Genomic DNA, 144,179 nt, shown 5'->3' with positions numbered 1-144,179 from the left:
TTTAGGCATACGGAGTTCATTCCATGTTTAAGCCCCAGTCGGACCGAGGGTTATGGCAGCAAGACCGGCAGCGGGATCGGTAGCATGCAGAGGAGGACCGAGCTGATCCCCGGCTTGCAAATTATGCCTCTCCAGTCGGCCTCTCCGGTCGATTGAGCGCTCGTACGCTTGTTTCATGGGTTGACTTGGGCATACGGAGTTCATCCCCAGTCTAAGCATACGGAGTTCATTCCCAATCTAAGCAGCACGTAGAGGGGAACCGAGCCGATCCCCGGTTTGCGCATTCTGCCTCTCTAGTCAACTCAGTGCCCGAATGCTCATTTCATGGGTTGACTTAGGCATACGGAGTTCATTCCCAATCTAAGATCAGATCGGACCAAGGGTTGCGGTAGCAGGATTGACAGTACGCAGGAGGGATCGAGCCGATCCCCAACCTGCTCATTCTGCATCTCCGATCGGCTGAGCGCCCGTACGCTCGTTTTGTGGGTTGGCTTAGGCATACGGAGTTCATTCCATGTTTAAGAATATGGAGTTCATTCCCAATCTAAGATTGGATTGGACCAAGGGTTGCGGCAGTAGGACCAACAGTAGGATCGACAGCACGTAGGGGGGACCGGGCCGATCCCCAGCTTACGCATTTTGCCCCTTCGGCTAGCCTCTCCGGCTGGCTGAGCGCCCGCACGCTCGTTTCGTGGGTTGACTTAGGCATACAGAGTTAATCCCCAGTCTAAGCATACGAAGTTCATTCCCAGTCTAAGATCGGACTAGACCGAGGGTTACGGCAGTAGGATCGGATCAGTCCCCAGCTTGCGCATTCTGCCTCTCTAGTCGACTGAGCGCCCGCACGCTCGTTTCCTGGGTTGGCTTAGGGATACGGAGTTCATTCCATGTCTAAGCATACGGAGTTCATTCCCAGTCTAAGAGTTTAAGCCACGGTGGATTGGCTGGGCTCGGGCATGTGCTGGTGCCACATTTTTTTCGCCCAGGGCACCATCACCGAAGCATCACCGGAGAGCCTAACCGATGGCATTGGGGGTTTCGACGATTGGGGGATTGAGGGGGTGTGCACACTTGATGTGCGATGGGTGCTGGTACTTGGCCCTTATATTGGCCCCCTATCCCTCATCAAACCTTGAGAACTCACACGTCCTTAAAGAGCATTTGAGATTTTATAGGTTTGCTACCAGTAGGCATTAAAGTGTCTGAAATGGGGACACTTTTTTCAAATGGTCACAAAATCTTCTCCACTTCGAGTTTTTAGCTGAATTGTTTTGTGCATGCCAAAAGAAATACAAGGATCACCTTTACGAAATTTGGGGACAAAACTCTTTCTAAAAAAATTTTAAAAAATCTCGAACCGTAAAACGTTTTGAAAATCGTGAAAAATAGATAACGAGTCGTCTTGCCACGAAACTTCACATGAAGGCTTAGGGGACCATTGCATGAATTTACAAGCCTTAAAAATGGCATTGGCAAGGCAAAAATATGAAGATGTGCTTGAACCAACCGACCACCTGTTCGATCCCCAACTTCCGCATCCTGCCTCTCTGGTCGACTGAGCTGGACTGAGGGTTGTGGCAGCGGGATCGGCAGCATACAGAGGGGGATCGGGCCGATCCCTGGCTTACGCATTATGCCTCTTCGGATAGCTCAGTGCCCGCACGCTCGTTTCATGGGTTGACTTAGGCATATGGAGTTCATTCCCAGTCTAAGATCGGACCAGACTGAGGGTTGCAGCAGCAGGATCGACAGCACGCAGAGGGGACCGGGCCGATCCCCGGCTTGCGCATTCTACCTCTCCGATCGGTCGAGCACCCACATGCCCGTTTCATGGGTTGACTTAGGCATAGGGAGTTCATTCCATGTCTAGGCCCCAGCCGGATCAAGGGTTGTGGCAGCAGGACCAGCAGCACGCAGAGGGGGACTGGGCAGATCCTCGACTTACGCATTATGCCTCTCCGACTGGCTCAGTGCCCGCATGCTCGTTTTATGGGTTGACTTAGGCATATGGAGTTCATTCCCAGTGTAAGATCGAACCAGAACAAGGGTTGCGGTAGCAGGATCGATAGTACGTAGAGGGTGATCAGGCCGATCCCGACTTGCGCATTCTGCCTCTTCGGTCGGCTAAGCACCCGCAAGCTCATTTCGTGGGTTAGCTTAGGCATACGAAGTTCATTCCATTTCTAAGCATATGAATTTCATTCCCAGCCTAAGATCTGACCGGATGGAGGGTTGCGGTAGTAGGACCAACAATAGGATCGACAGCATGTAGGGGGGATCGAGCCGATCCCCGACTTGCGTATTCTACCTGTCCGGCCGACTGAGCGCCCGCACGCTCGTTTCGTGGGTTGACTTAGGCATACAAAGTTCATCCCCAGTCTAAGCATACAGAGTTCATTCCCAGTCTAAGATCATATTAGACCGAGGGTTACAGCAGCAGGATTGGTAGCACGCAGGTGGAACTGGGTCGATCCCCGGCTTGCGCATTCTGCCTCTCCGGCCGACTGAGCGCCCGTACGCCCGTTTCGTGGGTTGGCTAAGGCATAGGGAGTTCATTCCATGTATAAGCCCCAGCCAGACGGAGGGTGTGCCAGTGGGATCGGCAGCACGCAGAGGGGGATCGGGCCGATCCCCGACTTGTGCATTCTGCCTCTCCAGTCGGCTGAGCGCCCGCACACTCGTTTCGTGGGTTGGCTTAGGCATACGGAGTTCATTCCATGTCTAAGCATACGGAGTTCATTCCCAGTGTAAGAGTTTGAGCCACGGTGCACATGCTAGGCTCGGGCATGTGCTGGTGCCGTATTTTTTTTACCCGAGGCATCGTTGGAGCATCATCGGAGAGCCTAATCGGTGGCATTAGGGGTTCCGATGATTGGGGGGCCGGGGGGGTGTACGCACAAAATGTGCGATGGGTGCTGGTACTTGGCCCTTATATTGGCCCCCTATCCCTCATCAAACCTCAAGAACTCACACCCCCTTAAAGAGCATTTCAGATTTTATAGGTTCGCGGCCAGTAGCCATTAAAGTGTTTGAAATGGGGACATTTTTTTCAAACGGTCACAAAATCTTCTCCACTTCGAGTTTTTAGCTGAATTGTTTTTTGCATGCCAACAAAAGTACAAGGATCACCTCTACCAAATTTGGACACAGAACTCTTTCTAAAAAAATTTTAAAAAATCTCGAACTATAAAAAGTTTCAAAAATCGTGAAAAATAGAAAACGGGTCGTCTTGCCACGAAACTTCACATGAAGGCGTAGGGGACCATTGTATGAATTTACAAGCCATAAAAATTGCATTGGCATGGTAGAAATATGAAGATGTGCTTGAACCCACCTACCATTCGTTCGATCCCTGGCTTGCGCATCCTACCTCTCTGGTCGGCTGAGCGTCCACACGCTCGTTTCGTGGGTTGACTTAGGCATACGGAGTTCATCCCAGTATAAGCATATGGAGTTCATTCCCAATCTAAGATCAGAGTAGATCGAGGGTTGTAGCGGCAGGATCGACAGCATGTAGGTGGATCGAGCCGATCCCTAGCTTACGCATTCTGCCTTTTCGGCTGACTCAGCGCCGGCACACCTTTTTCATGGGTTGGCTTAGGCATACGGAGTTCATTCAATGTCTAAGCCCTAGCCGGATCAAGGGTTGTGGTAGCGGGACCTGTAGCACGTAGAGGGGGATCAGGCTGATCCCCGACTTACGCATTTTGCCTCTCTGGTTGGCTCAGCGCCCATACGCTCATTTTATGGGTTGACTTAGGCATACAGAGTTCATTCCCAGTCTATGATTGGATCGGACCAAGGGTTACGGTAGCAGTTTCGATAGCACACAAGGGGGGACCAGGTCGGCCCCCGACTTGCGCATTCTGCCTCTCCAGGTAGTTGAGTGCCCGTACGTTCAATTCGTGGGTTGGCTTAGGCATACGAAGTTCATTCCATGTCTAAGCATAAGGAGTTCATTCCCAGTCTAAGATCAGACTGGATCGAGGGTTATGACAGTAGGACCAGTAGCAGGATCGACAGCACGCAGGGGGGGACCGGACCGAGTGCCGATTTACGCATTCTGCCTCTCCGGCTAACTGAATGCCCGTATGCTCGTTTCATGGGTTGGCTTAGGCATACAGAGTTCATTCCATGTCTAAGCATATGGAGTTCATTCCTAGTCTAAGATCGGATTGGACCCAAGGTTACGGTAGCAAGACCGGCAGCAGGATTGGCAGCACACAAGGGGGGACCGGGCTGATCCCCGACTTGCACATTCTACCTCTACAGCCGGCTGAGCACCTGCATGCTCGTTCCGTGGGTTGGCTTAGGCATACAGACTTCATTCCATGTCTAAGCCCCAGCTAGACTGAGGGTTATGGTAGCAGGATCGGTAGCGGGATTGGTAGCATGCAGAGGGGGACCGAGCTGATTCCCGGCTTGCACATTATGTCTCTCCGACCAGCCTCTTCGATCGGTTGAGCGGCTGCACTTTCGTTTCGTGGGTTGACTTAGGCATATGGAGTTCATCCCCAGTCTAAGCATAAGAAGTTCATTCCCAGTTTAAGATCGAATCGGACCAAGCGTTGCGATAGCAGGATCGACAGCACGCGGGGGGGACCGAACCGATCCCTGGCTTGTGCATTTTGCCTCTCCGGTTGGCTGAGCCCCCGCACACCCGTTTCATAGGTTGGCTTAGGCATAGGGAGTTCATTCCATGTCTAAGCCCCAGTCAGACCGAGGGTTGTGGTAGCGGGATCGGTAGCATACAGAGGGGGACCGACTCGATCCCTGACTTGCGCATTATGCCTTTTCGATCAGCTCAGCGCCCAAATGCTTGTTTCATGGGTTGACTTAGGCATACGGAGTTCATTCCTAGTCTAATATTAGATTGAACTGAGGGTTGCGATAGTAGGATCGACAGTACATAGTGGGGGACTGGGATGGTCCCCGGCTTGTGCATTCTGCCTCTCCAGCCAGCTGAGTGCCCCCACACTCGTTTCATGGGTTGGCTTAAGCATACAGAGTTCATTCCATGTCTAAGCATTCAGAGTTCATTCCCAGTCTAAGATTGGATCGAACTGATGGTTGCGGTAGCAAAACCAGTAGTAGGATCGATAGCACGTAGGAGGGACCGGGCTAATCCTCGACTTGCGCATTATGCCTCTTCGATCGGTTCAGCACCCGTGCGCTCGTTTCGTGGGTTGACTTAGGCATACGGAGTTCATTCCCAGTCTAAGATCAAATCGAACCGAGGGTTGCGACAGCAGGATTGACAACACGCAGAGGGGATCGGGCCGATCCTCGGCTTATGCATTCTGCTTCTCCAGTCGACTGAGTGCCCCGCATGCTTATTTCATGGGTTGGCTTAGGCATACAAAGTTCATTCCATGTCTAAGCATACAGAGTTCATTCCCAATCTAAGATCAGATCGGATCGAGGGTTACGGTAGCAGGATCGGTAGCCCGTACACCCGTTTCGTGTGTTGGCTTAGGCATACGAAGTTCATTCCATGTCTAAGCCCCAGCCGAACTGAGGGTTATGGCAACAGGACCGGCAGTGGGATCGACAGCAAGCAGAGAGGGACTGAGTTGATCCCTGGCTTGTGCATTATGCCTTTTCGACCGACCTCACCGGTTGCCTGAACACCCGTATGCTCATTTCGTGAGTTGACTTAGGCATACAGAGTTCATCCCTAGTCTAAGCATACGGAATTCATTCCCAGTCTAAGATCGGACCGGACTGAGGGTTGTGACAGTAGGATCGACAGCATACAGGGGGGACCGAGCTGATCCCCAGCTTACGCATTCTACCTCTTCGGCCGGCTGAGCGCCTGCATGCTCGTTTCATGGGTTGGCTTAGGCATAGGGAGTTTATTCCATGTCTAAGCCCCAGTCAAACTGAGGGTTGTGGCAGCGGGACCGGTAGCACATAGAAGGGGATCGGGCTGATCCCTGACTTGCGCATTATGCCTCTCCAGCCGGCTGAGTGCCCGCACGCTCATTTCTTGGGTTGGCTTAGGCATACGGAGTTCATTCCATGTCTAAGCGTATGGAGTTCATTCCCAATCTAAGATTTTGAGCCACGGTGCACATGCTGGGCTCGTGCATGTGCTAGTGTCGTATTTTTTTCACCCGGGGCACCATCACTGGAGAGCCTAATCGGTGGCATTGGGGGTTCCGATGATTGAGGGGGCCGGGGGGTGTGCGCACATGATGTGCGATGGGTGCTGGTACTTGTGTCACGGGCTCCAACCTTAGACTCAGAAACCGTGTGGCCTGAGGCATGGAATCTCCTCTTTTATGCCTAAGTCAGCCTAAAACACAAGCGTACGGGCACTAGAACAACAGAAAGGGCTGATTACGTAAGTTAAAGAGAAACAGGATAAGAAGGCAGAATTCTAGAGATGCTCTTGTATTCACTGAAACGGAAGTGTTTGATGGTGTATAAATAAGGGAGGAGCAGCCCTCTATTTATGGTTGAGGCTCCAGCTTACACTTAATGGCAATATCCCTAAAATAAAGGCTAAAATCGTGGGATTATACAGATTACAATCAATCAGGATGCTAACTCTTGATTTTCAGGGTCAACCAATCTACCAGGATGCTGCTGCTGATCCTGCCTACTTCCAGAAGCTTTCCTTGCGTGTCCAGCACCTTGGGCCCTTCTGGATATGGTGCAGGCAGCTTGTATACCAAGCCTTGGTCTCACGGGCTGGCCTACAAGTTGGGCGGAGTTTTGAACTCGTTTGCTAGGCTTTGCATGTAGATACCCACCAGCACGCCTAGTTTGTGGGCCTCAACCTCTGGCTCGCCTGCTGGTGCACCTAATGTGCCTGGCGCACCCGCCTAGGGCATGACATCTCCCCCACCTGATTCCGTAATGCCCTCATTGCATCTTCTGCATGGTATTGCCTGATCTGGTCCCCGAACTGCCATAAGTCATTTGCTGGTTCCCAGCTCACCTCACTGTCTGAAAGTCCCTTCCAGTGCACCAAGTACTCTTGTCTTGGCTGATAGTTCTTTCGTCTCACCTCCCAGTCAGCGATGATGCTGTGGACCTCCTTCTCATATGAGGCCCTTGCTCCCAATGGTGCACGCTTTGACTCTGCCCATCCTGGATCTCCCTCATCTTCATGGAACGGCTTGAGCATGCTCACATGGAACACCAGGTGTACCTTCAGCTTGGGTGGCATATCCAGCTTGTAGGCAACCTTGCCTACCCTCTTGACTACTCGAAAAGGTCCCTCATACCTTCGGACTAGGCCTTTGTGCAGCCCCCTATGGCGCACAATGGGATGCAGCTTCACCAATAGCAAGTCTCCAACCTGGAGCTGCACGTCCCACCTATTTTGGTCTACCCACTTCTTCGACCTCTTGGCCGCCTTATGTAGACAAACTCTGGCCAATTCAGTTTGCTCCTGCCATGCCTTGGCAAACTTGTATGCTGCTGGATTCGACCCTGCATAACCTGCAACAATCGAACCGGGTGTTAGTGGTTGTTGCCCTATCACAACATTAAATGGGCTCTGGTTCGTTGCCTCGTTCATTCGCAAGTTGTAGGAAAACTATGCAATATCTATCAGCTTTGGCCAGTCCCTTTGTATGGCACTCACATAGTGCCTGAGGTAGACCTCTAATAGTCCATTCACTTATTCTATTTGCCCATCGGTCTGTGGATGCATGCTGGTGGAAAAGTTCAAGTTTGACCCCAACAGCTTGAACAACTCAGTCCAAAACCTACCCGTGAAATGCCCGTCCCGATCACTAACAATGGTCCTCGACACTCCCCATCCCGATCTCCTGCTGGGCGAATGAGCACTTCTCCCTCTTGACAAACAGCTTGTGCGCTCGCAACACATCGAACACCTGTCTCAAGTGGTCTACATGCTCTCCCAAAGTTTGGCTATAGATCAAAATGTCATCCAAATAAACCACAACAAACCGATCAAGGAATGATTGAAGTACCTTGTTCATAAGGGTGCAGAATGTTGCTGGGGCGTTCATGAGTCTGAAAGGCATCACCAAGAACTCATACAAACCATATCGAGTGACACATGCTGTCTTTGGTTCATCTCCCTCCACGATCTTGACTTGATAGTAGCCTGACCTCAAATCCAGATTGGTGAAACACCTTGCGCTCCCAAGTTGATCGAACAAGTCCGCAATGAGTGGGATGGGGTACTTGTTCTTGATGGTCAGCTTGTTCAAAGCCCGATAGTCTATGCACAGCCGCAACGACCCATCATGCTTGTGCTAAAATAGAACCGGTGCACCATAGGGTGCCTTCGATGGCCTGATGAAGCCAGCATCAAATAACTCTTTGAGCTGCTTCCTCAACTCCTCCAACTCTGGTGGAGACATTCGGTAAGGGGCTCTAGCTGGTGGCTTGGCCTCGGACACTAGCTCGATCTTGTGGTCCACCTCTCTCTTAGGTGGTAGCTTGCTAGGTAGCTTTGCAGGCATCACATCACTAAAGGTCTTCAGCACCTTTAGCACCTCCAAGGGTGACTTGGTCTCCTTCTCCCTCGACTCATCATATTTCTAGGCTACCAAGAAGGTGTCTTCTTGTCTGCTTACCGCCTTGGCAAATTGGATGGCTGACACCACTCGCGACCCAACTCCAGACCCTTTCTTCAACGACACTAGGCATTGGCACCGTGCATCCAAGATGCAAACACAATCGACAAAAGGCACAAGAAGGGCATTAATCCGAACAAGGAAATCCAACCTAATCACAAACTCATAGTCATCAAGGGGTATTAATTCAATGGTCTTCTTGCCTTTCCAGTCTGCAAGCTGTAACTCCACTCCCCGCATTACTCCAATGGCTGGAACTTCATTGGAGTTCACCATTTTGATGGTACCAATCCCTTTCTGCACCTTTAGTTCGAGCTTTCGAGCTCTATCACCTGAAATAAAAAGATGTGAGGCACCTGTGTCCACCAGTGCGCTCACTTTCTGACCTACAACCATCAGATCTGCAAATATCAAGCCTTTTGGCTTATGGCTCCCCTTACTCTGGACAGCATTGAGCACCAATGACCCAAGCTTTGCTACCCCTGACTCTGGCTCCTCGTCAGACTCCTCATCTATAGTAGCCAGCTTGCCCTTTTACGAGCAATTATGCGCTACGTGGCTCCCTCCACATAGGTAGCATGCTAGTGGCTCTCAGTCCCCTTTTGCTTTCCACTTGCCTGTTAGTGGCTTCCTCTCGCCATCCTTGGTTGAACGGTCTTGGTCTCCATCCTTGGACTCCCGATCATGGTCCTTCCCCTTGGATTGCTTCTTCCAGTCCCTATCATCCCTGCCCTTACCCTTGGGCTTGGTAGACTCGAACTTGTTCAGAGGCTTGAACCTATTAAAGCCTCGGCAGTAGTCATGGCTTTAGCCAAGTCATGAACTCCTCTCCTTTGTAGCTCATGCTTCACCCACGGCTTCAGCCCATCCATGAAAGCAAATAAGGCATCCTTCTCGCCTAGATCTGAGATCTGTAGCATTAGTTCAGAGAATTTCTGGACATACTCCTTTATGTCCCCTTGCTAGCTTAGCCTGCGCAACTTTGCCTATGCCTCATCATCGGCATACTCCAGGTAAAATTATTCTCTGAACTCTTTTTGAAACTCTGCCCAGGTTCCAATCTTGGCACTCCCACGCCTGACATCATCACATCTGTGCCTCTACCACAATAAGGCTACATCAGTGAGATACATAGCAGTGGTGCTTACCTTTATCGCCTCGTCTTGCATGCCCATGGCCTGAAAGTACTGCTCCATACCCCAAAGGTAGTTATCTACTTCCTTGGCCGCCCTAGTCCCCTTGAACTCCTTAGGCTTGGGGATATCCAATCTGGATTTGGACACTCCAGCAAACATGCCATTCCCAATGGCAGTCTTGCAAGCAACGAGCTCACTGGTAAGCTCTTCCATCCGCTGGTGCATGGCCTCCATGCCATCGCGCAAGGTCAGCAATTCAGCCTCTAAGGTCTGATTCTTTTGGGTGAACACATCCAAGCCTTTGTTCAGAGTAGCTTGCAGCTCACTTTGGATCTCCTCCCTCATGGAGTCTAGCGATGCAATGTGAGTCTCTACCCCCTCAAGCTTCTCCCCCATGTCGCCCATGGTCACCTCCACCTTGGCCAGCCTACCGTCCATGATAGACCAGATATCTCTAGAACTGGCTTTCCTCCCTCTTCCATGCCCATGCTCCTGGGCCTCTGGTTATTGGTTAGCAGTGTCACATTGGGATGCCATCTCAACAGCACGTAGAGGGGATCAGGCCAATCCCCGGCTTCCGCATTCTGCCTCCCTGACCGACTGAGCGTCCGCACGCCTATTTCATGGGTTGGCTTAGGCATAGGGAAATCATTCCATGTCTAAGCCCCAGCTGGACTGAGGGTTGTGGTAGCGGGATCGGTAACACGCACAGGGGGACCGAGCCGATCCCCAACTTACGCATTATGCCTCTCAGATAGGCTCAACGCCCGAACGTTCGTTTCATGGGTCAACTTAGGCATACGGAGTTCATTCCCAGTCTAAGATCAGACCGAATCGAGGGTTGCGGCAGTAGGATCGACAGCATGCAGGGGGATCAGGTCGGTCCCCGGCTTGCGCATTTCACCTCTCCGGCTGGTTAAGCACCCTCATACTCATTTCATGGGTTGGCTTAGGCATACAGAGTTCATTCCATGTCTAAGCATACGGAGTTCATTCCCAATCTAAGATCAGACCGGATCGAGGGTTGTGGTAGCAGGACCAGCAGTAGGATCGGCAGCACGCAGGGGGGGACCGAGCCGATCTCCGACTTGCACATTTTGCCTCTTCGGTCGACTGAGCGCCCGCACACCCGTTTCGTGGGTTGGCTTAGGCATACGGAGTTTATTCCATGTCTAAGCATACAGAGTTCATTCCTAGTCTAAGAGTTTGAGCCACGGTGCACATGCTGGGCTCGGGCATGTGCTGGTGCCGTATTTTTTTTGCCCGGGGCACCATCACCGGAGCATCGTCAGAGAGCCTAACCAGTGGCATTGGAAATTCATCCCCAATCTAAGAATACGAAGTTCACTCCCAGTCTAAGATCAGATCAGACTGAGGGTTGTGGTAGCAGAATCGATAGCACGTAAGGGGGATCAGGCCGATCCTCAACTTGCGCATTCTTCCTCTTTGACCGACTCAGCCCCCACACGCCCGTTTCGTGGGTTGGCTTAGGCATAGGAAGTTCATTCCATGTCTAATCCCCAGCCGAACCAAGGGTTGTGGCAGCGGGACCGACAGCACGAAGAGGGGGACTGGGTCAATCCCCAGCTTGCACATTCTGCCTCTCTGGCTTAGGCATACGGAGTTCATTCCATGTCTAAGCATATGGAGTTCATTCCCAGTCTAAGAGTTTGAGCCATGATGCACATGCTGGGCTCGGGTATGTGCTGGTGCCACATTTTTTTCGCTTGGGGCACTATCGTCGGAGCATCGTCGAAGAGCTTAACCGGTGGCATTGGGGGTTCCGACGATTGGGGGCCGGGGGGTGTACGCACATGATGTGTGATGAGTGCTGGTACTTGGCCCATATATTGGCCCCCTATCCCACATCAAACCTCAAGAACTCACACCCGCTTAAAGAGCATTTGAGATTTTATAGGTTTGCTGTCGGTAGCCATTAAAGTGTCTGAAATGGGGACACTTTTTTCAAACGGTCACAAAATCTTCTCCACTTTGAGTTTTTAGCTGAATTTTTTGGTGCATGCCAAAAAAAATACAAGGATCACCTCGACCAAATTTGGGACAAAACTCTTTCTAAAAAAATTTTAAAAAATCCCAAACCGTAAAAAGTTTTGAAAATCATGAAAAATAAAAAATAGGTCGTCTTGCCACGAAACTTGACATGAAGGCTGAGGGGACCATTGTATGAATTTACAAGCCATAAAAATGTCATTGGCATGGCAGAAATATAAAGATGTGCTTGAACCCACCTACCACCCGTTCGATCCCTAGCTTGCGCACCCTGCCTCTCTGGTCGGCTGAGCGTCTGCACGTTCGTTTCGTGGGTTGACTTAGGCATACGGAGTTCATCCCCAGTCTAAGCATGCGGAGTTCATTCCCAGTCTAAGATCAGACCAGATCGAGGGTTATGGCAACAGGATCGATAGCACGTAGGGTGGACCGGGTCGATCCCCAGTTTGCACATTATGCCTCTCCGGCCGGTTGAGCACCCGCACGCCCGTTTCGTGGGTTGGCTAAGGCATAGGGAGTTCATTCCATGTCTAAGCCCCAGCCAGAGGGAGGGCTGTGGCAGCGGGATCGATATGGCGCAGAGGGGGACCGGGTCGATCTCTGGCTTGCGCATTATGCCTCTCCAGTCGGCTCAGCGCCCGCACGCTCATTTCATGGGTTGACTTAGGCATACGGAGTTCATTCCCAATCTAAGATCGGATCGACTGAGGGTTGTGGTAGCAAGATCGACAACACGTAGGGGGTGATCGGGCTGATCCCTAGCTTGCGCATTCTACCTCTCCGACCGGCTGAACGCCCGCACGCTCCTTTCGTGGGTTGGCTTAGGCATACAGAGTTCATTCCATGTCTAAGGATACGGAGTTCATTCCCAGTCTAAGATCAAACCAGACCAAAGATTGCGGCAGTAGGACCAGCAGTAGGATCGATAGCACGCAGGGGGAGATCGGGCCGATCCCCGACTTACGCATTCTGCCTCTCCAGTCGACTGAGCGCCCGTACGCTCATTTCGTTGGTTGGCTTAGGTATGCGAAGTTCATTCCATGTCTAACCCCCAGCCAGACTGAGAGTTGTGGCAGTAGGACCAACAATAGGATCGACAGCACGTAGAGGGGGACCAGGGTAATCCCCGGCTTACGTATTATGCCTCTTCGGTCGGCTGAGCACCCGTACGCTCTTTTCGTGGGTTGACTTAGGCATACGTAGTTCATCCCCAGTCTAAGCATACGAAGTTCATTCCCAGTCTAAGATCGGACCAGACCGAGGGTTACGGTAGCAGGATCGACATCACACAAGGGGGATCGAGCTGATCCCCGGCTTACGCATTTTGCCTCTTCGGCTAGCTAAGCTCCCATATGCCCGTTTCATGGGTTGGCTTAGGCATAGAGAGTTCATTCCATGTCTAAGCCCCAGCCAGACTGAGGGTTATGGCAATGGGACGGACAGCATGCAGAGGGGGATCGAGCTGATCCCCGACTTACGCATTATGCCTCTCCGATCGACTCAGCACCGGAACGCTCGTTTCATATGTTGACTTAGGCATACGAAGTTCATTCCCAGTCTAAGATTAAACCGGACTGAGAGTTGCGGCAACAGGATCGACAGCACGCAGGGGGGATCGGGTCGTTCCCCAGCTTGCGCATTCCGCCTCTCCGTCCGGCTGAGCACCCTCACGCTCATTTCATGGGTTGGCATAGGCATACAGAGTTCATTCCATGTCTAAGCATACGGAGTTCATTCCCAATGTAAGATCGGACTGGACCGAGGGTTGTGGAAGCAGGACCAGCAGCACGCAGGGGGGACCGGGCTGATCCCCGGCTTACGCATTCTACCTCTCCGACCGGTTGAACGCCCGTACGCTCATTTCGTGGGTTGGCTTAGGCATACAGAGTTCAATCCATGTCTAAGAATACGGAGTTCATTCCCAGTCTAAGAGTTTGAGCCACAGTGCACATGCTGGGCTAGGGCATGTGCTGGTGCCACATTTTTTTTACCCGGGGCACCATCACCGGAGCATCACCGGAGAGCCTAACTGGTGGCATTGGAAATTCATCCCCAGTCTAAGCATACAGAGTTCATTCCCAGTCTAAGATCAGATCAGACCAAGGGTTGCAGTAGCAGGATCGGTAGCACCCAAGGGGGACCAGGTCGATCCCCGACTTGTGCATTCTTCCTCTCCGACCGACTGAGCGCCCGCACGCCCGTTTCATGGGTTGGCTTAGGCATGGGGAGTTCATTCCATGTCTAATCCCCAGCTAGACCGAGGGTTATGGTAGCAGGACCGACAGCGCGCAGAGGGGGACTGGGTCGATCCCCGGCTTGCGCATTCTGCCTCTCTAGCCGGCTGAGCTCTCGCACGCTCGTTTCATGGGTTAGCTTAGGCATACGGAGTTCATTCCATGTCTAAGCATACATAGTTCATTCCCAGTCTAAGAGTTTGAGCCATGATGCACATATTGGGCTAGGGCATGTGCTGGTGCTGCATTTTTTTTGCCCGGGGCACCATCGCCGGAGCATCACCGGAGCATCGTCGGAGAGCATAACCGACGGCATTGGGGGTTCCGACGATTGGGGGGCCGGGGGGTGTGCGCAATGATGTGCGATGGGTGCTGGTACTTGGCCCTTATATTGGCCCCCTATCCCTCATCAAACCTCGAGAACTCACACCCGCTTAAAGAACATTTGAGATTTTATAGGTTTGCTGCCAGTAGCCATTAAAGTGTCTGAAATGGGGACACTTTTTTCAAACGGTCACAAAATCTTCTCCACTTCGAGTTTTTAGCTGAATTTTTTGGTGCATGCCAAAAAAAATACAACGATCACCTCTACAAATTTGGGGACAAAAATCTTTCTAAAAAAATTTTAAAAAATCCCAAACCGTAAAAAGTTTCAAAAATCGTGAAAAATAGAAAATGGGTCGTCTTGCCACGAAACTTGACATGAAGGCTTAGGGGACCATTGTATGAATTTACAAGCCATAAAAATGGCATTGACATGGTAGAAATATGAAGATGTGCTTGAACCCACCTACCACCCGTTCGATCCCTGGCTTGTGCACCCTGCCTCTCTGGTCGACTGAGCGTCTGCATGCTTGTTTCGTGGGTTGACTTATGCATATGGAGTTCATCCTAAGTCTAAGCATGCAGAGTTCATTGCCTGTCTAAGATCGGATCGAACCGAGGGTTGCGGCAGCAGGATCGGTAGCACGCAGGGGGGATCAGACCGATCCCCAGTTTATGCATTCTATCTCTCCGGCCGGCTAAGCGCCCGCATGCCCATTTTGTGGGTTGGCTAAGGCATAGGGAGTTCATTCCATGTCTAAGCCCTAGCCGAACCAAGGGTTGTGGCAATGAGATCGACAGGACGCAGAGGGCGACCGAGTCGATCCCCGAATTGTGCATTATGCCTCTCCAGTCGGCTCAGCGCCCACACGTTCATTTCATGGGTTGACTTAGGCATACGAAGTTCATTCCCAGTCTAAGATCAGATCGGACCGATGGTTGCGGTAGCAGGATCGACAGCACGCAAAGGGGGACCGGGTCGGTCCCCGGCTTGTGCACTCTACCCCTTCGGTCGGTTGAGCGCCTGCACACTCATTTCATGGGTTGGCTTAGCCATACGGAGTTCATTCCATGGCTAAGGATACGGAGTTCATTCCTAGTCTAAGATCGAACCGGACCGAGGGTTGCAGTAGTAGGACCAGCAGTAGGATCGGTAGCACGCAGAGGGAGACAAGGTCGATCCCCGGCTTACGCATTCTGCCTCTCCGACTGATTGAGTGCCCGTACACTCGTTTCGTTGGTTGGCTTAGGCATACGAAGTTCATTCCAAGTCTAAGCTCCAACTGAATCGAGGGTTGTGGCAGCAGGACCGACGACGGGATCGACAGCACGTAGAGGGGGATCAGGCTGATCCCCGACTTACACATTATGCCTCTCCGACCGGCCTCTCAGGCTGGCTGAATGCCCGTACTCTCTTTTCATGGGTTGACTTAGTCATACGTAGTTCATCCCTAGTCTAAGCATACGGAGTTCATTCCCAGTCTAAGATCAGACCGGACTGAGGGTTACGGCAGCAGGATCGACATCACGCAGGAGGGACCGGGTCGATCCATAGCTTGCGCATTCTACCTCTCCAGCCGGCTAAGCCCCTGCATGCCCGTTTCGTGGGTTGGCTTAGGCATAGGGAGTTCATTCCATGTTTAAGCTCCAGCTAGACCGAGGGTTGTGGCAGTGGGACCGGCAGCACATAGAGGGGGACCGGGTCGATCCCCGACTTGCGCATTATGCCTCTTCGACCGGCTTAGCTCGCGAATGCTCGTTTCGTGGGTCGACTTAGCCATACGGAGTTCATTCCCAGTCTAAGATGGGACTGGACCGAGGGTTGCGGTAGCAAGATCGACAGCACGCAGGGGGGATCGGGCCGATCCCCAGCTTGCACATTTCGCCTCTTCGATCGGCTGAGCACCCTCACGCACATTTCATGGGTTGGCTTAGGCATACAGAGTTCATTCCATGTCTAAGCATACGGAGTTCATTCCCAATCTAAGATCGGGCTGGACCGAGGGTTGCAGCAGCAAGACCAGCAGTAGGATCGGCAGCACGCAGGAGGGATCGGGCCGATCCCCGACTTGTGCATTTATCTTTCCAGTCGACTGAGCGACCGCAGGCTCATTTCATGGGTTGGCTTAGGCATACAGAGTTCATTCCATGTCTAAGCATACGGAGTTCATCCCCAGTCTATGAGTTTGAGCCACGGTACACCTGCTGGGCTCAGGCATGTGCTGGTGCCACATTTTTTTCCCCGGGGCACCATCGTCGGAGCATCACCAGAGAGCCTAAACGGTGGCATTGGAAATTCATCCCCAGTCTAAGAATACAGAGTTCATTCTCAGTCTAACATCAGATCGAATCGAGGGTTACGGTAGCAAGATTGGCAGCACGCAAGGGGGACCTGGCCGATCCCTGACTTGCGCATTTTTCCTCTCCGTCCAACTGAGCACCCGCACGCCCATTTCATGGTTTGGCTTAGGCATAGGGAGTTCATTCCATGTCTAATCCCCAGTCGGATCGAGAGTTGTGGTAGCGGGACCGACAGCACGCAGAGGGGGACTGGGTCGATCCCCAGCTTGCACATTCTACCTCTCTGGCTGGCTAAGCACCCGCACGCTCGTTTCGTGGTTTGGCTTAGGCATATGGAGTTCATTCCCATTCTAAGAGTTTGAGCCATGATGCAAATGCTGGGCTCGGGCATATGCTGGTGCCGCATTTTTTTCGCTCGGGGCACCATCACCGGAGCATCATCGGAGAGCCTAACCGACGGCATTGGGGGTTCCGACGATTGGGGGGCCGGGGGGTGTGGGCATATGATGTACGATGGGTGCTGGTACTTAGCCCTTATATTGGCCCCCTATCCCTCGTCAAACCTCAAGAACTCACACCCGTTTAAAGAGCATTTGAGATTTTATAGGTTTGCTGCCAGTAGCCATTAAAGGGTCTGAAATGGGGACACTTTTTTCAAACGATCACAAAATCTTCTCCACTTTGAGTTTTCAGCTGAAGTTTTGGGTGCATGCCAAAAAAAATACAAGGATCACCTCTACCAAATTTGGGGACAAAACTCTCTCTAAAAAAATTTTAAAAAATCCCAAACCGTAAAAAGTTTCAAAAATTGTGAAAAATAGAAAACAGGTCGTCTTGCCACGAAACTTGACATGAAGGCTGAGGGGACTATTGTATGAATTTACAAGCCATAAAAATGGCATTGGCATGGCAGAAATGTGAAGATGTGCTTGAACCCAACTACCACCCTTTCGATCCCTAGCTTGAGCACCCTACCTCTCTTGTCGGCTGAGCGTCTGCAAGCTCGTTTCGTGGGTTGACTTAGGCATACGGAGTTCATCCCCAGTCTAAGCATGCGAAGTTCATTCCCAGTCTAAGATCGAACCGGACTGAGGGTTACGGCAGCAAGATCGGCAGCACGCAGGGGGACCAGGCCGATCCCTGATTTGCGCATTCTGCCTCTCTGGTCGGTTGAGCGCTTGCAAGTCCGTTTCGTGGGTTGGCTAAGGCATAGGGAGTTCATTCCATGTCTAAGCCCCAGCCGGACTGAGGGTTGTGGCAGCGGGATCGACAGGACGCAAAGAGGGACCGGGCCGATCCCTAGTTTGTGCATTTTGCATTTTCGACCGGCTGAGCGCCCGTACGCTCGTTTCATGGGTTGGCTTAGGCATACGGAGTTCATTCCATGTCTAAGCATACAGAGTTCATTCCCAGTCTAAGATTGGACCGGACCAAGGGTTGCGGTAGTAGGACTAGTAGCAGGATCGACAACATGCAGGGGGGACCTAGCCGATCCCCGACTTGCGTATTTTGCCTCTCCAGTCAGCTGAACGCCCGTACGCTCATTTCGTGGGCTGGCTTTGGCATACGGAGTTCATTCTATGTCTAAGCCCCAGTCGGACGTAGGGTAGCGGTAGCAGGACCGGTAGCGAGATTGGCAGCACACAGAGGGGGATCGGGCTGATCCCCGGCTTGTGCATTATGCCTCTCCGGTCGGCTGAGCGCCCGTACACTCGTTTCGTGGGTTGGCCTAGGCATACGGAGTTCATTCCATGTCTAAGCATATGGGGTTCATTCCTAGTCTAAGAGTTTGAGCCACGGTGCACATGCTGGGCTCGGGCATGTGTTGGTGCCACATTTTTTTTGCTCGGGGCACCATCGTCGGAGCATCACCGAAGAGCCTAACCGGTGGCATTGGGGGTTTCGATGATTGGGGGGGCCGAGGGGGTGTGCACACATGATGTGCAATGGGTGTTGGTACTTGGCCCTTATATTGGCCCCTTATCCCTCATCAAACCTCGAGAACTCACACCCCCTTAAAGAGCATTTGAGATTTTATAGGTTTGCTGCCAGTAGGCATTAAAATGTCTGAAATGGGGACAATTTTTTCAAACGGTCACAAAATCTTCTCCACTACGAGTTTTTGGCTGTCTTTTTTTGTGCATGCCAACAAAAATACAAGGATTACCTCTACCAAATTTGGGGACAAAACTCTTTCTAAAAAAAATTTAAAAAATCTCGAACCTCAAAAAGTTTCAAAAATCATGAAAAATAGAAAACGGGTTGTCTTGCCACGAAACTTCACATGAAGGCTTAGGGGACCATTGTATGAATTTACAACCCATAAAAATGGCATTGGCATGGCAGAAATATGAAGATGTACTTGAACCCACAGACCACCCGTTCGAAACCCAGCTTGCACATCCTGCCTCTCTGGTCGGCTGAGCATCTGTATGCTCGTTTTGTGGGTTGACTTAGGCATAGGGAGTTCATTCCCAGTCTAAGATCAGACCAGACCAAGGGTTGCGACAGTAGGATCGGCATCACGCAGGGGGGATCGAGCCGATCCTTGACTTACACATTATGCCTTTCCGGCCGGCTCAGCACCCTCACGCTCATTTCATGGGTTGACTTAGGCATACGAAATTCATTCCCAGTCTAAGATTGGACTAGACCGAGGGTTGTGGCAGTAGGATTGACAGCACGCAGGAGGGGATCGGGCCGATCCCCGGCTTACGCATTCTACCTCTCCGGTCGGCTGAGCACCCGCATGCTCGTTTCATGGGTTAGCTTAGGTATACGGAGTTCATTCCATGTCTAAGATCAGACCGGATCGAGGGTTGCTGTAGTAGGACCAGCAGTAGGATTGGTAGCACGTAGAAAGGGACCAGACCGATCCCCGGCTTGTGCATTCTACCTTTTCGACGCTCATTTCTTGGGTTGGCTTAGGCATACGGAGTTCATTCCATGTCTAAGTCCTAGCCAAACCGAGGGTTGTGGTAGAAGGACCGACAACAGGATCGACAGCACATAGAGGGGGACCGGGCTGATCCCTAGCTTATGCATTATGCCTCTTCGGCCGGCTGAGTGCCCGCACGCTCGTTTCATAGGTTGACTTAGGCATACGGAGTTCATCCCCAATCTAAGCATACGAAGTTCATTCCTAGTCTAAGATCAGACCAGACCAAGGGTTACGGCAGCAGAATCGATAGCACGCAGGGGGGACCGGGTCAATCCCCGGCTTACGCATTCTGCCTCTCCGGCCGATTGAGTGCCCGTACGCCCGTTTTGTGGGTTAGCTTAGGCATAGGGAGTTCATTCCATGTCTAAGCCCCAGCCGGACCGAGGGTTGTCGCAGCGGGACTGGCGGCACGCAGAGGGGGATCGAGCCGATCCCCGACTTGCGTATTATGCCTCTCCAGCCGGCTCAGCACCCGTACACTCGTTTCGTGGGTTGACTTAGGCATACGGAGTTCATTCCAAGTCTAAGATCAGATCGGACCGAGGGTTGCGGTAGCAGTATCGACAGCACGTAGGGGGAGACCGAGTCGGTCCTCGACTTGCGCATTCTGCCTCTCCGGTCGGCTGAGCACGCTTGTTTCGTGGTTTGGCTTAGGCATACGGAGTTCATTCCATGTCTAAGCATAGGGAGTTCATTCCCAGTCTAAGATTTTGAGCCACGGTGCACATGCTGGGTTCGGGCATGTGCTGCTACCATATTTTTTTCGTACGGGGCACCATCGCTGGAGCATTGTCGAAAAGCCTAACCGGCGGCATTGGGGGTTCCAGCGATTGGGGGGGCCGGGGGCTGTGCGCACATGATGTGCAATGGGTGCTGGTACTTGGCCCTTATATTGGCCCCCTATCCCTCATCAAACCTCAAGAACTCACACCCCCTTAAAGAGCATTTGAGATTTTATAGGTTTGCTGCCAGTAGCCATTAAAGTGTCTGAAATGGGGACACTTTTTTCAAACGGTCACAAAATCTTCTCCACTTAGATTTTTTAGCTGAAGTTTTTTCTGCATGCCAACAAAAATACAAGGATCACCTCTAACAAATTTGGGGACAAAACTCTTTCTAAAAAAATTAAAAAAAATCCCGAACCGCAAAAAGTTTCAAAAATCGTGAAAAATAGAAAACGGGTCGTCTTGCTACGAAACTTCACATGAAGGCTTAGGGGACCATTGTATGAATTTACAAGCCATAAAAATGGCATTGGCATGGTAGAAATATGAAGATATGTTTGAACCCACCTACCACCCGTTCGATCCCCGGCTTACGCATCCTGTCTCTCTGGTCGGCTGAGCGCCCGCACACCCGTTTCATGGGTTGACTTAGGCATACAGAGTTCATCCCCAATCTTAGCATATGGGTTGCGGCAGCAGGATCGACAGCATGCAAGGGGGACCGGGCCGATCCCCGGCTTGCGCATTCTACCTCTCCGACCGACTGAGCGCTCGCACGCCAGTTTCATCGGTTGGCTTAGGCATAGGGAGTTCATTCCATATCTAAACCCAGCTGGATTGAGGGTTGTGGTAGCGAGATCGATAGCATGCAGAGGGGGACCGGGCCAATCCCTGGCTTGCACATTATGCCTCTCCGGCCGGCTCAACGCCCGCACGCCCATTTCATGGGTTGACTTAGGCATACGGAGTTCATTCCCAGTCTAAGATCAGACCGGACTGTGGGTTGCGATAGCAGGACCAATAGCACGTGGGGGGGATCAGGCCGGTCCTCAGCTTGTGCATTCTTCCTCTCCGGTCGGCTGAGCACCCGCACGCTCATTTCGTGGGTTGGCTTAGGCATATGGAGTTCATTCCATGTCTAAGCATACGGAGTTCATTCCTAGTCTAAGATCAAACCAGACCGAGGGTTGCAGCAGCAGGACCAACAGCAGGATCGGTAGCACGCAGGGGTAACTAGGCCGATCCCCAACTTGCAGATTCTACCTCTCCGGCCGGCTGAGCACCCGCATGCTCATTTCGTACGTTGACTTAGAAATACAGAGTTCATCCCTAGTCTAAGCATACGAAATTCATTCCCAGTCTAAGATCGGATCGGATCAAGGGTTGCGATAGCAAGATCGGTAGCACACAGGGGGAACCGAGCCAGTCCCCAACTTGTGCATTCTGCCTCTCTGACCGGCTAAGCGCCCACACCCCCATTTCGTGGGTTGGCTTAGGCATAGGGAGTTCATTCCATATCTAAGCCCTAACCGGATCGAGGGTTGTGGCAACGAGACCGGCATCACACAGAGGGGGACTGACGTTTTTGGTGCATGCCAAAAAAAATATAAGGATCACCTCTACCAATTTTGGGGACAAAACTCTCTCTAAAAAAATTTTAAAAAATCCCAAACCGTAAAAAGTTTCAAAAATCGTGAAAAATAGAAAACGGGTCGTCTTGCCACGAAACTTGACATGAAGGCTTAGGGGACCATTGTATGAATTTACAAGCCATAAAAATGGCATTGGCATGGCAGAAATATGAAGATGTGCTTCAACCCACCTACCACCCATTCGATCCCTGACTTACGCATTCTGCCTCTCTAGTCGGCTGAGCGCCCACACGCTCGTTTTGTGGGTTGACTTAGGCATACGGAGTTCATCCCCATTCTAAGCATACGGAGTTCATTCCCAACCTAAGATCGAACTGGATCGAGGGTTGCGGCAGCAAGATTGACAGCACGCAGGGGGGACCGGATCGATCCCTGGCTTGCTCATTCTGCCTCTCCGACTGGCTCAGCGCCCGTACACTCATTTTATGGGTTGACTTAGGCATACAGAGTTCATTCCCAGTCTAAGATCGGATCAGACCGAGGGTTGCGATAGCAGGATCAACAATAAGTAGGGGAAGACTGGGCTGGTCTCTGGCTTGCGCATTCTGCTTCTCCGGTCGGTTGAGCGCCCGCACGCTCGTTTCGAGGGTTGGCTTAGGCATACGGAGTTCATTCCATGTCTAAGCCCCAGCCGGATCGAGGGTTATGGTAGCAGGACCAGTAATGGGATTAGTAGCACGTAGAAGGGGATCGAGCTGATCCCTGGCTTACGCATTATGCCTCTCCGGCCGACTGAGCGCCCATACGCTCATTTCGTGGGTTGACATAGGCATACGGAGTTCATCCCCAGTCTAAGCATACGGAGTTCATTCCCAGTCTAAGATCAGACCGGACCGAGGGTTGCCACAGCAGGACCAGCAGTAGGATCGGTAGCATGCAGGGGGGACCAAGCTGATCCCCGACTTGCGCATTCTGCCTCTCCAGCTGGCTGAGTGCCCGCACGCTCGTTTTGTAGGTTGACCTAGGCGTACGGAGTTCATTGCATGTCCAAGCCCCAGTCGGACTGAGGGTTGTGGCAGCAGGACCGACAGCGGGATCGACAGCACACAGAGGGGGGTCGGGTTGATCCCTGACTTACGCATTATGCCTCTCATGCCGGCCTCTCTTGCCGACTGGGTGCCCACACGCTCGTTTCATGGGTTGACTTGGGCATATGGAGTTCATCCCCAGTCTAAGCATACGGAGTTCATTCCCAGTCTAAGATTGGATTGGACTGAGGGTTACGGCAGTAAGATCGATAGCATGCAAGGGGGACCAGGCTGATCCTCGACTTGTGTATTCTGCCTCTACGACCGGCTGAGTGCCCGCACGCCTGTTTCGTGGGTTGGCTTAGGCATAGGGAGTTCATTCCAAGTCTAAGCCCCAGTCGGATCGAGGGTTGTGGCAGGGAGACCGGTAGCACGTAGAGGAGGACCGGGCCGATCCTCGGCTTGCGCATTATCCCTCTTCGGTTGATTCAGCGTCCAAATGCTCATTTCGTGGGTTGACTTAGGCATATGGAGTTCATTCCCAGTCTAAGATCGAACCGGATCGAGGGTTGCGGCAGCAGGATCGACAGCACACAGGGGGGATCAGGTCGATCCCTGGCTTGTGCATTTTGCCTCTCCCGTCGACTGAGCGCCCGCACACTCGTTTCATGGGTTGGCTTAGGCATACGGAGTTCATTCCATGTCTAAGCATACGGAGTTCATTCCCATCCTAAGATCGGATCAGACCGAGGGTTACGGTAGTAGGTCCAGTAGTAGGATCGGTAGCACACAGGGGAGACCAGGCCGATCCCCGACTTGCACATTTTGCCTCTTCGGCCGGCTGAGCGCCCGCATGCTCGTTTTGTGGGTTGACTTAGGCATGCAAAGTTCATCCCCAGTCTAAGCATATGGAGTTCATTCTCAGCCTAAAATTGAACTGGACCGAGGGTTGCGGTAGCAAGATCGACAGCACGTAGAGGGGATCGAGCCGATCCAGACTTGCTCATTCTGCCTCTCCGACTGGCTCAACGCCCGTTTTGTGGGTTGACTTAAGCATACGGAGTTCATTCCCAGTCTATGATTGGATCAGATCGAGAGTTGCGGTAGTAGGATCGACAACAAGTAGAGGGGGACTGGGCTGGTCCCCGACTTACGCATTCTGCCTCTCCGGTCGGTTGAGCGCCCGCACGCTCGTTTCATGGGTTGGCTTAGGCATACGGAGTTCATTTCATGTCTAAGCCCCAGATGGACCGAGGGTTGTGGCAGTAGGGCCGGTAGTGGGATCAGCAGCACGCAGAAGGGGATCGGGCTGATCCCTGGCTTGCGCATTATGCCTCTCCGACTGGCTGAGCACCCGTACTCTCGTTTCATGGGTTGACATAGGCATATGGAGTTCATCCTCAGTCTAAGCATACGGAGTTCATTCCCAGTCTAAGATCGGACCAGACCGAGGGTTGCGGCAACAGGATCGACAGCACGCAGGGAGGACCAGGCCGATCCCCGGCTTGCGCATTTTGCCTCTCTGGCTGGCTGAGTGCCCGTATGCTTGTTTTGTGGGTTGACCTAGGCGTACGGAGTTCATTCCATCTCGAAGCCCCAGTCGAACCAAGGGTTGTGGTAGCAGGACCGACAGCGAGATCAACAGTACGTAGAAGGGGGTCGGGCTGATCCCCAGCTTGCGCATTATGCCTCTCCGACCGGCCTCGCTTGTCGACGGAGTGCCCACACGCTCGTTTCGTGGGTTGACTTGGCCATACGGAGTTCATCCCCAGTCTAAGCATACGGAGTTCATTCCTACTCTAAGATTGGATCGGACTGAGGGTTACGATAGTCGGATCGATAGCACGCAAGGGGGATCAGGCCAATCCTCGGCTTACGCATTTTGCCTCTCCGACCGGCTGAGTGCCCGCACATCCATTTCATGGGTTGGCTTAGGCATAGGGAGTTCATTCCTTGTCGAAGCCCCAGTCGGATCGAGGGTTGTGGCAGTGAGACCGACAGCACGCAGAGGGGGACCAGGCTAATCCCCGGCTTGCGCATTATCCCTCTTCGGCCGGCTCAACATTTGAACGCTCATTTTGTGGGTTGACCTAGGCATACAGAGTTCATTCCCAGTCTAAGATCGGGCCAGACCGAGGGTTGTGGCAGCAGGATCGACAGCACGCAGGGGGGACCGAGCCAGTCCTCGGCTCGCACATTTTGCCTCTCTGATCAGTTGAGCACCCGCACGCTCATTTCCTGGGTTGGCTTAGGCATACGGAGTTCATTCCATGTCTAAGCATACGAAATTCATTCCCAGTCTAAGATCGGACCGAACTGAGGGTTGTGGCAGTAGGTCCGGTAGTAGGATCGACAGCACGTAGGGGGGACCAAGCCGATCCCCGACTTGCGCATTCTGCCTCTCCGGTCGGCTGAGTGCCTGCACACTCGTTTCATGGGTTGACTTAGGCATACGGAGTTCATTCCCAGCCTAAGATCGAATCGAATCGAAGGTTGCGGTAGTAAGATCGACAGCACGCTGGGGGGACCGGGCCAATCCCTTGCTTGCTCATTCTGCCTCTCCGATTGGGATGCTGGTTTTGTGGGTTGACTTAGGCATAAGAAGTTCATTCCCAGTCTAAGATCGGATCGGATCGAGGGTTGCGACAGCAGGATCGACAACAGGCAGGGGGGACTGGGCTGGTCCCCGGCTTGCGCATTTTGCCTCTCCGGCCGGCTGAGTGCCCGCACGTTCATTTCGTGGGTTGCCTTAGGCATACGGAGTTCATTCCATGTCTAAGCCTCAGCCGGACCGAGGGTTGTGGCAGCAGGACCGACAGCAGGATCAGCAGCACGCAGAAGGGGATCGAGCTGATCCATAGCTTGCGCATTATGCCTCTCCGGCCGGCTGAGCGCCCGTACGCTCGTTTCATGGGTTGACATAGGCATACGGAGTTCATCCCCAGTCTAAGCATATGGAGTTCATTCCGAGTCTAAGATCAGACCGGATCGAAGGTTGCGGCAGCAGGATCGACAGCATGCAGAAGGGGACCAAGCCGATCCCCGACTTGCGCATTCTGCCTCTCCGGCTGGCTGAGTGCGCGCACGCTCGTTTCGTGGGTGGACCAAGGCGTACGGAGTTCATTCCATGTCTAAGCCCCAGTCGGACCGAGGGTTATGGTAGCAGGACCGGCAGTGGGATCGACAGCATGCAGAGGGGGATCGGGCTGATCCACGGCTTGCGCATTATGCCTCTCCGGCTGGCCTCTCCTGTCGGCTGAGCGCCCACACGCTCATTTCATTGGTTGACTTGGGCATACGGAGTTCATCCCCAGTCTAAGCATACGGAGTTCATTCCCAGTCTAAGATTGGATCGGATCGAGGGTTATGACAGTAGGATCAGTAGCACGCAGAGGGGACCGGGCTGATCCTCGGCTTACGAATTTTGCCTCTCCGGCCGGTAAAGAGCCCGCATGCTCGTTTCGTGGGTTGGCTTAGACATAGGGATTTCATTCCATGTCTAAGCCCCAGCTGGATCGAGGGTTGTGGCAGCGAGACCGGTAGCATGCAGAGGGGGACCGAGCCAATCCTCGGCTTGCGCATTATCCCTCTTCGGTCGGCTCAGCGTCCGAACACTCATTTCGTGGGTTAACTTAGGCATACGGAGTTCATTCCCAGTCTAAGATTGGACCGGACCGAAGGTTGCGGCAGCAGGATCGACAGCACGCAGGGGGGACCAGGCCAGTCCCCGACTTGTGCATTCTGCCTCTCCGGTCGGTTGAGCTCCCACACTCTCATTTCGTGGGTTGGCTTAGGCATACGAAGTTCATTCCATGTCTAAGCATACGGAGTTCATTCCCAGTCTAAGATCGGATTGGATCGAGGGTTGCGGTGGCAGGACCAGCAGCAGGATCGATAGCATGCAGGGGGGATCGGGCTGATCCTCGGCTTGCGCATTCTGCCTCTTCGACCAGCCTCTTGCCCGCACGCTCATTTTGTGGGTCAGCTTAGGCATACGAAGTTTATTCCATGTCTAAGCCCCAGTCGGACCGAGGGTTGTCGCAGTGGGATGGGCAGCACGTAGAGGGGGACCGAGTCGATCCTCGGCTTGCGCATTATGCCTCTTCGGTCGGCTCAGTGCCCGTATGCCCATTTCGTGGGTTGGCTTAGGCATAGCGAGTTCATTCCATGTCTAAGCCCCAGCCGGACCGAGGTTGTGGCAACGGGATCGGCAGCACGCAGAGGGGGACCGGGTTGATCCTCGGCTTGCGCATTATTCCTCTTCGGCTGGATCAGTGCCTGAACGTTCACTTCATGGGTTGACTTAGGCATATGGAATTTATTTCCAGTCTAAGATCGGATCGGACTAAGGGATGCGGCAACAGGATCGACAACATGCAGGGGGGATCGGGTTGGTCCTCGATTGGTGCTTTCTGCCTCTTCGGCCGGTTGAGCGCCCGTGCGCTCATTTCATGGGTTGGCTTAGGCATACAGAGTTCATTCACAGTTTATGCATGTGGAGTTCATTCCTAGTCTAAAATTGGACTGGACCGAGGGTTGCGATAGCAGGACCAGCAGCAAGATCGACAGTACGCAGGGAGGGATCGGGCCGATCCCCGGCTTGTGCATTCTGCCTCTCCGGTCGGCCTCTCACCTGCACGTTCATTTCGTGGGTTGGCTTAGGCATACGGAGTTCATTCCATGTCTATGCCCCAGCCGGACCGAGGGTTGTCTTGGCACGAAACTTCACATGAAGGCTTAGGGGACCATTGTATGAATTTACACGCCATAAAAATGGCATTGGCATTGCAGAAATATGAAGACATGCTTGAACCCACCTACCACCCGTTCGATCCTCGGCTTGCGTATCCTACCTCTCTGGTCGGCTGAGCGCCCGCACGCTTGTTTCGTGGGTTGACTTAGGCACATGGAGTTCATCCTCAATCTAAGCATACGGAGTTCATTCCCAGTCTAAGATCGGACTGGACCAAGGGTTGCAGTAGCAGGATCGGTAGCACGCAGGGGGGACCAAGCTGATCCCTGGCTTGCGCATTCTGCCTCTCCGGTCGGTTGAGCGCCCGCACGCTTATTTCGTGGCTTGGCTTAGGCTACAGAGGTCATTCCATGTCTAAGCCCTAGCCGGACCGAGGGTTGTGGCAGCACGCAAAAGGGGACCAGGCTGATCCCCAGCTTATGCATTATGCCTCTCCGACCGGCCTCTTCGACCGGTTGAGCGCCCGCACGCTCGTTTCATGGGTTGACTTAGGCATATGGAGTTCATCCCCAGTCTAAGCATATGGAGTTCATTCCCAGTCTAAGATCGGATCGGATCGAGGGTTACGGCAGCAGGATCAATAGCTTGTAGAGGGGACCGGGTCGGCCCCTAGCTTACGCATTGTGCCTCTTCGGCCGGCTGAGTGCCCACACGCACGCTCGTTTCATGCGTTCTTGTCAAAGCATACGGAGATCATTCCCAATCTAAGATAGAACCGGACCGAGGGTTACGACAGTAGGACCAGCAACAGGATCGGCAGCACGCAGGGTGGACCAGGTCGATCCCCGGCTTGCACATTCTGCCTCTCCGGCCGACTGAGTGCCTGCACGCTCGTTTCGTGGGTTGGCTTAGGCATACGGAGTTCATTCCATGTCTAAGCCCCAGTCGGATCGATGATTGTGGCAACATGCAGAGGGGTATCAGGCTAATCCCCGACTTTCGCATTATGCCTCTCCGGTCAGCCTCTCCGGCTGGCTGAGCGCCTGCACGCTCATTTTGTGGGTTGACTTAGGCATACAGAGCTCATCCCCCCTCTAAGCATACAGAGTTCATTCCCAGTCTAAGATCGGACTGGACCAAGGGTTGTGGCAGTAGGATCGGCAGTACGCAGGGGCATCGGGCCGATCCCCGGCTTGCACTTTCTTCCTCTCCGGTTGACTGGGCGCCTGTACACCCGTTTCGTGGGTTGGCTTAGGCATAGGGAGTTCATTCCATGTCTAAGCCCCAGCTGGACCGAGGGTTGTGGCAGCGGGACCGACAGCACGCATAGGGGGATCGAGCTGATCCTCTGCTTGTGCATTATGCCTCTCCGGTCGGCTCAGCGCCTGCACGCTCATTTCGTGGGTTGACTTAGGCATACGGAGTTCATTCCCAGTCTAAGATCAGACCAAACCAAGGGTTGCAGCAGCATGATCGATAGCACACAGGGGGCATCGGGTTGATCCTCGGCTTGCATATTTTACCTCTCCGACCGACTGAGCACCCGCACGCTCGTTTCGTGGGTTGGCTTAGGCATACAGAGTTCATTCCATGTCTAAGCATACAGAGTTTATTCCCAGTCTAAGATTTTAAGCCACGGTGCACATGCTGGGCTCGGGCATGTGCTGGTGCCGCATGTTTTTTGCCCGGGGCACCATCGTCGGATCATCGCCGGAGAGCTTAAATGGTGGCATTGGGGGTTCCAGTGATTGGGGGTCCGGGGGTGTGTGCGCACATGATGAGTGATGGGTGGTGGTACTTTGCCCTTATATTGGCCCCCTATCCATCATCAAACCTCAAGAAGTCACACCTTCTTAAAAAGCATTTGAGATTTTATAGGTTTGCTGCCAGTAGCCATTAAAGTGTCTAAAATGGGGACACTTTTTTCAAACGGTCACAAAATCTTCTCCACTTCGAGTTTTTAGCTGAATTTTTTTGTGCTTGCCAAAAAAAATAAAAGGATCACCTCTACCAAATTTGGGGACAAAACTCTTTCTAAAAATATTTTAAAAAATCCAAAACCCCAAAAAGTTTCAAAAATCGTGAAAAATAGAAAACGGGTCGTCTTGCCACGTAACATCACATGAAGGCTTAGGGGACCATTGTATGAATTTACTAGCCATAAAAATGGCATTGGAACGGCAAAAATATGAAGATGTGCTTGAACCCACCTACCACCCATTGATCCTCGGCTTGCGCATCCTGCCTCTTTGGTCGGCTGAGCGCACGCACGCTCGTTTCGTGGGTTGACTTAGGCATACGGAGTTCATCCCCAGTCTAAGCATATGGAGCTCACTCCCAATCTAAGATAGGATCGGATCGAGGGTTGCGGCAGCAGGATCGACAGCACGCAGCGGGACCGGACGAATCCCCGGCTTGCGCATTCTGCCTCTCCGGCCGGCTGAGCGACCGCACGCCCATTTCATGGGTTGGCTTAGGCATAGGGAGTTCATTCCATGTCTAAGCCTCAGCCAAACCGAGGGTTGTGGCAGCGGGACCGGCAGCACGTAGAGGGGGACCGGGTCGATCCCTGGTTTGCGCATTTGCCTCTCGATCGGCTCAACGCCCGCACGCTCGTTTCGTGGCTTGAGTTAGGCATACGGAGTTCATTCCCAGTCCAAGATCAGAACGGACCGAGGGTTGCGACAGCAGGATCGACAGCACACAAGGGGGGACCAGGCTGATCCCCAGCTTGCACATTCTGCCTCTCCGGTCGGCTGAGCGCCCGGACACTCGTTTCGTGGGTTGGCTTAGGCATACGGAGTTCATTCCATGTCTAAGCATACGGAGTTCATTCCCAGTCTAAGATCAGATCGGACTGATGGTTGTGGCAGCAGAACCAGCAGCAGGATTGGCAGCATGCAGGTGGGGACCGAGTCGATCCCCAGCTTGCGCATTCTACCTCTCCGGCCGACCGAGCGCCCGCACGCTCATTTCATAGGTTGGCATAGGCACGGAGTTCGTTCCATGTCTAAGCCCCAGCCGGACTGAGGGTTGTGGCAGTAAGACCGGTACCGGGATAAACAGCACGTAATGAGGGATCAGGCTGATCTTCAACTTGCGCATTATGCCTCTCAGGCCGGCCTCTCCGATCGGCTGAGCACCCACACGCTCGTTTCATGGGTTGACTTAGGCATACGAAGTTCATCCCCAATCTAAGCATACGAAGTTCATTCCCAGTCTAAGATCGGACCAGACCGAGTGTTACGGCAGCAGGATTGGCAGCACGCAGGGGGGACCGGGTCGATCCCCAGCTTGTGCATTCTGTCTCTCCGGTCGGCTGAGTGCCCGCACGCCCATTTCATGGGTTCGCTTAGGCATAGGGAGTTCAGTCCATGTCTAAGCCCCAGCCAGATCGAGAGTTGTGGCAGCGGGACCAGCAGCATGCAGAGGGGGATCGGGTCGATCCCTGGTTTGCGCATTATGCCTCTCCGACCGGCTCAGCGCCCGCATGCTCGTTTCGTGGGTTGACTTAGGCATACGGAGTTCATTCCTAGTCTAAGATCGGACCAGACCGAGGGTTGCGGTAGCAGGATCGACAGCACATGGGGGGACCGGGCCGATCCTCGATTTACGCATTTTGCCTCTCCAGTCGGCTGAGCGCCCGCACACTCGTTTCATGGGTTGGCTTAGGCAGACGGAGTTCATTCCATGTCTAGGCATATGAAGTTCATTCCCAGTCTAAGATCAGACCAGACCAAAGGTTGTGGCAGCAGGACCAGTAGCAGGATCGGTAGCATGTAGGGGTGACTGGGCTGATCCCCAGCTTGCGCATTCTACCTTTCCAACCGATCGAGCACTCGCAGATCATTTCATGGGTTAGCTTAGGCATACAGATTTCATTCCATGTCTAAGCCCCAGCCGGACCGAGGGTTGTGGCAGTAGGACCGGCAGCGGGATCAACAACATGTAGAGGGGGATCGGGCTGATTTTTGGCTTACACATTATGCCTCTCAGGTTGGCCTCTCCGGCCAGTTGAGCAGCTGCACGCTCGTTTTGTGGGTTAACTTAGGCATACGAAGTTCATCCCCAATCTAAGCATACGGAGTTCATTCCCAATCTAAGATCAAACCGGATCGAGTGTTACGGCAGCAGGATCGACAGCACGCAGGGGGACCGGGCCAATCCCCAGCTTGTGCATTCTGCCTCTTTGATCAGCTGATGACCGTACGCCCATTTCATGGGTTGGCTTAGGCATAGGCGCATGTAGAGGGGGATCGGGCCGATCCCCGTCTTGCGCAATATGCCTCTCCGACCGACTGAGCGCCCGCACGCTCGTTTCCTAGGTTGGCTTAGGCATATGGAGTTCATTTCACATCTAAGCATACGGAGTTCATTCCCAGTCTAAGATTTTGAGCCACGGTGCACATGCTGGGCTTGGGCATGTGCAGGTACCACATTTTTTTGGCCTGGGGCACTATCATCGGAGAGCTTAACCAGCGGCATTGGGGGTTCCGATGATTGGGGGGGCCGGGGGGGTGTGCGCACATGATAGGCAATGGGTGCTGGTACTTGGCCCTTATATTGGCCCCCTATCCCTCATCAAACCTTGAGAACTCACACCCCCTTAAAGAGCATTTGAGATTTTATAGGTTTGCTGCCAGTAGCCATTAAAGTGTCTGAAATGGGGACACTTTTTTCAAACGGTCACAAAATCTTCTCCACTTTGAGTTTTTAGCTGCATTTTTTTTGTGCATGCCAACAAAAATACAAGGATCACCTCTACCAAATTTGGGGACAAAACTCTTTCTAAAAAAATTTTAAAAAATCCTGAACCGTAAAAAGTTTTAAAAATCTTGAAAAATAGAAAACGGGTCGTCTTGCCACAAAACTTCACATGAAGGCTTAGGGGACCATTGTATGAATTTACAAGCCATAAAAATGGCATTGGCATGGCAGAAATATGAAGATGTGCTTGAACCCACCTAACACCCATTTGATCCCTAGCTTGCACAACCTGCCTCTTTGGTCGACTGAACGCCCCCACGCTCGTTTCGTGGGTTGACTTAGGCATACGGAGTTCATCCCCAGTCTAAGATCAAACTAGACCGAGGGTTGCGGTAGCAGGATCGATAGCACATAGGGGAGATCGGGTCGATCCCCGACTTACGCATTCTGCCTCTCTAGCCGGTTGAGTGCCTGCACGCTCGTTTCGTGGGTTGGCTTAGGCATAGGGAGTTCATTAAATGTCTAAGCCCCAACCGGACCGAGGGTTGTGGCAACGGGACCGGCAACACACAGAGGGGGACCGAGCCGATTCCCGGCTTGCGCATTATGCTTCTCTGGCCTGCTCATCTCCCGCACTCTTGTTTCATGGGTTGAATTAGGCATACAGAGTTCATTCCCAGTCTAAGATCAAACTGGACCAAGGGTTGTGGTAGTAGGATCGACAGCATGCAGGGGGGACCCGACTGATCTCTGACTTGCGCATTCTGCCTCTCCGACCGACAGAAGACCCGTACGCTCGATTCTTGGGTTGGCTTAGGCATACAGAGTTCATTCCATGTCTAAGCATATGAAGTTCATTCCCAGTCTAAGATCGGACCGATCCGAGGGTTGCGACAGCAGGACCAGCAGTAGGATCGACAGCATGCAGGGGGGATCAAGTCGATCCCTGACTTGCGCATTCTACCTTTCCGATCGATTGAGCACCCGTACACTCGTTTCATGGGTTGGCTTAGGCATACGGAGTTCATTCCATGTATAAACACCAGTCAGCCCGAGGGTTGTGGCAGCAGGACTGACAACGAGATTGGCAACACGCAGAGGGCGATCGGGCTGATCCCTGACTTGCGCATTATGGCTCTTCGGCCGACCTCTCCTGCAGGCTGAGCGTCCGCACGCTCGTTTCATGGGTTGACTTAGCCATACGAAGTTCATCCCTAGTCTAAGCATATAGAGTTCATTTTCAGTCTAAGATCGAACTAAACCAAGGGTTACGGAGCAGGATCGATAGCACGCAGGGGGGACCGGGCCGATCCTCAGCTTGCGTATTCTGCCTCTTCGATCGGCTTAGCACTCGCACGCCCGTTTCGTGGGTTAGCTTAGGCATAGGAAGTTTGTTCCAAGTCTAAGCCCCAGCCAGACCAAGGGTTGTGGCAGCGGGACCAACAGTACGCAGAGGGGGATCGGGTCGATCCTCGGCTTGCGCATTATGCCTCTTCGGCCGACTCATCGCCTGCACTCTCGTTTCATGGGTTGAGTTAGACATACGGAGTGCATTCCCAGTCTAAGATCAGACCGGACCGATGGTTACGACAGCAAGATCGACAGCATGCAGGGGGGACCGAACTGATCCCCGACTTGCACATTCTGCCTCTCCGATCGGCTGAGCGCCCGTACGCTCGTTTTGTGGGTTGGCTTAGGCATACGGAGTCCATTCCATGTCTAAGAATACAAAATTGATTCCCAGTCTAAGATCGGATCGGACCGAGGGTTGTGGCAGCAGGACTAGCAGCAGGACTAGCAGCACGTAGGGGGGATCGGGCCGATCCCCGGCTTGCGCATTTTGCCTCTCCGGTCGGCTGGACACCCGCACACTCATTTCGTGGGTTGGCTTAGGCATACAGAGTTCATTCCATGTCTATGCCCCAACTGGACCGAGGGTTGTGGCAGCAGGATCGGCAGCACGCAGCGGGGGACCGGGCTGATCTTCGACTTACGTATAATGCCTCTCCGACCAACCTCTTCGGCCGGTTGAGCGCCTGCACGCTCTTTTTATAGGTTGACTTAGGCATACAGAGTTCATCCCCAGTCTAAGCATATAGAGTTCATTCCCAGTCTAAGATCGGATAGGACTGAGGGTTGCGGCGGTAGGATCAACAGCACGCAGGGAGGATCGGCCCGATCCCCGGCTTCCACATTCTGCCTCTCCGACTAACTGAGCACCCACACATCCATTTCATGGGTTGGCTTAGGCATATGGAGTTCATTCCATGTCTAAGCCCCAGCCAGATCGAGGGTTGTGGTAGCAGGATCGATAGCATGCAGAGGGGGACCGGGCTGATCCCCAGCTTGGGCATTATGCCTCTTCGGTCGGCTCAGCGCTCGCATGCTCGTTTCATGGGTTGGCTTAGGCATACGGAGTTCATCCCCAGTCTAAGCATATAGAGTGCATTCCCAGTCTAAGATTGGACCGGACCGAGAGTTGCAGCAGCAGGATCGACAGCACATAGGGGGGGACCGAGCCGATCCTCGGCTTGTGCATTCTGCCACTTCGGCTGACGGAGCACCCGCATGCTCATTTCATGGGTTGGCTTAGGCATACAAAGTTCATTCCACATCCAAGCCTACGAAGTTCATTCCCAGTCTAAGATTTTGAGCCACGGTGCACATGCTGTGCTCGGGCATGTGCTGGTCCCGCATTTTTTTTGCCCGGGGGGTGTGTGCACATGATGTGCGATGGGTGCTGGTACTTGGCCCTTATATTGGCCCCCTATCCCTCATCAAACCTCGAGAACTCACACCCCCTTAAAGAGCATTTTGAGATTTTATAGGTTTGCTGCCAGTAGCCATTAAAGTGTCTGAAATGGGGACATTTTTTTCAAACGGTCACAAAATCTTCTCCGCCATGAGTTTTTAGCTGAATTGTTTTATCCAGGCCAACAAAAATACATGGATCACATCTACCAAATTTGGGGACAAAAATCTTTCTAAAAAAATTTTAAAAAATCCTGAACTGCAAAAAGTTTCAAAAATCATGAAAAATAGAAAACGGGTCGTCCTGCCACGAAACCTCACATGAAGGCTTAGGGGACCATTGTATGAATTTACGAGCCATAAAAATGGCATTGGCATGGCAAAAATATGAAGATGATCCTGAACCCACCTACCACCCATTTGATCCCCGGCTTGCGCATCCTGCCTCTCTGGTCGGCTGAGCGCCAGCACGCTCATTTCATGGGTTGACTTAGGCATACGGAGTTCATCCCCAGTCTAAGCATGTGGAGTTCATTCCTAGTCTAAGATCAGACCGGACTGATAGTTGCGATAGTAGGATCGACAGCACGCAGAGGCGACCGAGTCGATCCTCGGCCTGTGCATTCTACCTCTCCGGCCTGCTGAGCGCCTACACGCTCGTTTCGTGGGTTGGCTTAGGCATAGGGAGTTCATTCCACGTCTAAGCCCCAGCCGGACTGAGGGTTGTGGTAGCGAGACTGACAACATACAAATGGGGACCAGGCCGAACCTGACTTGCATATTATGCCTTTTCGATTGGCTCAGTGCCCGCACGTTCGTTTTGTGGGCTGAATTAGGCATCCGAAGTTCATTCCCAGTCTAAGATCAGACCGAACCGAGGGTTGTGGTAGCAGGATCGATAGCACGCAGTGGGGACCAGGCTGATCCCTAGCTTGCGCATTCTGCCTCTCTGGTCGGTTGAGTGCCCGCACGCTCGTTTCGTGGGTTGGCTTAGGCATAAGGAGTTCATTCCATGTCTAAGCATATGGAGTTCATTCCATGTCTAAGCATATGGAGTTCATTCCCAGTCTAAGATCAAACCGGACCGAGGGTTGTGGCAGCAGGACCAACAGCAGGATCGACAGCATGCAGGAGGGACCGGGTCGATCCTCGGCTTGCACATTTTGCCTCTCCGGTCGGCTGAGAACCCGCACGCTCATTTCATGGGTTGGCTTAGGCATACGGAGTTCATTCCATGTCTAAGCCCAGCCGGACCGAGGGGTGTGGCAGTAGGGCCGGCAGCGGGATCGACAGCATGCATAGGGGGACCGGGCTGATCTTCGACCGGCCTCTCCGATCGACTGAGCGCCCGTACGCTCATTTCGTGGGTTGACTTAAGCATACGGAGTTCATTCCCAGTCTAAGCATATGGAGTTCATTCCCAGTCTAAGATCAGACCGGATCGAGGGTTGTAGTAGTAGGATCGGTAGCACGCCGAGAGGACTGGGCTGATCCTCGACTTGCACATTCTGCCTCTCCGATTGGCTGAGTGCCCGCACGCCCGTTTCATGGGTTGGCTTAGGCATAGGGAGTTCATTCCATGTCTAAGCCCCAGCCGGATCAAGGGTTGTTGCAACGGGACTGACAGCACGCAGAGGAGGATCGGGCTGATCCCTGGCTTGTGCATATGCCACTTCGGTCGGCTCAGTGCCTGCACTCTCGTCTCGTGGGTTGACTTATGCATACGAAGTTCATTCCCAGTCTAAGATCGGATTGGACCGAAGGTTGCGGTAGCAGGATCGACAGCACGTAGGGGGGACCGATCTAATCCTCGGCTTACGCATTCTGCCTGTCTGTCCGACTGAGCGCCCGCACGCTCGTTTCATGGGTTGGCTTAGGCATATGGAGTTCATTCCATGTCTAAGCATATGGAGTTCATTCCCAGTCTAAGATCGGACCGGACCGAGGGTTTCGATAGCAGGATCGACAGCACGTAGGGGGGACCGAGCCGATTCTCAGCTTACGCATTCTGCCTCTCCGGTTGAGCATCCGCACGCCCGTTTCATGGGTTGGCTTAGGCATAGGGAGTTCATTCCATGTCTAAGCCCCAGTCGGATCGAGGGTTGTGGCAGTGGGCTCGACAGCACGTAGAGGGGGATTGGGCTGATCCCCGACTTGCGATTATGCCTCTCCGATCATTTCATGGGTTGAATTAGTCATACAGAGTTCATTCCTAGTCTAAGATCGGATCGGATTGAGGGTTATGGTAGCAGGATCGACAGCATGCAGGGGGGACCCGATCGATCTTCGACTTACGCATTCTGCCTCTCCGGCCGACTGAGGGCCCAGATGCTCGATTCGTGGGTTGGCTTAGGCATACGGAGTTCATTCCATGTCTAAGCATACGAGTTCATTCCCAGTCTAAGATCGGACCGAACCAAGGGTTGTGGCAGCAGGACCAGCAGTAGGATTGGCAGCATGTAGGGGGGATCGAGCCGATCCCCATCTTGCGTATTCTACCTCTCCGATCGGTTGAGCACCCGCACGCTCGTTTCATGGGTTGGCTTAGGCATATCGAGTTCATTCCATGTCTATGCCCCAGCCAGACCGAGGGTTATGGCAGCAGGACCGACAGCGGGATTGGCAGCACGCAGAGGGCGATCGGGCTGATCCCTGACTTGCGCATTATGGCTCTTCGATTGGCCTCTCCAATCGGCTGAGCACCCGCACGCTCATTTCGTGGGTTGACTTAGGCATACGAAGTTCATCCCCAATCTAAGCATATGGAGTTCATTCCCAGTCTAAGATCGGACTAGACTGAGGGTTACAGAGAAGGATCGACAGCACGGAGGGGGACTGGGTTGATCCCTGACTTGCGCATTCTGCCTCTCCGACCAACTTAGCACCCGCACGCCCGTTTCGTGGGTTGGGTTAGGCATAGGGAGTTCATTCCAAGTCTAAGCCCCAGCCAGACCAAAGGTTGTGGTAGCGGGACCGACAGCACACAGAGCGGGACCGAGCCAATCCTGACTTGTGCATTATGCCTCTTCGGCTGGCTTAGCACTCTTACGCTTATTTCGTGGGTTGACTTATGCATACGGAGTTCATTCCCAGTCTAAGATTGGATCAGACTAAGGGTTGCAGTAGCAGGATCGACAGCATGCATGAGGGACCAGGTTGATCCCCAGCTTGTGCACTCTGCCTCTCCGACTGGCTATACGCCTGCATGCTTATTTCGTGGCTTGGCTTAGGCATACGGAGTTCATTCCATGTCTAAGCATACAGAGTTCATTCCCAGTCTAACATTTTGAGCCATGGTGCAAATGCTGGGCTCGGGCATGTGGTGGTGCCATTTTTTTTTCGCCCAGGGCACCATCGTCGGAGAGCCTAACCGACGGCATTAGGGGTTCCGACGATTGGGGGGGCAGGGGGTGTGCGCACATGATGTGTGATGGGTACTGGTACTTGGCCTTTATATTGGACCCTTATCCCTCATCAAACCTTGATAACTCACACCCCTTTAAAGAGCATTTAAGATTTTATAGGTCTGCTACCAGTAGCCATTAAAGTGTTTGAAATGGGGACACTTTTTTCAAACGGTCACAAAATCTTCTCCACTTCGAGTTTTTAGCTGAATGTTTTTGTGCATGCCAACAAAAATACAGTAATCACCTCTACCAAATTTGGGGACAAAACTCTTTCTAAAAAAATTCTCAAAAATCTCGAACCGTAAAAAGTTTCCAACATCATGAAAAATAGAAAACGGGTTGTCTCTGGTCGGCTGAGCGCCCGCACGCTCGTTTTGTGGGTTGACTTAGGCATACAGAGTTCATACCCAGTCTAAGCATATGGAGTTCATTCCTAGTCTAAGATCGGATCGGATCGAGGGTTGCAGCAGCAGGATCGATAGCACGCAGGGGGGATCGGGCCAATCCCCAGCTTGCACATTTTTCCTATCCGACCGGCTAAGCGCCTGCACGCCCGTTTCGTGGGTTGGCTTAGGCATAGGGAGTTCATTCCATGTCTAAGACCCAACTGGACCGAGGGTTGTGGCAGCGGGACCGACAGCACGTAGGGGGGATCGGGTCGATCCCTGACTTGTGCATTATGCCTCTTCGACCGACCTCTCCGGCCAACTGAGCACCCGCATGCTCATTCCGTGGGTTGACTTAGGCATATGTATTTCATCCACAGTCTAAGGATACAAAGTTCATCCCAGTCTAAGATCGGACTAGACTGAAGGTGGCGGCAGTAGGATCAGTAGCATGCAGAGGGGTCAGGCCGGTCCCCGGCTTGCACATTCTGCCTCTTCAGCCGGCTCAGCGCCCGTACGCTCGTTTCATGGGTTGACTTATGCATACGGAGTTCATTCCCAGTCTAAGATCAGACTAGATCAAGGGTTGCGATAGCAGGATCGACAGCACGTGGGGGGGACCGGGCCAATCCCCAGTTTGCGCATTCTGCCTCTCCGATTGACTGAGCACCAGCATGCTCGTTTCGTGGGTTGGCTTAGGCATACGGAGTTCATTCCATGTCTAAGCATACGGAGTTCATTCCCAGTCTAAGATTTTGTGCCACGGTGCACATGCTGGGCTCAGGCATTTACTAGTGTCACATTTTTTTCACCTGGGGCACCATCGTCGGAGAGCCTAACCGACGGTATTGGGGGTTTCGATGATTGGGGGGGCCGGGGGGATGTGCGCACATGATGTGCGATGGGTGCTGGTACTTGGCCCTTGTATTGGCCCCCAATCCCTCATCAAACCTTGAGAACTCCATGTCTAAGCCCAAGTCGGACCGAGGGTTGTGGCAGCAGGACCGGCAACACACAGAGGGGGATCGGGCCGATCCCCGGCTTGCGCATTATGCCTCTCCGACCTGCTCAGCGCCCGCACGCTCATTTCATAGGTTGACTTAGGCATACGAAGTTCATTCCCAGTATAAGATCAGATCAGACCGAGGGTTGCGACAGTAGGATCGACAGCACGCAGGAGGGACTGGGCTGATCCCCGACATGAGCATTCTACCTCTCCAGCCGGTTGAGCGCCCGCACGCTCATTTCATGGGCTGGCTTAGGCTTAGGGAGTTCATTCCATGTCTAAGCATACAGAGTTCATTCCCAGTCTAAGATCGAATCAGACCGAGGATTGCGGTAGCAGGATCGACAGCACGTAGGGGGGACCGAGTCGATCCCCAGCTTGCGCACTCTGCCTCTCCGCTCAGCTGAGTACCAGCTCGTCCGGTTCGTGGGTTGGCTTAGGCATAGGGAGTTCATTCCATGTCTAAGCCCCAGCCAGACCAAGGGTTGTGGTAGCGGGATCTACAGCACGCAGAGGGGGATCGGGCCGATCCCTGGCTTGCTCATTATGCCTCTCCGATCAACTCAGCTCCCGTATGCTTGTTTCGTGGGTTGACTTAGGCATACGGAGTTCATTACCAGTCTAAGATCGGACCAGATCAAGGGTTGTGGTAGCAGGATTGACAGCACGTAGTGGGGCCCCGAGTCGATCCCTGGCTTGCGCATTCTGCCTCTCTGATCGGCTGAGCGCCCGCACGCTCGTTTCATGGGTTGGCTTAGGCATACGGAGTTCATTCCATGTCTAAGCATACGGTGTTCATTCCCAGTCTAAGATCAGACCGAACTGAGGTTTACGATAGCAGGACCAGGAGCAAGATCGACAGCACGCAGGGGGGATCAGGTCGATCCCCGGCTTGCGTATTCTGCCTCTCCGGTCGACTGAACGCTCGCATGCTCGTTTCGTGGGTTGACTTGGGCATACGGAGTTCATCCCCAGTCTAAGCGTACGAAGTTCATTCCCAGTGTAAACCGGATTGGACCAAGGGTTGTCTCATTTTTTTGCTCGAGGCACCATCGCCGAAGCATCGTCGGAGCATCACCGGAGAGCCTACCCGATGGCAATGGGGGTTCCGACGATTGGGGTGGCGGGGGGTGTGCACACTTGATGTGCGATGGGTGCTGGTACATGGTCCTTAAAAGGCCCCCTATCCCTCATCAAACCTCGAGAACTCACACCCCCTTAAAGAGCATTTGAGATTTTATAGGTTTGCTATCAGTAGCCATTAAAGTGTCTGAAATGGGGACACTTTTTTCAAACGGTCACAAAATCTTCTCCACTTTGAGTTTTTAGCTGAATTTTTTTGTGAATGCCAACAAAAATACAAGGATTGCCTCTATGAAATTTGGGGACAAAAATCTTTCTAAAAAAATTAAAAAAAATCCCGAACAGCAAAAAGTTTTGAAAATCGTTAAAAATAAAAAAAACGGGTCGTTTTGCCCCGAAACTTCACATGAAGGCTTAGGGGACCGTTGTATGAATTTACAAGCCATAAAATTGGCATTGACACAGCACAAATGTGAAGATGTGCGTGAACCCACCAACCAATCGTTCGATCCCCGGCTTCCGTATCTTGCCTCTTTGGTTGGCTGAGAGCCTGCACGCTCGTTTTGTGGGTTGACTTAGGCATACGAAGTTCATCCCTAGTCTAAGCATACAGAGTTCATTCCCAGTCTAAGATCAAATCGGATCGAGGGTTACGGCAGCAGGATCGACAGTATGCAAGGGGGACCGGGCCGATCCCGACTTACGTATTCTGCCTCTCCGACCGACCGAGCGCCCGCACGTCCGTTTCGTGGTTTGGCTTAGGCATAGGGAGTTCATTCCATGTCTAAGCACTAGCCAGACTGACGGTTGTGGCAGCGGGACCGAAAACACATAAAGGGGAACTAGGCCGATCCCCAACTTGAGTATTATGCCTTTCTGGCCGGCTCAACGCCCGCACGCTTGTTTCGTGTGTTGACTTAGGCATACGAAGTTCATTCCCAGTCTAAGATCAGATCGGACCGAGGGTTGCGGCAGCAAGATCGACAGCATGTAGGGGTAGATCGAGCCGATCCCCGGCTTGTGCATTCTGCCTCTCCGGTCGGCTAAGCGCCCGTATGCTCATTTCGTGGGTTGGCTTAGGCATACGGAGTTCATTCCATGTCTAAGCATACGAAGTTCATTCCCAGTCTAAGATAAGACCGGACCGAGGATTGCGGCAGCAGCACCAGCAGCATGATCGACAGCACGTAGGGGGGGACCGGGTCGATCCCCGACTTGTGGATTCTGCCTCTTCAGTCGGTTGAGCGCCCGCACGCTCGTTTCGTGGGTTAGCTTAGGCATACGGAGTTCATTCCAAGTCTAAGCCCCCGTCGGACCGAGGGTTGTGGCAGCAGGACCGATAGCGGGATCGACAGCATGCAGAGGGGGATCGGGTTGATCCCCGGCTTACGCATTATGATTCTCCAACCGGCCTCTCTGGCCGGCTGAGCGCCCGTACGCTCATTTTATGGGTTGACTTAGGCATACGAAGTTCATCCCTAGTCTAAGCATACTGAGTTCATTCCTAGTCTAAGATCGGACCGGACTGAGGGTTGCGACAGCAGGAACGATAGCACGCAAAGGGGACCGGGCGAATCCTCGGCTTGCGTATTCTGCCTCTCTGATCAACTGAGCGCTCGCACGCCCGTTTCATGGGTTAGCTTAGGCATAGGGAGTTCATTCTATGTCTAAGACCCAACCGAACTGAGGGTTGTGGCTGTGGGACCGACAGCACTAAGGGGGGACCGGGTCGATCCCAGGCTTGCGCATTATGCCTCTCTGGTCAGCTGAGCGCCCGCACGCTCGTTTTGTGGGTTGGCTTAGGCATACGGAGTTCATTCCATGTCTAAGCATACGGAGTTCATTCCCAGTCTAAGATTAGATCGGAATGAGGGTTGCGACAGTAGGACCAACAGCAAGATCAGTCGCACGCAGGGGGGATCGAGGCGATCCTCGGCTTGTGCATTCTGCCTCTCCGGCCGGCTGAGTGCCCGCACGCTCGTTTCGTGGGTTGTCTTAGGCGTAGGGAGTTCATTCCATGTCTAAGCCCCAGTTGGACCAAGGGTTGTGGCAATGGGACCGACAGCATGCAGAAAGGGACCGAGTCGATCTTCGGCTTGCGCATATGCCTCTTCAACCGGCTTAGTGCCTGCATGCTCGTTTCGTGGGTTTACTTAGGCACACGGAGTTCATTCCCAATCTAAGATCGGATCGAGGGTTGTGGCAGTAGGGTCGACAGCACGCAGGGGGACTGGGCTGATCCTCGACTTACGCATTCTGCCTCTTCGATCGGTTGAGCGCCCACACGCTCGTTTCCTGGTTAGCTTAGGCGTACGGAGTTCATTCCATGTCTAAGCATACGGAGTTCATTCCCAATCTAAGATTGGACCAGACCAAAGGTTGCGATAGCAGGACCAGTGGCAGGATTGACAACACATAGGGGGGACCAGGTCGATCCCCGGTTTACGCATTCTACCTCTCCAACCGGCTGAGGGCCCGTACGCTCATTTTGTGGGTTTGCTTAGGCATACGGAGTTCATTCCATGACTAAGCATACGGAGTTCATTCCCAGTCTAAGATTTTAAGCCACGACACCCATGCTGGGCTCGGGCATGTGCTGGTGCCACGTTTTTTTTGCCTGGGGCACCATCGTCGGAGCATCGTCGGAGAGCCTAACTGATGGCATTGGGGGTTTCGATGGTTGGGGGGGTCGGGGGGTGTGCGCACATGATGTGTGATGGGTGCTGGTACTTGGCCCTTATATTGGCCCCCTATCCCTCATCAAACCTCAAGAACTCACACACCCTTAAAGAGCATTTGAGATTTTATAGGTTTGCTGCCAGTAGCCATTAAAGTGTCTGAAATGGGGACACTTTTTTCAAACGGTCACAAAATCTTCTCCACTTTGAGTTTTTGGCTGAATTGTTTTGTGCATGCTAACAAAAATACAAGGATCACCTCTACCAAATTTGGGGACAAAACTCTTTCTAAAAAAATTTAAAAAAATCTCGAACCACAAAAAGTTTCAAAAATCGTGAAAAATAGAAAACGGGTCGTCTTGCCACGAAACTTCACATGAAGGCTTAGGGGACCATTGTATGAATTTACAAGCCATAAAAATGGCATTGGCAGGGCAGAAATATGAAGATGTGCTTGAACCCACCTACCACCCATTCGATCCCCGGCTTGCGCATCCTGCCTCTCTGGTCGGTTGAGCGACCGAACGCTCATTTTGTGGGTTGACTTAGGCATATGAAGTTCATCCCCAGTCTAAGCATACGGAGTTCATTCCCAGTTTAAGATCGGATCAGATTGAGGGTTACCACAGCAGGATTGACAGCACGCAGGGGGGACCGAGTCGATCCCTAGCTTGCGCATTCTGCCTCTCCGACCGGTTGAGCGCCCGCACGCCCGTTTTGTGGGCTGGCTTAGGCATAGGGAGTTCATTCCATGTCTAAGCCCCAGCTGGACCGAGGGTTGTTGCAGCGGGACCAGTAGCACGCTGAGGGGGATCGGGCCGATCCTCGGCTTGCACATAATACCTCTCCGACCTACTCAGTGCCCGCACGCTCGTTTCATGGGTTGACTTAGGCATACAGAGTTCATTCCCAGTCTAAGATCGAACCGAACTGATGGTTGCGGTAGCAGGATCGATAGCATGCAGGGGGGATTGGGCCGATCCCCGACTTGCACATTCTGCCTCTCCGATCGGGTGAGCGCCCGCACACTTGTTTCATGGGTTGGCTTAGGCATACGGAGTTAATTCCATGTCTAAGCATACGAAGTTCATTCCCAATCTAAGATCAGATCGGACCGAGGGTTGCGACAACAGGACCAACAACAGGATCGGCAGCACACAGGGGGGAACCGGGTCGATCTCTGGCTTGCGTATTCTTCCTCTCGGGTCGGCTGAGCGCCCGCACGCTTGTTTCATGGGTTGGATTAGGCATACGGAGTTCATTCCATGTCTAAGCCCCAGTTGGATCGAGGGTTGTGGCAGCAGGACCGGCAGCAGGATCGACAGCACACAGAGTGGGACCAGGCTGATCCCCGACTTGCACATTACGCCTCTCCGACGGATTGAGTGCTCGCACGCTTGTTTTGTGGGTTGACTTAGGCATACAGAGTTCATCCCTAGTCTAAGCATAAGGAGTTCATTCCCAGTCTAAGATCGGACTAGACCGAGGGTTTTGGCAGCAAGATCGGTAACACGCAGGGGGATCGGGCTGATCTTCGACTTTCGCATTCCGCCTCTTTGGCCGACTGATCGCCCGCATGCCCGTTTCGTGGGTTGGCTTAGGCATAGGGAGTTCATTCCATGTCTAAGCCCCAACCGGACCGAGGGTTGTGCAGTGGGATCGGCAGCACGAAGAGAGGGATCGGGTCTATCCCTGACTTGCTCATCATGCCCCTCCGGCCGGCTCAGTGCCCGCACGCTCATTTCATGGGTTGACTTAGGCATACGGAGTTCATCCCTAGTCTAAGCATACGGAGTTCATTCCCAGTCTAAGATCAAACTGGACCGAGGGTGGCGGTAGCAGGATCGGCAGCACGCAGGGGGGACCGGGCCTATCCTCGGCTTGAGCATTTTACCTCTCCGACCGACTCGACGCCCGCAAGCCCATTTCGTGGGTTGGCTTAGGTGTAGGGAGTTCATTCCATGTCTAACCCCCAGTCGGAGCGAGGGTTGTGGCAACGGGGACCGGTAGCACGCATAGGGGGACTGGGTCGATCCCTGACTTCGCATCATGCCTCTTCAACCGGCTCAGCACCCGCACGCTTGTTTCGTGGGTTGACTTAGGCATACGGAGTTCATTCCCAGTCTAAGATCAGACCGGACCGAGGGTTACGACAGCAGGATCGATAGCACGCAGGGGGGGACTGGGCCAATCCCCGGCTTACTCATTCTGCCTCCCCGACCGGCTGAGCACCCACACGCTCATTTCGTGGGTGGGCTTAGGCATACGGAGTTCATTCCATGTCTAAGCATATGGAGTTCATTCCCAGTCTAAGATCGAACCGAACCGAGGGTTACGATAGCAGGACTAGCAGCAGGATTGGCAGCATGCAGGGGGGGACCGGGTCGATTCCCGGCTTGTGCATTCTGCCTCTCCGGCCGGCTGAGCGCCCGCACGCTCGTTTCGTGGGTTGGCTTAGGCATACAGAGTTCATTCCATGTCTAAGCCCTAACCGAACTGAGGGTTGTGGCAGCAGAACTGGCAGTGGGATCGATAACACGTAGAGGGGGATCGGGTTGATCTTCGGCTTGCGCATTATGCCTCTCCGGCCGGCCTCTCTGGCCGACTGAGTGCTCGCACCTCATTTCGTTGGTTGACTTAGGCATACAGAGTTCATCCCCAGTCTAAGCATACAGAGTTCATTCCCAGTCTAAGATCGAATCGGATCGAGGGTTGCAGTTGCAGGATCGGCAGCACGTAGGAGGGATCGGGTCGATCTCCAGCTTACGTATTCTGCCTCTTCAACCGAATGACCGCCCGCAGGCCCATTTTATGGGTTGGCTTAGGCATAGGGAGTTCATTCCATGTCTAAGCCCCAGCCGGACTGAGGGTTGTAGCAGCGGGATCGACAGCACGCAGATTAGGACTGGGTCGATCCCCAGCTTGCACATTATGCCTCTCCGATCAGCTCAGCTCCCAGACGCTCGTTTCGTGGGTTAACTTAGGCATACGGAGTTCATTCCCAGCTAAGATTAGACCAAACTGAGGGTTGCGATAGCAGGATCGACAGCACGTAGGGGGGACAGGGTCGATTCTCGGCTTGCGAATTCTGCCTCTTCAGCCTGCTGAGCGCCCGCACGCTTGTTTCATGGGTTGGCTTAGGCATACGAAATTCATTCCATGTCTAAGCATACGGAGTTCATTCCTAGTATAAGATTGGACCAAATCGAGGGTTACGGTAGCAGGACCAGTAGCAGGATCGACAGCACGCAGGAGGGGACCGAGGTGATCCCTAGCTTGCTCATTCTGCTTCTACGATCGGCTGAGCGCCCGCAAGCTCGTTTCGTGGGTTGGCTTAGGCATACGGAGTTCATTGCATGTTTAACCCCCAGCCGGATCAAGGGTTATGGCAGGAGGATCGACAGCGGGATTGGCAGTATGTAAAGGGGGATTGGGCTGATCCCAAGCTTACGCGTTATGCCTCTTCAGTCGGCCTCTCCAGCCGGCTGAATGCCCGCACGCTCGTTTCATGGCTTTCCTTAGGCATACGGAGTTCATTCCATGTCTAAGCATACGGAGTTCATTCCCAGTCTAAGATCGGACCGGACCGAGGGTTGCGGTAGCAGGACTAGTAGCAGGATCGGCAGCATGCAGGGGGGAACCGGGCCGATCCTCGGCTTGCTCATTCTGCCTCTCCGATCGGCTGAGTGCTCGCATGCTCATTTCATGGGTTGACTTAGGCATACGGAGTTCATTCCTTGTCTAAGCCCCAGTCAGACCGAGGGTTTTGGTGGCAGGATAGGCAGCGAGATTAACAGCACGCAGAGGGGGATCGGGCTGATCCCCCGGCTTGCGCATTACGCCTCTCCGGCCGATTGAGCGCCCGTACGCTCGTTTCGTGGGTTGACTTAGGCATACAGAGTTCATCCCTAGTCTAAGCATATGGAGTTCATTCCCAGTCTAAGATCTGACCGGACCGAGGTTACGGCAGCAAGATTGACAGCATGCAGGGGGGACCGGGCAATCCCCGGCTTGCACATTCTGCCTCTCTGGCCGGCTGAGCACCCACACACTCGTTTCGTGGGTTGGCTTAGGCATATGGAGTTCATTCCATGTCTAAGCCCCAGTCGGTCGAGGGTTGTGGCAGTAGGACCGGTAGCGGGATCAATAGCATGTAGAGGGGGATCAGGCTGATCCCTGGCTTGCGCATTATGCCTCTCTGGCCGGCCTCTCTGGCCGGTTGAATGCCCATACGCTCGTTTCATGGGTTGACTTAGGCATACGGAGTTCATCCCCAGTCTAAGCGTACGGAGTTCATTCCCAGTCTAAGATCGCATCGGATCGAGGGTTGCGGTAGCAGGATCGGCAGCACGCTAGGGGGACTGGGCCAATCCCCAGCTTGCGCATCCTACCTCTCTGACCGGCTGAGCACCCACACGTCCGTTTCATTGGTTGGCTTAGGCATAGGGAGTTCATTCCATGTCTAAGCCCTAGCCGGACAGAGGGTTGCAACAGTGGGACCGACAGCACGCAGAGGTGGATCGGACCGATCCTCGGCTTGCGCATTATGCCTCTTCAGCCAGCTCAGCGCCCGTACGCTCGTTTCGTGGGTTGACTTAGGCATACGGAGTTCATTCCTAGTCTAAGATCGGATCGGACCAAGGGTTGTGCCAGCAGGATCGACAGCACGTAGGAGGGGACCGGGCTGATCTCTTATTTGTGCATTCTACCTCTCCAGTCGACTGGGCACCCGCACGCTTGTTTCGTGGCTTGGCTTTGGCATACGGAGTTCATTTCATGTCTAAGCCCCAGTCGGACCGAAGGTTGTGGTAGTAGGACCAGCAACGGGATCGACAGCACGCTTAGATGGACCAGGCTGATCTTCAGCTTACGGATTATGCCTTTCCGATCGGCCTCTCCGATCGGCTAAACGTCCGTACGCTCGTTTCATTGGTTGACTTAGGCATACGGAGTTCATTCCAAGTCTAAGCCTACAGAGTTCATTCCCAGTCTAAGATCGAACCGGACTGAGGGTCACAGCAGTAGGATCCGCAGCACGCAGGGGGGACTGGGTCGGTCCCCGACTTACACATTCTGCCTCTCTGGCCGGCTGAGCACCCGCACACCCGTTTCATGGGTTGGCTTAGGCATAGGGATTTCATTCCATGTCTAAGCCCCAGCTGGACTGAGGGTTGTGGCTGAGGGACCGACAGCACACAGAGGGGGACCAGGTCGATCCCCAGCTTGCACATTATACCTCTCCGGCCAGCTTAGCGCCCGCATGCTCATTTCGTGGGTTGACTTATGCATACGAAGTTCATTCCCAGCCTAAGATCAGACCGGACTGAGGGTTGCAGCAGCAAGATCGATAGAACACAGGGGTGGATCGGCCCGATCCCCAGCTTGTGCATTCTGCCTCTCCGGCCGACTGAGCGCCCGCACGTTGGTTTCATGGGTTGGCTTAGGCATACGGAGTTCATTCCACGTCTAAGCATACGGAGTTCATTTCTAGTCTAAGATTTTGAGCCACGGTGCACATGCTGGGCTCGGGCATGTGCTGGTCCCGCATTTTTTTTGCCCGGGGCACCATCGTCGGAGCACCCCTGGAGAGCCTAACCGATGGCTTTGGGGGTTCGGGCGATTGGGGGGGCCGGGGGGTGTGCGCACATGATGTGCGATAGGGGCTGGTACTTGGCCCTTATATTGGCCCCCTGTCCCTCATCAAACCTTGAGAACTCACACCCCCTTAAAGAGCATTTGAGATTTTATAGGTTTGCTGCCACTAGCCATTAAAGTGATTGAAATGGGGACACTTTTTTCAAACGGTCACAAAATCTTCTCCACTTCGAGTTTTTAGCTGAATTTTTTTGTGCATGCCAATAAAAATACAAGGATCATCTCTACCGAATTTGGGGACAAAAAGCTTTCTAAAAAATTTTTAAAAAATCTTGAACTGTAAAAAGTTTTAAAAATCATGAAAAATAGAAAACGGGTCGTCTTACCATGAAACTTCACATGAAGGCTTAGGGGACCATTGTATGAATTTACAAGCCATAAAAATGGCATTGGCATGGTAGATATATGAAGATGTGCTTGAACCCACCTACCACCCGTTCGATCCCCAGCTTGCACATCCTGCCTCTCTGGTCGACTGAGCGCCCGCACGCTTGTTTCGTGGGTTGACTTAGGCATACGGAGTTCATCCCCAGTCTAAGCATATGGAGTTCATTCCTAGTCTAAGATCGGACCGGACCGAGGGTTGTGACAGCAGGATCGACAGCACGCATGGGGAATCGAGTCGATCCCTTGCTTACACATTCTACCTCGCCGATCGGCTGAGCGCCCGCAAGCCAGTTTCATGGGTCGGCTTAGGCATAGAGAGTTCATTCCATGTCTAAGCCCCAGTCGGACCAAGGGTTGTGGTAGCGGGATCGACAGCACATAAAGGGGGATCGGGTTGATCCCTGGCTTGCGCGTTATGCCTCTTCGGCCGACTCAGCACCCACACGCTCTTTTCGTGGGTTGACTTATGCTTACAAAGTTCATTCCCAGTCTAAGATTGGATCGGGCCATCCCTGGCTTGCGCATTCTACCTCTCCGACCGACTAAGCATCCGCACGCTCGTTTCGTGGGTTGGCTTAGGCATACGGAGTTCATTCCATGTCTAAGCATATGGAGTTCATTCCCAGTCTAAGATTTTGAGCCACAGTGCACATGTTGGGCTCTGGCATGTGCTGGTGCCATATTTTTTTCGCCCGAGGCACCATCGTCGGAGCACCCCCGGAGAGCCTAACTGGCGGCTTTGGGGGTTCCGACGATTGGGGGGGCCAGGGTGTGCACACATGATGTGCGATGGGGGCTGGTACTTGGCCCTTATATTGGCCCCCTATCCCTCATCGAACCTCGAGAACTCACACCCCCTTAAAGAGCATTTGAGATTTTTTAGGTTTGCTGCCAGTAGCCATTAAAGTGTCTAAAATGGGGACACTTTTTTCAAATGGTCAGAAAATCTTCTCTGCTTCGAGTTTTTAGCTAAATTTTTTGTGCATGCCAAAAAAAATACAAGGATCATCTCTACCAAATTTGGGGACAAAACTCTTTCTAAAAAATTTTTAAAAAATCTCGAACCGTAAAAAGTTTCGAAAATCATGAAAAATAGAAAACGGGTCGTCTTGCCATGAAACTTCACAAGAAGGCTTAGGGGACCATTGTATGAATTTACAAGACACAAAAATGGCATTGGCATGGCAGAAATATGAAGATGTGCCTGAACCCACCTACCACCCATTCGATCTTTGGCTTGCACATCCTGCTTCTTTGGTCGGCTGAGCGCCCGCACGCTCGTTTCGTGGGTTGACTTAGGCATAGGAGTTCATTCCCAATCTAGGATCAGATCGGACCGAGGGTTGCGGCAGTAGTATCGATAACACACAGGGGGGACCGAGCCGATTCCTGGCTTGCGCATTCTGCCTCTCTGACCGGCTGAGCGCCCGCACGCTCGTTTCGTGGGTTGCCTTAGGCATACGGAGTTCATTCCATGTCTAAGCATACAGAGTTCATTCCCAGTCTAAGATTTTGAGCCATGGTGCACATGCTGGGCTCAGGCATGTGCTGGTGCTGCATTTTATTCGCTCGGGGCACCATCACCGGAGCATCGTCGGAGAGCCTAACCGGCGGCTTTGGGGGTTTCGACGATTGGGGGGGCCGGGGGGTGTGCGCACATTATGTGTGATGGATGCTGGTACTTGGCCCTTATATTGGCCACCTATCCCTCATCAAACCTCAAGAACTCACACCCCCTTAAAGAGCATTTGAGATTTTATAGGTTTGCTACCAGTAGCCATTAAAGTGTCTAAAATGGGGACACTTTTTTCAAACGGTCACAAAATATTCTCCACTTTGAGTTTTTAGCTGAATTCTTTTGTGCATGCCAACAAAAATACAAGGATCACCTCTACCAAATTTGGGGACAAAACTCTTTCTAAAAAAATTTTAAAAAATCCCGAACAGTAAAAAGTTTCAAAAATCATGAAAAATAGAAAACGGGTCATCTTGCCATGAAACGTCACATGAAGGTTGTGGCAGCTGGACCGATAGCACGCAGAGGGCGATCGGGCCCTTCTAGGCTTGCGCATTATGCCTCTCCGGCCAGCTCAGCGCCTACATGCTCGTTTCGTGGGTTGACTTAGGCATACAGAATTTATTCCCAGTCTAAGATCGGATCGAACTGAGGGTTACGGCAGCAGTATCGACAGCACGTAGGGAGGACCAAGATTCTACCTTTCCGACCGGATCAGCACCTGCACGCTGGTTTCATGGGTTGGCTTAGGCATACGAAATTCATTCCACGTCTAAGCATACGGAGTTCATTCCAGTCTAAGATCGGATCGGATCACGGGTTGCGGCAGCAGGACCAGTAGTAGGATCGGTAGCACGTAGGGGGGATCAGGTCGATCCCCGGCTTGTGCATTCTGCCTCTCCTGCCGGTTGAGTGCCTGCACGCTCGTTTCGTGGGTTGGCTTAGGCATACAAAGTTCATTCCATACCTAAGCCTCAATCGAACTGAGGGTTGTGGTAGTAGGACCGGTATCGGGATTGGCAGCACGCAGAGGGGGATCAGGCTAATCCTCGGCTTGCGTATTATGCCTTTCCGTTTGGCCTCTCCGACCGACTGAGCGCCCGTACGCTCGTTTCATGGGTTGACTTAGGCATACGGAGTTCATCCGTAGTCTAAGCATATGGAGTTCATTCCTAGTCTAAGATCGGATCAGACTGAGGGTTACGACAGCAGGATCGGTAACACGTAAGGGGATCGGCCTAATCCCCGGCTTGCACATTCTGCCTCTCCGGTCGGCTGAGCGCCCGCACGCCCATTTCGTGGGTTGGCTTAGGCATAGGGAGTTCATTCCATGTCTAAGCCCCAGTCGGATCTAAGGTTGTGGCAGCGGGACTGACAGCACGCAGTAGTGGACCTGGTCGATCCCTGACTTGCGCATTATGCCTCTTCGGCCGGCCCAACGCCCACACGATCATTTAATGGGTTGTCTTAGGCATATGAAGTTAATTCCCAATCTAAGATTGGACCGGACTGAGGGTTGCGGTAGCAAGATTGATAGCACGCAGGGGAGACCGGGCCGATCCCTGGCTTGTGCATTCTACCTTTCCGATCGACTGAGCCCCCGCACCCTCGTTTCATGGGTTGGCTTAGGCATACGGAGTTCATTCCATGTCTAAGCCCCAGTTGGACCAAGGGTTGTGACAGCAGGACCGGCAACAGGATCGGCAGCACGCAAAGGGGGATCAAGCTGATCCCTGGCTTACGCATTATGCCTCTCCATCCGGCCTCTTTGGTTGGCTGAGCTCCCGCACGCTTGTTTTGTGGGTTGACTTAGGCATACGGAGTTCATCCCCAGTCTAAGCATACGAAGTTCATTCCCAGTCTAAGATCAGACCGGACCAAGGGTTATGGCAGTAGGATAGGTAGCACGCAGGGGGGATCGGGCTGATCCTCGACTTATGCATTCTGCCTCTCTGGCCGGCTGAGTGCCCGCACGCCTGTTTCGTGGGTTGGCTTAGGCATAGGGAGTTCATTTCATGTCTAAGCCCCTGCAGGACCGAAGGTTGTGGCTACGGGACTGATAGCATGTAGAAGGGGACCAGGCCGATCCCCGGCTTGCGTATTATGCCTCTCCGGCTGGCTCAGTACCCACACGCTCATTTTGTGGGTTGACTTAGGCATACTAAGTTAATTCCTAGTCTAAAATCAGACTGGACCAAGGGTTGTGGCAGCAAGATCGACAACACATAGGGGGCACCGGGCTAATCCTCGGCTTGTGCATTCTACCTCTCTAGCTGACTGAGCCCCCGCATGCTCATTTCGTGGGTTGGCTTAGGCATACGGAGTTCATTCCATGCCTAAGCATACGAAGTTCATTCCAAGTCTAAGATCAGATCAGACTAAGGGTTGCGACAGCGGGACCAGCAGCAGGATTGGTAGCACACAGGAGGGGACCAGGCTGATCCTCGGCTTACGCATTCTGCCTCTCCGATCGGCTAAGTGCCCGTACGCTTGTTTCGTGGGTTGGCTTAGGCTTACGGAGTTCATTCCATGTCTAAGCCCCAGTCAGACCGAGGGTTGTGGCAGCAGGACTAGTAGTGGGATCGATAGCACACAGAGGGGGATCGGGCTGATCCCCTGCTTACGCATTATGCCTCTCCGACCGGCCTCTCCGGTCGGTTGAGCTCCCGCATGCTCGTTTCATGGGTTGACTTAGGTATACGGAGTTCATCCCCAGTCTAAGCTTACAGAGTTCATTCCCAGTCTAAGATCGGACCGAACTGAGGGTTACGACAGCAGGATCAATAGCGCGTAGGGGGGATCGGGCTGATCCCCGGCTTGCGCATTCTACCTCTCCGGCCCGCGAGCGCCCGCACGCCTGTTTCATAGGTTGGCTTAGGTATAGGGAGTTCATTCCATGTCTAAGGCCCAGCTGGACCAAGGGTTGTGGCAGCGTTACTGGTAGCATGTAGAGGGGGATCGGGTCGATCCCCAACTTACGAATTATGCCTCTTCGGCTGGCTCAGTGCTCGCACGCTCGTTTCGTGGGTTGACTTATGCATAGGAGTTCATTCCCAGTCTAAGATCAGACCGGATCGATGGTTTCGATAGTAGGATCAATAGCACACAGGGGGGACCGGGCCATCCCCGGCTTGCGCATTCTGCCTCTCCAACCGGTTGAGCGCCCGTACGCTCGTTTCATGGGTTGGCTTAGGCATACAGAGGTTATTCCATGTCTAAGCATACGGAGTTCATTCCCAGTCTAAGATTTTGAGCCACGGTGTACATGCTGGGCTCGGGCATGTGCTGGTGCCACATTTTTTTTGCCCGGGGCACCATCACCGGAGCATAGCTGGAGAGCCTAACCGGCGGCATTAGGGTTCCGGTGATTACGGGGGCCGGGGGGTATGCGCACATGATGTGCGATGGGTGCTGGTACTTGGCCCTTATATTGGCTCCCTATCCCTCATCAAACCTCGAGAACTCACACCCCCTTAAAGAGCATTTGAGATTTTATAGCTTTGCTGCTAGTAGCCATTAAAGTGTCTGAAATGGGGACACTTTTTTCAAATGGTCACAAAATCTTCTCCACTTCGAGTTTTTAGCTGAAATTTTTTGTGCATGCCAAAAAAAATACAAGGATCACCTCTAGCCAATTTTGGGACAAAACTATTTCTAAAAAAATTTTAAAAAATCTCGAACCGCAAAAAGTTTTGAAAATCATGAAATATAGAAAATGGGTCGTCTTGCCACGCGTTCGATCCCAAGCTTGCGCATCCTGCCTCTCTGGTCGGCTGAGCGCGTGGTGCATCCTACCTCTCTGGTTGGCTGAGCACCCACACGCTCGTTTCGTGGGTTGACTTAGGCATACGGAGTTCATTCCCAATCTAGGATCAGACCGGACCGAGGGTTGCGGCAGTAGGATTGGTAACACGCAAGGGGGATCGAGTCGATTCCTGACTTGCGCATTCTGCCTCTTCGACCAGCTGAGCGCCCGCACACCCGTTTCCTGGGTTGGCTTAGGCAGACGAAGTTCATTCCATGTCTAAGCATACGGAGTTCATTCCCAGTATAAGATCGGACCGGACCGGGGGTTACGACAGCAGGACCAGCAGCAGGATCGGTAGCACGTAGGGGGGGATCGAGCCGATCTTCGGCTTACGCATTTTGCCTCTCTGACCGACTGAGCACCTGCACGCTCATTTCGTTGGTTGGCTTAGCCATGCGAAGTTCATTCCATCTCTAAGCCCTAGCCGGACCGAGGGTTGTGGCAGCAGGACCAGCAGCATGCGGAAGGGGACCAGGCTGATCCTCGATTTGCGTATTATGCCTCTCCGGTCGGCCTCTCTGATTGGCTGAGTGCCCGCACGCTCGTTTCATGGGTTGACTTAGGCACACGGAGTTCATCCCCTGTCTAAGCATACAAAGTTCATTCCCAGTCTAAGATCAGACTGGATCGATGGTTGCGGCAGCAGTATCGGTAGTACGCAGGGGGGACCGGGCCGATCCCCGGCTTACGCATTCTACCTCTCTAGTCGGCTAAGCACCCGTACACCCATTTCATGGGTTGGCTTAGGCATAGGGAGTTCATTCCATGTCTAAGCCCTAGCCGGACTGAGGGTTGTGGCAGCGGGATTGGCAGCACGCAGAAGGGGATCGGGCCGAACCTCGGCTTGCGCATTATGCCTCTTCGGCCGGCTCAGTGCCTGTACACACATTTCGTGGGTTGACTTATGCATAAGGAGGTCATTCCCAGTCTAAGATCAGATCGAACTGAGGGTTGCGGCAGCAGGATCAATAGCAAGCAAGGCGGACCGGGTCGGTCCTCGGCTTGCACATTCTGCCTCTCTGGCCGGCTGAGCACCCGCACGCTCATTTCGTGGGTTGGCTTAGGCATATGGAGTTCATTCCCAGTGTAAGATTTTGAGCCACGGTGCACATGTTGGGCTCGGGCATGTGCTGGTGCCACATTTGTTTTGCCCGGGGCACCATCGTCAGAGCATCATCGAGAGCCTAACCGACGGCGTTGGGGGTTCGACGATTGGGGGGGCCGGGGGGGTGTGCGCACATAATGTATGATGGGTGCTGGTACTTGACCCTTATGTTGGCCCCCTATCCCTCATCAAACCTTGAGAACTCACACCCCTTAAAGAGCATTTGAGATTTTATAGGTTTGCTGCCAGTAGCCATTAAAATGTCTGAAATGGGGATAGTTTTTTCAAACGGTCACAAAATCTTCTCCACTTCAAGTTTTTAGCTGAATTTTTTTTTGCATGCTAACAAAAATACAAGGATCATCTCTACCAAATTTGGGGACAAAAGTCTTTGTAAAAAAATTTTAAAAAATCCCAAACCGTAAAAAGTTTCAAAAATAAAAAAAAATAGAAAACGGGTCGTCTTGCTACGAAACTTCACATGAAGGCTTAGGGGACCATTGTATGAATTTACAAGCCATACAAATGGTATTGGCATGGCAGAAATATGAAGATGTGCTTGAACCCACCGACCACCCGTTTGATCTCCGACTTACGTATCCTGCCTCTCTAGTCGGCTAAGGGCTCGCACGCTCATTTCGTGGGTTGACTTAGTCATACGGAGTTCATCCCCAGTCTAAGCATACGGAGTTCATTCCCATTCTAAGATCGGACTGGACCAAGGGTTGCGATAGTAGGATCGACAGCATCCAGGGGGGACCAAGGCGATCCCCGACTTGCGCATTCTGCCTCTCTGACTGGCTGAGCGCCCGTACGCCCGTTTCATGGGATGGCTTAGGCATAGGGAGTTCATTCCATGTCTAAGCCCCAGCCAGACCGAGGGTTATGGCAGCGGGACCGATAGCACGCAGCGGGGGACCGGACCGATCCCCGGTTTGTGCATTACGCCTCTCCGACTGGCTCAGCACCCGCACACTCATTTTGTGGGTTAACTTAGGCATACGGAGCTCATTCCCAGTCTAAGATCGGACTGAACTGAGGGTTACGACAGCAGGATCGACAGCACGCAGGGAGGACCGGGTCGATTCTCGGGTTGCGCATTCTGCCTCTCCGACTAGTTGAGCGCTCGCACGCTCGTTCCGTGGGTTGGCTTAGGCATACGGAGTTCATTCCATGTCTAAGCATATGAAGTTCATTCCTAGTCTAAGATCAAACCGGACTGAGGGTTGTGGCAGTAGGACCAGCAGCAGGATCAGCAGCACGCAGGAGGGGATCGGGCCGATCCCTGGCTTGCGCATTCTGCCTCTCCAATCGACTGAGCACCCGCACGCTCGTTTCGTGGGTTGGCTTAGGCATACGGAGTTCCTTTCATGTCTAAGCCCCAGTCGGACCGAGGGTTGTGGCAGTAAGATCGGCAGTGGGATCGACAGGACGCAGAGAGGGACCAGGCTGATCCCCGAATTATGCATTTTGCCTCTCTGGCCGGCCTCTTCGACTGGCTGAGTGCCCGCACGCTCGTTTCATGGGTTGACTTAAGCATACAGAGTTTATCCCCAGTCTAAGCATAGAGAGTTCATTCCCAGTCTAAGATCGGACCGGACCGAGGTTTACGATGGTCGGATTGGTAGCACGTAGGAAGGACCGAGCTGATCCCCAGCTTACGCATTCTACCTCTTCGACCTGTTGAGCACCCACACGCCCATTTCATGGATTGGCTTAGGCATAGGAAGTTCATTCCATGTCTAAGCCCCAGCCAGATCGAGGGTTATGGCAGTAGGACCGGTAGCATATAGAGGGGGACCAAGTCGATCCTCAGCTTGCACATTATGTCTCTTTGGTCGGCTCAACGCCTGCACGCTCGTTTTGTGGGTTGACTTAAGCATAGGTGTTCATTCCCAGTCTAAGATCGGACCGAACCGAGGGTTGCGATAGTAGGATCGATAGCTCGTAAGGGGGATCGAGCCGATCCCCGACTTGCGTATTCTACCTCTCTGATTGGTTGAGCACCCGCACGCTCGTTTCATGAGTTGGCTTAGGCATACGAAGTTCATTCCATGTTTAAGCATACAGAGTTCATTCCCAGCCTAAGATTTTGAGCCACGGTGCACATGCTAAGCTCGGGCATGTGCTGGTGTAGCATTTTTTTTGCCTGAGACACCATCGTCAGAGCATCACCAGAGCATCATCGGAGAGCTTAACCAGCGACATTGGGGGTTCCAGCGATTGGGGGGGTCGGGGGGGTGTGCGAACATGATGTGCGATGGGTGCTGGTACTTGTGTCACGGGCTCCAACCTTAGACTCAAAAACCTTGCGGCCTTAGGCTTGGAATCTCCTCCTTTATGCCTAAGTCAGCCTAAAACACAAGCGTACGGGCACATGAAGAACGGGAAGGGCTGATTATGCAAGTTAAAGAGAAACAGGATAAGAAGATAGAATTTTGGAAATGCTCTTGTATTCACTAAAATAGAAGTGTTTGATGGTGTACAAATAAGGGAAGAGCAGCCCTCTATTTATAGTTGAGGCTCCAGCTTACACTTAATGGCAATATCCCTAGAATAAAGGCTAAAATCATGGGATTATATAGATTACAATCAATTAGGATGCTAACTCCTAATTTTCAGGGTCAACCAAATCTGCCAGGATGCTGCTGCTGATCCTGCCTGCTTCCAAAAGCTTCCCTTACGTGTCTAGCACCTTGGGCCCTTCTGGATGTGGTGCGGGCAGCTTGTATGCCAGGCCTTGGTCTCACGGGCTGGCCTGCAAGTTGGGCGATCGTTCTGAACTCGTTTGCTAGGCTTTGCACGTAGATACCTGCCAGTACGCCTGGTCTGTGGGCCTCAACCTTTGGCTCTCCTGCTGGTGCGCCTGATGTGGCTGGCGCACCCGCCCAGGGTGTGACATTTCCCGTACCTGATTGCGTAATGCCCTCATTACGTCTTCTGCATGGTACTACTTGATTTGGTCCTCGAACTGCCATAAGTCATCTGCTAGTTCCTAGCTCACCTCACTGTCTGGAAGTCCCTTCCAGCGCACCAAGTACTCTTGTCTTAGCTGATAGTTCTTCTATCTCACCTCTCGGTCAGCTATGATGCTGTGGACCTCCTTCTCATATGAGGCCCTTGCTCCTAATGGCACACGCTTTGACTCTGCCCGTCCTGGATCTCTCTCATCCTTATGGAACGGCTTGAGCATGCTCACATGGAACACCGGGTGTACCCTTGGCTTAGGTGGTATATCCAACTTGTAGGCAACCTTGCCTACCCTCTTGACTACTCGAAAAGGTCCCTCATACCTCCGGACTAAGCCTTTGTGCAGCCCCCTATGGCGTACAATGGGATGCAGCTTCACCAATACAAAGTCTCCAACCTGGAACTGCACGTACCGCCTATTCTGGTCTGCCCACTTCTTTGACCTCTTGGCCGCCTTGTGTAGACAAACTCTGAACAAGTCAGTTTGCTCCTGCCATGCCTTGGCAAACTTGTATGCTGCTGGATTCAGCCCTGTATAACCTGCAGCAATCGAACCAGGTGTTAGTGGTTGTTGCCCTATCACAACCTCAAATGGGCTCTGGTTCGTTGCCTCGTTCCTTTGCAAGTTGTAGGAAAACTGTGCAATATCTAGTAGCTTTGGCCAGTCCCTTTGTGTGGCACTCACATAGTGCCTGAGGTAGACCTCTAATAGTCCATTCACTCGTTCGTCTGCCCATCGATCTACGGATGCATGCTGGTGGAAAAGTTCAAGTCTGACCCTAACAGCTTGAACAACTCAGTCTAGAGCCTGCCCGTGAAACGCCCATACCGATCACTAACAATGGTCCTCGGCACTCCTCAGTACTTAACCATGTTCTTCAGGAACAATCGAGCTGCCTCCTCGGCTGGGCACTCCTTGGTTGCTAGAATGAAGATTTCATACTTGGAAAACCTGTCCACCACTACCATGATGCTTCCAAACCCTTTTGCTTTGGGTAGACTGACTATAAAGTCCAGAGAAACACTCTCCCATGGTCGCTCTGGCACTGGCAATGGCTCCAAGAGACCGCCTGGTTTCTTGAGCTCCACCTTGTCCTGTTGGCACACAAGACAAGTCTTCACATAGGCTTCCACATCATCCCTCATGTGCGGCCAGTAGTACCGGTCCTCGATCAGCACCAAGGTACGACTCACTCCGGGGTGTCCAGCACACCTTGAATCATGGCATTCTTGCAAAACTTCCTTGCGGAGCTTCCCATGCTGCGACACAAACAATCTACTACCCCTGGTGTACAGCAAGCCATCCTGCAACCAAAACCGCCTAGTCTTACCTTGCTGGGCGTGCTTCATCAAAGCCTTGGCTGTAGGATCATGCGTAAGTCCCTCCTTGATGCATGACACCAGTGACCCCTTTGGTTGGCTAATGGAGCAAGGTTAGCCTTTTTGCTCAGGGCGTCTGCCACTAGGTTCGCCTGCCTCAGCTTGTACTCCATCTGGAAATCAAATTCCGTAAGAAAATCTTACCATCTCGCCTGCTTGGGGGACAACTTCTTCTGCGTCTGGAAGTAGATGGTCGCCACATTGTTCGTCCTAACCATGAACCTCGACCCTATCAAGTAATGGCGCCAAGTGCACAAGCAGTGCACCACTGCAGTCATCTCCTTCTCTTAGATCGTGTACTTGCACTCAGTCTCGTTCAGCTTCCTACTCTCAAACGCAACTGGACGTCCCTCCTGCATCGACACGCCCCCTATGGCAAAGTCTGATGCATCCATATGCACCTCATACGGCATGGCATGGTCTGGCAAGGCCAAGACTGGCTCCTCGGTCACAGCTCGCTTCAACCTGTCAAAGGCTTCCTGGCACCCTGCGCTCCACTCCCATGCTTTCCCTTTCTTGAGCAAGTCAGTCAATGGCATGGCTATTGCTGAGTGACCTTTGATAAAGCGCCTGTAGTAGTTGACCAGCCCAAGGAACGATCTCAACTCAGTGACCTTGGCTGGCGGTTTCCACTCCAAGATGGCATGTATCTTACCTTCATCCATGCATATCCTACCACCTCCCACTATGCGGCCAAGGAACGGGATCTCCTGCTGGGCGAATGAACACTTCTCCCTTTTCACAAATAGCTTGTGCACCCGCAACACCTCAAACACTTGTCTCAAGTTGTCTACATGCTCTCCCAAAGTTTGGCTGTAGATCACAATGTCATCAAAATAAACCACAACAAACCGATCAAGGAATGACTGAAGTACCTTATTCATAAGGGTGCAGAATGTTGCTAGGGAGTTCGTGAGTCTGAAAGGCATCACCAAGAACTCATACAAACCATACCGAGTGACACATGCTGTCTTTGGCTCATCTCCCTCCGTGATCCTGAGTTGATAGTAGCTTGACTTCAAATCCAACTTGGTGAACCACCTTGCGCTCCCAAGTTGATCGAACAAGTCCGCAATGAGTGGGATGGGGTACTTGTTCTTGATGGTCAGCTTGTTCAAAGCTTGGTAGTCTATGCACAGCTGTAACGACCTATCATGCTTACGTTGAAATAGAACTGGTGCACCATAGGGTGCCTTCAATGGCCTGATGAAGCCAGCATCAACTAACTCTTTGAGCTGCTTCCTCAACTCCTCCAACTTTGGTGGAGACATTCGATAAGGGGTTCTAGCTGGTGGCTTGGCCTCAGACACCAGCTCGATCTTGTGGTACACCTCTCTCTTAGGTGGTTGCTTGCTAGGTAGCTTTGCGGGCATCACATCACTAAAGGTCTTCAGCACCTTTAGCACCTCCAAAGGTGACTCAGTCTCCTTCTCCCTTGGCTTATCATATTTCAGGGCTGCCAAGAAGGTGTCTTCTTGTCTGGTTACCACCTTGGCAAATTGGATGGCTGACACCACCCACGACCCAACTCCAGAGCCTCTCTTCAATGGCACTAGGCATTGGCACCATGCATCCAAGATGCAAACACAATCGGCAAAAGGCACAAGGAGGGCATTAATCCGAACAAGGAAATCCAACCCAATCACAAACTCATAGTTGGAAAAATGCAACTCCACTCCTCGCGCTACTCCAATGGCTGGAACTTCCTTGGAGCTCATCGTTTTATGGTACCAATCCCTTTTTACACCTTTAGTCTGAGCTTTTGGGCTCCATCACCTAAAATAAAAAGATGTGAGGCACCTATTTCCACCAGTGCGCTCACCTTCTGACCCGCAACCATCAGATCCGCAAACATCAAGCCCTTTGGCTTGCGGCTCCCTTACTCTGGATAGCATTGAGCACCAACGACCCAAGCTTTGCTGCCCCTGACTCTGGCTCCTCGTCAGACTCTTTGTCTACAGCAGCCAGCTTGCCCTTCTATGGTCAATTGCGCGCTATGTGGCTCCCTGCACATAGGTAGCATGCTAGTGGCTCTCGGTCCCCCTTTGCTTTCCACTTGCCTGTTGGTGGCTTCTTCTCACCATCCTTGGTTGAACGGTCTCGATCTCCATCCTTGGACTCTGGGTCACAGTCCTTCCTCTTGGACTACTTCTTTCGATCCCTATCATCCTTGCCCTTACCCTTGGGCTTGGTAGACTCGAACTTGTTCAGAGGCTTGAACTCTATCAAGGCCTTGGTAGTAGTCATAGCTTTAGCCAAGTCATGAACTCTTCTCCTTTGTAGCTCATGCTTCACCCACGGCTTTAGCCCACCCATGAAAGCAAATAAGGCATCCTTCTCACCTAGATCCGAGATCTATAGCATTAGTTTAGAGAATTTCTGGACATACTCCCTTATGTCCCTTTGCTGGCTCAGCCTGTGCAACTTTGCCCGTGCCTCATCATCGGCATACTCCGGGTAAAATTATTCTCTGAACTCTTTTTGGAACTTTGCCTAGGTTCCAATCTTGGCACTCCCACGCCTGACATCATCACAGCTGCGCCTCCACCACAATAAGGCTACATCAGTGAGATACATAGCAGCGGTGCTTACCTTTATTGCCTCGTCTTGCATGCCCATGGCCTGGAAGTACTGCTCCATACCCCAAAGGTAGTTATCTACTTCCTTGGCCACCCTAGTACCCTTGAACTCCTTAGGCTTGGGGACATCCAATCTAGACTTGGACACTCCAGCAAACATGCCATTCCCAATGGCAGTCTTGCAAGCAATGAGCTCATTGGTAGCTCCTCCATCCGCTGGCGCATGGCCTCCATGCCATCATGCAAGGTCAGCACTTTAGCCTCCAAGGTCTGATTCTTTTGGGTGAACTCATCCAAGCCTTTTTGAGAGCAACTTGCAGCTCACTTTGGATCTCCTCCCTCATGGAGTCTAGCGATGCAATGTGAGTCTTTACCCCCTCAAGCTTCTCCCCCATGTCACCTATGGTCACCTTCACCTTGGCCAGCCTACCGTCCATGGTAGACCAGATATCTCTAGAACTGGCTTTCCTCCCTCTTCCATGCCCATGCTTCTGGGCCTCTGGTTGTTGGTTAGCAGCGTCACTTTGGGATGCCATCTCCTCTAACCTGCACAATACAAACACGCAGAATCAAACTTGCTCTGATACCAACTGTCACGGGCTCCGACCTTAGAATAAAAAACCTTGCGGCCTTAGGCTTGGAATCTCCTCCTTTATGCCTAAGTCAGCCTAAAACACAAGCGTACGGGCACAGGAAGAATGGGAAGGGCTGATTACGCAAGTTAAAGAGAAACAGGATAAGAAGGCAGAAATCTGGAAATGCTCTTGTATTCACTGAAACAGAAGTGTTTGATGGTGTACAAATGAGGGAGGAGCAGCCTTCTATTTATAGTTGAGGCTCCAACTTACACTTAATGGCAATATCCCTAGAATAAAGGCTAAAATCATGGGATTATATAGATTACAATCCATCAGGATGCTAACTCCTGATTTTTAGGGTCAACCAAATCTGCCAGGATACTGCTGCTGATCCTACCTGCTTCTAGAAGTTTCCCTTGCGTGTCCAGCACCTTGGTCCCTTCTGGATTTGGTGGGGCAGCTTGTATGCCAGGCCTTGGTCTCACGGGCTGGCCTGCAAGTTGGGCGGGTGTTCTGAACTCATTTGCTAGTCTTTGCACGCAGATACCCGCCAGCACGCATGGACTGCTGGCCTCAACCTCTGGCTTGACTATTGGTGCTCCTGATGTGCCTGGCGCGCCCCTCAGGGCATGACACTTGGCCCTTATATTGGCCCCCTATCCTTCATCAAACCTTGAGAACTCACACCCCCTTAAAGAGTATTTGAGATTTTATAGGTTTGCTGCCAGTAGTCATTAAAGTGTCTGAAATGCGGACACTTTTTTCAAATGGTCACAAAATCTTCTCCACTTCGAGTTTTTAGCTGAATTTTTTTGTGCATGCCAACAAAAATACAAGGATCGCCTCTACCAATTTGGGGACAAAAATCTTTCTAAAAAATTTTTAAAAAATCCTGAACTGCAAAATGTTTCAAAAATCATGAAAAATAGAAAACGGGTCGTCTTGCCATGAAACTTCAAATGAAGGCTTAGGGGACCATTGTATGAATTTACAAGCCATAAAAATGGCATTGGCATGGCAGAAACATGAAGATGTGCTTGAACCCACCTACCATGCGTTCGATCCCCGGCTTGTGCATCCCACCTCTATGGTCGACTGAGCGCCAGCACACTCGTTTCAATGGTTGACTTATGCATATCGACTTCAACCCAGTCCAAGCATACAGAGTTCATTCATAGTCTAAGATCGGACCAAACCAAGGGTTGCGATAGTAGGATCGGCAGCACGCAGGGGGGATCGGGCTGATCTTTGGCTTGCGCATTTTGCCTCTCTGGCCGGTTGAGCGCCCGTACGTTTGTTTTGTGCGTTGGCTTAGGCATAGGGAGTTCATTCCATGTCTAAGCCCCAGCCCGATCGAGGGTTGTGGCAGCGGGACCGGTAGCACACAGAGGGGGACCGGGCTGATCCCCAACTTGTGCATTATGCCTCTCCGGCCAGCTCAGCGCCCGCATGCTCATTTCGTGGGTTGACTTAGGCATACGGAGTTCATTCCCTGTCTAACATCAGACCAAACCGAGGGTTGCGATAGCAAGATCAACAGCACGTAGGAGAGATCGGATCAATCCCCAACTTGTGCATTCTACCTCTCCGGCTAGCTGAGCACCGGCACGCTCGTTTCGTGGGTTGGCTTAGGCATACGGAGTCCATTCAATGTCTAAGCATACGGAGTTCATTCCCAGTATAAGATCAGACCGGACGGAGGGTTGGGGTAGCAGGACCAGCAACAAGCAGGGGGGGATCGGGCCGATCCTCGACTTGCATATTCTGCCTTTCCGACCGACTGAGCACCCGCACGCTCAGTTCGTGGGTTGGCTTCGGTATACAGAGTTCATTCCATGTCTAAGCCCCAGTCGAACTGAGGATTATGGCAGCAGGACCAGCAACGGGATCGACAGCACACAAGGGGGACTGGGTTGATCCCTGGCTTGCATGTTATGCCTCTCTGGTCGACCTCTCTGACCGGCTGAGTGCTCGCACGCTCGTTTCATGGCTTGACTTAGGCATACAGAGTTCATCCCCAGTATAAGCATACGGAGTTCATTCCCAGTCTAAGATCGGACCGGATCGAGGGTTGCGACAGCAAGATCGGTAGCACGCAGGAGGGACCGGGCTGATCCCTGGCTTGCGCATTCTGCCTCTTCTACCGGCTGGGCACCCGCACGCCCGTTTCGTGGGTTGGCTTAGGCATAGGGAGTTCATTCCATGCCTAAGCCCCATCCGGATCGAGGGTTGTGGCAGCGGGACCGGCAGCACGCAGGGGGGGACCGGGGCGATCCCTGGCTTGTGCATTATGCCTCTTCGATTGGCTCAGCACCCGCACGCTCATTTTGGGGGTTGACTTATGCATATAGAGTTCATTCTCAGTCTAAGATCGGATCGGATCAAGGGTTATGACAGCAGGATCGACAGCACGCAAGGGGGACCGAGCTGATCCCCAGCTTGCGCATTCTACCTCTCCGACCAACTGAGCGCCCGCACGCCCGTTTCGTGGGCTGGCTTAGGCATAGGGAGTTCATTCCATGTCTAAGCCCCAATCGGATCGAGGTTTGTGGCAACGGGACTGACAGCACACAGAGGGGGACCGAGCCAATCCCCGGCTTGTGCATTATGCCTCTTCGGCCAGCTCAGTGCCTGCACGCTCGTTTCATGGGTTGACTTATGCATACAGAGTTCATTTCCAGTCTAAGATCAGACCGGAGTGAGGGTTGTGGCAACAGGATCGACAGCATACAAGGGGGATCAGGCCGATCCCCGGCTTGCGCATTCTGCCTCTTCGATCAGCTGAGCACCTGTACACCCATTTCGTTGGTTGGCTTAGGCATAGGGAGTTCATTCGATGTCTAAGCCCCAGTCGGATTGAGGGTTGTGGTAGCGGGACCGGTAGCACGTCGAGGGGGATCGGGTCGATCCTCGGCTTGTGCATTATGCCTCTTCGATCGGCTCAGTGCCTGCATGCTCGTTTCATGGGTTGACTTAGGCATACAGAGTTCATTCCCAGTCTAAGATCAGACCAGACCGAGGGTTGCGGCAGCAAGATCGACAGCACGTAAGGGGATCGGGCCGATCCTCGGCTTACGCATTCTACCTTTCTGATCGGCTGAGCGCCCGCACACCTATTTCGTGGGTTGGCTTAGGCATAGGGAGTTCATTCCATGTCTAAGCCCTAGCCGGATCGATGGTTGTGGCAGCAGGATCGATAGCATGCAGAGGCAGATCTGGCTGATCCCCGGCTTCCACATTTTGCCTCTTCGGTCGGCTCAGTGCCCGCACGCTCGTTTCATGGGTTGACTTATGCATACGGAGTTCATTCCTAGTCTAAGATCAGACCGGACTGAGGGTTGTGGCAGTCAGATTGACAGCACGTAGGTGGGATTGGGCCGATCCCCGGCTTGCGCATTCTACCTCTCCGATCGACTGAGCGCCCGTACCCTCGTTTCGTGGGTTGGCTTAGGCATACGGAGTTCCTTCCATGTCTAAGCATACGGAGTTCATTCCCAGTCTAAGATTTTGAGCCACGGTGCACATGCTGGGCTCGGGCATGTGCTGGTGCCACATTTTTTTCACTCGGGGAACCATCGCTGGAGCATCATCGGAGAGCCTAACCGGTGGCATTGGGGGTTCCGACGATTGGGGGGGCCGGGGGGTGTGCGCACATGATGTGCGATGGGTGCTGATACTTGGGCCTTATATTGGCCCCCTATCCCTCATCAAACCTCGAGAACTCACACCCCCTTAAAGAGCATTTCAGATTTTATAGGTTTGCTGCCAGTAGCCATTAAAGTGTGTAAAATGGGAACACATTTTTCAAACGGTCACAAAATCTTCTCCACTTCGATTTTTAGCTGAATTTTTTTGCGTATGCCAATAAAAATACAAGGATCAGCTCTACCAAATTTGGGGACAAAACTCTTTCTAAAAAAATTTTAAAAAATCCCGAACTGCAAAAAGTTTTGAAAATCATGAAAAATAGAAAATGGGTCGTCTTGCCACGAAACTTCACATGAAGGCTTAGGGGACCATTGTATGAATTTACAAGCCATAAAAATGGCATTGGCATGGCAGAAATATGAAGATGTGCTTGAACCCACCTACCACCCGTTCGATCCCCGGCTTGCCCATCCTACCTCTCTGGTCGGCTGAGCGCCCGCACCCTCATTTCATGGGTTGACTTAGGTATATGGAGTTCATCCCCAGTCTAAGCATACAGAGTTCATTTCCAGTCTAAGATCGAATCGGATCGAGGGTTGCGGTAATAGGATCGGCAGTACGCAGGGGGGATCGGGCTGATCCCCGGCTTGCGTATTCTGCCTCTTCGGCTGGCTTAGCGTCTGCTTGCCTATTTCGTAGGTTGGCTTAGGCATAGGGAGTTCGTTCCATGTCTAAGGCCCAGTTGGACTGAGGCTTGTGGCAGTGGGACCGACAGCCCGCAGAGGGGGATCGGTGCGATCCCCAGCTTGCGCACTATGCCCCTACGACCTGTTCATCACCCGAACGCTCATTTCGAGGGTTGACTTACACATACAGAGTTCATTCCCAGTCTAAGATCAGACCAAGTCGAGGGTTGCGGCAGCAGGATCGATAGCACGCAGGGGGATCGGGCCAGTCCCCGGCTTGCGCATTCTACCCCTCCGGCCGACTAAGCGCCCGCACGCTCGTTTCGTGGGTTGGCTTAGGCATATCCATGTTTAAGCATACGGAGTTCATTCCCAATCTAAGATCAGATCAAACCGAGGGTTACGGCAGTAGGACCAGCAGCACGATCGACAGCACGTAGGGAGGGACAGGACCGATCCTTAACTTGTGCATTTTGCCTCTCCGGTCGGTTGAGCACCCGCACGCTCGTTTCGTGGGTTGGCTTAGGCATATGAATTTCATTCCATGTCTAAGCCCCAGCCAGACTGAGGGTTGTGGCAGCAGGACCGGCAGCGAGATTACTAGCACGCAGAGGGGGACTGGGCTGATCCACGAATTGTGCATTATGCCTCTCCGACCGGCTGAGCACCTGCATGCTTGTTTCGTGGGTTGACTTAGGCATACGGAGTTCATCCCCAGTCTAAGCATACAAAGTTCATTCCCAATCTAAGATCGGACTGGATCGAGGGTTACATTAGCAGGATAGGTAGCACGTAGGCAGGACCAGGCCGATCCCCGGCTATCACATTCTATCTCTTTGGCGACTGAGCGCCCGTACGCCCATTTCGTTGGTTGGCTTAGGCATAGGGAGTTCATTCCATGTCTAAGTCCCAGTCGGACCGAGGGTTGTGGTAGCCGGACCGGCAGCACGCAGAGGGGGATCGGGCCGATCCTCGGCTTACGCGTTATGCCTCTCCAGCCGGCTCAGTGCCCGAACCCTCGTTTCATGGGTTGACTGAGGCATACGGAGTTCATTCCCAGTCTAAGATCGAAATGGACCAAAGGTTGCAATGGCAGGATCGACAGCATGTAGGGGGAATTGGGCTGGTCCCTAGCTTGCGCATTCTGCCACTCCGACTGGCTAACCGCTCGCACACTCATTTCGTGGGTTGGCTTAGGCATATGGAGTTCATTCCATGTCTAAGCCCCAGTCGGACTGAGGGTTGTGGCAGCAGGACTGATAGCGGGATCAATAACACGCAGATGGGGATCAAGCTGATCCCCGGCTTGTGCATTACGCCTTGACGATCGGCCTCTCTGACCGATTGAGCACCCGTACACTCGTTTCGTGGGTTGACTTAGGCATACGGAGTTCATCCCCAGTCTAAGCATACGAAGTTCATTCCCAGTCTAAGATCAGACCAGATCGAGGGTTGCGGTAGCAGGATCGATAGCACATAGAGGGGACCGGGTGGTCCCCGACTTACGCATTCTGCCTCTTCGGATGGCTTAGCGCCCTCACACCCATTTTGTGGGTTGGCTTAAGCATAGGGAGTTCATTCCATGTCTAAGCCCCAACCAGACCGATAGTTGTGGCAGTGGGACTGACAGCACGCAGAAGGGGATTGATTTGATCCTTGACTTACGCATTCTACCTCTCCGACTGGCTAAGCGCCCGCACACTCGTTTCATGGGTTGACTTAGGCATACGGAGTTCATCCCCAGTCTAAGCATACGGAGTTAATTCCCAGTCTAAGATCGAACCGGATCGAGGGTTATGACAGCACGTAGGGGGGACCGGGTCGATCCCCGGCTTGTGCATTCTACCTCTCTGACTGGTTGAGCACCTGCACACCCATTTCGTTGGTTGGCTTAAGCATAGGGAGTTCATTCCATGTCTAAGTCCCAGCCAGACCGAGGGTTGTGGCAGCGGGACCAGCAGCACGCAGAGGGGGATCGGACCGATCCCCAGCTTGCACATTTTGCCTCTTCGACTGGCTGAGCACCCGCACGTTCATTTCGTGGGTTGCCTTAGGCATACAGAGTTCATTCCATGTCTAAGCATACGTCGGAGCATCGTCGGACAGCCTAACCAAAAGCATTGGGGGTTCTGACGATTGGGGGGGCTGGGGGGTGTGCGCACATGATGTGCGATGCGTACTGGTACTTGGCCCTTATATTGGCCTCTATCCCTCATCAAACCTCAATAACTCATACCCCCTTAAAGAGCATTTGAGATTTTATAGGTTTGCTGCCAGTAGCCATTAAAGTGTCTAAAATGGGGATACTTTTTTCAAATGGTCACAAAATCTTCTCCACTTTGAGTTTTTAGCTAAATTTTTTTGTGCATGCCAACAAAAATACAAGCATCACCTCTACCAAATTTGGGGACAAAACACTTTCTAAAAAAATTTTAAAAAATCCCAAACCTCAGAAAGTTTTAAAAATCATGAAAAATAGAAAACGGGTCGTCTTGCCAGGAAACTTCACATGAAGGCTTAGGGGACCATTGTATGAATTTACAAGCCATAAAAATGGCATTGGCATGGCAAAAATTTGAAGATGTGCTTGAACCCACCTACCACCCATTCGATCCCCGACTTATGCATCATGCCTCTCTGGTCGACTGAGCGTCCGCACGCTCATTTCGTGGGTGGACTTAGGCATACGGAGTTCATCCCCAATCTAAGCATAGGGAGTTCTTTCCTAGTCTAAGAATGGACCAGACCAAGGGTTGCGGCAGCAGGATCGGCAGCATGTAGGGGGGACCGGGCTGATCCCTGGCTTACTCATTCTGCTTCTTCGAGTGGCTGAACACCCGTATGCTCATTTTATGGGTTGACTTAGGCATACGGAGTTCATTCCTAGTCTAAGATCAGACTGGACCGAGGGTTGCGGTAGTAGGATCAACAGCATGCAGGGGGGACCGAGTCATTCCCCGGTTTATGCATTCTGCCTCTCCGACCGGCTGAGCACCCGCACGCTCATTTTGTGGGTTAGCTTAGGCATACGGAGTTCATTCCATGTCTAAGCATACGAAGTTCATTCCAAGTCTAAGATCGGATCGGATCGAGGGTTGCAGTAGTAGGACCAGCAGCAGGATCAGCAGCACATAGGGGGGACTGAGCTGATCCTTGGCTTGTGCATTCTGCCTCTCCGATCGGCCTCTTCGGTCGACTGAGCACCCGCACGCTCGTTTCATGGGTTGACTTAGGCATACGGAGTTCATCCCTAGTCTAAGCATACAGAGTTCATTCCCAGTCTAATATCAGACCGGACCAAGGGTTGCGACAGTAGGATCGATAGCACGTAGGGGGGATCGGGCTGATCTTCGACTTGTGCATTCTGCCTCTCCGGTCGACTGAGCGCCTGCACGCTCGTTTCATGGGTTGGCTTAGGCATACGAAGTTCATTCCATGTCTAAGCCCTAGTCAGACAGAGGGTTGTGGCAGCAGGACCGACAGTGGGATCGACAGCACGCAGAAGGGGATCGGGGCTTATCCGCGCTTGCGCATTATGCCTCTCCGACCGGCTGAGCGCCCGTATGCTCGTTTCATGGGTTAACTTAGGCATACGGAGTTCATCCCTAGTCTAAGCATACAGAGTTCATTCCCAGTCTAAGATCAGACTGGACCGAGGGTTGTGGCAGCAGGATCAACAGCACGCAAGGGGGACCGGGTTGATCCCCGACTTGTGCATTATGCCTCTCCAATCGGTTGAGCGCCAGCACGCTGGTTTCGTGGGTTGGCTTAGGCATAGGGAGTTCATTCTATGTCTAAGTCCCAGCCGAACCGAGGGTTGTGACAGTGGGACCGGTAGCACGTAGAGGGGGACCAGACCGATCCCTGGCTTATGCATTATGCCTCTCCAACCAGCTCAACGCCTGAACGCTCGTTTCATGGGTTGACTTAGGCATACGAAGTTCATTCTCAGTCTAAGATCGGATCGGACTGAGTGTTACGGTAGTAGGACCAATAGCAGGATCGATAGCATGCAGTAGGGGATCGAGCCGATCCTCGACTTGCGCATTCTACCTCTCCGACCGGTTGAATGCTCGCACGCTCGTTTTGTGGGTTAGCTTAGGCATACGGAGTTCATTCCATGACTAAGCCCTAGTTGGATCGAGGGTTTTGGTAGCAGGCAGTGAGATCGGCAGAACGTAGAGGGGGATCGAGCCAATCCTCGGCTTGCACATTATGCCTCTCCAATCGGCCTCTCTAGTCGGCTGAGCGTCCGTATGCTCATTTCATGGGTTGACTTAGGCATACGAAGTTCATCCCCAGTCTAAGATCAGATCGAATCGAGGGTTACGGTAGCAGGATTGACAGCACGTAGAGGGGACCAGGCTGATCCTTGGCATGCGCATTTTGCCTCTCCGACCGACTGAGCGCCCGCGCGGCCATTTCGTGGGTTGGCTTAGGCATAAGGAGTTCATTCCATGTCTAAACCCCAGTCGGACCAAGTATTGTGGCAGCGGGACCGGTAGCACGTAGAGGGGGACTGGACCAATCCTTGACTTGCATATTATGCCTTTTCGACCGGCTCAACGTCTGAACGCTCGTTTCATGGGTTGACTTAGGCATACGGAGTTCATTCCCAATCTAAGATCGGACCGAACCGAAGGTTACGACAGCAGGATCGGCAGCATGCAGGAGGGGATTGGGTCGATCCCTGGCTTATGCATTCTACCTCTCTGATCGACTGAGCGCCCGCACACTCGTTTCATGGGTTGACTTAGGCATACGGAGTTCATCCCCAGTCTAAGCATATGGAGTTCATTCCCAGTCTAAGATCAGACCAGACCGAGGGTTACAATAGTAAGACCAGCAGCAGGATTGACAGCACGCAGGGGGGACTGGGTTGATCCCCAACTTGCACATTCTACCTCTCCAATCGGTTGAGTGCCCGCACACTCGTTTCGTGGGTTGGCTTAGGAATACGGAGTTCATTCCACGTTTAAGCATACGGAGTTCATTCCCAGTCCAAGATTTTAAGCCACGGTGCACATGCTGGGCTTGGGCATATGCTGGTGCCTCTTTGTTTTCACCCGGGACACCATCACCGGAGCATCATTGGAGAGCCTAACCGACGGCATTGGGGGTTCTGGTGATTAGGGGGACGGGGGGGTGTGCGCACATGATGTGCGATGGGTGCTGGTACTTGTGTCACGGGCTCCAACCTTAGACTCAGAAACCATGCGGCCTTAGGCTTGGAATCTCCTCCTTTATGCCTAAGTCAGCCTAAAACAGAAGCGTACGGGCACTAGAACAACGGAAAGGGCTGATTTCGCAAGTTAAAGAGGAATAGGATAATAAGGTAGAATTTTGGAAATGCTCTTGTATTCACTAAAACGGAAGTGTTTGATGGTGTACAAAAGAAGGAAAAGCAACCCTCTATTTATAGTTGAGGCTCCAGCTTACACTTAATGGCAATATCCCTAGAATAAAGGCTAAAATCATGGGATTATACAGATTACAATCAATCAGGACCTCCTTCTCATATGAGGCCCTTGCTCCCAATGGCGTACGCTTTGACTCTACCCGTCCTGGATCTCTCTCATCCTCATGGAACGGCTTGAGCATGCTCACATGGAACATCGAGTGTACCTTCGACTTGGGTGGCATATCCAGCTTGTAGGCAACCTTGCTTACCCTCTTGACTACTCGGAAAGGTCCCTCATACCTCTAGACTAGGCCTTTGTGCAGCCCCCTATGGCGCACAATGGGATGCAGCTTCACCAACACCAAGTCTCCAACCTAGAACTGCACGTCCCACCTATTCTGGTCTGCGCACTTCTTCGACCTCTTGGCCGCCTTATGTAGACAAACTCTGGTCAAGTCAGTTTGCTCCTGCCATGCCTTGGCAAACTTGTATGCTGCTGGATTCGACCCTGTATAACCTGCAGTAATCAAATCGGGTGTTAGTGGTTGTTGCCCTATCATAACCTCAAATGGGCTCTAGTTCGTTGCCTTGTTCCTTTGCAAGTTGTAGGAAAACTGTGCAATATCTAGCAGCTTTGGCCAGTCCGTTTGTGTGGCACTCACATAGTGCCTGAGGTAGACCTCTAATAGTCCATTCACTCATTCTGTCTGCCCATCGGTCTATGGATGCTTGCTAGTGGAAAAGTTCAAGTCTGACCCCAATAGCTTGAACAACTCAGTCTAGAACATGCCCGTGAAATGCCTGTCCCGATCACTAACAATAGTCCTCGACACTCCCCAGTACTTAACCATGTTCTTCAGGAACAATCGAGCTGCCTCCTCGACTGGGCACTCCTTGGTTGCTGGAATGAAGATTCCATACTTGGAAAACCTGTCCACCACTACCATGATGCTTCCAAACCCTTCTGCTTTGGGTAAATAGACGATAAAGTCCAGAGAAACACTCTCCCATGGTCACTATGGCACTGGCAATGGCTCCAAGAGACCACCTAGTTTTTTGAGCTCTACCTTGTCCTGTTGGCACACAAGACAAGTCTTCACATAGGCCTCCACATCATCCCTCATGTTCAGCCAGTAGTACCAATCCTTGATCAATGCCAAGGTACGGCTCACTCCGAGGTGTCCAACCCACCTTGAATCATGGCATTCTTGCAAAACTTCCTTGTGGAGCTTCCCGTGCTGTGGCAGAAATAGTCTACTTCCCTTGGTGTACAGCAAGCCATCCTACAACCAAAATCGCCTAGTCTTACCTTGCTGGGCGTACTCTATCAAAGCCTTGGCTGTATGATCATGCATAAGTCCCTCCTTGATGCGCGGCACCAGTGACCCCTCTGGTTGGCTAATGGCAGCAAGGTTAGCCTTTCTGCTCAGGGTGTCTGCCACTAGGTTCACCCACCCCAGCTTGTACTCCATCTGGAAATCAAATTCTGAAAGAAAATCTTACCATCTCGCCTGCTTGGGGGACAACTTCTTCTGCATCTGGAAGTAACTGGTCGCCACATTGTCCGTCCTAACCATGAACCTCGACCCCAATAAGTAATGGTGCCAAGTGCGCAAGCAGTGCACCACTGCAGTCATCTTCTTCTCTTGGACCGTGTACTTGCGCTCAGTCTCGTTCAGCTTCTTGCTCTCAAACGCGACTGGACGTCCCTCCTACATCAACATGCCCCCTATGGCAAAGTCTGATACATCCGTATGCACCTCATATGGCTTGGCATGGTCTGGCAAGGCCAAGACTGGCTTTTCGGTCATAGCCCGCTTCAACCTGTCAAAGGCTTCCTGGCACCCTGCGCTCTACTCCCATGCTTTCCTTTTCTTGAGCAAGTCAGTCAATGGCATGGCTATTGCTGAGTGACCTTTGATGAACCGCCTGTAGTAGTTGACCAGCCCAAGGAACGATCTCAACTCAGTGACCTTGGCTAGCGGTTGCCACTCTAGGATGGCGCGTATCTTGCCTTCATCCATGCATATCCTGCCACCTCCCATTATGTGGCCAAGGAACGGGATCTCCTACTGGGCGAATGAGCACTTCTCCCTCTTAACAAACAGCTTGTGCACCCGCAACACCTTGAACACCTGTCTCAAGTGGTCTACATGCTCACCCAAAGTCTGGCTGTAGATCACAATGTCATCCAAATAAACCACAACAAACCGATCAAGGAATGACTGAAGTACCTTATTCATAAGGGTGCAGAATGTTGCTGGGGTGTTCATGAGTTCGAAAGGCATCACCAAGAACTCATACGAACCATATTGAGTGACACATGCTGTCTTTGGCTCATCTCCCTCCGTGATCCTGACTTGATAGTAGCCTGACCTCAAATCCAACTTGGTGAACCACCTTGCACTCCCAAGTTGATCGAACAAGTCCGCAATGAGTGGGATGGGGTACTTGTTCTTGATGGTCAGCTTGTTCAAAGCCCGGTAGTCTATGCACACCCGTAACGACCCATCATGCTTGTGCTAAAATAGAACCGGTACACCATAGGCTACCTTCGATGGCCTGATGAAGCCAGCATCAACTAACTCTTTGAGCTAGTTCCTCAACTCCTCCAACTCTGGTGAAGACATTCGGTAAGGGGCTCTAGTCGGTGGCTTGGCCTCGGACACCAGCTCGATCTTGTGGTCCATCTCCCTCTTAGGTGGTAGCTTGCTAGGTAGCTTTGCGGGCATCACATCACTAAAGGTCTTCAGCACCTTTACCACCTCCAAGGGTGACTCAGTCTCCTTCTCCCTTGGCTCATCATATTTCAGGGCTCCCAAGAAGGTGTCTTCTTGTCTGCTTACCACCTTGGCAATTGGATGGCTGACACCACCCGCGACCCAACTCCAGACCCTCTCCTCAATGGCACTAGGCATTGGCACTGTGCATCCAAGATGCAAACACAATTGACAAAAGGCACAAGGAGGGCATTAATCCGAACAAGGAAATCCAACCCAATCACAAACTCATAGTTGTCAAGGGGTATTACCTCAATGGTCTCCTTGCCTTTCCAGTCTCCAAGCTGCAACTCCACTCCCCGCGCTACTCTAATGGCTGAAATTTCCTTGGAGTTCACCGTTTTGATGGTACCAATCCCTTTCTGCACCTTTAGTCTGAGCTTCCGGGCTCTATCACCCGAAATAAAAAGATGAGAGGCACCTGTGTCCACCAGTGCGCTCACCTTCTGACCCATAACCATCAAATTCGTAAACATCAAGCCCTTTGGATTATGGCTCCCCTTACTCTGAACAGCATTGAGTACCAACGACCCAAGCTTTGCTGCCCCTGACTTTGGCTCCTCGTCAGACTCCTTATCTATAGCTGTCAGCTTGCCCTTCTACAGGTAATTATGTGCTATGTGGCTCCCTTCACATAGGTAGCATGCTAGTGGCTCTTGGTCCCCTTTTGCTTTCCACTTACCTGCTGGTGGCTTCCTCTCACCATCCTTGGTTGAATGGTCTTGGTCTCCATCCTTGGACTCCCGGTCACAGTCCTTCCCCTTGGACTGCTTCTTCCGGTCCCTATCATCCCTACCCTTACCCTTGGGCTTGGTAGACTCAAACTTGTTCAGAGGCTTGAACTTTATCAAGGCCTCAATAGTAGTCATGGCTTTAGCCAAGTCATGAACTCCTCTCCTTTGTAGCTCATGCTTCACCCATGGCTTCATCCCATCCATGAAAGCAAATAAGGCATCCTTTTCACCTAGATTCCAGATCTGTAGCATCAGTTCAGAGAATTTTTGGACGTACTCCCTTATGTCCCCTTACTGGCTCAGCTTGCACAACTTTGCCCATGCCTCATCATCGCCATACTCCGGGTAAAATTATTCTCTGAAATCTTTTTAGAAATTGCCCAGGTTCCAATCTTGGCGCCCCCACGCCTGACATCATCACACCTATGCCTCCACCACAATAAGGCTACATCAGTGAGATACATAGCAGCAGTGCTTACCTTTATTGCCTCATCTTGCATGCCCATTGCCTGGAAGTACTGCTCCATACCCCAAAGATAGTTATCTACTTTCTTGGCCGCCCTAGTCCCCTTGAACTCCTTAGGCTTGGAGACATCCAATCTGGACTTGGACACTCCAACAAACATGCCATTCCCAATGGCAGTCTTGCAAGCAATGAGCTCACTGGTAAGCTCCTCCATCCGCTGGCGCATGGCCTCCATGCCATCACGTAAGGTTAGCACTTCAACCTCCAAGGTCTGATTCTTTTAGGTGACCACGTCCAAGCCTTTACTGAGAGTAGCTTGCAGCTCACTTTGGATCTCCTCCCCCATGGAGTCTAGCGATGCAATGTGAGTCTCTACCCCCTCAAGCTTCTCCCCCATGTCGCCCATGGTCACCTCCACCTTGGCCAGCCTACCGTCCATGGTAGACCAGATATCTCTAGAACTGGCTTTCCTCCCTCTTCCACACCCATGCTCCTGGGCCTCTGGTTGTTGGTTAGGAGCGTCACTTTGGGATGCCATCTCCTCTAACCTGCATAACACAAACATGCAGAATCGAACTTGCTCTGATACCAACTGTCACGGGCTCCAACCTTAGACTCAGAAACCGTGCGACGTTAGGCTTGGAATCTCTTCCTTTATGCCTAAGTCAGCCTAAAACACAAGCGTACGAGTACTAGAACAACAGGAAGGGCTGATTACGCAAGTTAAAGAGAAATAGGATAAGAAGGCAAAATTCTGGAAATGCTCTTGTATTCACTGAAACAAAAGTGTTTGATGGTGTACAAATGAGGATAGAGTAGCCCTCTATTTATAGTTGAGGCTCCAGCTTACATTAATGGCAATATCCCTAGAATAAAGGCTAAAATCATGGGATTATACAGATTATAATCAATCAGGATGCTAACTCCTGATTTTTAGGGTCAACCAAATCTGCCAGGATGCTATTACTGATCCTGCCTGCTTCCAGAAGATGCCCTTGCATGTCCAGTACCTTGGGCCCTTTTGGATGTGGTGTGGGCAGCATCTATGTCAGGCCTTGGTCTCACAGGTTGGCCTACAAGTTGGGCGGGCGTTCTGAACTCGTTTACTAGGCTTTGAGCGTAGATACCCGCCAGCACGCCTGGCCTATGCGCCTTAACCTCTAGCTCGCCTGCTGGTGTGCCTGATGTGCCTGGCATGCCCGCCCAGTGTGAGACACTTGGCCCTTATATTGGCCCTCTATCCCTCATCAAACCTCAAAAACTCACACCCCCTTAAAAAGCATTTGAGATTTTATAGGTTTGCTACCAGTAGCCATTAAAGTGTCTGAAATGGGGACACTTTTTTCAAACGGTCACAAAATCTTCTCCACTTCGAGTTTTTAGCTAAATTCTTTTGTGCATGCCAAAAAAAATACAAGGATCACCTCTACCAAATTTCGGGACAAAACTCCTTCTAAAAAAATTTTAAAAAATCCCGAACCGTAAAATGTTTCAAAAATAATGAAAAATAGAAAACAGGTCGTCTTGCCACGAAACCTCACATGAAGGCTTAGGGGACCATTGTATGAATTTACAAGCCATAAAAATGGCATTGGCATGATAGAAATATGAAGATGTGCTTGAACCCACCTACCACCCGTTCGAACCCCGGCTTACGCATCCTGCCTCTCTGGTCGACTGAGCGCCCTCACGCTCGTTTCGTGGGTTGACTTAGGCATATGGAGTTCATCCCCAGTCTAAACATATAGAGTTCATTCCCAATCTAAGATCAAACCAGATCGAGGGTTGCGGTAGCAGGATCGATAGCACGCAGGGGGGACCAGGCCGATCCCCTGCTTGTGCAATCTACCTCTCCAGCCAACTGAGCGCCCGCACGCCCATTTCGTGGGTTGGCTTAGGCATAGGGAGTTCATTCCATGTCTAAGCCCTAGCCGGACCGAGGGTTGTGGCAGCAAGACTGGCAGCGGGATTGGTAGCATGCAGAGGGGGACCGGGCTGATCCCTGGCTTGCACATTATGCCTCTCCGACCGGCAGCACACAAAGGGGGTCCTGGTCGATCCCCGACTTACGCATTACGCCTCTTCGATCGGCTCAGCGCCCGCACACTCATTTCGTGGGTTGAATTAAGCATATGGAGTTCTTTCCCAGTCTAAGATCAGATCAGACAGAAGGTTACAGTAGCAGGACCAGCAGCAGGATCGGCAACATGCAGGGGGGACCCAACCGATCCCCAGCATGCGCATTCTGCCTTTCCAGCCGGCTGAGCGCCCGCACGCTTGTTTCATGGGTTGGCTTAGGCATAGGGAGTTCATTCCATGTCTAAGCCCCAACTGGACTGAGAGTTGTGGCAGCAAGACCGGCAGCGGGATTGGTAGTAGGACCAGCAAGCAGAGGGGGACCAGGCTGATCCCCGGCTTGCGCATTATGCCTCTCTGGCCAGCTGATGCCCGCACGCTCGTTTCGTGGGTTGACTTAGGCATACGGAGTTCATTCCATGTCTAAGCATATGGAGTTCATTCCCAGTCTAAGATTTTGAGCCACGGTGCACATGCTAGGCTCGGGCATGTGCTGGTGCCGCATTTTGTTTCCCTGGGGCACCATCGTCGGAACATTACTGGAAGCCTAACCGGCGGCATTGGGGGTTCCGACGATTGGGGGGCCGGGCGGGTGTGTGCACATGATCTGCAATGGGTGCTGGTACTTGGCTCTTATATTGGCCCATTATCCCTCATCAAACCTCAAGAACTCACACCCTCTTAAAGAGCATTTGAGATTTTATAGGTTTGCTGCCAGTAGCCATTAAAGTGTCTGAAATGGGGACACTTTTTTCAAACGGCCACAAAATCTTCTCCACTTTGAGTTTTTAGCTGAATTTTTTTGTGCATGCCAATAAAAATACAAGGATCACCTCTATCAAATTTGGGGACAAAACTCTTTCTAAAAAAATTTAAAAAATCCCAAATCGCAAAAAGTTTCAAAAATCATGAAAAATAGAAAACGGGTCATCTTGCCACGAAACTTCACATGAAGGCTTAGGGGACCATTGTATGAATTTACAAGCCATAAAAATGGCATTGGCATGGCAGAAATATGAAGATGTGCTTGAACCCACCTAACACCCGTTCGATCCCCGGCTTGCGCATCCTGCCTCTCTGGTCGGCTGAGCGCCTGCACTCTCGTTTTGTGGGTTGACTTAGGCATACAGAGTTCATCCCCAGTCTAAGCATACAGAGTTCATCCCCAGTCTAAATGGAGTTCATTCCCAGTCTAAGATCGGATCGAACTGAGGGTTGCGGCAGCAGGATCGACAGCACGCAAAGGGGACCGGGCCGATCCTCGGCTTGCGCATTATGCCTCTTCGATCGGCTCCGCGCTCGGACGCTCGTTTCGTGGGTTGACTTATGCATACGGATTTCATTCCCAGTCTAAGATTAGATCGGACCGAGGGTTGCGGCAGTAGGATCTGCAGCACGCAGGGGGGACCGGGCTTATCCCTGGCTTACGCATTCTGTCTCTCCGATCGGCTGAGCGCTCGCACGCCTGTTTCGTGGGTTGGCTTAGGCATAGGGAGTTCATTCCATGTCTAAGCCCCAGCCAGACTGAGAGTTGTGGCAGCGGGACTGGTAGCGCGAAGAGGGGGACCGGGTCGATCCTCGGCTTGCGCATTATGCCTCTTCAGTCAGCTCAGCGCCCGCACGCTCGTTTTGTGGGTTGACTTATGCATACGGATTTCATTCCTAGTCTAAGATCAGACCAGACCGAGGGTTGCAACAGCAGGATCTACAGCACGTAGGGGGGACCGGGCCGATCCCCGACTTGCGCATTCTGCCATCCAGCCGGCTGAGCGCCCGCACACTCGTTTCATGGGTTGGTTTAGGCATACGGAGTTCATTCGATGTCTAGGCATACGAGGTTCATTCCCAGTCTAAGATTTTGAGCCACGGTGCACATGCTGGGCTCGGCATGAGCTGGTGCCATATTTTTTTTCCCCCGAGGTACCATCATCGGAGCATTGTCGGAGCATCGTCAGAGAGCCTAACCGACGGCATTGGGGGTTCCAGTGATTGGGGGACCAGGGGGTGTGCGCACATGATGTGTGATGGGTGCTGGTACTTAGCCCTTATATTGGCCCCCTATCCCTCATCAAACCTCGAGAACTCATACCCCCTTAAAGAGCAATTGAGATTTTATAGGTTTGCTGCCAGTAGCCATTAAATTGTCTGAAATGGGGAAACTTTTTTCAAAGTGTCACAAAATCTTCTCCACTTTGAGTTTTTAGCTGAATTTATTTGTGCATGCCAACAAAAATACAAGAATCACCTCTACCAAATTTGAGGACAAAACTCTTTCTAAAAAATTTAAAAAAAACTCGAACCGTAAAAAGCTTTGAAAATCGTGATAAATAGAAAACGGGTTGTCTTGCCATGAAACTTCACATGAAGGCTTAGAGGACCACTGTATGAATTTACAAGATATAAAAATGGCATTGGCACGGCTGAAATATGAAGATGTGCTTGAATCCACCTACCACCCGTTCGATCCCCGACATGCGCATTCTGCCTCTCCGACCAGCTGAGCACCCGCACGCTCATTTCGTGGGTTGGCTTAGGCGTACGGAGTTCATTCCATGTCTAAGCCCCAGCCAGACTGAGGGTTATGGCAGCAGGACTAGTAGCAGGATCGACAGCACGCATAGGGGGACTGGGCTGATCCCCGGCTTGCGCATTATGCCTCTTAGGCCGACTGAGCGCCCGTACACTCATTTCGTCGGTTGACTTAGGCATACAGAGTTCATCCCCAGTCTATGCATATGAAGTTCATTCCCAGTCTAAGATCAGATCAGACCGAGGGTTACGGTAGTAGGATCGGCAGCACGCAGGGGAGAACGAGCCGATCCCCAGCTTGCGCATTCTACCTCTTCGACCGGTTGAATGCCCGCACGCCCGTTTCGTGGGTTGGCTTAGGCATAGGGAGTTCATTCCATGTCTAAGCCCCAGCCAGACTGAGGGTTGTGGCAGCGGGATCGGCAGCACGCAGAGGGGGACCGGGCCGATCCCCGGCTTGTGCATTCTACCTCTCCGGCCGACTGAGTGCCCACACTCTCGTTTCGTGGGTTTGGCTTAGGCATATGGAGTTCATTCCATGTCTAAGCATATGGAGTTCATTCCCAGTCTAAGATTTTGAGCCACGGTGCACATGCTGGGCTAGGGCATGTGCTGGTGCCGCATTTTTTTCGCCCGGGGCACCATCGCCAGAGCATCGTCGGAGAGCCTAACCGGCGGCATTGGGGGTTCCGACGATTGGGGGGGCCGGGGGGTGTGCGCACATGATGTGCGATGGGTGCTGGTACTTGGCCCTTATGTTGGCCCCCTATCCCTCATCAAACCTCGAGAACTCACACCCCCTTAAAGAGCATTTGAGATTTTATAGGTTTGCTGCCAGTAGCTATTAAAGTGTCTGAAATGGGGACACTTTTTTCAAAGGGTCACAAAATCTTCTCCACTTCGAGTTTTTAGCTGAATTTTTTTATGCATGCCAACAAAATACAAGGATCACCTCTACCAAATTTGGGGACAAAACTCTTTCTAAAAAAATTTTCAAAAATCTCAAACCGTAAAAAGTTTCAAAAATCATGAAAAATAGAAAACGGGTCGTCTTGCCACGAAACTTCATCAGAAGGCTTAGGGGACCATTGTATGAATTTACAAGCCATAAAAATGGCATTGGAATGGTAAAAATATGAAGATGTGCTTGAACCAATCGACCACCCGTTCGATCCCTGGCTTACGCATCCTGCCTCTTCGGTCAGCTGAGCGCCAGCACGCCCGTTTCATGGGTTGGCTTAGGCATAGGGAGTTCATTCCATGTCTAAGCCCTAGTCGGACTGAGGGTTGTGGCAGCACACAGAGGGGGACTGGGCCGATCCTGGCTTACGCATTATGCCTATCCAGCCGACTCAGCGCCCTTATACTCGTTTCCTGGGTTGACTTAGGCATACAGAGTTCATTCCCAATCCAAGATCAGAACAGACTGAGGGTTGCGGTAGCAAGATCGACAGCACACAGGGAGGTACCGAGCCGATCCCCGGCTTAAGCATTCTGCCTCTCTGGCCGGTTGAGTGCCCGCATGCTCATTTCGTGGGTTAGCTTAGGCATACGGAGTTCATTCCCAATTTAAGATCAGACCAGACCGAGGGTTACGACAGCAGGTCTAGCAGCAAGATCGATAGCACGCAGGGGGGATCGGTTGATCCTCGGCTTATGCATTCTACCTCTCCAGCCGGTTGAGCACCCGTACGCTCGTTTATGGGTTGGCTTAGGAATATGGAGTTCGTTCCATATCTAAGCCCCAACCGGACTGAAGGTTGTGGTAGCAGGACCGACAGTGAGATTGGTAGCACGCAAGGGGGATCGGGCTGATCCCCGGCTTGCTCATTATGCCTCTCCGACCGGTTGAGTGCCCGCACGCTCATTCGTGGGTTGACTTAGGAATACGGAGTTCATCCCCAATCTAAGCATACGGAGTTCATTCGTAGTCTAAGATCGGATCAGACCGAGGGTTGCAGCAGTTGGATCGACAGCACGCAGGGGGGACCGGGTCGATTTTCGGCTTGCGTATTCTGCCTCTCTGGCCGACTGAGCGCCCGCACGCCCATTCCGTGGGTTGGCTTAGGCATAAGGAGTTCATTCCATGTCTAAGCCCCAGCCGGACCGAGGGTTGTGGCAGTGGGACCAACAGCATGCAGAGGGGGACCGGGTCAATCCTCGGCTTGCGCATTATGCCTCTTCGGCCTACTCAACACCCGCACGCTCATTCCATGGGTTGACTTATGCATACGGAGTTCATTCCCAGTCTAAGATTAGACCAGACCGAGGGTTGCGGTAGCAGGATCGACAGCATGATGGGGGGGACTGGGCCGATCCCCAGCTTACGCATTCTACCTCTCCGGTCGGCTGAGCATCTGCACACTTGTTTTGTTGGTTGGCTTAGGCATACAGAGTTCATTCCATGTCTAAGCATACGGATTTCATTCTCAGTCTAAGATGTTGAGCCACGGTGCACATGCTGGGCTTGGGCATGTGCTGGTGTCACATTTTTTTCACCCAGGGCAGCACACAGAGGGGATCAGGCTGATCTTCAGCTTGCGCATTCTGCCTCTCCGGCCGGCTGAGCACCCGTACGCTCGTTTCATGGGTTGGCTTAGGCATACGAAGTTCATTCCATGTCTAAACCCTAGCCAGATCGAGGGTTGTGGTAGCAGGACCGGCAGCGGGATCGGCAGCACGTAAAAGAGGATCGGGCTAATCTCTGGCTTGCGTATTATGCCTCTCCGATCGGCCTCTCCGATCGGTTAAGTGCCCGCACGCTCATTTCGTGGGTTGAGTTAGGCATACGTAGTTCATCCCCAGTCTAAGCATACGGAGCTCATTCCCAGTGTAAGATCAGACCAGACCGAGGGTTACGACAATAGGATCGGTAGCACGTAGGGGGGACCGATCCAATCCCCAGCTTGCGCATTCTGTCTCTTCGCCCGGTTGAGCGCCCGCATGCCCATTTCATGGGTTGGCTTAGGCATAGGGAGTTCATTCCATGTCTAAGCCCTAACCGGACTGATGGTTGTGGCAGCGAGACCGGTAGCATGCAGAGGGGGACCAGGCCGGTCCCCGGTGTCACAGACTAAGCTTTCTCTCAGCAAGCAATAGACTGTGCGGCACTTGAATGGGCGCTCCTAACCAAGTTAGCCTTCAATAGATCGATATCTGAACAAATAACCATAAGCCATGGTTAGTCCCAAGCATTCACAATAAGACACAATATATCGAGATCGATCTCAAGCACACACACAAGAAGGCATATTCACATCGAGAAAAAGAAAAACACATCGAGGCAATAATCGAGACATTCAATCGGGGTGAGTTTTATTATAGTTGAGAATCATACATCGAGACCTCCCACCATCATCAGGGCCATCGGGCAGCCCTTAGTGGGTGGCCTAGGCTCGTATAGCAACTGGTGAGATAGCCCAACACTACGCTACCGGCTCACCCCCCTAAAGAGCCTTAGAGATTTTAGAGCTATGCTACCAGTAACCATTACAATGTTTGAAATGGGGACACTTTCCCTAGCACAAGGGATCTACCCGACTATGGCCCTTTACATGGGTGGCTTATGGCAACCTAAGTCCCAGTCATGGCCCTATACAAGGTTGGCTCATGACATCCTCCCTCACCTATTCTATCAATGTCATCGTCGACTTGCTGGCTTGAAATTCTTTGATCTTCCTTTGAAATCTCTGGAGGTCGTGTTCTCTCTCCCAACTGGTTTCTTCTAGTCCTAATCCCTCCCACTTCAGTAAGTACTCCTAAACTAGTCTTTGAGATATCTTGGTTTCCCTATCAGCGAAGATCTCTTCGACTCGATGCTCTGAGGGTGGCTTCATGGTGATGGCGACTCTGGTTGGCTCCTTTTGGCTAGCATCTGTAGGATCTACATGGAAAGGTTTCAGGTTGCTCACATGAAATACTGGGTGCACCTTCATCCACTTTGGTGGGTCGATTTTGTAAGAAGCATTTCCCACCTTGGAAAGGACCCTTACTGGACCTTCATATTTCCGCACCAGTCTACGATCTCTCTTTCTTAAGAACCTGGTTTGTTCAGGAACTAGTCGGATAAGAACCAAATCACCAACTTGAAATTGTTGAACCCTACGACCCTTGTCTGCCCATTTCTTCATCCGCTTTAATGCTTTCTCCAGGTAGGCTTGTGCAATCTCTGTGTCTTGTTTCCACTCCTTGCTGAGATTGAAGGCTCTCAGATTTTTTCCTCCATATTGTTCCAAAGAAGTGTGGGGTAGCCTTGGTAATTGTCTGGTGACCACCTCAAATGGGCTCTTATTGGTGGAAGAGCTTTTGTTGAAATTAAAGCAGAGTTGAGCCATGTCCAATAATGAAGGCCAGTCTTTCTGATTGGCTTGAACAAAGTGCCTCAAGTATTCCTCTAATAATCCATTGAACCGTTTCGTTTGACCATCGGTTTGAGGGTGATAGCTTGAGGAGATGTTGAGTTGGGACCCCAATATCTTGAAAAGTTCTCTCCATAAGGACCCCGTGAATCTCGAATCTCGATCGCTGACAATGTTTTGAGGGAGGCCCCAGTATTTGACCACATGTTTGAATAATAGTCGAGCTGTGTCTTTCACTGTGCAATACTTATTAGTGGAAATAATGTGGTGTACTTAGAGAACCAGTCAATCACCACCAAAATAGGTCCAAGGTCACCAACCTTGGGTAGGCTCGAAATTAAATCGAGGGAGATGCTTTCCCACGGTTTGGCGGGTACTAGTAGTGGTTCAAGCATGCCTGCAGGTTTCCTCCTTTCAACCTTGTCTTGTTGGCAAATGAGGCAAGTCTTCGTATAGTCCATCACATCTTGTCGCATGTGAGGCCAATAGTATCCCTGTTTCAATAACACCAAAGTCCGTTGCTAGCCCGGGTGTCCCGCACATGGTGTGTCATGACATTCCCTCATCAGTATCTATTTCAGACCTTCTACTCTTGGCACAAACACTCGAGGTCCCTTAGTCTATAAGATCCCATTTTCTTGCCATAAGTACTTGGACTTCCCTTCTTCCACTAGCTTCAAGATGGCACAATCTTGCGGGTCCTTCCCTAAGTGATCTCCAATCAACTTGTGAATGTCTGTAGTGGCTCTGCTAGCTGCCATTTGGGTAATTCTTCTAAAGGCCACTAAATCTGCTCGCCTACTCAATGCATCGGCCACTTGATTGGTCTTTCCAGCAGTGTGCTCAAAACAAAAGTCAAACTCCATTAAAAATTCCTGCCACCTAGCTTGTTTTACAGTAAGCCTTGGTTGGGTGAGAAAATTGCTAACGGCCGTATTGTCTGTCTTCACGACAAAGTGTGAACCCAACAAGTAATGTCACCAAGCCCTTAAGTAGTGAACCACCGCCAGGAGTTCTTTTTCTTGGGCTGTATATTTCCTTTCAGTTTCACTTAGCTTCCTACTTTCAAACACTACCGGTTGATGTTGTTGCAAAAGCACTCCTTCAATAGCAAAATCAAATGCATCCGTCTGAACTTCAAAAGGCTTTTCAATATCAGGGAGAACTAAAATGGGATCCTTCATAATAGCATCTTTCAATCCCTCAAAGGCCTCTTGGCACTCACTCGTCCAACACCATTTATGCTCTTTCTTCAATAGCTCCGTGAGGGCCATGGTCTTGCGAGAGTACCCTTCCACAAACCTTCTATAATAGTTGGCTAGTCCAAAAAATGAGCGAAGCTCACTAATGTTCTTTGGTGTTGTCAACTCCTTGATGGCCCTAACCTTTTTCATGTCCATTCGAATGGTTCCACGTTTGACAATGTGATCGAGAAAATGGATTTGGATCTGAGCAAATGCACATTTTTCCCTTTTTACGTATAACTGGTGGTCCTGTAATCTTTGAAGTACCTGGCACAGGTGTTTTTGATGTTCTTCCAAGATGGAGCTATATACCACTATATCATCTAAATAAATGACTACAAATTTGTCTAGGTAGTCATGGAATACCTGATTCATCAATGTGCAAAATGTGGCAGGAGCATTGGTTAGTCCAAAGCGCATAACAAGAAATTTAAATGCACCATACCGTGTCACACAAGTGGTCTTTGGCTCATCTCCCTCAACAATTCTGACCTGATGGTAGCCAGATCTCAGGTCCAATTTGGAGAAGTACTTGGCCCGGCTCAATTGATCAAACAAGTCTGCTATAAGGGGGATGGGATATTTGTTTCTTACGGTGACTTTGTTCAGGGCCCTGTAGTCAACACATAATCGTAAACTTCCATCATGCTTCTTCTAAAATAGCACTGGTGCTCTGAAAAGAGCCTTTGATGGTCTGATGAACCTGGCTTATAGCAGCTCATCTAACTATTTTCTTAGTTCGGCCAACTCTGGCAGGGCCACACGGTAAGGAGCTTTAGCAGGGGGTTTCGCTCCTGGAAGGAGCTCAATTTCATGGTCCATTATTCGTTGAGGGGGTAGAACCTTAGGCAACATCTCTGGCATCACCTCTTCGAATTTTTCCAACACTTTTCCCACACAATCAAGTATTGGTTCTACTTTCGACCTTTCTTTGTAGATCGGCACAGCCATAAAAGAGGGTTCCCCTCTCTTTACCCCTTTCTTGAACTACAAAGTTGAAATCATTTTCTTCCCACTCTTTGGTAAGATGTTGGCTGGCACCACACATGGGTTTTCCCCTAAGAACAACAAGCAGCTAGCAGCAGGGATAGGGATAACCTGAGCCAACATCATGAAGTCCAATCCGAAAACAACATCAAAGTCATCCATGGGGGAAACTGTAAAGTCTACCTTCCCTTCCCATGGCCCCAATCGGGTTGTCACACTCATGGAGCTTCCACTGATCGTAAAGGCTAGTGAGTTGACCGCCTTCATTCGTCCATAGTCTTTACTAATCCGAAGACCACACCTTTTTACTTCTTCTGGTGTGATGAAAGTGTCGGTTGCACCTATATCCACCATAGCCTTAGTGGCTTTCTCATTGATCGTCAAGTTCACATACATCAAGCCTCTACTCTGGTCTTTCTTTATAGTGTTCAATTGGGTGCGGAGGGCATTAAGGAACCTTATTGAACCCATCTTGGCTGGCTCCTCTTCAGCTTCTTCAATGCTCTCTGGTGCTTTTACGGACTCTTGAGACGAGGTCCTTAAGGCATTAAGGGCTCCCCTGTACGGGCATTCTGCCACCCGATGCGGCCTCTTACAAAGAAAGCAAGCTAGTGGTTGTCTAGGCTTGAAAATCCCTGCATTGCTTGTCTTGGGTTGGGTGCTATCTCGACCAAAGGACCTCCTATCTGATCCCCCACTGAAGGGTCGGTCCAACCTGATCATCTCTCCCTCACTCCCAAAGTTGAAGCTACTGCCAGCTGATGGAGGATTTTTTCATTTTGAAAAGCCATCATTGTAATCGTGGAGACGTTCAGCTACAGCCATGGCCGTGGCCACGTCTTGCACTTTTTGCCTTTGTAGTTCTATCCTCGCCCAAGGCTTGAGGCCCTCAAGAAAATAGAACATCTTGTCCTTTTCGGACATGTCTCGAATATCCAACATCAGGGTAGAGAAGCTCCTTACAAACTCTCGCACCGTTCCTATTTGCACCAATTCTTGAAGTCTCCTTCGAGCCATATACTCCACATTCTCAGGGAAAAATTGGTTTTTCAATTCTCGCTTCAGATTCGTCTAAGTCTTAATCGGGCACTCATCATCGACAAACTTGGAGCACCACCACAGCTTGGCATCCCCTGCGAGGTACATCGACACCATTGCTACCTTGTCTTCCTCTAAATCCGTGTGTACAGCTCGAAAGTACTGCGTCATGTCAAATAAGAAATTTTCAAGTTCCTTAGCATCCCTTGCCCTATCATAGCATCGAGGCTTCGGCACCTTGGCCTTTTTCCTCTTTCCATCGAGCTTGAACCCGATCTGGCTACAGCCATTTGTAGGATGCTCACCTGTGCTCTGAGCTCCTCAAACTCCTTTTGGAGAATGTTCAAGGCATCTCTAGCCTCTTCGCTCACGTTGTGGAGAGTATCGGACAACTCCCGCTGGGTTGTCTCGATCTCCCTCACTCGGTCTTTAGTCTCCATATGAGTTTTCATTGCGGCCACCATGGCCTCAAGTTCCTCAATTCTCTGTTGATGATTGGGTCCACCACTTGTGGCCATCTCATCCATTTTTCTAGCACTTCTCAACCGTGCTCTGATACCACGTGTCACGGACTAAGCTTTCTCTCGGCAAGCAATAAACCATGCGGCACTTGAACGGGCACTCCAACCAAGTTAGCCTTCAATAGATCGATATCTAAACAAATAACCATAAGCCATGGTTAGTCCCAAGCATTCACAATAAGACATAATATATCGAGATCGATCTCAAGCACACACACAAGAAGGCATATTCGTATCGAGAAAAAGAAAAACACATCGAGGCAACAATCGAGACATTCAATCGGGTTGAGTTTTATTATAATCGGGAATCATACATCGGGACCCCCCACCATCACTAGGGCCAGGGGGCAGCCCTTGGTGGGTGGCCTAGGCTCGCATAGCAACCGGTGAGACAGCCCAACACTATGCTATCGGCTCACCCCCCTAAAGAGCCTTAGAGATTTTAGAGCTATGCTACCAGTGACCATTACAATGTTTGAAATGGGGACACTTTTCCTAGCACAAGGGATCTACCCGGCCATGGCCCCATACATGGGTGGCTTATGGCAACCTAAGTCCCGGTCATGGCCCTATACAAGGTTGGCTCAAGACACCGGCTTGCGCATTATGCCTCTCCGATCGGCTCAGCGCCCGCACATTCATTTCGTGGGTTGACTCTGGCATACGAAGTTCATTCCCAGTCTAAGATCGGATCAAACTGAGGGTTACGGTAGTAGGATCGACAGCATGCAGAGGGGACCGGGTCGATCCCCAGCTTGCGCATTCTGCCTCTTCGGTCGGCTGAGCGCCGGCACGCTCGTTTCATGGGTTGGCTTAGGCATACGGAGTTCATTTCATGTCTAAGCATATGGAGTTCATTCCCAGTCTAAGATTGGACCAGACTGAGGGTTGTGGTAACAAGACCAGCAGCAGGATCGACAGCATGCAGGGGGGATCAGGTCGATCCCCGACTTGCGCATTCTGCCTCTTCGATCGACTGAGCACCTGCACGCTCGTTTCGTGGGTTGGCTTAGGCATACAGAGTTCATTCCATGTCTAAGCCCCAGCCGGACCAAGGGTTGTGGCAGTAGGATAGGCAGCGGGATTGACAACACACAGAGGGGGACCAGGCTGATCCTTGGCTTACGCGTTATGCCTCTTCGGCTAGCCTCTCCGACCGGCTGAGCGCCCGCACTCTCATTTCGTGGGTTGACTTAGGCATATGAAGTTCATCCCCAATCTAAGCATACGAAGTTCATTCCCAGTCTAAGATCGGATCAGACTGAGGGTTGTCGTAGTAGGATCGACAGCACGCAGGGGGGAACGAGTCGATCCCCGGCTTGCGCATTCTACCTCTCCGGCAGGCTGAACGCCCGCACGCCCATTTTGTGGGTTGGCTTAGGCATAGGGAGTTCATTCCATGTCTAAGCCCCAGTCGGACCGAGGGTTGTGGCAGCGGGATCGACAGCACATAGAGGGGGACTGGGCCGATCCCCGGCTTGCGCATTATTCCTCTTCGACCGGCTCAGCGCCCGTACGTTCATTTCGTGGGTTGACTTTTGCATATAGAGTTCATTCCCAGTCTAAGATCAGACCAGACTAAGAGTTGCAGTAGCAGGATCGATAGCATGTAGGGGGGACCGGGCCGATGCTCGACTTGTGCATTCTGCCTCTCCGACCGACTGAGCACCCGCACGTTCGTTTCATGGGTTGGCTTAGGCATATGGAGTTCATTCCATGTCTAAGCATACGGAGTTCATTCCCAGTCTAAGAGTTTGAGCCATGGTGCACATGCTGGGCTTGGGCATGTGCTGGTGCCGCATTTTTTTCGCTCGGGGCACCATCGTCGGAGCATCGTCGAAGAGCCTAACCGGCGGCATTAGGGGTTCCGACGATTGGGGGGGCCGGGGGGTGTGCGCACATGATGTGCGATGGGTGCTGGTACTTGGCCCTTATATTGGCCCCCTATCCCTCATCAAACCTCGAGAACTGACACCCCCTTAAAGAGCATTTGAGATTTTATAGGTTTGTTGCCAGTAGCCATGAAAGTGTCTGAAATGGGGACACCTTTTTCAATCGGTCACAAAATCTTCTCCACTTTGAGTTTTTAGCTGAATTGTTTTGTGCATGCCAACAACGATACAAGGATCACCTCTACCAATTTTTGGGAGAAAACTCTTTCTAAAAAAATTTTAAAAAATCTCGAATCGTAAAAAGTTTCAAAAATTGTGAAAAATAGAAAACGGGTCATCTTGCCACGAAACTTCACATGAAGGCCTAGGGGACCATTGTATGAATTTACAAGCCATAAAAATGACATTGGCATGGCAGAAATATGAAGATGTGCTTGAACACACCTACCACCCGTTCGATCCCCGACTTACGCATCCTGCCTCTCTGGTCGACTGAACGCCTGCATGCTCGTTTCGTGAGTTGACTTAGGCATACGGAGTTCATCCGTAGTCTAAGTATATAGAGTTCATTCCCAGTGTAAGATCGGACCAGATCGAGGGTTACGCAGCAAGATCGATAGCACACAGGGGGGATCGGGTCGATCCCCGGCTTGCGCATTCTGCCTCTCCGATCGGCTGAGTGCCAGCAAGCCCGTTTTATGGGTTGGCTTAGGCATAGGGAGTTCATTCCATGACTAAGCCCCAGTCGAACTGAGGGTTGTGGCATCGGGACCGACAGCACGCAATGGGGGACCGAGCCGATCCCCGACTTGCGCATTATGCCTCTCTGACCGGTTCAGCACCCGCACGCTTGTTTCGTGGGTTGACTTGGGCATATGAAGTTCATTCACAGTCTAAGATCAGACCAAACCGAGGGTTGCGACAGCAGGACCAGCAGTAGGAATGACAGCAGGCAAGGTGGGACGGGGTCGATCCCCGACTTAAGCATTCTGCCTCTCCGGCCGGTTGAGCGCCCGTACGCTTGTTTCATGGGTTGGCTTACGCATACGGAGTTCATTCTATGTCTAAGCCCCAGTCAGACTGAGGGTTGTGGTAACAGGACCGATAGCGGGATCAACAGCACGTAGAGGGGGACCGGCCTGATCCCCGGCTTATGGATTACGCCTCTCCGACTGGCTGAGCGCCCGCATCTCGTTTCATGGGTTGACTTAGGCATACGGAGTTCATTCCCAGTCTAAGATCAGACCAGACCGAGGGTTGTGGCAGTAGGATCGACAGCACGCAGGAGGGATCGAGTCGATCCCCGGCTTGCGCATTCTGCCTCTCCGACCGATTGAGCGCCCGCACGCCTGTTTCATCAATTGGCTTCGGCATAGGGAGTTCATACCATGTCTAAGCCCTAGCTGGACTGAAGGTTGTGGCGATGGGACCGGCAACACGCAGAGGGGGACCAGGCCGATCCCCGACTTGGGCATTATGCCTCTTTGACCGGCTCAGCGCCCGTACGCTTGTTTCGTGGGTTGACTTTTGCATACGGAGTTCATTCCCAGTCTAAGGTTAGATCGAACCGAGGGTTGAGGTAGCAGGATCGACAGCACGTAGGGGGGACCAGGTTGATCCCTGGCTTGCACATTCTGCCTCTCCGACCGGCTGAGCACCCGCATGCTCGTTTCATGGGTTGGCTTAGGCATACGGAGTTCATTCCCTGTCTAAGCATATGGAGTTCACTCCCAGTCTAAGAGTTTGAGCCACGGTGCACATGCTGGGCTCAGGCATGTGCTGGTGCCACTTTTTTTTCGCCTGGGGCACCATCATCGGAGCATCGTCGGACAGCCTAACCGACGACATAAGGGGTTTCGATGATTGGGGGGGCCAGGAGGTGTGCATACATGATGTGCAATGGGTGCTGGTACTTGGCCCTTATATTGGCCCCCTATCCCTCATCAAACCTCGAGAACTCACACCCCCTTAAAGAGCATTTGAGATTTTATAGGTTTGCTGCCAGTAGCCATGAAAGTGTCTGAATTTTTAAACGGTCACAAAATCTTCTCCACTTCGAATTTTTAGCTGAATTGTTTTATGCAGGCCAACAAAAATACAAGGATCACCTTTACCAAATTTGGGGACAAAAATCTTTCTAAAAAAATTTTAAAAAATCCCGAACCTCAAAAAGTTTCAAAAATCATGAAAAATAGAAAATGGGTCGTCTTGCCACGAAACTTCACATGAAGGCTTAGGAGACCATTGTATCAATTTACAAGCCATAAAACTGACATTGGCATGGCAGAAATATGAAGATGTGCTTGAACCCACTTACCACCCGTTCGATCCCCGGCTTGCGCATCCTGCCTCTTTGGTCGGTTGAGCGCTCTCACGCTCGTTTCGTGGGTTGACGTAGGCATACGGAGTTCATCCCCAGTCTAAGCATATGGAGTTCATTCCCAATCTAAGATCGGACTAGACCAAGGGTTGCGGCAGCAGGATCGACAGCACGTAGGGAGGATCGAGTCGATCCTCGGCTTACGCATTCTGCCTCTTCGGCCGACTGAGCACCCGTAAGCCCGTTTCATGGGTTGGCTTAGGCATAGGGAGTTCATTCCATGTCCAAGCCCCAGTCGGACTGAAGGTTGTGGCAGCGGGACCGGTAGCACTCAGAGGGGGATCGAGTTGATCCCCAGCTTATGCATTATGCCTCTCCGACCGGCTCAGCACCCGCACGCTCATTCGTGGGTTGACTTAGGCATACGGAGTTCATTCCCAGTCTAAGATCAGACCAGACCGAGGGTTACGGTAGCAGGACCAACAGCAGTAGGACCAGCAGCAGCACCGACAGCACGCAGGAGGGATTGGGCCGATCCTCGGCTTGCACATTCTGCCTCTCCGATCGGTTGAGCGCCCGTACACTCATTTCATTGGTTGGCTTAGGCATACGAAGTTCATTCCATGTCTAAGCCCCAGCCAGACCGAGGGTTGTGGTAGCTAGACAGGCAGCGAGATCGGTAGCACGCAGAGGGGGACTGGGCTAATCCCCGGCTTGGGCATTACGCCTCTCCGATCGGCCACTCCGGTTGGCTGAGAGCCTGCACACTCGTTTCGTGGGTTGACTTACGCATACGGAGTTCATCCCCAGTCTAAGCTTATGGAGTTCATTCTCAGTCTAAGATCAGACCGGATCGAGGGTTGCGGTAGCAGGATCGGTAGCATGCAGGGGGGACTAGGTCGATCCCCAGCTTGCGCATTATGCCTCTCCGATCGGTTGAGTGCCCGCACTCCCGTTTCATGGGTTGGCTTAGGCATAGGGAGTTCATTCCGTATCTAAACCCCAACCGAACCGAGGGTTGTGGCAGCAAGACTGGCAGCACGCAGAGGGGGACCGGGCCGATCCCCGGCTTGTGCATTTTGCCTCTTCGACCGGTTTAGTGCCCGCACGCTCGTTTCGTGGGTTGACTTGTGCATACAAAGTTCATTCCTAGTCTAAGATCAAACCAGACTGAGGGTTATGGCAGCAGGATTGATAGCACATAGGGGGGACCAGGCCGATCCCCAACTTGCGCATTTTGCCTCTCTGACCGGTTGAGTGCCCGCACGCTCGTTTAATGGGTTGGCTTAGGCATACGGAGTTCATTCCATGTCTAAGCTTACGGAGTTCATTCCCAGTCTAAGATTTTGAACCACAGTGCACATACTGGGCTCGGTCATGTGCTGTTGCCGCATTTTTTTCACTCGGGGCACCATCGTCGGAGCATCACCGGAGAGCCTAACCAGCGGCATTGGAGTTCTGACGATTGGGGGGGCTGGGGGGTGTGCGCACATGATGTGCGATGGGTGCTGGTACTTGGCCCTTATATTGGCCCCCTATCCCTCATCAAACCTCAAGAACTCACACCCCCTTAAAGAGCATTTGAGATTTTATAGGTTTGTTGCAAGTAGCCATTAAAGTGTCTGAAATGGGGACACTTTTTTCAAACGATCACAAAATCTTCTCCACTTCGAGTTTTTAGCTGAATTTTTTTGTGCATGCCAATAAAAATACAAAGATCACCCCTACCAAATTTGGGGAGAAAATTTTTTCTAAAAAAATTTTAAAAAATCCTGAACCACAAAAACTTTAAAAAATCCTGAACCACAAAATAGAAAACAGGTCGTCTTGCTACGAAACTTCACATGAAGGCTTAGGGGACCATTGTATGAATTTACAAGCCATAAAAATGGCATTGGCATGGCAGAAGTATGAAGATGTGCCTGAACCCACCTACAACCCGTTTGATCCTAGCTTGCGCATCCTACCTCTCTGGTCGGTTGAGCGCCCGCACGTTCGTTTCATGGGTTAACTTAGGCATACGGAGTTAATTACTAGTCTAAGCATACGGAGTTCGTTCCTAGTCTAAGATCAGATTGAACCGAGGGTTCCAGCAATAGGATCGGCAGCACGTAGGGGGATCGAATCGATCCTCGGCTTGCGCATTTTGCCTCTCAGGTCGGCTGAGTGCCCGCACGCTCATTTCATGGGTTGGCTTAGGCATATGGAGTTCATTCCATGTCTACGCCCCAGCCAGACCGAGGGTTGTGGCAGTGGGATCGGTAGCAAGACCGGCAGCGGGATCGATAGCACGCAGAGGGGGACCGAGCTGATTCCTGGCTTGTGCATTATGCCTCTCTGGCTGGTTGAGCGCCCACAGGCTCATTTCGGGGGTTGACTTAGGCATACAGAGTTCATCCGTAGTCTAAGCATATGGAGTTCATTCCCAGTCTAAGATTGGATCGGATCGAGGGTTGCGGTAGCAGGATTGGTAGCATGCAGGGGGGATCGAGTCGATCCCCGCCTTGCGCATTTTGCCTCTCCGATCAACTGAGCGCCCGCACGCCCGTTTCGTTGGTTGGCTTAGGCATAGGGAGTTCATTCCATGCCTAAGCCCCAGTCGGATCAAGGGTTGTGGCAGCAGGACCGGCAGCATGCAGAGGGGGACCGAGCCGATCCCCGACTGGTGCATTATGCCTCTTCGGTCAGCTCAGCGCCTGAACACTCGTTTCATGGGTTGACTTAGGCATACGAAGTTCATTCCCAGTCTAAGATCAGACTGGACTGAGGGTTATAGCAGCAGGATCGATAGCATGCAGGGGGGACCAGGCTGACCCCGGCTTACGCATTCTGCCTCTCCGACCGGCTGAGTGCCTGCATGCTCGTTTCATGGGTTGGCTTTGGCATACGGAGTTCATTCCATGTCTAAGCATACGGAGTTCATTCCCAGTCTAAGATCGGATCGGACCGAGGCTTGCGATAGCAGGACCAGCAGCAGGATCAACAGCATGCAGGGGGTACCGGGTTGATCCTCGACTTACGTATTCTACCTCTCTGGCTGACTGAGTGCCCGCACACTCGTTTCGTGGGTTGACTTAGGCATACGGAGTTCATCCCCAATCTAAGCATACGGAGTTCATTCCCAGTCTAAGATCAAACCAGACTGAGGGTTGCGGCAGCAGGATCGACAGCACGCAGGGGGGATCAGGCCGATCCCCGGCTTATGCATTCTGCCTTTCCAGTCGGTTGAGCGCCCGCACACCCGTTTCGTGTGTTGGCTTAGGCATAGGGAGTTGACTCCATGTCTAAGCCCCAGCTGGACCGAGGGTTGTGGCCGCGGGATCGGCAGCATGCAGAGGTGGACCAGGCCGATCCCCAGCTTGGGCATTTTACAGCTTCGATTGGCTCAGCACTCGTACACTCGTTTTGTGGGTTGACTTAGGCATACGGAGTTAATTCCCAGTCTAAGATCGGACCAAACCAAGGGTTGCGGTAGCAGGATCGACTGCATGCAGGGGGGATCGAGCCATTCCTCTGCTTACGTATTCTGGCTCTCTGGTCGGCTGAGCACCCGCACGTTCGTTTCGTAGACTAGCTTAGGCATACGGAGTTCATTCCATCTCTAAGCATACGGAGTTCATTCCCAGTCTAAGATCGGACCGGACTGAGGGTTATGGCCATAGGACCAGTTGCAGGATCGACAGCACGTAGGGGGGATCGGGTCGATCCCTGACTTGCGCATTCTGCCTCTCCGGCCGGCTGAGCGCCCACACGCTCATTTCCTGGCTTGGCATAGGCATACGAAGTTCATTTCATGTCTAAGCCCTAGCCTGACCGCGGGTTGTGGCAGCAGGACTGGCAGCGGGATCGACAGCAAGCAGAGGGGGACCGGGCTGATCCTCTACCTACGCACTATGCCTTTTCGACCGGTTGAGTGCCCGTACGCTTGTTTCATGGGTTGACTTAGGCATATGGAGTTCATCCCTAGTCTAAGCATACGGAGTTCATTCCCAGTCTAAGATCTAATCGGACCGAGGGTTGCGGCAGCAAGATCAGTAACACGTAAGGGGGACTGGGCCGATCCCCGTCTTACGCATTCTGCCTCTCCGGCCGACTGAGCGCCCGCATACCCATTTCATGGGTTGGCGTAGGCATAGGGAGTTCATTCAATGTCTAAGCCCCAACCAGACCGAGGGTTATGGCAGCGAGACCGACAACATGCAGAGGGGGATCGAGCCGATCCCCGACTTGCGCATTATGCCTTTCTGACCGGCTCAGCGCCCGCACGCTCGTTTCGTGGGTTGACTTATGCATACGGAGTTAATTCCCAGTCTAAGATCAAATCGGACCGAGGGTTGCGATAGCAGGATCAACAGCACACAGGAGGGACTGAGTCGATCCCCGGCTTACGTATTTTGCCTCTCCGACCGACTGAGCGCCTGCATGCTTGTTTCGTGGGTTGGCTTAGGCATACAGAGTTCATTCCTTGCCTAAGCATATGGAGTTCATTCACAATCTAAGATTTTGAGCCACGGGGCACATGCTGGGCTCGGGCATGTGCTGTGCCACTTTTTTTTGCCCGGGACACCATCGTCGGAGAGGCTAACAGACAGCATTGGGGGTTCCGATGATTGGGGGGGCCGGGGGGTGTGCGCATATGATTTACGATGGGTGCTGGTACTTGGCCCTTATATTGGCCCCCTATCCCTCATCAAACCTCGAGAACTCACACCCCCTTAAAGAGCATTTGAGATTCTATAGGTTTGCTGCTAGTAGCCATTAAAGTGTCTGAAATGGGGACACTTTTTTCAAACTATCACAAAATCTTCTCCACTTCGAGTTCTTAGCTAAATTTTTTTGTGCATGCCAATGAAAATACAAGGTTCACCTTTACCAAATTTGGGGACAAAACTCTTTCTAAAAAAATTAAAAAAATCCCAAACCGTAACAAAGTTCAAAAATTATGAAAAATAGAAAACGGGTCGTCTTGCCATTAAACTTCACATGAAGGCTTAGGGGACCATTGTATGAATTTACAAGCCATAAAAATGGCATTGGCATGACAGAAATATGAAGATGTGTTTGAACCCACCTACCACGCCTTCGATTCCCGGCTTGCACATCCTGCCTCTCTGGTCAGCTGAGCGCCCGCACGCTCGTTTTGTGGGTTGACATAGGCATACAGAGTTCATTCCCAGTGTAAGATCGGATCGGACTAAGGGTTATGGCAACAGGATCGGCAGCACGCAGGGGGGACCGAGCTGATCCCCGACTTGCGCATTCTGCCTCTCCGACCGGCTGAGCGGCCGTACGCTAATTTAGTGGGTTAGCTTAAGCATACGAATTTCATTCCATGTCTAAGCATACGGAGTTCATTCCTATCTAAGATCAGACCAGATCGACGGATACGGCAGTAGGACCAGTAGCAGGATCGACAGCACGTAAGGGGTGGCTGGGTCGATCCCACCGGTTGAGCGCCCGCATGCTCGTTTCGTGGGTTGGCTTAGGCATAAGGAGTTCATTCCATGTCTAAGCCGGACCAAGGTTTATGGTAGTAGGACCGGCAGCGGGATCACCATCACGCAGAGGGGGATCGAGCTGATCCCCAGCTTGCATATTATGCCTCTTCGGTTGGCCTCTCTGGTCGACTGAGTGTCCACATGCTCGTTTCATGGGTTGACTTAGGCATACGGAGTTCATCCCCGTTCTAAGCATACGGAGTTCATTCCCAATCTAAGATCAGATCGGATCGAGGGTTGCAGCAGTAGGATCAGCAACACGCAGGAGGGGATCAGGCTGATCCCTGACTTGTGCATTCTGCCTCTCCAGCTGACTGAGCGCCCTCGCGCTCATTTTATGGGTTAGCTTAGGCATACAGGGTTCATTCCATGTCTAACCCCCAGTCGGACCGAGGGTTGTGGCAACAGGACCGGAAGCGGGATCGACAGCACACAGAGGGGGATCGGGCTGATCCCCAGCTTGCGCATTACGCCTCCCCGGCCGGCTGAATGCCCGCACGCTCGTTTCGTGGGTTGACTTAGGCATACGGAGTTCATCCCCAGTATAAGCATACGGAGTTCATTCCCAGTCTAAGATCAGATCGGACTGAGGGTTGCGACAGTAGGATCGGCAGGACGGAGGGGTGACTGGGTCGATCCCCGACTTGCGCATTCTGCCTCTCCGGCCGACTGAGCGCCCACACGCCCATTTCGTGGGATGCTTAGGCATAGGGAGTTCATTCCATGTCTAAGCCCAGTCGGACCGATGGTTGTGGTAGCGGGATCGGCAACACGTAGAGGGGGACCGAGCCGATCCTCGGCTTGCACATTATGTTTTCTCGGCCAGCTCAGTGCTCGCACGCTCATTTTGTGGGTTAACTTAGGCATACGAAGTTCATTCCCAGTCTAAGATCAGGCCATACCAAGAGTTGTGGTAGCAAGATCGACAGCACGCAGGGGGGACCCGGCTGATCCCCGGCTTACACATTTTGCCTCTCTGGCCGGTTGAGCGCCCGTATGCTCATTTCACGCGTTGGCTTAGGCATACAGAGTTCATTCCATGTCTAAGCATACGGAGTTCATTCCCAGTCGAAGATTAGACGGATCAAGGGCTATGGCAGCAGGACCAGTAGCAGGATCGACAGTACGTAGGAGGGGATTGGACCGATCCTCGACTAGCGCATTCTGCCTCTCCGATCGGCTGAGCACCCGCATGGTTGTTTCATGGGTTGGCTTAGGCATACAGAGTTCATTCCATGTCTAAGCCCCAACCGGATCGAGGGTTGTGGTAGCAGGATCGACAACGGGATCGACAGCACGTAGAGGGGGACCAGGCTGATCCCTGGCTTGAGCATTATGCCTCTCCGGTCGACTGAGCGTCTGCACAGTCATTTTGTGGGTTGACTTAAGCATACGAAGGTCATCCCTAGTCTAAGCATACGGAGTTCATTCCCAGTCTAAGATCGGACCAGACAAAGGGTTGTGGCAGCAAGATCGATAGCATGCAGGGGGGACCGGGCCGATCCCCGGCTTGCGCATTCTGCCTCTCCAGTCGGCTGAGCGCCCGCACGCCTGTTTCATGGGTTGGCTTAGGCATAGGGATTTCATTCCATGTCTAAGCCCCAACCAGACCGAGGGTTGTGGCAGCGGGTCCTGCAGCAAGTAGAGGGGGATCGAGCTGATTCTGGGCTTGCGCATTATGCCTCTTCGACCGGCTCAGTGCCCGCACGCTCATTTCGTGGGTTGACTTTTGCATACGAAGTTCATTCCCAGTCTAAGATCAGATCGAACTGAGGGTTGCAGCAGCAGGATCGACAGGACGCAGGGGCGGACCGGGCCGATCGCTGGCTTGCGCATTCTGCCTCTCCGGCCGGCTGAGCGCTCACACGCTTGTTTCGTGGGTTGGCTTAGGCATATGGAGTTCATTCCATGTCTAAGCATACAGAGTTCATTCCCAATCTAAGAGTTTGAGCCACGGTGCACATGATGGGCTTGGGCATGTGCTGGTGCCATATTTTTTTCGCCCGGGGCACCATCGTCAGAGCATCGTCGGAGAGCCTAACCGGCGGCATTGGGGGTTCCGACGATTGGGGGGGCCGGGGGGTGTGCACACATGATGTCCAATGGGTGCTGGTACTTGGCCCTTATATTGGGCCCCTATCCCTCATCAAACCTCGAGAACTCACACCCCCTTAAAGAGTATTTGAGATTTTATAGGTTTGCTGCCAGTAGCCATTAAAGTGTCTAAAATGGGGACGCTTTTTTCAAATGGTCACAAAATCTTCTCCACTTCGATTTTTTAGCTGAATATTTTTGTGCATGCCAAAAAAAATACAAGGATCACCTCTACCAAATTTAGGGACAAAAATCTTTCTAAAAAAATTTTAAAAAATCCTGAACTGCAAAAAGTTTCAAAAATCATGAAAAATAAAAAATGGGTCGTCTTGCCACAAAACTTCACATGAAGGCGTAGGGGACCATTGTATGAATTTACAAGCCATAAAAATGGCATTGGCATGGAAGAAATATGAAGATGTGCTTGAACCCACCTACCACCCGCTCGATCCCCGGCTTGCTCATCCTGCCTCTCTGGTCGGCTGAGCGTCCGCACGCTCGTTTCATGGGTTGATTTAAGCATACGGAGTTCATCCCCAGTCTAAGCAGATGGAGTTCATTCCCAGTCTAAGATCGAACCAGACCGAGGGTTGCGACAGCAGGATCAGCAGCACGCAGCGAGACCGGACCGATACTAAGCTTGCGCATTCTGCCTCTCCGGTCGACTGAGCGCCTGTACGCCCATTTCGTGGGTTAGCTTAGGCATAGGGAGTTCATTCCATGTCTGAGCCCCAGTCGGACCGAGGGTTGTGGCAGTGGGACCAATAGCACGTAGAGGGAGATCGAGCCGATCCCTAGCTTGCGCATTATGCCTCTCTGATCGGCTCAGCACCCATACGCTCGTTTCGTGGTTGACTTAGGCGTATGGAGTTCATTCCCGTCTAAGATCGGATCGGTCTGAGAGTTGCGATAGCAAGATCAACAACACACTGAGGGGACCGGGCCGATCCCCAGCTTGCGTATTTTGCGTCTCCAGCTGGCTAAGCGCTCGTACGCTTGTTTCGTGGGTTGGCTTAGGCATACGGAGTTCATTCCATGTCTAAGCATATCAAGTTCATTCCAGTCTAAGATCAGATCGGATCGAAGGTTACGGTAGCAGGACCAACAGCAGGATCGACAGCACGAGGGGGGGACCGGGCCGGTACCCGGCTTACGTATTCTACCTCTCCGGTCGGCTGAGTGCCCGTACACCCGTTTCGTGGGTTGGCTTAGGCATAGGAAGTTCATTCAATGTCTAAGCCCCAGTCGGATCGAGGGTTGTGGCAGCGAGACCGACAGCACACAGAGGGGGACCGGCAGCATGCAGAGGGGGACCGGACGGATCCCCGGCTTGCAGATTATACCTTTCCGGCCAGTTCAGCACCCGAACGCTTGTTTCATGGGTTAAGTTTGGCATACAGAGTCCATTCCTAGTCTAAGATCAGACCGGATCGACGATTGCGGCAGCAGGATCGACAGCATGCAGGAGGGATCAGGTCGTTCCCCGGGTTGCACATTCTACCTCTCTGACCGGCTGAGTGCCCATACGCTCGTTTCGTGGGTTGGCTTAGGCATACAGAGTTCATTCCATGTATAAGCATACGGAGTTCATTCCCAGTCTAAGATCGGACCGGACCGAGGCTCATGGCAGTAGGACCAGTAGCAGGATCGGTAGCACATAGGGAGGACGGGGTGATCCTCGGCTTGTGCATTCTGCCTCTCCAATCAGCTGAGCGCTCGCACGCTCATTTCATGGGTTGACTTAGGCATATGGAGTTCATGCCTAGTCTAAGCATACAGAGTTCATTCCCAATCTAAGATCGGATAGGACTGAGGGTTCCGGTAGCAGGATCGATAGCATACAGGCGGGATCGGGTCGATACCTGGCTTGCTCATTCTGCCCCTCCGGTAGGCTGAGCGCCCGTACGCCCGTTTTGTTGGCTGGCTTAGGCATAGGGAGTTCATTCCATGTCTAAGCCTAAGTCGGACTGAGGGTTGTCACAGCGGGACTGATAGCACGCATAGGGGGATCAGTTCGATCCCCGACTTGCGCATTATGCCTCTCCGATCGGCTCAGTGCTCGAACGCTCATTTCATGGGTTGACCTAGGCATACAAGTTCATTCCCAGTCTAAGATTAGATCAGACTGAGGGTTACGGCAGTAGGATCGACAGCACGCAGGGGGCATACGGAGTTTATCCCCAGTCTAAGCATACGAAGTTCATTCCCAGTCTAAGATCGAACTGGACCGACGGTTGTGGCAGTAGGATCGACAACACACAGGGGGGACCGGGTCGATCCTCGACTTGCGCATTCTACCTCTCCGATCGGTTGGGCGCCCGCACACCCGTTTCATGGTTGGCTTAAGCATAGGGAGTTCATTCCATGTATAAGCCTCAACTGGACCGAGGGTAGTGGCAGTGGGACCGACAGCACGTAGAGGGGGACCGGGTCGATCCCCAGCTTGTGCATTCTGCCTCTCCGATCAGCTGAGCACCCGCACACTTGTTTCATGGGTTGGCTTAGGCATACGGAGTTCACTCCATGTCTAAGCATATAGAGTTCATTTCCAGTCTAAAAGTTTGAGCCACGTGCACATGCTGGGCTCGGGCATGTACTAGTGCCAGATTTTTTTCACCCGGGGCACCATCGTCGAAGCATCACCGGAGAGCCTAACCGATGGCATTGGGGGTTCCGGTGATTGGGGGCCGAGGGGTGTGCACACATCATGTAGATCGGCACCGATCCCCCCTGCGTGCTGTCGATCCTGCTGCTGGTCCTGCTACGTACTTGGCCCATATATTGGCCCCCTAGTGCCTGAGGTAGACCTCCAATAGTCCATTCACTCGTTTTGTCTGCCCATAGATCTGTGGATGCATGCTGGTGGAAAAGTTTAAGTCTGACCCCAACAGCTTGAACAACTCAGTCCAGAACCTGCCCGTGAAACGCCCGTCCCGATCACTAACAATGGTCTTCGGCACTCCCCAGTACTTAACCATGTTCTTCAGGAACAATCAAGCTGCCTCCTCGGCTGGGCACTCCTTGGTTGCTAGAATGAAGATTCCATACTTGGAAAACCTGTCCACCACTACCATGATGCTTCCAAACCCTTCTGCTTTGGGTAGACTGACTATAAAGTCTAGAGAAACACTCTCCCATGGTCGCGCTAGCACTGGCAATGGCTCTAAGAGACCGCCTGGTTTCTTGAGCTCCACCTTGTCCTATTGGCACACAAGACAAGTCTTCACATAGGCCTCCACATCGTCCCTTATGTGCGGCCAATAGTACCAGTCCTCGATCAGCGCCAAGGTACGGCTCACTCTGGGGTGTCCAACCCACCTTGAATCATGGCATTCTTGCAAAACTTCCTTGCGGAGCTTTTCGTGCTACGGCATAAATAGTCTACTGCCCTTGGTGTACAGCAAGCCATCCTGCAACCAAAACCACCTAGTCTTACCTTACTGGGCGTACTCCATCAAAGCCTTGGTTGTAGGATCATGCACAAGTCCCTCCTTGATGCACGGCACCAGTGACCCCTCTGGTTGGCTAATGGCAGCAAGGTTAGCCTTCCTGCTCCGGGCGTCTGCCACTAGGTTCGCCCGCCCCGGCTTGTACTCCATCTGGAAATCAAATTTTGTAAGAAATCTTGCCATGTTGCCCGCTTGAGGGACAACTTCTTCTACGTCTGGAAGTAGCTGGTTGCCATATTGTCCATCCTAACCACGAACCTCGACCCCAACAGGTAATGGCGCCAAGTGTGCAAGTAGTGCACCACTGCAGTCATCTCTTTCTCTTGGACCATATACTTGCACTCAATCTCGTTTAGCTTCTTGCTCTCGAATACGACTGGACATCCCTCCTACATCAACACGCCCCCTATGGCAAAGTCTGATGCATCTGTATGCACCTTATACGGCTTGGCATGGTCTGGCAAGGCCAAGACTGGCTCATCGATCACAGCCCGCTTCAACCTATCAAAGGCTTCCTGGCACCCTGCGCTCCACTCCCATGCTTTTCCTTTCTTGAGCCAGTCAGTCAATGGTGTGGCTATTGCTGAGTGACCTTTGATGAAGCGCCTGTAGTAGTTGACTAGCCCAAGGAACAATCTCAACTCAATGACCTTGGCTGGCGGTTGCCACTCTAGGATGGCATGTATCTTGCCTTTATCCATGCGTATCCTGCCACCTCCCACTATGTGGCCAAGGAACGGGATCTCCTGCTGGGTGAATGAGCACTTCTCCCTCTTGACAAATAGCTTGTGCACCCGCAACACCTCGAACACCTATCTCAATTGGCCTACATGCTCTCCCAAAGTATGGCTGTAGATCATAATGTCATCCAAATAAGCCATAACAAACCGATCAAAAAATGACTAAAGTACCTTGTTCATAAGGGTACAGAATGTTGCTGGGGTGTTCATGAGTTCAAAAGGCATCACCAAGAACTCATACGAACCATACTGAGTGACACATGCTGTCTTTGGCTCATCTCTCTCCGCGATCCTGACTTGATAGGAGCCTGACCTCAAATCCAACTTGGTGAACCACCTTGCGCTCCCAAGTTGATCGAACAAGTCCGTAATGAGTGGGATGGGGTACTTGTTCTTGATGGTCAGCTTGTTCAAAGCTCGGTAGTCTATGCACAGTCGCAACGACCCATCATGCTTGCACTAAAATAGAACCAGTGCACCATAGGGTGCCTTCGATGGCCTGATGAAGCCAGCATCAACTAACTTTTTGAGCTGCTTCCTCAACTCCTCCAACTTTGGTGAAGACATTTGGTAAGGGGCTCTAGCTGGTGGCTTGGCCTCGAACACCAGCTCGATCTTGTGGTCCACCTCCCTCTTAGGTGGTAGCTTTGCGGGCATCACATCACTAAAGGTCTTTAGCACCTTTAGCACCTCCAAGGGTGACTCGGTCTTCTTCTCTCTTGGCTCATCATATTTCAGGGCTGTCAAGAAGGTGTCTTCTTGTCTGCTTACCGTCTTGGCAAATTGGATGACTGACACCACCCGGACCCAACTCCAGACCCTCTCCTCAATGGCACTAGGCATTGGCACCATGCATCCAAGATGCAAACACAATCGACAAAAGGTACAAGGAGGGCGTTAATTCGAACAAGGAAATCCAACCTAATCACAAACTCATAGTCATCAAGAGGTATTACCTCAATGGTCTCCTTGCCTTTCCAGTCTCCAAGATGCAACTCCACTCCCCGCGCTACTCTAATGGCTGGAACTTCATTGAAGTTCACCATTTTGATGGTAGCAGTCCCTTTTTGCACCTTTAGTCTGAGCTTCTGGGCTCTATCACTTGAAATAAAAAGATGTGAGGCACCTATGTCCACCAGTACGCTTACCTTCTGACCCGCAACCATTAGATCCATAAACATCAAGCCCTTTGGCTTCATCTGCCCCTGACTCTGGCTCTTCGTCAGACTCCTTGTCTAGAGCAACCAGCTTGCCCTTCTGTGGGTAATTGTACGCTATGTGGCTCCCTCCACATAGGTAGCATGCTAGTGGCTCTCGGTCCCCTTTTGCTTTCCACTTGCCTGCTAGTGGCTTCCTCTCGCCATCCTTGGTTGAACGGTCTCAATCTCCATCCTTGGACTCTCGGTCATGGTCTTTCCCCTTGGACTGCTTCTTTCGATCCCTATCATCCCTACCCTTACCCTTAGGCTTGGTAGACTCGAACTTGTTCAGAGGCTTGAACTCTATTAAGGCCTCGACAGTAGTCATGGCTTTAGCCAAGTCATGAACTCCTCTCCTTTGTAGCTCATGCTTCACCCACAGCTTCAGCCCATCCACGAAAGCAAATAAGGCATCCTTCTTACCTAGATTCGAGATCTATAGCATCAGCTCAGAGAATTTTTGGACATACTTCCTTACGTCCCCTTGTGGTTCAGCCTGGGCAACTTTGCCCGCTCCTCATCATCGGCATATTTTGGGTAAAATTGTTCTCTGAACTCCTTTTGGAACACTACCCAGGTTTCAATCTTGGCGCTCCTATGCCTGACATCATCACACCTGCGCCTTTACCATAATAAGGCTACATCAGTGAGATACATAGCAGCGATGCTTACCTTTATTGCCTCGTCTTACATGCCCATGGCCTGGAAGTACTACTCCATACCCCAAAGGTAGTTATCTACTTCCTTGGCTGCCCTAGTCCCCTTGAACTCCTTAGGCTTGGGGACATCCAATCTGGACTTGGACACTCCAGCAAACATGCCATTCCCAATGGTAGTCTTACAAGCAATGAGCTCACTGGTAAGCTCCTCCATCCACTCGCTCATGGCCTCCATGCCATCACGCAAGGTCAGCACTTTAGCCTCCAAGGTCTGATTCTTTTGGGTAAACACGTCCAAGCCTTTGTTGAGAGTAGCTTGCAGCTCACTTTGGATCTCCTCATTCATGGAGACTAGCGATGCAATGTGAGTCTCTACCCCCTCAAGCTTTTCCCCCATGTCGCCCATGGTCACCTCCACCTTGGCCAGCCTACCGTCCATGGTAGACCAGATATCTCTAGAACTGGCTTTCCTCCCTCTTCCATGCCCATGCTCCTGGGCCTCTGGTTGTTGGTCAGCAGTGTCACTTTGGGATGCCATCTCCTCTAACCTGCACAACACAAACACGTAGAATTGAACTTGCTCTGATACCAACTGTCACGGGCTCCGACCTTAGACTCAGAAACTATGTGGCGTTAGGCATGGAATCTCCTCCTTTATGCCGAAGTCAGCCTAAAACACAAGTGTATAGGCACTAGAACAACAGGAAGGGCTGATTACGCAAGTTAAAGAGAAACATGATAAGAAGGAAGAATTCTAGAAATGCTCTTGTATTCACTGAAACAGAAGTGTTTGATGGTGTAAAAATAAGGGAGGAGCAGCCCTCTATTTATAGTTGAGGCTCCAGCTTACACTTAATGGCAATATCCCTAGAATAAAGGCTAAAATCATGGGATTATACAGATTACAATCAATCAGGATGCTAACTCCTGATTTTTAGGGTCAACCAAATCTGCCAGGATGCTGCTGCTGATCCTGCCTGCTTCCAGAAGCTTCCCTTGCATGTCCAGCACGTTTGGCCCATTTGGATGTGGTGCGGGCAGCTTGTATGCCAGGCCTTGATCTCACAGGCTGACCTGCAAGTTGGGCGGGTGTTCTGAACTCGTTTGCTAGGCTTTGCGTGCAGATACCCGCCAGCACGCCTGGTCTGCGGGCCTCAACCTCTGGCTCACCTGCTGGTGCGCCTGATGTGCCTAGCATGTCGGCCTAGGGTGTGACACTTTGCCTTTATATTGGCCCCCTATCCCTCATCAAACCTCAAGAACTCAGACCCCCTTAAAGAGCATTTGAGATTTTATAGGTTTGCTGCCAGTAGCCATTAAAGTGTCTGAAATGGGGACACTTTTTTCAAACGGTCACAAAATCTTCTCCACCTTGAGTTTTTAGCTGAATTCTTTTGTTCATGCCAAAAAAAATACAAGGATCACCTCTACAAAATTTGGGGACAAAACTCTTTCTAAAAAAATTTTAAAAAATCCCGAACCGCAAAATGTTTTGAAAATCGTGAAAAATAGAAAACGGGTCGTCTTGCCACGAAACTTCACATTAAGGCTTAGGGGACCACTGTATGATTTTACAAGCCATAAAAATGGCATTGGCATGCCAGAAATATAAAGATGTGCTTGAACCCACCTACCACCAGTTCGATCCCCGGCTTGCGCATCCTGCCTCTCTGGTCGGCTGAGCGTCCATACGCTCGTTTCGTGGGTTGACTTAGGCATACAGAGTTCATCCCCAGTCTAAGCAAATGGAGTTCATTCCCAGTCTAAGATTGTATCAAATCGAGGTTACGATAGAAGGATCGACAGCATGCAAGGGGGACCGGGCCGATCCCCAGCTTACGCATTCTACCTCTCTGACCTGCAGAGCACCTGTGCGCCCGTTTTGTGGGTTGGCTTAGGCATAGGGAGTTCATTCCATGTTTAAGCCCTAGCCGAACTGAGGGTTGTGGCAGCGGGACCAACAGCACGTATAAGGGGATCGGGAGGATCCCCAGCTTACGTATTATGCCTCTCTGACTGACTCAGCGCTCAAACGCTCGTTTCATGGGCTGACTTAGGCATACGGAGTTCATTCCCAGTCTAAGATCGGATCGGACCGAGGGTTGCGGTAGAAGGATCGACAGCACGTAGGGGGGACCGAGCCGGTCCTCGGCTTGCATATTCTACCTTTCCGACTGGCTGAGTGCCCGCACGCTCATTTTGTGGGTTGGCTTAGGCATACAGAGTTCATTCCATGTCTAAGCATACGGAGTACATTCCCAGTCTAAGATCGGACCAAACTGAGGGTTGCGATAGCAGGAACAGTAGCAGAATCGACAGCACGTAGGGGGGATCGGGATGATCCTCGGCTTACGTATTCTACCTCTCCAATTGGCTTCTCCGGCCGGTTGAATGCCCGTACGCTCGTTTCGTGGGTTGACTTAGGCATACGGAGTTCATCCCAAGTCTAAGCATACGAAGTTCATTCCCAGTCTAAGATCGAATTGGACCGAGGGTTGCGGTAGCAGGATCGACTGCACGTAGGGGGGACAAAGCCGATCCCTGGCTTACGCATTCTGCCTCTCCAACCGGCTGAGCACCTGCAAGCCCGTTTCGTGGGTTGACATAGGCATACGGAGTTCATTCCCAATCTAAGATCAGATCGGACTAAGGGTTGTGGCAGCAGGATCAACAGCACGGAGGGGGGACTAAGTCGATCCTCGGCTTACGCATTCTGCCTCTCTGGCTGGCTGAGCGTCTACGTGCCCATTTCATGGGTTGGCTTTGGCATAGGGAGTTCATTCCATGTCTAAACCCCAGCTGGATCAAGGGTTATGGTAGCAGGACTGACAGCACGCAGAGGGGGATCGGGCTGATCCCCGGCTTACGCATTATGCCTCTTCGATCGGCTCAACGCCAGCATGCTCATTTCATGAGTTGACTTAGGGATATGGAGTTTATTCCCAGTCTAAGATCAGACCGGATCGAGGGTTGGGGCAGCAGGATCGACAGCACGTAGACGAGATCGGGTCGGTCCCTTGCTTACGCATTCTGCGTCTTCGGTTGGCTGAGCACCCGCACGTTTGTTCCGTGGGTTGGCTTAGGCATACGGAGTTCATTCCATGTCTAAGCATACGGAATTCGTTCCCAGTCTAAGATCAGACTGGATCAAGGGTTGTGACTGTAGGACCAGTAGCAGGATCGACAGCAGGTAGGGGGGACCGGGCTGGTCCCCGGCTTACGCATTCTGCCTCTCCGGTCGGTTGAGTGCCCGCATGCTCATTTCGTGGGTTGGCTTAGGCAGACGGAGTTCATTCCATGTCTAAGCCCCAGCCAAACCAAGAGTTGTGGCAGCAGAACCGATAACGGGATCGATAGCACGCAGAGGGGGAACAGGCTGATCCTCGACTTACGCATTATGCCTTTTCGGTCGGCCTCTCCGGTTGGCTGAACGCCCGTACGTTCATTTCATGGGTTGACTTAGGCATACGGAGTTCATCCCCAGTCTAAGCATACGGAGTTCATTCCCAGTCTAAGAGCAGACCAAACTGAGGGTTGCGGCAGCAGGATCGACAGCACACAGGGTGGATCGGGTCGATCCCCAAATTACACATTCTACCTCTCCGACCGGCTGAGTGCCCGTACGCCTGTTTCATGGGTTGGCTTAGGTGTAGGGAGTTCATTCCATGTCTATGCCCCAACCGGATCGAGGGTTGTCGCAGCAGGACTGGCAGCACATAGAGGGGGACCAAACCGATCCCCGACTTACGCATTATGCCTCTCCGATCAGCTCAACACCCGAACACTCGTTTCTTGGGTTGACTTAGGCATACGGAGTTCATTCCAGTCTAAGATCAGACCAGACTGAGGGTTGCGGCAGTAGGATCGACAGCACACAGGGGGGATCGAACCAGTCCCTGGCTTGCACATTCTGCCTTTCCGGATGGCTGAGCACCCGCACACTCATTTCGTGTGCTGGCTTAGGCATACGGAGTTCATTCCATGCCAGTCTAAGATCGGACCGGACTGAGGGTTACGGTAGCAGGACCAACAGTAGGATCGGTAGCACTGTGGGAGGGATCGGGCCGATCCTCAGCTTGCGCATTTTGCCTCTCCGGTCGGCCTTTTCGGCTGGCTGAGTGCCCGCACGCTCATTTCGTGGGTTGACTTAGGCATACGGAGTTCATCCCTAATCTAAGCATACGAAGTTCATTCCCAGTCAAAGATCAAACCGGACCAAGGGTTACGGCAGTAGGATCGACAGCACGTAAGGGGGATCGAGCCAATCCCCGACTTGCGCATTCTGCCTCTCCGGCCTGCTGAGTGCCCGCATGTCCATTTTGTTGGTTGGCTTAGGCATAAGGAGTTCATTCCATGTCTAAGCCCCAGCCGAACCAAGGGTTGTGGCAGCAGGACCGGTAGCACGTAAAGGGGGATCGGGCCGATCCCCGGCTTGTGCATTATGCCTCTCCGATCAGCTCAATGCTCGAACGCTCATTTCATGGGTCGACTTAGGCATACGGAGTTCATTCCCAGTCTAAGATCAGACCGGACCAAGGGTTACGGCAGTAGGACCAGTAGCAAGATTGGCAGCACGTAGGGGGGATCAAGCCAATCTCTGACTTATGCATTTTGCCTCTCCGACCGGCCTCTCTGGCCGACTGAGCACCCGCACGCTCGTTTTATGGGTTGGCTTAGGCATACGGAGTTCATTCTCAGTCTAAGATAGAATCGGATCGAGGGTTTCAGCAGCATGCAGGGGGGATTGGCCTGATCCCCGGCTTGAGCATTCTGCCTCTCTGATCGGCTGAGCACCCGCACGCTCATTTCGTGGTTTGGCTTAGGCATACGGAGTTCATTACATGTCTAAGCATAAGAAGTTCATTCCCAATCTAAGAGTTTGAGCCACGGTGCACATGCTGGGCTCGAGCATGTGCTGGTGCCTCATTTCTTTTGCTCGGGGCACCATCACCGGAGCATCGTCGGAGAGCCTAGCCGACGGCATTGGGGGTATGTACATGATGTGCGATGAGTGCTGGTACTTCACCCTTATATTGGCCCCCTATCCCTCATCAAACCTCGAGAACTCACACCCCCTTAAAGAGCATTTGAGATTTTATAGGTTTGTTGCTAGTAGCCATTAAAGTGTCTGAAATTGGGACACTTTTTTCGAATGGTCACAAAATCTTCTCAACTTCGAGTTTTTAGATGAATTTTTTTGTACAAGCCAACAAAAATGAAAAGATCACCTCTACCAAATTTGGGGACAAAACTCTTTCTCAAAAAATTTTAAAAAATCCCGAACCGTAAAAAGTTTCAAAGATCGTGAAAAATAGAAAACAGGTCGTTTTGCCATGAAACTTCACATGAACGCGTAGGGGACCATTGTATGAATTTACAAGCCATAAAAATGGCATTGGCACTATAGAAATATGAAGATGTGCTTGAACCCACCTACCACCCCTTCGATCCCCGACTTGCGCATCCTGCCTCTCTGGTAGACTGAGCGTCCGCATGTTCGTTTCATGGGTTTACTTAGGCATACAAAGTTCATCCCCAGTCTAAGCATACAGAGTTCATTCCCAGTCTAAGATCAAATCAGATCGAGGGTTGCGATAGCAAGATCGATAGCATGCGGGGGGATCGGGTAGATCCCCAGCTTGCGCATTCTGCCTCATTGGTTGGCCTATTCACCCGCACGCCCGTTTCATGGTTTGGCTTAGGCATAGGGAGTTCATTCCATGTCTAAGCCCCAGCCAGACTGAGGGTTATGGCAGCGGGACCGGCAGCATGCAGAGGGGGATCGGACTAATCCTTGGCTTGCGCATTATGCCATTCCGGTCGGCTCAGCGACCGCACGCTCGTTTCGTGGGTTGACTTAGGCATACAGAGTTCATTCCCAATCTAAGATCAGACCAGACTGAGGGTTGAGGCAGCAGGATCGGCAACACGCAGGGGGGACCGGGTCGATCCCTGGCTTGTGCATTCTGCCTCTCCGACCGGCTGAGCGCCAACACGTTCGTTTTGTGGGTTGGCTTAGGCATACAGAGTTCATTCCATGTCTAATCATACGGAGTTCATTCCTAGTCTAAGATCAGACCGGACTGAGGGTTACGATAGTAGGGCCAACAACAGGATCAACAGCATGCAGGGGGGACTGAGCCAATCCCCAACTTACGTATTCTCCCTCTCCGACCCACTGAGCACCCGCACGCTCGTTTTGTGGGTTGACTTAGGCATACGGAGTTCATCCCCAGTCTAAGCATTCGGAGTTCATCCCCAGTCTAACATCAAACTAGATCGAGGGTTGCGATAGTAGGATCGGTAGCACGTAGGGGGGATCGAGTCGATCCTCGGCTTAGGCATTCTGCCTCTCCGGTCGGCTGAGCGCCCGCACAGCCATTTTGTGGGTTGGCTTAGGCATAGGGAGTTCATTTCATGTCTAAGCCCCAACCGGATCGAGGGTTGTGGCAGTGGGACTGGCAGCACGCAGAGGGGGACTGGGCCGATCCTCGGGTTGCGCATTTTGCCTCTCCAGTCGGCTGAGCGCCCACACGCTCGTTTTGTGGGTTAACTTAGGCATACGAAGTTCATCCCCAGTTTAAGCATACGGAGTTCATCCCAGTCTAAGCATACGAAGTTCATTCCCAGTCTAAGATCGGACCGGACCGAGGGTTGCGACAGTAGGATCGACAGTACGTTGGGTGGGACCGGGTCGGTCCCCGGCTTGCGCATTCTGCCTCTCCGGTCGGTTGACCACCTGCACGCTCGTTTCATGGGTTGGCTTAGGCATACGAAGTTCATTCCATATCTAAGCATACGGAGTTCATTCCCAGTCTAAGATTAGACTGAACTGAGGGTTGAGATAGTAGGACCAGCAGTAGGATCGACAGCACGCAGGAGGGATCGGGCCAATCCTCGACTTGTGCATTCTACCTCTCCGACCGATTAAGCGCCCGCATGCTCGTTTCATGGGTTGGCTTAGGCATCAGACTTCATTCCATGTCTAAGCCCAAGCCAGACCGAGGGTTGTGGCAGCAGGATCGATAGCGGGATTGGTAGCATGCAGAGTGGGATCGGGCTGATCCCCGGCTTGTGCATTATGTCTCTCCGGTTGGCCTCTCCAACCGGCTGAGCGCCCGCACGCTCGTTTCATGGGTTGACTTAGGCATACGGAGTTCATCCCCGATCTAAGCATACGGAGTTCATTCCCAGTCTAAGATCAGACCGGACTGAGGGTTCCGACAGCAGGATCGATAGCACGCATGGGGAACCGGGCCGATCCCTGACTTGTGCATTCTGCCTCTCCGGCCGACTGAGCGCCTGCATGCCCGTTTAGTGGTTTGGCTTAAGCATAGGGAGTTCATTCCATGTCTAAGCCCCAGCCAGACGGACAGCATGTAGAGGGGGATCGGGTCGATCCCTAGCTTGCGTATTTTGCCTCTCTGATCGACTGAGCGCCCGCACACTCGTTTCGTGGGTTAGCTTAGGCATACAGACTTCATTCCATGTCTAAGCCCCAGTCGAACCGAGGGTTGTGGCAGCAGGACCGGTAGTGGGATTGGCAACACGCAGAGGGTGATCGTGCTGATCCCTGACTTACGCATTATGCCTCTCCAATCGGACTCTTCGGCCGACTGAGCACCCGCACGCTCATTTCATGGGTTGAATTAAGCATACGGAGTTCATCCCCAGTCTAAGCATACAGAGTTTATTCCCAGTCTAAGATCGGACCGGACTGAGGATTGCGATAGCTGGATCGACAGCACGCTGGGGGGACCGGGTCTATCCCTGGCTTGCGCATTCTACCAATCCGGCTTGCTGAGAGCCTGCACACCCGTTTCGTGGGTTGGCTTAGGCATAGGGAGTTCATTCCATGTCTAAGCCCCAGTCGGACCAAGGATTGTGGTAGCGGGAGCGGCAGCATGCAGAGAGGGATCGGGCCGATCACCGGCTTATGCATTTTGCCTCTTCGATCGGCTCAACGCCTGAATGCTCGTTTCGTGGGTTAACTTAGGCATACGGAGTTCATTCCCAGTCTAAGATCAGACCGAGGATTACGGTAGTAGGATCAATGGCATGCAGGGGGGACCAAGCCAATCCCCGGCTTGCGTATTCTGCCTCTCCGACTGACTGAGCACCCGCACGCTAGTTTCGTGGGTTGGCTTAGGCGTACAGAGTTCATTCCATGTCTAAGCATACAGAGTTCATTCCCAATCTAAGATCAGACCGGATCGAGGATTGTGGCAGCAGGACCAGCAGTAGGATCGACAGCACACAGTAGGGACCGGGTCGATCACTGGCTTGTGCATTCCGCCTTCTTGGTAGGCCTCTCCGATCGGTTGAGCATCCATAGACTCCTTTTGTGGGTTGACTTAGGTATACGGAGTTCATCCCTAGTCTAAGCATGCGAAGTTCATTCCCAGTCTAAGATCAAACCGGACCGAACGTTGCGGTAGTAGGATCCACAGCACGCAAGGGAGACCGGGCCGAGGGTTGAGTACCCGCACGCTTGTTTCGTGGGTTGGCTTAGGCATAGGGAGTTCATTCCATGTCTAAGCCCCAGCCGGACCGAGGGTTGTGGTAGCGGGATCGATAGCACGCAGAGGGGGTCTGGGCCAATCCTCGGCTTGCGCATTATGCCTCTCCGGTCGGCTCAGTGCCCGAACGCTCATTTTGTGGGTTGACTTAGGCATACGAAGTTCATTCCTAGTCTAAGATCAGACCGGACCGAGGGTTGCGATAGCAGGATCGACAGCACGTAGGGGGGACCGAGTCGGTCCCTGACTTATACATTCTGCCTCTCCGGTCGGCTGAGTGCCCGCACGCTCGTTTCATGGGTTTGCTTAGGCATACAGAGTTTATTCGATTTCTAAGCATACGGAGTTCATTCCTAGTCTAAGATTGGACAAGACCAAGAGTTGCGGCAGCAGGACCAGCAGTAGGATCGATAGTAAGCAGGGGGGACGCAGCTGATCCACGACTTACACATTCTGCCTCTCCGGCTGGCTGAGCGCCCACACGCTTGTTTAGTGGGTTGGCTTAGGCATAGGGAGTTCATTCTATGTCTAAGCCCCAGTCGGACCAAGGGTTGTGGCAGCGGGACCGATAGCACATAGGGGGATCGGGCAGATCCCCAACTTGTGCATTATGCATGTTCGACTGGCTCAGCGCCCACACGTTCGTTTCGTGGGTTGACTTAGGCATACGGAGTTCATTCCCAGTCTAAGATCAGATCAAACCGAGGGTTGCGACAGCAGGATCGACAACACGCAAAGGGCGATCGGGTCGGTCCCCGGCTTGCGCATTCTGCCCCTCCGGTTGGCTGAGCACCCGCATGCTCGTTTCGTGGGTTGGCTTAGGCTTACGAAGTTCATTCCCAGTCTAAGATCGGACCAGACCGAGGGTTGTGGCAGCAGAACCAGCAGCGGGATCGACAGCACGCAGGAGGGGATCGGGTTGATCCCCAGCTTGCGCATTTTGCCTCTCCGATCGACTGAGCACCCGCACGCTTGTTTCGTGGGTTGGCTTAGGCATACGGAGTTCATTCCATGTCTAAGCCCCAGCCTAATCGAGGGTTGTGGCAGCAGGACCAGCAACGAGATCAGTAGCACACTGAGGGGGACCGAGCTAATCCCTGGCTTGTGCATTATGCCTCTCCGATCGGTTAAGCGCCCGCACATTCGTTTCGTGGGTTGGTTTAGGCATACGGAGTTCATTCCATGTCTAAGCATACGAAGTTCATTCCCCGTCTAAGATTTTGAGCCACGGTGCACATGTTGTGCTCAGGCATGTGCTGGTGGCGTATTTTTTTTCCCCGGGGCACCATCACTGGAGTATCACCGAAGAGCCTAACCGACGGCGTTGGGGGTTCCAGCGATTGGGGGGGCTGGGGGGTGTGTGCACATGATGTGCGAAGTGTGCTGGTACTTGGCCCTTATATTGGCCCTCTATCCCTCATCAAACCTCGAGAACTCACACCCCCTTAAAGAGCATTTGAGATTTTATAGGTTTGCTGCTAGTAGCCATTAAAGTGTCTAAAATGGGGACACTTTTTTCAAATGGTCACAAAATCTTCAAAGGCCAATCCCTGGCTTGCGCATTCTGCCTCTCCAGCCTGCTGAGTGCCCGCACACCCATTTCATGGTTTGGCTTAGGCATAGGGAGCTCATTCCATGTCTAAGCCCCAGCCGGACCGAGGGTTGTGGCAGCTGGACCGACAGCACGCATAAGGGGACCAGGCCGATCCCCGGCTTGTGCATTATGCCTCTCCGATCGGCTCAGTGCCCGTACGCTCATTTCATGGGTTGACTTAGGCATAGGAGTTCATTCCCAGTCTAAGATTGGACCGGACCAAGGGTTGTGGCAGCAGGATCGACAGCATGCAAGGGGGGACCGGGTCGATCCCCGATTTACGCATTCTGCCTGTCCTGCTGGCTGAGCGCCCGGACACTCATTTCATGGGTTGGTTTAGGCATACGGAGTTCATTCCATGTCTAAGCATACAGAGTTCATTCCCAGTCTAAGATCGGACTGAACCGAGGGTTACGGTAGCAGGACCAGCAGCAGGATCGGTAGCACGCATGAGGGGACCGAGCCGATCCCCGACTTGCGCATTCTACCTCTCTGGCCAGCTGAGCGCCCGCCCGCTCATTTCATGGGTTGGCCTAGGCATACGGAGTTCATTCCATGTCTAAGCCCTAGTCTAACCGAGGGTTGTGGCAGCGGGACCGGTAGCACACAGAGGGGGATCGGGCTGATCCCCGGCTTGCGCATTATGCCTCTCCGACCGGCTCAGTGCCCGCATGGTCATTTCATGGGTTGACTTAGGCATACGGAGTTCATTCCCAGTCTAAGATCGAACCGGATTGAGGGTTGCGGCAGCAGGATCGACAGCACGCAAGGGGGGACAGGGCCAACCCCCGGCTTGTGCATTCTGCCTCTTCGACCGGCTGAGCACCCGCACGCTCGTTTCATGGGTTGGCTTATCCATAAGAAGTTCATTCCATGTCTAAGCATACGAAGTTCATTCCCAGTCTAAGATCAGACCAGACCGACGGTTGCAGCAGCAGGACTAGCAGTAGGATCGGTAGCACGCAGGGGGGGATCAAGTCGATCCCCAGCTTGCGTATTCTGCCTCTCCGGTCAGTTGAGCGCCCGCAACCTCATTTCATGGTTTGACTTAGGCATACGGAGTTCATCCCCAGTCTAAGCATACGGAGTGCATTTCCAGTCTAAGATCAGACCAGACTGAGGGTTGCGGTAGCAGGATTGACAGCACGTAGGTGGGATCGGGTCGATCCCCGGCTTGCGCATTCTGCCTCTCCGACTGACTGAGCGCCCGCACGTCCTTTTCATGGGTTGGCTTAGGCATAGGGAGTTCATTCCATGTCTAAGCCCCAGCCGGACCAAGGTTGTGGCAGCGGGACCAGCAGCACGCGGAGGGGGATCGGGTCGATCCCTGACTTGGGCATTATGCCTCTTCGGCCAGCTCAGTGCCCACACGCTCGTTTCGTGGGTTGACTTATGCATACGGAGTTCATTCCCAGTCTAAGATCGGACTAGACCGAAGGTTGCGACAATAGGATCGATAGCACGCAGGGGGGACCGAACCGATCCCCTGCTTGCGCATCTGCCTCTCCGGCTGGCTGAGCGCCCGCACGCTTGTTTCATGGGTTGGCTTAGGCATACGGAGTTCATTCCATGTCTAAGCATACGGAGTTCATTCCCCGTCTAATATTTTGAGCCACGGTGCACATGCTGGGCTCGGGCATGTGCTGGTGGCGTATTTTTTTTGCCCAGGGCACCATCGCCGGAGCATCGTCAGAGAGCCTAACCGGCGGCGTTGGGGGTTCCGGCGATTAAGGGGGCCGGGGGGTGTGTGCACATGATGTGCGAAGGGTACTGGTACTTGGCCCTTATATTGGCCCCCTATCCCTCATCAGACCTTGAGAACTCACACCCCTTAAAGAGCATTTGAGATTTTATAGGTTTGTTGCCAGTAGCCATTAAAGTGTCTAAAATGGGGACACTTTTTTCAAATGGTCACAAGATCTTCAAAGGCCGATCCCCGACTTACACATTCTGCCTCTCTGGTCGACTGAGCGCCCGCACGCCTGTTTCATGGGTTGGCTTAGGCATAGCGAGCTCATTCCATGTCTAAGCCCCAGTCGGATCGAGGGTTGTGGCAGCAGGACTGGCAGCACATAGAGGGGGACTGAATCGTTCCCCGACTTGTTCATTATGCCTCTCAGATCGGCTCACTGCCCATACGCTCATTTCGTGGGTTGACTTAGGCATACGGAGTTCATTCCCAGTCTAAGATCGGACCGGACCGAGGCTTGCGGCAGCAAGATTGACAGCACGTAGGGGGGACCGGGTCGATCCCCGACTTGCGCATTCTGCCTCTCCGGCTGGCTGAGCGCCCGCACGCTCGTTTCGTGGGTTGGCTTAGGCATACGGAGTTCATTCCATGTCTAAGCATGCAAAGTTCATTCCCAGTCTAAGATCGGATCAAACTGAGAGTTGTTGCAGTAGGACCAGCAGCAGGATCGGTAGCACACAGGGGGGGACCGAGATGATCCCCGACTTGCGCATTCTACCTTCCAGCCGGCTGAGCGCCCGCACGCTCGATCTGTGGGTTGGATTAGGCATACGGAGTTCATTCCATGTCTAAGCCCCAGCCAAGCCAAGGGTTGTGGTAGCAGGACTAGCATCGGCATCAACAGCACGCAGAGGGGGACCGGGTCGATCCCGGCTTGCGCATTATGCATCTCTGGCCAGCTGAGCGCCCGCACACTCATTCGTGGGTTGACTTAGGCATACAAAGTTCATCCGCAGTCTAGGCATACGGAGTTCATTCCCAGTCTAAGATCGGAGTAGACTGAGGGTTACGGTAACAGGATCGGTAGCACGCAGGGGGGACCAGGCCCATCCCTGGCTTGCGCATTCTGCCTCTCCGGTCGGTTGAGCACCCGCACGCCCGTTTCGTGGGTTGGCTTAGGCATACGGAGTTCATTCCATGTCTATGCCCCAGTCGGACTGAGGGTTGTGGCAGCAGGACCGGCAGCATGTAAAGGGGGATCGGGCTGATCCCCAGCTTGCGCATTATGCCTCTCCCGTCGGCTCAGCGCCCGCACGCTCATTTCGTGGGTTGACTTAGGCATACGGAGTTCATTCCCAGTCTAGGATTGGACTGGACCGAGAGTTGTGGTAGCAAGATCGGCAGAACATAGGGTGGGATCGGGCCGATCCCCGGCTTACACATTCTGCCTCTCCGACCGACTGAGCGCCCGTACGCTCGTTTCATGGGTTGGCTTAGGCATAGGGAGTTTATTCCATGTCTAAGCATACGGAGTTCATTTACAGCCTAAGATCGGATCGAACTGAGGGTTGCTGTAGTAGGACCAGCAGCAGGATCGGTAGCATGCAGGCGGGTATCGAGCCGATCCTCGGCTTACGCATTCTGCCTCTCCGACCGGCTGAGCCCCCGTACTCTCATTTCGTGGGTTGGCTTAGGCATACGGAGTTCATTCCATGTCTAAGCCCCAGCCAGACCGAGGGTTGTGACAGCAGGATCGACAGCGGGATTGGCAGCACGCAAAAGGGGATCGGGCTGATCCCCAGCTTGCGCATTATGCCTCTCCGATCGTCCTCTCCGATCGGCTGAGCGCCCACACGCTCGTTTCGTGGGTAGACTTAGGCATACAGAGTTGATCCCCAGTCTAAGCATACGGAGTTCATTCCCAGTCTAAGATCAGACAGGACCGAGGGTTGTGGCAGCAGGATTGACAGCACACATGGGGGACCGGGCAGATCCCAGGCTTGCGCATTCTACCTCTCCGGCCGACTGAGCGCCCGCACGCTCGTTTCATAGGTTGGCTTAGGCATAGGGAGTTCATTCCATGTCTAAGCCCTAGATAGACCGAGGGTTGTGGCAGCGGGACCGGCAGCACGCAAAGGGGGATCGGACCGATCCCTGGCTTGCGCATTATTCCTCTTCGACCAGTGCAGTGCACACATACTCGTTTTGTGGGTTGACTTATGCATACGGAGTTCATTCCCAGTCTAAGATTGGACCGACCAAGGGTTGCTGCCGTAGGATTGACAGCACATAGGGGCAGACCGGGTCGATCCCCGGCTTGCGTATTTTGCCTCTCTGGCCTGCTGAGCGCTCGCACGCTTGTTTCGTGGGTTGGCTTAGGCACAGAGTTCATTCCATGTCTAAGCATACGAAGTTCAATCCCAATCTAAGATTTTGAGCCATGGTGCACATGCTGGGCTCAGGCATGTGCTGGTGCCGCATTTTTTTCGCTCGGCGCACCATCGTCGGAGCATCGTCAGAGAGCCTAACCGACGGTATTTAGGGTTCTGACGATTGGGGGGCCGGGGGTATGCGCACATGATGTGCGATGGGTGCTGGTACTTGGCCCTTATATTGGCCCCCTATCCCTCATCAAACCTCGAGAACTCACACCCCCTTAAATAGCATTTGAGATTTTATAGGTTTGCTAGCAGTAGCCATTAAAATGTCTAAAATGGGGACACTTTTTTCAAACGATCACGAAATCTTCTCCACTTGTAGTTTGTAGCTGACTTTTTTTGTGCCTTCCAAGAAAAATACCAGGATCATCTCTACCAAATTTGGGGACAAAACTCTTTCTTAAAAAATTTTAAAAAATATCGAACGTTAAAAAGTTTTGAAAATCGTGAAAAATAGAAAATGGGTCGTCTTGCCATGAAACTTTACATGAAGGCTTAGGGGACCATTGTATGAATTTACAAGCCATAAAAATGGCATTGGCACAGCAGAAAAATGAAGATGTGCTTGAACCCATCTACCACCCGTTCGATCCCCGGCTTGCGCATCCTGCCTCTCTGGTCGGCTTAGCGTCCGCACGCTTGTTTCGTGGGTTGACTTAGGCATACGGAGTTCATCCCTAGTCTAAGCATACGGAGTTCATTCCTAGTCTAAGATCAGACCGGATCGAGGGTTGAGACAGCAAGACCCGCACGCCCGTTTCGTGGGTTGGCTTAGGCATAAGGAGTTCATTCCATGTCTAAGCCCCAGCCGGACCGAGGGTTATGGTAGCGGGACCGACAACACGCAAAAGGGGACCGGGCCAATCACTAGCTTGCGCATTATGCCTCTCCGGCCGACTCAACGCCTGCACGCTTGTTTCGTGGGTTGACTTAAGCATACAGAGTTCATTCCCTATCTAAGATCAGACCAGACCGAGGGTTGTGGCAGCAGGATTGATAGCACGCAGGGGGGACCAAGATGATCCTCGACTTACGCATCAGCCTCTCTGGCCTGCTGAGTGCCCGTACGCTCGTTTCATGGGTTGGCTTAGGCATACCGAGTTCATTCCACATCTAACCATACGGAGTTCATTCCAAGTCTAAGATCAGATCGGACCAAGGGTTGCGGTAGCAGGACCAGCAATAGGATCGACAGTACGCAGGGGGGATCGAGTCGATCCTCGGCTTGCACATTCTACCTCTTCGATCGGTTGAGCACCCGCATGCTCGTTTCGTGGGTTGGCTTAGGCACACGGAGTTCATTCCATGTCTAAGCCCCAGCCGGACAGAGGGTTGTGGCAGCAGGACTGGCAGCGGGATCGGTAGCACGCAGAGGGGGACCAGGCTAACCCTTGGCTTATGCATTATGCCTCTCTGGCTAGCCTCTCTGACCAGCTGAGTGCCCGCACACTCGTTTCGAGGGTTAACTTAGGCATACGGAGTTCATCCCCAGTCTAAGATCAGATCAGACTGAGGGATGCTCCAGTAAGATCGGTAGCACATAGGGGGGACCGGGCCAATCCCTGGCTTGCACATTCTGCCTCTCCGCCCGGCTGAGCGCACGCACACTCGTTTCATGGGTTGACTTAGGCATACGAAGTTCATCCCTAGTCTAAGCATACAGTGTTCATTCCCAATCTAAGATCAGATCGGATCGAGGGTTGCGGTAGTAGGATCGGTAGCACGCAAGGGGGATCGAGCCGATCCCTGGCTTGCGCATTCTACCTCTCCAGTCGGTTGAGCGCCTGCACGCCTGTTTCGTGGGTTGGCTTAGGCATAGGGAGTTCATTCCATGTCTAAGCCCTAGCTGGACCGAGGGTTGTGGCAGCGAGACCGGCAGCACGCAGAGGGGGACCAGGCCGATCCCTGGCTTGCGCATTATGCCTCTTCGGCCGGCTCAGCGCCCGCACGGTCGTTTCATGGGTTGACTTATGCGTACGGAGTTCATTCCTAGTCTAAGATTGGACCGGACCGAGGGTTGTAGCAGCAGGATCGATAGCACGCAGGGGGGTCCGAGCCGATCCTCGGCTTGCGCATTCTGCCTCTCCGGTCGGCTGAGCACCCGTACGCTCTTTTCGTGGGTTGGCTAAGGCGTACGGGTTCATTCCATGTCTAGGCATACAGAGTTCATTCCTAGTCTAAGATTTTGAGCCACGGCGCACATGCTGGGCTCGGGCATGTGCTGGTGCCATATTTTTTTCGTACGGGGCACCATCGTCGGAGCATCACCGGAGAGCCGAACCGACGGCATTGGGGGTTCTGGCGATTGGGGGGGCCAGGGGGTGTGCGCACATGATGTGCGATGGGTGCTGGTGCTTGGATCTTATATTGGCCCCCTGTCTCTCATCAAACCTCAAGAACTCACACCCCCTTAAAGAGCTTTTGAGATTTTATAGGTTTGCTGCCAGTAGCCATTAAAGTGTCTGAAATGGGGATACTTTTTTCAAACAGTCACAAAATATTCTCCACTTTGAGTTTTTAGCTGAATTTTTTTTTGCATGCCAAAAAAAATACAAGGATCACCTCTACCAAATTTTGGAACAAAACTCTTTCTAAAAAAATTTTAAAAAATCCCGAACGGCAAAAAGTTTTGAAAATCATGAAAAATAGAAAACGAGTCATCTTGCCATGAAACTTCACATGAAGGCTTAGGGGACCATTGTATGAATTTACAAGCCATAAAACTGGCATTGGAGTGGTAGAAATATGAAGATGTGCTTGAATCCACCTACCATCCGTTCGATCCCCAACTTACGCATTCTGTCTCTCCGGCCGGCTAAGCACCCACACGCTCGTTTTGTGGGTTGACTTAGGCATACAGAGTTCATTCCATGTCTAAGCCCTAGCCATACTGAGGGTTGTGGCAGTGGGACCGACAGCACGCAGAGGGGGACTGAGTCGATCCCCGGCTTGCGCATTATGCCTGTCCGACCGGCTTAGCGCCCACACGCTCGTTTCGTGGGTTGACTTAGGCATACAGAGTTCATTCCCAGTCTAAGATCAGACCAGACCAAGGGTTGCGGCAGCAAGATTGATAGCACACAGGGGGGATCGGGTCAGTCCCCAGCTTGTGCATTCTGCCTCTTCGGCCAGTTGAGTACTCGCGCACTCGTTTCATGGGTTGGCTTAAGCATACGTAGTTCATTCCTAGTCTAAGATCAGATCGGATCGACGGTTGCGATAGCAGGACCAGCAACAGGATCGACAGCACGTAGGGGGGATCGGGCCGATCCCTGGCTTGCGCATTCTACCTCTCCGGCCGGCTGAGCACCCGCACGCTCATTTCGTGGGTTGGCTTAGTCATATGGAGTTCTTTCCATGCCTAAGCCCCAACCGAACCGAGGGTTGTGATAGCAGGACCGGCAGCAGGATCGACAGCATGTAGAGGGGGACTGGGCTAATCCTCGGCTTATGCATTATGCCTCTCCGGTCTGCTGAACGCGTGCACGCTCATTTCGAGGGTTAACGTAGGTGTAAGGAGTTCATCCTCAGTCTAAGATCAGATCAGACTGAAGGATACGACAGTAGGATCGGCAGCACACAGGGGGGACCGGGCCAATCCCTGGTTTGCGCATTTTGCCTCTCCGACTGGTTGAGCGCCCACACGCCCATTTCATGTGTTGGCTTAGGCATAGGGAGTTCACTCCATGTCTAATCCCTAACCGGGTAGAGGTTGTGGCAGTAGGACTAGCAGCACGCAGAGGGGGATCGAGCCGATCCCCGACTTGCCCATTTTGCCACTCCGGTCGGCTGAGCACCCGCACGCTCGTTTTGTGGGTTGGCTTAGGCATACGAAGTTCATTCCATGTCTAAGCGTATGGAGTTCATTCCATTCTAAGATTTTGAGCCATGGTGCACATGCTGGGCTCGGGCAGGTGCAGGTGCCACATTTTTTTCACCTGGGGCAGCATCGTCGGAGAGCCTAACCGGCGGCATTGGGGGTTTCGATGATTGGGGGGGCTGGGGGTGTGCGCACATGATGTGCGATGGGTGCTGGTACTTGGCCCTTATATTGGCCCCCGAACCCTCATCAAACCTCGAGAACTCACACCCCCTTAAAGAGCATTTGAGATTTTATAGGTTTGCTGCCAGTAGCCATTAAAGTGTGAAATGGGGACACTTTTTTCAAATGGTCACAAAATCTTCTCCAATTTGAGTTTTTAGCTGAATTTTTTTGTGCATGCCAAAAAAATATACAAGGATCACCTCTACCAAATTTGGGGGCAAAACTATTTCTAAAAGAATTTTCAAAAATCATGAACCGTAAAAAGTTTTAAAAATCGTGAAAAATAGAAAACGGGTCATCTTGCCACGAAACTTCACATGAAGGCTTAGGGGACCATTGTATGAATTTATAGGCCATGAAAATGGCATTGGCATGGCAGAAATATGAATATGTGCTTGAAGCCACCTACCACCCATTCGATCCCCAGCTTGCGCATCCTGCCTCTGTGGTCGACTGAGCGCTCGCACGCTCGTTCCATGGGTTGACTTAGGCATACGGAGTTAATCCCTAGTCTAAGCATACGGAGTTAATCCCTAGTCTAAGCATACGGAGTTCATTCCCAGCCTAAGATCAGACCGGACCGAGGGTTGCGACAACAGGATCAGTAGCATGTAGGGGGTATCGGGCCAATCCTCGACTTGCGCATTCTGTCTCTCCGACCGGCTGAGCGCCCGTACCCCCGTTTCGTGGGTTGGCTTAGGCATAGGGAGTTCTTTCCATGTCTAAGCCCTAACCAGACCAAGGGTTGTGGCAACGAGACCGACAGCACACAGAAGGGGACCGAGCTGATCCCCGGCTTGCGCATTATGCCTCTCCGGCTGGCTGAGCGCCCGCACGCTCGTTTCGTGGGTTGACTTAGGCGTACAGAGTTCATTCCTAGTCTAAGATCGGACCGGACCGAGGGTTGTGGCAGCAGGATCGACAGCATACAGGGGGGACCATGCCGATCCCCAGCTTGCGCATTCTGCCTTTCCAGCCGACTGAGGACCCGCATGCTCGTTTCATGGGTTGGCTTAAGCATACGGAGTTCATTCCATGTCTAAGCATATGAAGTTCATTCCCAGTCTAAGATCGGACCGAACCATGGGTTACGGTAGCAAGAATAGCAGTAGGATCAGTAGCACGCAGTGGGGGATCGGGTCGATCTCCGGCTTGCGCATTCTCCCTCTCTGGTCGGCTGAGCGCCCGCACGCTCATTTCATGGGTTGGCTTAGGCATACGGAGTTCATTCCATATTTAAGCATTTAGAGTTCATTCCCAGTCTAAGATCGGACCGAACCGAGGGTTGCGATAGCAGGACCAGCAGCAGGATCGACAGCACATAGGGGGGGTCGGGCTGATCCCCGACTTGCACATTCTGCCTCTCCGGTCGGCTTCTCTGACCGGCTGAGCGCCCGCACACTTGTTTCGTGGGTTGACGTAGGCATACTGAGTTTTTCCCCAGTCTAAGCGTACGGAGTTCATTCCCAGTCTAAGATCGAACCAGACCAAGCATTACGACAGTAGGATCGACAACACATAGGGGGAACCAACTGATCCTCGGCTTGCGCATTCTGCCTCTCCAGCCTGCTGAGCGCCCGCACGCCCATTTAGTGGGTTGGCTTAGGCATAGGGAGTTCGTTCCATGTCTAAGCTCCAGCCGGACCGAGGGTTGTGGCAGCGGGATCGGCAGCACGCAGAGGGGGACTGGGCCAATCCTCGACTTACGCATTCTGCCTCTCTGGCCAGCTGACCACCTGCACGCTCGTTCCATGGGTTGGCTTAGGCATACGGATTTCATTCCATGTCTAAGCATACGGAGTTCATTCCCAATCTAAGAGTTTGAGCCATGGTGCACATGCTGGGCTCGGGCATGTGATGGTGCTGCATTTTTTTTGCTCGGGGCACCATCATCGAACCATTGTCAGAGCATCATCGGAGAGCCTAACCGGTGGCATTGGGGGTTTCGGTGATTGGAGGGGCCGGGGGGTGTGCGCACATGATGTGCGATGGGTGGTGGTACTTGGCCCTTATATTAGCCCCCTATCCCTCATCAAACCTCAAGAACTCACACCCCCTTAAAGAGCATTTGAGATTTTATAGGTTTGCTGCCAGTAGCCATTAAAGTGTCTAAAATGGGGACACTTTTTTCAAACGGTCACAAAATCTTCTCCACTTTGAGTTTTTGGCTGAATTTTTTTGTGCATGCCAAAAAAAATACAAGGATCACCTCTAATAAATTTGGGAACAAAACTTTTTCAAAAAAAATTTAAAAAAATCTCGAACCACAAAAAGTTTCAAAAATCGTGAAAAATATAAAACGGGTCGTCTTGCCACGAAACTTCACATGAAGGTGTAAGGGACCATTTTATGAATTTAAAAGCCATAAAAAATGGCATTGGCATGGCAAAAATATGAAGATGTACTTGAGCCCACCTACCAGTCGTTCGACCCTCGGCCTGCGCATCCTGCCTCTCTGGTCGGCTGAGCATCCACACGCTCATTTCGTGGGTTGACTTAGGCATACAGAGTTCATCCCTAGTCTAAGCATGCAAAGTTTATTCCCAGTCTAAGATCGGACTGGATGGAGGGTTGCGACAGTAGGATCGGTGCACGCAGGAGGGATTGGATCGATCCCCGGCTTGCGCATTCTGCCTCTCCGACCGTCTGAGCACCCGCACACCCGTTTTGTGGGTTGGCTTAGGCATAGGGAGTTCATTCCATGTCTAAGCCCCAGCCAGATCGAGGGTTGTGGTAGTGGGATCGACAGTACGTAGAAGGGGATCGGGCTAATCCCCGGCTTACGTATTATGCCTCTCCGATCGACTCAGTGCCCGCACACTCGTTTCATGGGTTGACTTAGGCATATGGAGTTCATTCCCAGTATAAGATCAGATCAGACCGAGGGTTGCGGTAGCAAGACTAGCAGCAAGATCGATAGCACGCAAAGGGGACCGGGCCGATCCCCGGCTTACGCATTCTGCCTCTCCGATCGGCTGAGCGCCCACACGCTCGTTTCGTGGGTTGGCTTAGGCATACGGAGTTCATTTCATGTCTAATCCCTAGTCAGACCGAGGGTTGTGGCAGCAAGACCGGAAGCGAGATTGGTAGCACGCAGAGGGGGATCGAGCTGATCCCCGACTTGCGCATTCTGCCTCTCTGGCCGACTGAGCGCCTGCACGCTCGTTTCGTGGGTTGGCATAGGCATACAGAGTTCATTCTATGTCTAAGCTGGACCGAGGGTTATGGAAGTAGGACCGGCAGCAGGACCGACAGTAGGATCAGCAGCACGCAGAGGAGGATCGGGTTAATCCTCGGTAAGCGCATTATGCCTTTTCGATCGGCATCTTTGACCGGCTGAGCGCCCACACGCTCGTTTCATGGGTTGATTTAGGCATACGGAGTTCATCCCCAGTCTAAGCATACAGAGTTCATTCTCAGTCTAAGATCGAACCAGACCAAGGGTTGCGGTAGTAGGATCAGTAGCACGCAGGGGGGGTCGGGCCGATCCCCGGCTTACACATTCTGCCTTTTCGATTGGCTGAGCACCCGCACGCCCATCTCGTGGGTTGGCTTAGGCATAGGGAGTTCATTCCATGTCTAAGCCCCAGCCGGACCGAGGGTCGTGGTAGCGGGACCGGCAGCATACAGAGGGGGATCGTGTCGATCCCTGGCTTGCGCATTATGCCTCTTCAGCCGGCTTAGCACCTGAATGCTCGTTTTGTGTGTTGACTTAGGCATACGGAGTTCATTCCCAGTCTAAGATCAGACCGGATCGAGGTTTGCGGTAGCAGGATGTACAGCACGTAAGGGGGACCCGATTGATCCCCGACTTGCGCATTTTGCCTCTTCGATCAGCTAGGCACCCATACGCTCATTTCGTGGGTTGGCCTACGCATACGAGTTTATTCCATGTCTAAGTATATGGAGTTCATTCCTATCTAAGATCAGACCGAACTGAGGGTTACGGCAGCAAGACCAGCAGCAGGATCGGTAGCACGCAGGGGGGATCGGGCTGATCCTCGGCTTGCGTATTCTGCCTCTCCGATCGGCCTCTCCGACCGGTTGAGCATTCACACGCTCGTTTCGTGGGTTGACTTAGGCATACGGAGTTCATCCCCAGTCTAAGCGCACAGAGTTCATTCCCAGTCTAAGATCGAATCGGACCGAGGGTTGTAGCAGCAAGATCGACAGCACGTAGGTGGGACCGGACCGATCCCTGTCTTGCGCATTCTGCCTTTCCGATCGACTGAGTGCTCGCACGCCCGTTTCGTGGGTTGGCTTAGGCATAGGTAGTTCATTCCATGTCTAAGCCCCAGCCGGACTAAGGGTTGTGGTAGTGGGTCGACAGCACGTAGGGGGGACCGGGTTGATCCTTAGCTTACGTAATCTACCTCTCCGGCTGGTTGAGCACCGCACGCTCGTTTCATGGGTTGGCTTAGGCATACGGAGTTCATTTCACGTCTACGCCCCAGCCGGACCGAAGGTTCTGGCAGCAGGGCCGACAGCGAGATCGACAGCAAGCAGAGGGGGACCGGACTGATCCCCGACTTGCACATTATGCCTCTCCGCACGCTCTTTTCGTGGGTTGACTTAGGCATACGGAATTCATCCCTAGTCTAAGCATACAAAGTTCATTCCCAGTCCATGATCGGACCGGACCGAGGGTTGCGACAGCAGGATCAGCAGCACGCAGGGGGGATCGGGCCGGTCCCCGGCTTGCGCATTCTGCCTCTCTGGTCGGTTGAGTGCCCGCACGCCTGTTTCATGGGTTGGCTTAGGCATAGGGAGTTCAATTCATGTCTAAACCCCAACCGGAATGAGGGTTGTGGCAGCGGGACCTGCAGCACGCAAAGGGGGACCGGGCCTATCCCGGCTTGCACATTATGCCTCTCCGACCAGCTCAATGCCCGAATGCTTATTTCATGGGTTGACTTAGGCATACAGAATTCATTCCTAGCCTAAGATCGGACTGGACCGAGGGTTACGGTAGCAGGATCGACAGCACGTAGGAGGGGATCGAGCCAGTCCCCGGCTTGCACATTCTGCCTCTCCGACCGGCTGAGTGCCCGCACGCTCGTTTCGTGGGTTGGCTTAGGCATACGGAGTTCATTCCATGTCTAAGTATACGGAGTTCATTCCTAGTCTAAGATCGGACTAGACCGAGGGTTGCAACAGCAGAATCGACAGCACGCAGGGGGGATAGGGCTGATCAATGGCTTGAGCATTCTACCTCTCTGGTCGTCCTCTCCGGCCGGCTGAGCGCCCGCACGCTCGTTTCGTGGGTTGACTTAGGCATACGGAGTTCATTCCTAGTCTAAGATCGAATTGGACCGAGGGTTGCGGTAGCAGGATCGACAGCACGCAGGGGGGACCGGGCCGATCCCCGGCTTGTGCATTATGCCTCTTCGACCAGCTCAGCGCCCGCACGCTCGTTTCGTGGGTTGACTTATGCATATGGAGTTCATCCCCAGTCTCAGCATACGAAGTTCATTCCAGTCTATGATCGGACCGGACTGAGGGTTGCAGCAGCAGGATCGACAGCACGCAGGGGGGACCAGGCCGATGCCCGACTTGTGCATTCTGCCTCTCTTGCCAGCTGAGCTACCGCACGCTCGTTTAACGGGTTGGCTTAGGCATAGGGAGTGCACTCCATGTCTAAGCTCCAGTCAGACAGAGGGTTGTGGCAGCGGGATCGGTAGCACACAGAGGGGGATCGAGCTGATCCTCGGCTTACGCATATGCCTCTTCGATCGGCTCCGCACCCGCACGCTCGTTTCGTGGGTTGACTTATGCATACGGAGTTCATTCCCAGTCTAAGATCAGACCGGACCGAGGGTTGTGGTAGCAGGATCGACAGTACGCTGGAGGGTACCGGGTCCCCGGCTTACGCATTCTGCCTCTTCGGCCAGCTGAGCGCCCGCACGCTAGTTTCGTGGGTGGGCTTAGGCATACGAAGTTCATTCCATGTCTAAACATGCGGAGTTCATTCCCAGTCTAAGATCGGACCAGACCGAGGGTTGCGGTAGTAGGACCAGAATAGGATCGACAGTACAAAGGGGGGACCGAGCCAATCCGCGGCTTGCACATTCTGCCTCTCCGATCGGTTGAGCGCCCGCAAGCTCGTTTCATGCGTTGGCTTAGGCATACGGTGTTCATTCCATGTCTAAGCCCCAGTCGGACTGAGGGTTGTGGCAGCAGGACCGATAGCGGGATCTGCAGCACGCAGAGGGGGACCGGGTCGATCCCCAGCTTGCGTATTATGCCTCTCCGGCTGGCTCAGCACCCGCACGCTCGTTTTGTGGGTTGACATATGCATACGGAGTTCATTCCCAGTCTAAGATCGAATCAGGACGAAGCTTGCGACAGCAGGATCGATAGCACGCAGGGGGGGATCGGGCCGGTCCAACTTGCGCATTCTGCCTCTCCGGTCGGCTGAGTGCCCGCACACTCGTTTCGTGGGTTCGCTTAGGCATACAGAGTTCATTCCATGTCTAAGATCAGACCGGACCGAGGGTTACGGCAGTAGGACCAGCAGCAGGATCGACAACAAGCAGAGGGACCGGGCTTGCACATTCTGCATCTCTAATCGGTTGAGTGCCCGCACGCTCGTTTCGTGGGTTGGCTTAGATCCCCGACTTGCGCATTATGCCTCTCCGGCAGGCTGAGCACTCGCAGGCTCGTTTCGTGGGTTGACTTTGGCATACGAAGTTCATCCCCAGTCTAAGCATACGAAGTTCATTCCCAGTCTAAGATCGGACCGAACCGAGGGTTGCGACAGCAGGATCGACAGCACGCAGGTGGGACCAGGTCGATCCCCTACTTGCGCATTTTGCCTCTCCGGTCGGCTGAGCGCCCGCACGCTCATTTAGTGGGTTAGCTTAGGCATAGGGAGTTCATTCCATGTCTAAGCCCCAGCTGGACCAAGGGTTGTGGCAGCGGGATCGGTAGCACACAGAGGGGTACCGGGCCGATCCCCGGCTTGCGCATTATGCCTTTTCGATCGGCTCAGTACCTGTACGCTCGTTTCATGGGTTGACTTATGCATACGGAGTTTATTCCCAGTGTAAGATCAGACCAGACCGAGGGTTACCACATCTAGATTGACAACACGCAGGGGGGGATTGGGCTGATCTTTGACTTGCGCATTCTGCCTCTCCGGCCAGCTGAGCGCCCGCACGCTCGTTCCGTGGGTTGGCTTAGGCATACAGAGTTCATTCCTCGTCTAAGATTTTGAGCCACGGTGCACATGCTGGGCTCGACCATGTGTTGGTGCCGTATTTTTTTCGCCCGGGGCACAATCGTCAGAGCATCACCGGAGAGCCTAACCAGCGACATTGGGGGTTCCGACGATTGGGGGGGCCGGGGCGGTGTGCACACATGATGTGCGATGGTTGCTGGTACTTGGCCCTTATATTGGCCCCGTATCCGTCATCAAACCTTGAAAACTCACACCCCCTTAAAGAGCATTTGAGATTTTATAGGTTTGCTGCCAGTAGCCATTAAAGTGTCTGAAATGGGGAAACTTTTTGCAAACGGTCACAAAATCTTCTCCACTTTGAGTTTTTAGCTGAATGTTTTTATACATGCCAAAAAAAATACAAGGATCACCTCTACCAAATTTTGGGACAAAACACTTTCTAAAAAAATTTAAAGAAATCCCAAACCGTAAAAGGTTTCGAAAATCATGAAAAATAGAAAACGGGTTGTCTTGCCACAAAACTTCACATGAAGGCTTAGGGGACCATTGTATGAATTTGCATGCCATAAAAATGGCATTGGAATGGCAGAAATATGAAGATGTGCTTGAACCCACCTATCACCCGTTCGATCCCCGACTTGCGCATCCTGCCTTTGTGGTCAGCTGAGCGCCCGTATGCTTGTTTCATGGGTTGACTTAGGCAAATGGAGTTCATCCCCAGTCTAAGCATACGGAGTTCATTACCAGACTAAGATTGAACTAGATCGAGGGTTACGGCAACAGGATCGGCAGCACGCAAGGGGGACCGGGCTGATCCCCGGCTTTTGCATTCTGCCTTTCCGACCGGCTGAGTGCCTGCACGCTCGTTTCATGGGTTGGCTTAGGCATAGGGAGTTTATTCCATGTCTAAGCCCCAGCCAGACCAAGGGTTGTGGCAGTGGGATCGATAGCATGAAGAGGGGGATCGGGCTGATCCTCGGCTTGCGCATTTTGCCTCTCCGACCGGCTCAGCGCTTGTACGCTCGTTTCATGGGTTAACTTAGGCATATGGAGTTCATTCCCTGTCTAAGATCGGATCGGACTAAGGGTTACGACAGCAAGATCGACAGCACGTAGGGGGGACCGAGCCGATCCCTGGCTTGTGCATTCTGCCTCTCCGGTCGGTTGAGCGCCCGCATGCTCGTTCCATTGGTTGGTTTAGGCATCCGGAGTTCATTCCATGTCTAAGCATACAGAGTTCATTCCCAGTCTAAGATTTTGAGCCATGGTGCACATGCTGGGCTCGGGCATGTGCTGGTGCAGCATTTTTTTCGCTCGGGGCACCATCGCCGGAGGATCGTCGGAGAGCCTAACCGGTGGCATTGGGGGTTCCGACAATTGGGGGGGCTGGGAGGTGTGCGCACATGATATGCGATGGGTGCTGCTACTCGTTTCGTGGGTTGGCTTAGGCATACGGAGTTCATTCCATGTCTAAGCATCCAGAGTTCATTCCTAGTCCAAGATCGGATCAGACCGAGGGTTGCGGCAGTAGGACCGGCAGCAGGATCGATAGCCTGCAGGGGGGATCAGGTCGATCCTTGGCTTGCGCATTCTACCTCGTCGGCCGGTTGAGTGCCCGCACGCTCGTTTCATGGGTTGGCTTAGGCATACTGAGTTCATTCCATGTCTAAGCCCTAGTCGGATCGAGGGTTGTGGTAGCAGGACCGGTAGCGGGATCAACAGCACGCAGAGGGGGACCGGGCTGATCCTCGGCTTGTGCATTATGCCTCTCCGGCCGGCTGAGCGCCCGCACGCTCATTTTGAGGTTGACTTAGGCATATGGAGTTCATCCCCAGTCTAAGATCGGATCAGACTGAGGGTTGTGGTAGCAGGATCGACAACACGCAGGGAGAACTTGGCCGATCCCCAGCTTGCGCATTCTGCCTCTCCGATCTGCTGAGCACCCGCACACCCATTTCATGGGTTGGCTTAGGCATAGGGAGTTCATTCCATGTCTAAGCCCCAGTCAGACTGAGGGTTGTGGCAACGGGACCGACAGCATGTAGATGTGGATCGGGCTGATCCCCAACTTGCGCATTATGCCTTTTCAGCCTATTCAGCACCCGCACGCTCGTTTCGTGGGTTGACTTATGCATATGGAGTTCATTCCCAGTCTAAGATTGGATCGGACTGAGGGTTACAGTAGCATGATCGACAGCACGGAGGGGGGATCGGGCCGATCCCCATCTTGCGCTTTCTGCCTCTTCGACCGACTGAGCGCCCACACGCTCATTTCGTGGGTTGGCTTAGGCATACGGAGTTCATTCCATGTCTACGGATATGGAGTTCATTCCCAATCTAAGATTTTGAGCCGCGATGCACATGCTGGGCTCGGGCATGTGCTGGTGCCGCATTGTTTTGCCCGGGGCACCATTGCCAGAGCATCGTCGGAGAGCTTAACCGATGACATTGGGGGTTCCGGCGATTGGGGGGCTGGGGGGTGTGCGCACATGATGTGCGATGGGTGCTGGTACTTGGCCCATATATTGGCCCCCTATACCTCATCAAACCTCGAGAACTCACACCCCCTTAAAAAGCATTTGAGATTTTATAGGTTTGCTGCCAGTAACCATTAAAGTGTCTAAAATGGGGACACTTTTTTCAAACGGTCACAAAATCTTCTCCACTTTGAGTTTTTAGCTGAATATTTTTTCCCATGCCAACAAAAATACAAGGATCACCTCTACCAAATTTGGGGACAAAACTCTTTCTAAAAAAATTTTAAAAAATCCCGAACCGCAAAAAGTTTTGAAAATCATGAAAAATAAAAAACGGGTCGTCTTGCCATGAAACTTCACATGAAGGCTTAGGGGACCATTGTATGAATTTACAAGCCATAAAAATAGCATTGGCATGGCATAAATATGAAGATGTGCTTGAACCCACCTACCACCCGTTCGATCCCCAGCTTGCGCATCCTGCCTCTCTAGTCGGCGGAGCGCCAGTACTTTCGTTTCGTGGGTTGACTTAAGCATACGGAGTTCATCCCCAGTCTAAGCATATAGAGTTCATTCCCAACATAAGATAGGACCGGATCGAGGGTTGTGGTAGCAGGATCGGCAGCACGCAGGGGGGATCGGGTCGATCCTCGACTTGCGCATTCTGCCTCTCTGATTGACTGAGCGCCCGCACGCCCGTTTCGTGGGTTGGCCTAGGCATAGGGAGTTCATTCCATGTCTAAGCCCCAGCCGGACCGAGGGTTGTGGTAGCGGGACCGGCAGCACGCAGAGGGGGATTGGGCTGATCACCGGCTTGCGCATTATGACTCTTCGACCGGCTCAGCGCCCGCACTCTCGTTTCGTGGGTTTACTTATGCATACGGAGTTCATTCCCAGTCTAAGATCAGATTGGACTGAGGATTGCGGTAGCAGGATCAACAGCACGCAGGGGGGATCAGGCCGATCCCCGACTTGCGCATTCTACCTCTTCGGCCGGCTGAGCGCCCGCACGCTCATTTCGTGGGTTGGCTTAGGCATACGGAGTTCATTCCATGTCTAAGCATACGGAGTTCATTCCCAGTCTAAGATTTTGAGCCACGGTGCACATGCTGGGCTCGGGCATCTGCTGGTTTCGCATTTTTTTTGCCCGAGGCACCATCATCAGAGCATCGTCGGAGAGCCTAACAGGCGGCATTGGGGGTTTCGGCGATTGGGGGGGCTGGGGGTGTGCGCACATGTTGTGCGATGGGTGCTGGTACTTGGCCCTTATACTGGCCCCCTATCCCTCATCAAACCTCGAGAACTCACACCCCCTTAAAGAGCATTTGAGATTTTATAGGTTTGCTGCCAGGAGCCATTAAAGTTTCTGAAATGGGGATACTTTTTTCAAACGGTCACAAAATCTTCTCTACTTTGAGTTTTTAGCTGAATATTTTTATGCATGCCAACAAAAATACAAGGATCACCTCTGCCAAATTTGGGGACAAAACTCTTTCTAAAAAAATTTTAAAAAATCCCAAACTGCAAAAAGTTTCAAAAATCATGAAAAATAGAAAACGGATTGTCTTGCCACGAAACTTCACATGAAGGCTTAGGGGACCATTGTATGAATTTACAAGCTGTAAAAATGGCATTGGCATGGCAGAAATATGAAGATGTGCTTGAACCCACCTACCACCCGTTCGATCCCTAGCTTACGCATCCTGCGTCTCTGGTCGGCTAAGTGCCCGCACTTCCGTTTCGTGGGTTGACTTAGGCATACGGAGTTCATCCCCAGCCTAAGCATACAGAGTTCATTCCCAACATAAGATTAGATCGGACCGAGGGTTGCGGTAGCAGGATCAGCAGCACGTAGGGGGGATCGGGTCGATCCCCGGCTTACGCATTCTGCCTCTCCGACCGGCTGAGCTTACGCACTCTCATTTCGTGGGTTGACTTAGCCATATGGAGTTCATCCCAATCTAACCATACGAGTTCATTCATAGTCTAAGATTGGACCGGACCGAGGGTTGCGGTAGCAGGATTGGCAGCACACAAGGGGGATCGGGTCGATCCCCGACTTGCGCATTCTGCCGCTCTGATCGACTGAGCACCCACACGCCCGTTTCATGGGTTGGCTTAGGCATAGGGAGTTCATTCCAAGTCTAAGCCCCAGCTGGACAAAGGGTTGTGGCAGCAGGATAGGCAGCACGCAGAGGGGGACCGGCCCGGCTTGCGCATTATGACTCTACAGTCGGCTCAGTGCCGCACGCTCATTTCGTGGGTTGACTTATGCATACGGAGTTCATTCCCAGTCTAAGATCAGACCAGACCGAGGGTTGCAGCAGCAGGATCAACAGCACGTAGGGGGGGACTGGGTCGATCCCCGACTTGCACATTCTGCCTCTCCGGCTGGCTGAACGCCCGCACGCTCATTTTGTGGGTTGGCCTAGGCATATAGAGTTCATTCCAAGTCTAAGCATACGGAGTTCATTCCCAGTCTATGATTTTAAGCCACAGTGCACATGCTGGACTCGGGCATGTGCTGGTGCCACATTTTTTTCACCCGGGGCACCATCGCTGGAGCACTGTCGAAGCATCGTTGGAGAGCCTAATCACCGACACTAGGGGTTTCGACGATTGGGGGTCCGGGGGGTGTGCGCACATGATCTGTGATGGGTGCTGGTACCTGGCCCTTATATTGGCCCTCTATCCATCATCAAGCCTCGAGAACTCACACCCCCTTAAAGAGCATTTGACATTTTATAGGTTTGCTGCCAGTAGCCATTAAAGTGTTTAAAATGGGGACACTTTCTTCAAACGGTCACAAAATCTTCTCCACTTCGATTTTTTAGCTAAATTTTTTTGTGCAAGCCAAAAAAAATGCAAGTATCACCTCTACCAAATTTGGGGACAAAACTCTTTCTAAAAAAATTTAAAAAAATCCCAAACCGTAAAAAGTTTTGAAAATCGTGAAAAATAGAAAACGGGTCATCTTGCCACGAAACTCCACATGAAGGCTTAGGGGACCGTTGTATGAATTTACAAGCCATAAAAATGGCATTGGAATGGCAGAAATATGAAGATGTGCTTGAACCCACCTACCACCCGTTCGATCCCCAGCTTGTGCATCCTGCCTCTCTGGTCGACTGAGTGCCTGCACGCTCGTTTCATGAGTTGACTTAGGCATACGGAGTTCATCCACAGTCTAAGCATACGGAGTTCATTCCTATTCTAAGATTGGATCGGACCGAGGGTTGCGGCAGCAGGATCGACAGCATGCAGGGGGGACCAGACCGATCCCCGACTTGCGCATTCTGCATCTCCGGCCGACTGAGCGCCCGCACACCCGTTTCATGGGTTGGCTTAGGCATAGGGAGATCATTCCATGCCTAATCTCTAGCTGGACCGAGGGTTGTGGCAGCGGGAACGGCAGCATGTAGAGGTGGACCGAGCCGATCCCCGGCTTGCGCATTATGCCTCTCCGGTCAGCTCAGCACCCGCACGCTCGTTTCATGGGCTGACTTTGGCATACAGAGTGAATTCCCAGTCTAAGATCGGACCAAACTGAGGGTTGCGGCAACAGGATCGACAGCACGCATGGGGGATCGGGTCCCTGACTTGCGCATTCTGCCTCTTTGTCCGACTGAGCGCCCGTTCGCTCGTTTCGTGGGTTGGCTTAGGTATACGAAGTTCAATCCATGACTAAGCATATGGAGTTCATTCCCAGTCTAAGGTCAGACTGGATCGAGGGTTGCGGCAACAGGATCGGCAGCAGGCAGGGGGGGACCAGGTCGATCCCAGGCTTGCACATTCTGCCTCTCCGACTGGCTGAGCGCCCGCAAGCTCATTTCGTGGGTTGGCTTAGGCATACAGAGTTCATTCCATGTCTAAGCCCCAGCCGGACCGAAGGTTGTGGCAGCAGGATCTGCAGCGGGATTGGCAGCACGCAGAGGGGGATCGGGTTGATCCCCGGCTTACGCATTATCCCTCTCTGGCTGGCTGAGCGCCCGCACTCTCGTTTCATGGGCTAACTTAGGCATACGAAGTTCATCCCCAGTCTAAGCATACAAAGTTGATTCCCAGTCTAAGATCAGATCGGACCGAGGGTTGTGGCAGCAGGATCGGTAGAATGCAGGGGGGATCGGACTGATCCCTGGCTTACGAATTCTGCCTCTCCGGTCGACTGAGCACCCACACGCCCGTTTCGTGGGTTGGCTTAGGCATAGGGAGTTCATTCCATGTCTATGCCCCAGTCGAATCGAGGGTTGTGGCAGCGGGACCGACAGCAAGTAGAGGGGGACCGGGCTGATCCCCAGCTTGCGCATTATGCCTCTTCGGCCAGCTCAGTGCCCGCACGTTCGTTTCGTGGGTTGACTTAGGCATATGGAGTTCGTTCCCGGTCTAAGATTAGACTGGACCGATGGTTGCAGCAGCAAGATTGATAGCACACAGGGGGGACTGGCTGATCTCCGACTTGCGCATTCTGCCTCTCCGATCGGCTGAGCGCCCGCACGCTCGTTTCGTGGGTTGGCTTACGCATACGGAGTTCATTCCATGTCTAAGCATACGGAGTTCATTTGCAGTCTAAGATTTTGAGCCATGGTGCACATGCTAGGCTCAGGCATGTGTTGGTGCTGCATTTTTTTCGCCCAGGGCACCATCGCCGGAGCATCGCCGGAGATCCTAACCGACGGCATTGAGGGTTCCGGCGATTGGGGGGCGGGGGGTGTGGGCACATGATATGCGATGGGTGCTGCTACTTGGCCCTTATATTGGCCCCCTATCCCTCATCAAACCTCGAGAACTCACACCCTCTTAAAGAGCATTTGAGAATTTATAGGTTTGCTGTCAGTAGCCATTAAAGTGTTTGAAATGGGGACACTTTTTTCAAACGGCCACAAAATCTTCTCCAGTTCGAGTTTTTAGCTGAATTTTTTTGTGCATGCCAAGAAAAATACAAGGATCACCTCTAACAAATTTGGGGACAAAACTCTTTCTAAAAAAATTTTAAAAAATCCCGAACCGCAAAAAGTTTAAAAAATTATGAAAAATAGAAAATGGGTCATCTTGCCATGAAACTTCACATGAAGGCTTAGGGGACCATTGTATGAATTTACAAGCCATAAAAATGGCATTGGCATGGCAGAAATATGAAGATGTGCTTGAACCCACCTACCACCCATTCGATCCCCGGCTTGCGCATCCTGCCTCTCTAGTCGGCTGAGCGTCCGCACGCTCGTTTCATAGGTTGACTTAGGCATATGAAGTTGATCCCCAGCCTAAGCATACAGAGTTCATTCCCAGTCTAAGATCGAATCGGACCGAGGGTTGCGACAGTACGATCGGCAGCACGTAGGGGGATCGGGTCGATCCTTGGCTTGCGCATTCTGCCTCTATGCCCGGTTGAGCACCCGCACACCCTTTTCGTGGGTTGGTTTAGGCATAGGGAGTTCATTCCATGTCTAAGCCCCAATCGGATCGAGGATTGTGGCGCACCAGGCACATCAGGTGCACCAACAGGTGAGCTAGAGGTTAAGGCCCGCAGACCAAGTGTGTTGGCGGGTATCTGTACGTAAAGCCTAGCAAACGAGTTCAAAACACCTGCCCAACTTGCAGGCCAGCCTGTGAGACCAAGGCCTGGCATACAAGCTGCCCGCACCACATCCAGAAGGGCCCAAGGTGCTGGACATGCAAGGGAAGCTTTTGGAAGTAGGTAGGATCAGCTGGAGCATCCTGGCAGATTTGGTTGACCCTGAAAATCAGGAGTTAGCATCCTGATTGATTGTAATCTGTATAATCCCATGATTTTAGCCTTTATTCTAGGGATATGCCATTAAGTTATAGTTGGAGCCTCAACTACAAATAGAGGGCTGCTCCACCCTCATTTGTACACCATCAAACACTTCTATTTTAGTGAATACAAGAGCATTTCCAGAATTCTGTCTTCTTATCCTGTTTCTCTTTAACTTGCGTAATCAGCCCTTCCCATTGTTCTAGTGCCCACACGCTTGTGTTTTAGGTTGCATAAAGGAGGAGATTCCAAGCCTAAGGCTGCACGGTTTCTGAGTCTAAGGTCGAAGCCCGTGACAGTTGGTATCAGAGCGAGTTCGATTCTGTGTGTTTGTGTTGTGCAGGTTAGATCGTGATTGAGGAGATGGCATCCCAAAGCAGCGTCGCTAGCCAACAAGCAGAGGCCCCGAAACATGGGCGTGGAAGAGGCAAGAAAGCCAGTTCTAGAAATATCTAGTCTACCATGGACGGTAGGTTGGCCAAGGTAGAGGTGACCGTAGGCAACATGAGGGAGAAGCTTGACGAGGTAGAGACTCACATTGCATCGCTAGACTCCATGAGGGAGGAGATCCAAAGTCAGCTGAAAGCTACTCTCAACAAAGGCATGGATGTGTTCACCCAAAAAAATCAAACCTTGGAGGCTGAAGTGCTGACCTTACGCGATGGCATGGAGGCCATGCGCCAGTGGATGGAAAAGCTTGCCAGTGAGCTCGTTGCTTGCAAGACTGCCATTGGGAATGGCATGTTTGTTGGAGTGTCCAAGTCCAGATTGGATGTCCCCAAGCCTAAGGAGTTCAAGGGGACTAGGGCAGCCAAGGTAGTAGACAACTACCTATAGGGTATGGAGCAGTACTTCCAGGCTATGGGCATGCAAGACGAGGTGATAAAGGTAAGCACCGCTGCTATGTATCTCACTGATGTAGCCTTATAGTGGTGGAGGCACAGGTGTGATGATGTCAGGTGTGGGAGTGCCAAGATTGGAACCTAGGCAGAGTTCCAAAAGGAGTTCAGAGAACAATTTTACCTGGAGTATGCTGATGATGAGGCGTGGGCAAAGTTGCGTAGGCTGAGCCAGCAAGGGGACATAAGGGAGTATGTCCAAAAATTCTCTGAACTGATGCTACAGATCTCAGATCTAAGTGAGAAAGATGCCTTACCTGCTTTCATGGATGGGCTGAAGCCGTGGGTGAAGCATGAGCTACAAAGGAGAGGAGTTCATGACTTGGCTAAAGCCATGACTACTGCTGAGGCCTGGATAGAGTTCAAGCCTTTGAACAAGTTCGAGTCTACCAAGCCCAAGGGTAAGGGCAGGGACGATAGGGATTGGAAGAAGCAGTCCAAGGGGAAGGACCGTGACTAGGAGTCCAAAGATGGAGATCGAGACCATTCGACCAAGGATGGTGAGAGGAAGCCACCAGCAGGCAAGTGGAAAGAAAAAGGGGACCGAGAGCCACTAGCATGCTACCTATGTGGAGGGAGCCACATAGCACGTAATTGCTCGCAGAAGGGTAAACTGGCTGCTGTAGAGAAGGAGTTTGACGAGGAGCCAAAGTCAGGGGCAGTAAAGCTTGGGTCATTGGTGCTCAATGCTGTCCAAAATAAGGGGAGCCGTAAGCCAAAAGGCTTGATGTTTACGGATCTAATGGTTGTGGGTCAGAAGGTGAACGCACTGGTGGACACAGGTGCCTCACATCTTTTTATTTCAAGTGATAGAGCCCGGAAGCTCAGACTAAAGGTGTATAAAGGGATTGGTACCATCACAACAGTGAACTCCAAGGAGGTTCCAGCATTGGAGTAGCACGGGGAGTGGAGTTGCAACTTGGAGACTGGAAAGGCAAGGAGACCATAGAGGTAATACCCCTTGATGACTATGAGTTTGTGATTGGGTTGGATTTTCTTGTTTGGATTAATGCCCTCCTTGTGCCTTTTGTCGATTGTGTTTGCATCTTGGATGCACGGTGCCAATGCCTAGTGCCATTGAAGAGAGGGTCCAGAATTGGGTCACGGGTGGTGTCAACCATCCAATTTGCCAAAGCGGTAAGCAGACAAGAAGACACCTTTTTGGCAGTCTTGAAATATGATGAGCCAAGGGAGAAGGAGACTGAGTCACCCTTGGAGGTGCTAAAAGTGCTAAAGACCTTTAGTGATGTGATGCACGTAAAGCTGCCTAGCAAGCTACCACCTAAGAGGGAGGTGGACCACAAGATCGAGCTGGTGTCCAAGGCCAAGCCACCAGCTAGAGCCCCTTACAGAATGTCTCCACCAGAGTTGGAGGAGTTGAGGAAGCAGCTCAAAGAGTTAGTTGATGCTGGCTTCATCAGGCCATCGAAGGCACCCTATGGTGCACCGGTTCTATTCCAGCACAAGCATGATGGGTCGTTGCAGCTGTGCATAGACTACTGAGCTTTGAACAAGCTAACCATCAAGAACAAGTACCCCATCCCATTCATTACGAACTTGTTCGATCAACTTGGGAGCGCAAGGTGGTTCACCAAGCTGGATTTGAGGTCGGGCTACTATCAAGTCAGGATCGTGGAGGGAGATGAGCCAAAGACAGCATGTGTCACTCGGTATGGTTCGTATGAGTTCTTGGTGATGCCTTTC

The sequence above is a fragment of the Durio zibethinus genome, chromosome 7 (assembly GCF_047325235.1).
Source record: "Durio zibethinus cultivar Kanyao isolate XHJ-2024 chromosome 7, ASM4732523v1, whole genome shotgun sequence".
Classification (NCBI taxonomy): domain Eukaryota; kingdom Viridiplantae; phylum Streptophyta; class Magnoliopsida; order Malvales; family Malvaceae; genus Durio; species Durio zibethinus.
The sequence above is the reverse complement of the archived record's forward strand: the minus strand, read 5'-3'. Positions refer to the sequence as shown.